Consider the following 144179-nt stretch of genomic DNA (forward strand, 5'->3'; position numbering starts at 1 on the left):
AATGCAGGGCGGCTGGATTCGAACCCCGGACCTTTACCTTACAGTGTTGAATGCTGTGTCAACGCCTAATCCTTTGAAGCCACCGACTCCCCTAGGTATGACATTAAATATACAGAGGTCCTCCCTAACCAGAGAAGTTTTTTTTATCGGAGGTATCAATCTTTCTTTTTTTGGTTCATGTTTTTTTTAATATCTATATTAAGGATTGTCCTTTTTTAGGAAAGATTATCTGATGTGTACGGGATGTAAGAAGTAAGATCCTAGAAAGGAATTTAGAATGGAGGGAGAAGCGATTAATTATATCGCTAAATTTTCATGAAAAATTTCTTTGCTTAAAATGAAATCTTTCAACACCGTTTGTCGGCGTTCTTGTTTTTAAGAAAATAGTTCCAAAAGCCGGGTGTAAGAGTTTCTGTGTTCCCGGCAGCGGCCTGACGGACTGGATAAAAGAAATTTTCGAGAGCCTTCTGTTTACGTCTGAAATTGTACGTAAGGCCGAAGATCACTTTCCTTTTATGTCCAATTGATGAAACGAAATGGTGTGTGAGAGGACAATGGGCTTCATTGTGAATCGGCGATACGTGCTAATAGGCCGGTAAAAAGCCTGGGTGGGCAGCAAGTCATGCAAACAGGGATCACAATGCCTCTGACGGTGTGGTCAGTTAAACACCGCTCTGTCTTATTTGCCTCCGTCGAATCCCTGTATTGAGGTTCCGTTTTCTGGAGAGAAGTACGACTTCACAGAGGCTTAGGGCAGAATGTAGGAACCGATACGGCTTGAAGGTGCTTAGAGAAGATTTGCATTGTCCATTTCTATTGCACGGTTAAATGTTTTTCAATTGAACTACTTTCTCCAAATACAGTCTCGACTCTTGATAATTCGAAACCCAAGGGATCACAAAAATAATTCGAATTACATTCAAAATTATATTCGTACAATTCCTTTTGTCCAAACAAAACGTGACATTTTAGGTTGTTTTCTCTCTTGTGACATTGGATTTATTGTCCTGCCTATTTGCAGAATTTAAAAAAGTCTATTTGAACTGATATTATTTTATAATAAAAATTAAATTAACTGTAACAGAGATATTGCACGAGTTGTCCAGCATATTCAGATGCTATGGTTTTTTTTTTTTTGCGATGGGTTTTTGCTTACGTTTCCCCAATTCACCCATATATTATTGTCTTTAATTTCTGTTGGGTTCAGATTAATTGAAAATAGACAGATAGATAAAAATACTTATTTGTTTATATGCATTTATTCATAAATAATTTACAAAAAATAAATAAATCACAGAAATCGCACATGCCCCTCATTGAAGATGGTGAACTGTTGAAACGCTCTGACCAAATAGAAGGAAAAGAAGGTTTCCTAAACTTTATTTTTCTAATCTGAACGAATTATAAAATATTGTACTTTTTAGAGTGCCCTAAGGAACTGTTTTTACTATTTGAAAAATGTTTTAGGGTAGATGAAGTTAATTATAAACTAAATGGAAAGAATTGGAACGATCTGAGGATTATCTGCATACAGTGCAATATTAGAAAATGTTCATCGATCAAATACGACTTAACAACTAATAATTTTTACAATAAATCATTGTTATTGTTTCTGGGTACCCCGTATGATTATGATGCTCATGCTTTGTTGGATTATTTGAACGAACCGAATGCGATCTGGTGTGTAGGTTTTAGGAAAACATTTTATTTACCGTGCCAACGTTTCGATCTGTATTGAGCCCTGAAGATGATCTCAATAAAAATCGAAACGTTGGCACGATAAAAAACATGTTTTTCTGAAACCTACATCACACCAGACCGCATCTCACGATTTCCGAATAATCATCGACTTACGGTCACTAATCACCACACATAATGTATTTACTTTGAATTGATAATAACAGTATATGTAAAACTATTAATAAAATATATTTGTACTTTAATAAATTAGAGATAAAAAACGATAATACCATGTAATAATAAAAATGATAAAGTTGTTAGTTTAGTTATATTTTTATAAACTCTAAAACACCACAACTGCAGCCGTGAAAACGTCAAAATGTTGCAAAGATAATTTTTTAATAATTATGACCGGGAAATATTAAGATAGTAAGATTTTATGAGGACCAGTTTTCACAATTTCATCCTTATCGTTAATTTTTTAAGTGTCGCTTTTACTGAGCAAGCGCATACTAACTATTACAGTACGTATATATTCTGCTCAGTGTTTTATTGTTTTTCCTTTTCTTTATACCTTCAAATTCGGTGAATAGAGTTATAATTAATCTCGTTTAGCAAATATTGCCGATTAATGACCCGTTTGAAATCACATGTAATATCCTTTGTCCATAAATGTCACTCGCATAAAACTCTGATAAGAGATGATGCCATTCGATTTCTTAGTCACACCGTCAATAATCAATTGTCCTCGGTTTAAAATAGGTGAAGCCTACCTAATGAGCCATTGGTGGCTTTCATACGATAAATTGATTTAATTAAAATAAAAAAAGATTCCGTGAAAAAAAGAATCAATATAAAAAAACTGTACTCTAAATTTTCAAATATACATAGGAAAGACAAATAATTTTTATCAAGATATTTATTTTTGAAATGATTATTAAAAAAGGTAGTTTTTTATTAATAAAGTCGTCGTATTTATCCTACATTTATACCATCAAAGGACTTTGGATGAAAAATTCCCTCCAGCAGTGCATTTTCCATGTTTGTTTTTTAAAATTAATTTTTCATAGATTTTTAAAACAAATTTTCGTAATTTTAAATTAAACATTAGGGGTAATACAGATTTGAAAGAAATCACTGGTTCTCTGGCAAGTTTTGGAATTTATCACCTTGGAAACTATTGAAACTAAAAATATTATTAATAATTGACAATATTTACTAATAGTAATATCTATTTGATCAAACATTGGTAATTTATTGGTTTCAGTTTCATTTTGTGGTTACAAATTGAACATAAGATTTGAGATAAAAATAAGCCAACCTCACGGATAGGATTCGAACCCACGGTCTTCGGAACTGTACCCCAACGCTCTATCTCATGAGCTCAAATCTTGTTTTGAAAAATTAATATGTTTACAGTAGAATTTTCGGTATAACAAATATCCAAACTAGTGATTTATGTAAATACGTAATTATAATATAAAATTAGTTGAGAACTGTTATGGATTTAAATTTTTAAATATAATTGCTGACATTATTCTGGTTAATTTAGGATGAGTGTATTGGCTGTACTGTATGGGATAACAAGATGAAGATTATATTTCTGATAAACAAGTGATGTTCTCGTCCGCTGTAAATTCAACTCTTAATTTCATTTTTCTTGAAACCTTGAGTTTCAATATTGTAAATATACCTTCATGTTTATTAATAGTGTAAGTAATAGTTTTGAAGTCTTAATTTCTTTCTACTTGGACATATCCTTGATATTTTTTTCATATCATATATAAAATTATATTAAAGGCTGATATTAATTATATTAAAGAAATTGTTCGTTTTAGGGCTCAGGAACCTTGCTTTCTAGAAAGAGAGTTTCTAAACGTTTAGAACTACCTCTGCTCATTACGAGCACCTTTATCATAAATTATATGTTATATGTGATTAACTGGCAATTTATTTATGGGGAATCTTTCTGAAAACTGACCCAAATTACTAAGGAAAAATTTGTTTATTATAAGTTGAGAAAAAAGCAACAACTTAATTGGGGTCAACTATGTAGAAATTGTCACTATAATTTAATTCTTTACTTAAAACACAATTTGTTGAAAAAGTTGATTGAGCATTTTACTCAGGCTTCAAGGAGAAGGATTTTTTTCTTTAGACTAAATCGCTACCTTCGGCTCAATACGCCGCTGCTCTACCACTTGAGCTATCGAAGGTCGTGGGTTCGAATCCCGCCCGTGGCACTAGCTTTTTCATTTCAACCAAATACTTACATAAAACGATTAATTAATTGAAAGAAATAATTTGGTCATTAGACCACGAAATATAATGGAATTAAACATGTGTTATTGGAGAATTTTTTTTTGAACAGCCTTACCTTGCGGGGACTAGCTGAGCTTCACAGTGAATTGGAATCCGAAATCTCGCTAAACACATAACAACCTGGCAAACCTTTCTTGTTTTCGGTTATCTGTAGTATTTTGTAGAGAATATGTTTTGCTTCAACTCTAGAATCTGAGGCTTTGGTGTTACGGTAAATCTTGTGAACCATGATACTGTGAGATACTTCATCAATTGGAGTTACTCTCTAAATATCCCTACCTAGAAATCGGGAATTGGCTTTTGGTGAATCTTCACGGATTTTTTTTAAAGCCGGTCTGCTCAGGCAGGCCTGTCATGGCATTTTTTTTAATTAAGGAAAGAGTTTCCTTGTGTGGGTTAAAAGTAGACATGTAAATAAGGCTGTATTGCTTTTTTGTGTGTGTGTTGTTGTTTTGTCACAAGATAATAAAATGAATTGTGTGACACTATTTATTTAAATGCTAGACAAAATACTTGGACACATAAGGCAGGTTGTCTTCAGAAGCAGTGGGTGACAAATTAATTTAGTCATTTAAGCTTTTTCAGCCAGGAGTCATAAATTAAGACATTTCAATAGGGCCTGTGTAAAATTTGAATTTTCCGGGACTGCTGGGAAGTGAGACTAATGTGTAAAGGGAGGTGTATGAACTTACTGTTAGGCTTTCCTGGTACTTAGATCGAGTAGTTTTGGAACGGTAGCCCGTTTTCCCCGGGGCACAATCCGTAGCCGTATTTTACCGACTCTACAATGAAGGACCGTGCTTTGACCTGTGCCGGAGACTTGTTGTAAAACATTTACAACAACTGTCCACTCGAATCGTAAATCAAAGGTAAATCGTCGTCTGTTTTTTTCTCCTCTCCCATACTGCATGCATTAACGCAGTTTGAGCAACTCGGAGCTGAGAATAAAAACACCGGGTTTTCAACCTAACGTTCCCGTTTTGTTGGTGAAGAATGTTTCAATTTTTCGACTTTACTGAATAGGGAAGAGCAAGGAATTTGACGACAATAGATCACCGTCTCTTGCCCGCTCTAATCCAGCCTGTAAAGGTGGCGGCGAATAATAGGAGAAATGAGCGCGTAGATAATCGAAAATTGCCCGGATCGATTTGTTAATTCCTCGCCTCCGTGTGAATATGCAGCTGCCGCCGGCCACACGCGACTTTTCTCCCAAATAAAGCTCAGAGTTATCATGATGTTCAAAAGTGAACATAGCTGGTATTTTTCTTTACGAAAGCCACATGAATAATTTACTTTTATGTCCGATATAATTAATCAGACTTCAATATTATAATTTTAATTAAAAAACGATCAGAGATTCAGTCATTTCGAAAGAAAACGCAAAGTTCGCTCATCGAATTTTCCATGATTTTTTTTTTTTGGGGGGGGGTTTACGATTCCATATCACATCCGTATTTAATTAATAATTTAAAGGTATTAAAGATATGTTTAGTCTAAATAAAAGTAAGATTGAGACGTATTGAACGGGGATAATAATATATCCATAATAAAATAAATAAAAACACAATCAAGTGTAATTAATACAAACAAACGATTATATTTACTGAATACAACCCCACAAACATATTGGCAAAACTTTGCTCCACCAAAAAAAGACAATATTTATAAGAGAATAATCTCGCCAACCTTACTCTATGGAACTCCAGCTTACTCTGAACAAATCTGCCGAATGCCCAGCTGGTTCAAAGCCATATTAATGTCCAGAGCATACTTAATTATTCTTAATTAATATTAACAAATCGTAAAAGTAGTTACTAATTGAAAATGAGATTTGAGAAAAAAGTCAACGTCATTGATAGGATTCGAACCCACGGTCTTCGGAACTGTACCCCAACGATCTAACCTCATAAGCTTAAATCTTGTGTTGAAAAAATTAATATGTTTACAATAGTTTTCGGTATATATCCAAACTTGTGATTTATGTAAATACCTAATTTAATAAGATAAAATAGTTGAAAACTGTTGGGAATATAAATTTTTAAATACAATTGCTGACGTTATTCTGGTAAATTCAGGGGGTAGGTGTATGTGTAAATGCCCAGCTGGTTCAAAGCCATCTTAATGTCCAGAGCACACTTATATTAATATTAACAAATCGTAACAGTAGTTACTAATTGAAGACGAGATTTGAAACAAAAAAGTCAAAGTCACGGATGGGATTCGAACCCACGATCTTCGGAACTGTACCCCAACGCTCTAACCTCATAAGCACAAATCTTGTGTTGAAAAATTTATTTGTTGACAATAGTTCTCGGTATATATCTAAAATTGTGATTTATGTGAATACCTAATTATAAGATAAAATAGTTAAAAACTGTTGGGGATTTAAATTTTTAAATATAATTGCGGTTTGTTAGTTTTTCTGGTAAATTCAGGAGGTAGATGTAGTGCCCATCTGGTCCAAAGCCATCTTAATGTCCAGAGCCAACTTAATTATTTTTAATTATCGTAACGTTTCTCCCTACCTGGAGAGAAAGAAAAATATGGGAAAGATGTTTACTTTCTTTTTCTTCGAACATAATTTTACTTACATTTATATACTATAGCTGTAACTTATTTGACTTAGGACCTATAGAACTTATATATACAGAAAGTAACGAAAAAAAATTTCAAACTAAGCACATAATTGATTATAAAACAAACTAAAATTCTGTGGTTAAACTTATGGGATGACGTTTTATTAATAAATACCTGTGCATAATAGATAGTGTAGATAATAGTAGGAAACTCGGAAGAATTTACATAAATTTCAAAGTGTTTTATTGACCTAATTATTCTTCATTCTCCTTTATATTTCAATTCATAATTCTTCTTCATTCTTCCATGCATAATTCTTTTTCATTCTCTTTCATTCTTCAATTCATAATTTCTTCCTAAGTTGATTATTATTCTCCGTCAGGCGATCAAAAAGGATTTTAATAGCTTTCAAACGTTCACCTCATTCATGATGGTATAAGAAAATGTCGTCGACTTAACTGCCACAGCTTTCCATCTTTTCGATGACAAAGTTCATCAAACGATTCGTTTTTTGAACGCAGTCACTATAAAATATAACCATATTTATAAATACATATGATATTGTTTTATCAAATTTTATAACTACGGGACGAAGGGAATTGTGTAGAATAAGCTAGTGAAGACAATAAAAGGCTGACAGTTTACTATTCTTGTTCCGTGGACCTAAGGGTAACGAGAAAAAAAAGACTAATTCGGCTTGTAACATCCCGTTGTCATTAAGAGACCGCGGATTCTTTTGAACGAAACAATGAAACTGCATTTTCCCCTAGGTGCTTCATTCATCAAAAAAGCTCTTGAAAGGAATGGTTTTTATGACCACCGTGTAGGACGGGTTTCATTAAAATGATCAATGTGAATGGTGTGAGGATGAACCTGCTGGAAAAAAACTACAAAACTAGGAAAAAAGAAAGGGAAGAAAAGAACCTTTAGGCAGTTCTTGAAGATTGTCTAAGGTTGGTCCAAATTCTTCAAAGGGTAATTGTAAATTACAATATACCATAACTAAAATGTTATATTGGAAAAATGTTATTATATTTTAAAGCACTTACGAACAATGATCAAAGTTCCGTTAGGTAGAGGTAAAATGAAGACAAATTCATTTATAATAGGTGATAAACCTATTGTTTGATAGTTACCTATCATCTTGGACTGCTCATTCTCGTTGATTTTTGTTAGTTCAAACTCGTTTCGGCATGTCGCCATCTTCAGTGTTCGGGTATTTTCCGGGGAGAAATCTCAATCCGACAATTGCAACAATATAAATTCAACTGTTATCTAAAGATATAGAAACTTTCTTTTGATTTAAATTATGATTACATGCGTGTGTGTGTGTATGTATGTGTGAGTGTACCAAGGAATGTTTCGACGAGAGCAGATAGAGTGACTGGGAGTGTGAGAGAATTTAAGAGAGATAGATAGGGATAGGTAGATGAATAGATAGTAGGTAGATGAATAGATAAAGACAAAGATAGAGTACAAAGAAAAATAGATATAGATAGGCTCTTTCTATCTAGAGATAGATAGATATCGATAGACAGATAATGTTTAGAGATAGAAAGATAGGGATAGATATAGATAGGAGGGAGAGAGAGAGAATAATAGAGGGAGGGAGAACGATAGATAGCTAGATGGATAGATAAAGATTGACATAAATAGAGAAAGAGAGAGAGAGAGAGAGAGAGAGAGAGAGAGAGAGAGAGAGAGAGAGAGAACGATAGATAGCTAGATGGTTAGATAGAGTTTGAGATAAATAGGTAGATAGAGATAGACAGATAGATTGATAGAGAGAGGGGGGAGAGAGAGAACGATAGATAGCTAGATGAATAGATAAAGATGGAGATAAATAGATAAATAGAGAGATAGAGATGGAGAGAAAGAGAGAGAGAAAGAGAGGGAGAGAAAACGATAGATAGCTAGATGGATAGATAAAGATGGAGATAAATAGATAGATAGATAATTAGAGAAAGTTAGAGTGTGAGGGTATGAGAGATAGGTCGGTTAACTATACATTTCTTAACCATTTCTTCAGTAAAGTAGAAAATTAAAGAGTCAAGTTCCCCCGGAAATAATCAAACACATAAAGTGTAGATTAAATAGATGGTACCAGTTGTGAAAACACCGTTAACCGGGAACGAGAGAAGCGTCTTTCCCTGATGATAAATCGCCCCCTCACCCAATAAAAACAAAAGGTCCGCCCTAGGTTCGGACAGATGTGCGGTAACGGCATCATTTAGGCCACCACTTCCTATCGTTCGTGAGTGGGAAAGTTCCGGCCGGTTATTAACTAATACGGCACTACATCAATCGGTGAAACGTTCTGATTCCGGCCACCCCCTCAGTTGAACGATTTACCTCTGGGCGGGGGTGCAAACCACTCGGGGCTCCCCCTTTTCATACTCTCTTGGCAGCAAGTCATAATAATTCATTACTGCATTTTGAACAACAGCTGGTTTACTCTTTTCTCCTGTTCTCTTCACTGTACATATGCCTAATAAATTGTTGGAATAAGGTAATTAATATATTGCCTCTAGTAGATCATTGAATGTTTGATATCCATCGGTGACTACCGCCTTTACAATTTTTCAGATTTTTCAAAATATTAGATCAATATTTAATTAGATAGAATAATAAATCTTAGTTTTGGTTTAAATCATGGTTTTATTAATACATTATTTAAAAAATTCAATAAATCAAATATTAGAAACATTTTACATAGAAAAATAAGAGCATGGTTTTTTTCACTTAGAGAAAGGCCCTTCGGTTCCAGTTCGATTTATACTCCGGGCTATTTTCCATGACTAACTAATTGCTAGTATTATCTTCATCCATCCGTGAAAAACGGTAGTCTAAATACCTTCGGACCGGGAAAAGTCTGACCCTTGACGACACGGAGGATGTTTCTCACAACTAGTTCCCCAACATTTCACATGATAATTGGCCATAGCATTGTTTCAGCGGAATTAGATTCCCAGGTGGATGGGTAAAAAATGGAAAAATTTCCCTTAACCGTAGATTTTCTTTATTCTATTTTGGCTAACGTGTATGTTTAACAAGATGGAAAAATTCTGGCCCAGTTTTCGAGCTGTTGCACTTTTCCCATGTACACCCCGGTCTCGCGGTTCGGTTCCAGTGAAAGTCGAAGGAGAGAGCATTTGGTCTCAATTTCTTTATTGCCATTTTCGTCAGGGATTTCAAATCTGATCAGAATAATGAAGGGAAAATGTTGGATGTTCTAGGTTGATAAATAAAACCTTGTGCCTGTAAATAATAAAAATAAATTAAATTTTTAAGGGTTATTGAATAAGTAATGGTATTTTTTAAAATCTCTCCCTTTCTGCATTACTTTGCCTGGTAAGTTCTTCTGTTTTGAAATAAATTTTATAACAGATTAAAAAAATACCTTTGAAATCGTAGAGTCTAATTTTTTGCGTGTCAAGGATCTCCATTGGTAAAAGATCAACCGGATTTTTTTGACTGTTTTGCCAAATTTCTTACGATTTTATTTTACAGGGTGGAAATTTCATTTAGCGACATATTCCCTGAACAGAACTCGTCGGGGGAATTTCTTTTCGCCCCATTTTCCCAGTGATCAATAGTTGTATAAAAAAGGTCCCCGGATAGTAATAATTGGTAGTATATTTCAAAACGACAGAGGAGCGGTATAATAGCCCCCCGTAAATCTCGGCGTGGTACCATCGGGTTCATTGACATTTTTTTTCTTTTTTGAAGGCCAATCAACAGCCGGGAGTGAACCTGTAACGAATCGTAACGCACTTACTGTGCTTATGATGCATTACAGTCATTCCTCATCGTTAAAACTGAATTTTTAAAAACATGAATACAAAAAGTTGGTAAATTAATAATAACTCAATTTTAAATAAATTTGGATCATTAAATTACAATATATTGTGTGTTACCATTTACAATATGCATTATTTTAACCTAATTTATTTTTAACATTTTAATTATATTAAACAAACCAAACCCTTACAAAGTACTGGTTTGTATAAAGAATATTACTTCTTTATGTAATCCTTTTGAATATAATAGTAATTAAATCATTTCCATTATAAAGTACGAGACATCCAAAATAAAAATAGTCATTTGTGCTCTTCTGAGCAAAAAAAAAAAAAGTACAAACTCGCAGATAATCTTCGGGAACGCACCGATAAATTTGGTGTCCAGAATATCTACAGATTTATAGTTTGTTAATGGTCTAAGCCAAACTGTGGTCCTTCGGGCTTCAGCTAGGGGGTCCTCGGCGAACTTCGAGAATTAATGAACGTAGAATGAATAAAAAAAATAAAAAATAATAATCACAATGTGTAATGAAAACTTTTTTTTAACTTTGTAGCAGCAGTCAATGTGTTTTCCACAGACATGCTTTATCTATGAAAGAAAAGCGATCCTCTTTTAAGTAAGTTTTGGTTGAGTCAGTTCAAATTATTAATTATCAAGTCGTGGCGATTGAAGTCTAGAATTTTCACAACACTATGAGGATGTGGGAAGCCATTTTTCCCAGTTTCTCCATACAGAAGTGAGGTGGCTGTCCCACTATCACAGGAATTACGTTTTGAAGTCTTATCTTGTCGATGGACCGCACTGTCAAAATGTCAATGGTTTCAATGATGAGAAACGGCAATATCAGATATTTTCAGGAAAATGAATGGGATGAATCTTTCATGCAAGGGAAGAGTATCACAACTTTCGAAAGAAAAATTCAGTTTTGGGTTCTGTTGAGAAGGAAGAGGTGGCGTGTTTTCCTGTGTTAAATGATTTTTTAAAAGGAAACAAACTGGATCTTGCGAAATGCACTTTGATTGATGAAGTATGTAAGCACCTTCGAAGTTTGCAGATGTCTTTCGGGCACTATTTCCCAACAGCTTACACAATGCGGCAAGACTTGAGTGGTCAAACCGTTTTCAGTTTCGACTAAGCCAATCCATTTATCTTCAAGTGAATAGGAATATACATTACTTCAGACTCCCCCTTGAAATCTACTTTCGAGTCCGAAACTTACCTCCATTTTTTACTCCGACTGGAAAATAAAAATTTTCAACCGTTCGTGAAAAAGCAACACTTGTTCTTCTCCATTTGCACGCATATCTATGCGAATCCGGATTTTCTATCTATAGCCGAACTTGTCTAAATGCTAAACCGGATAGCCGTCTCCAGTTATCAAAAATTAAAACCAACATGTGCAAATTGTGCAAGCTAAAACAACCTCAAGCTTCCCATTAATTGATTAATGATTAATGTTCAAATTATTACTTTTAAAATAGGCTCGAGTTTCATATACCTATTGATTCGTTCTGTCCAATTCGATTTTTGTATTCCGGAATTTGTATTTTAAAAAAAATACTAATCTAATGTTTTGTTTTCATATCCCTCTGCATCACCCAATTTGGAATGAACTGGCTAATTTATAAAAATTTTATTTACTACATACTGTAAGTACGTAAGTCTCATTTTACGAGGGGGTCCGACCTGGAGTTTGTTCTGTGCAAGGAGTCCACAGGCTAAAAAGTTTGGGAAGCCAATAGTCCTATCCATCTCACTGTCTATTTGACTATTTTTTTATCTTTCAAAAAATCCAACTGAACAATTTTTTTTGCATTTATATAGTTTACAGCACGGAATTCGCAATTGAAAAAGTACTTTAATACAAACGATATTCTTATTTCTTAATTTACTGTTCGCAAAAGTTTACCGTAACCGGTTATGAAGTTTTCTCTTGGCGTTAAATGGGTACTGCCAATCTGTGAGTTTTTAAATCTTTTTATAGATAACTGTGGGTGTTGCAACTAGAACTTCCAAACAATATATATATATATATATATATATATGTCATTGTAACATAAGTAACAAAATGAAACAATCAATATTAAAACAATGTCTAATTATATACAAATAATCAAGATCGGCAACGTCAAATGTAAATGTAATTTGAATCTGATAGTTGTAAAAAACTGAATGCACAATGTAATATTTAAATACAAATAGGAAAATAATATAAAAATAAAAAATGGCACGGGCCCGCTCAAAACCCGATCGGTCATCATCAAGAAATCTTTTTCCAGNTATATATATGTAAAAGATGTTCGTCGAACCTCTTTTAAATTTATATTTATATTTTACCGCGCATCTATAGAGCATGCCCGTGCTAGACCGGAATATCAGACATAGCCATTATTGCGACTACTTTGGACATACGTAGTGAAACTGTGGTGTTCAGCTAAGATATCCAATATCCACCGCATCCTACCTTCCAATTAATAGTATTCAAACAAATTGTCAAAACTCTTTGCAACGTCACTAACTTCACTATCCATACCGACCACAACATTCCTTTTTTCAATGAGCTGATATGATTCCGCTTCCAAAAGTTCCACACCAGACTTTTGATCCTTCCTAATCCTACTATCCTACTACTCAAGCTGTCTGTACATCTTCCCATCCCGTGAACCCGACACATTCTCGACTTCCCGACGATTGTGATTCCCTCATATTGTGCACTAGGTTTGGCTGATTTCTGAGAATGTGTTCTCAGGGTGGAGTGCTAGTTGCAGTGCTGTGTATGGATTTGTACACTATCAATAAATAATAAACACTAATTTTGTTAATTATTGACTATAAAGTCACTATTATAAGTGTATGTTTATGGCACTTTTATATTTTATTTTAGTAATCTAACGTCTAATTAGATCCGGATTTGGGTTCAAGTCAAAATGAAGCTCAAGCTTTTCGCTTGTGTATAGACAATATATAAGGCAAAAGGTACTTTTTATTATTCTATTTACAAAATTTGTGTTCTTACGAAGTTACAGTACATGTTGAATTTTTGTCATGATTTTTCTCTTCCTTGAAAAAAAAATTAATTTGATATATATTTTTAGCATTTTAATGTTTATGTATTTTGGGCGATACAATGTGTCGTCAACGGTCCTTTTGTCGTGCGGTTTTTTTCCAGCTGTCAGTTATTATTTAATCTAAACATGTTATGTAAAGAAAACCATTTTTGTGCCAGTCATGCTCATGAAAGAGGCTTTTGGCCGATCGAAATAACGAATGTTGACATTAAATAATCCGACAGACAAGCTGATATTGACGAGAACCCTGATAAATTCGTTGTTTCCACGCCACTGAGCAATACATTATCGTGCGTTACCGGGTGATTTTTGTTCATAATGTATTTAATTTATCTATTTCCGCTATTCATCTTCGAACTAGGCATATATCGGGTTGTCCGGAAAATAATGCAGGATTTTAAGTTTTCATTAAAAAAAATCTATATAAAATATTCTGTTTACGTTTACAGGATTACTCATTTGTATGAATGTCANATGGGAAATTATTTTGATTAAAGAACATTGCTTTAAAGTAACTAGTTTCTTTTTTTTTGTTTAATACCAAAATCCTGCATTATTTTCCGGACAACCCAATAGATCTAACGCATTCAGTGACATTATAGTTGAAAATATTTGGTTTACAAGGAGAGAAGGGAAATGAAAGGAGTAATGAAACTATCGGAGAGGACAACGAGTGAGGCGTATGTGAGGTGACATGAACGGAGTGGATGTCATTGTATTCGTGGGACTGGCCTCTCAGTACTGGTAATTACCTGGCTACCGTGATAGCCAAGGCACAATACATTCTAACGGTGTAGTCCCTTCACTACGACTCTAATTACAATCTTCCCTCTTACATCTTTTATAGAGTGTTTTGTTATACTCCCTTCACCTTTATGCGTATTGCCTTTATGAGTGAAGACGTTTTGCCAATTCGTGGCATTGGCAAGCATAAACATTTTTATCTTTTCAAGAGCAATCATATGGGTTACAAATTGTCGATAATTGTTTCGGAGACTCCGACACGGTCGTATCCGTCCGAAGAAAATTTTCGAAGCACACCGATGGGCGGAAGGAGAAAGAACAACATCGGACTTCTTTATGAAGGAGGAAGAATTTATTTTTTGTCAATAGACATTTTAAACAGATGACATTTGGAAAACATTTCAGTCAAGTTTCAAGGATTCAACATTAAAAACACAAAAAAACTTCCAGGCATAGTTAAAATTCTAACAAAAATGACTCGTTCGTGAGAATAAAAGGTGACATCATAGGAACCGAAAATGAAAGGCTACAGTGGAAAAGCGCGAGGAATAAATCCTGTCGTGTGCAACGAAACCGACAGGTCTGCTACGTCTCATAACATTAACACAACGCAGAAAGGAAAACACGATGCTAAATCTTCCAGTCGTCCGACGTTTAACGTCAAAGCCATGGCGAACAAAAAAAAGTTAGCACTTTCCAAAGGGTCGAAAAGAAAAAATAATAGGTTAAATGACTATCCCAGCTCTTCGTCGCTCGGCTATAACGCTCCTTCGACATCGCAACAAGTAGTCGTAGCGCCAAAATACGAAAACATGCAAGACGAGTGCCGCAATCAATACATGACTGGTCCGATGAAAGCTGTTGCGTCAGGGCAGACGAAAATTTACAGCACACCACCAAATGCATCGATGGCGAAAAAAAAGCAAAAGAAGAAAACCATTGCGACATCGATGGCTGGCAAAAAGCAAACCGGCTTATCATCGATGTCCGGAAAAAAGATATCCGGCTTATCACCGATGGCCGGCAAAAAGCCAGCCTGCCCACCTATCGATGACTCTCAACAGATCCTTAAAATATCGGACTTCGAACCGAGTTCTCAGCAAATGGTGACAAAATCATCGAGAAATATAACCAGTCTGTCTAACGTAGAAATGCATGGTAAAGGAACATATGATGAAAGATGCGATAAGCCTACCGTTACGGGTAGGCCTAAGTTTGACCCTAAAGCCCAAAGAGCAAAATCACCTAGAAATGGTTTTAAAGCTTCAACTGGTTCACAATTTAGCAAGAGCTCAACACGAAAAAATCTGAGTGAACAAAGGATTACTACTCAGGCGAATAACGATTACCAGAAAATAACAATCCCAAAGGATAAGGCTCGTTCTCAAACATGCTCGATCCCGAATTCAACCATCCGGGCGAACATGATGAACGATTGTGACGGTCCCCAATTGATCACTAACGATTCTAAACAGGCAGAAAAAAAATATTTGTTAGGCGGAAAAAGCGATCACTCGCAATTGATTGCAACTTCAGGAAAAATGTTTAACCCGGCCGACAGACAAAGTATTAAAGTGATCTGTCAGAACAAGAGTGACCGTGTCTCCGTTTCTTCTATGACCGGAGCGACCAGTTCCCAAGCTATAAACAAGGAAAAAGTTTTTTATCAAGAGCCGAGGGAAATACAAGGATTGGAAACAATAGACTCAGATAACATTTACGAAGTAACAGAAATCCAAGATTTTAATAAGGCTCGCTGCATTCCCGAAGAGCCGGCATTGGAATATTTGGAAGCTTGTATGATGAAAATGGCCGCTGATAAGGCTGCGAATGAAACCGTAGAAGCAGAAGCAATCAATTGTCCCCAAGGAAGGAAGTTTTATACGGACCAGAGTGAGCTTAGAGAAGAGGTGGCGAAACCTCAATCAGACTGTAAGCCGCCATTTTCCAAAGACAAGAATGCACTGCAATCCGAGTCAAGTTTAAAGTCCACAGAATTAACTAAAAATCAGGCTGATCGAGTACGTAGTAGGTCAGCTAGTAGGGAAATGAGTATGCCAAGAGAGCTAATTCCTCAATCGAAATTAGCAGAGCAAACCGGCGCTCAACCACACCACAAAGACAAGTCAGTTTGTAAGGACAAGAGTGAACGACCTAAGGGAGAAATAAATTCTCAGTTAATAGGACAAACGCCTTCACAAGCAGATGAAATACATAATTACAAGGAAAATAATGAACCCCCGAGGCATAAAGGAGAAATCGAGCGAACGTCACAATTCATTGGTGATGCTACATCTCAACTAGATCAAAAGCGAAAAAAGATTATTTGTAAAGACAAGAGTCAAGCACAGAAACCAAAAGAAGAAATTGATTCACGTGCGCAAATCGAAGAGCAGAGTAATAAGTCGATTGGCAGAGACAAGAATGAACCTCCGAAGTCTCGAGGGGGAACTGACGCCCGGGGTAAACCTGTTTGTAAGGACAAAGGTCTAGGGCCGAAACCTAATGGGGATCGTTCGCCAAAAACCTATGCCAGCAGAGAAAACGCAGGCCAACAAGATAAAAAAAGTAAGATAGTTTGCAAGGATGGGAAACCAGTTAGTTCGACTTCGTTAAGAAAAGCTGATATGGAAGCTAAATCCAGTACCAGTGCGAAATCAGAACCCTCTAAGTCTTCCTTCTTTGACGTTTTGGGACGATCTAATAATAATGCGTATGATAAAAGCAAAGAATTGGGAAAAAGTCAAGATCGTAACAAGCCTTCTACTTCATCAAAAAAGAAGAACGGTCGTGCTACTGGTATGACAAGAGAACAAAAGATTTTATATGGTACGGCGGCTATAGCTATCTTATTGGTGTTGGGTGGATTAGGACTTTATTATATGAACATGCTTGAATATGATTAGGTTCGGATGAGCCGTTCAATTGCAAAATAATATTTTTGTCATCTTGTTAGAATTTAATAAATAAATTTATGCCCGGAGCATTGTTAGCGTTTTGTTGTTTCAGTATATATACGTTTTTTAATTTGTTATTTTTGTACAATTCAGTGGCCATGTGTATTTCGGATGCCATGCCTTTAAGAAGGGGACGTTTTTCCATAAAGCGCGATTTCATGGCACACCTGGGCATACTGCCGGCATACTGGCAAGCCCGTTTATTCAACGCTCAAACGATTTCCTCCGAGGTCGAATTGTTCGAATAAAAACGGTTTTACCAAGTAACAAATATATGGTTGATTAGAGTTTTATTAGTTAAACAATGATAAAACATGTAAAACGTATGGTGTAGAATAAGGGATTAAAAAACTATTTTTTAATACTTTTTGCCACTGTATGGCTCGATTCGGTCATTTTGTTGGGAGGACTATTTCGTTTCCGATATTCAATAATTTTTTCTAATTGTTTGTGTGTCCATTTCCTGTTACCGATGGAAGCGTTGTAAATCACTTTGTCTATTTTTAGTCGGGCTAAGGCAACAGTCTTAGGATTCTTCAACTTCCTGAGTTGCATGGCTATATGCTCACCGTAAATGTCATTTTCGTCCCTGCTTAGCTTTCTGTTCGATTTTGTACTTTTCTCTAAATATTTCCCAGTCGGCTCTCTTATTTGTGTTTTTTCGTTGGACGTCTTAGGTTTACTTTCAGTCTTGTGCGCCTTTTCCTTGTGTGTTCCCAACGTGTCGAGCATGGATTTCTTTTTGTTCTTGAAGTAATCCCACTCGATGACAGCGTTTTCGACTATCCGATCGATGTCGTTTTTGCCAAACTTGTGATCCATGTCAGGAGACGAGAGACGGAGGTGCCTCCTGTGGCCCCCGTTGTGGACACCCCTGCACGCGCAGTTGTCTTTTTTTTCTTGCTTTTCCTTGCTTTTCGAATCCCAATATTTATTATGTTTCTTAGACGTTTTATAACCCTCGCATTCAGAGCAATCGTCTTTCTGCTTACCTTTGCACCACTCAAAGTACCTTTCCTTTTCCTTATCCATGTGGACGGCCAACGTCCTTCTGACCTGCCGGAGTGGCACCTTTTCGGCATCCGTCTCCTCCAGTTCGCTTTTTTTCGGTGACATTCTTCTTTAGTTTATATCAATAATGCCATTCCTGCCTTTGATGTATCCTGAAAATATGGGGTTTCTTGTACTCTTAGGTTATATAAAGGTAAAACTAACCTAGATCTTAAAGTATCAGCTTAATCTCTAAGTAGCCGAATGAAAAGCCTGGTTCATTAAGTTTGAAGAATGTAAATTTAGAGATTTTGTTTAGTATTACACATTTAGTGTCGGACTTTTTAACTTTTAAGCGTTGTTGTAAATAAAATGTAGCAATAGCTTATACAATAAATTCTTCTTCAGAGCATTCTTTAAAACATAATAGATAGAAACAAGGTTGGTTCAAATAATTATATTTATAGTTAATGGCGAAAACAACGGTATGACAGGGCGATAGTTCATTCTCGAACGGACGAGACTGAGGAACAGTTTATTTTCCCCCTATGTTTTTCCAGTTGTATTCTCCCATCACAGCGGCGAACAGGACATCGTCAATTTTACGTCTGGCCAAGGCGACGGCTTTTTTATCTGAAATGCTCCTTAGCTGGGCGGCAACGTGCTCTCCGTAAATATCGAACTCGTCCTTTTCCACTGTGAGAATTTCTTGGAGCTCTTTCATAATGGTCAGGATCTCTTCCAGTTTCTGCAGTTTCCGGCTGCCAGGCCGTTCCAACTGCCGATCGTCCATTTTCTAATCCTGATATTTGCGCGTTCATTACCCTGAAAATATTTTCCTCATGTAGGCAATTTCGTATTTTTTATCTTATGAAATTAAAGATGACGATCATTTAATAAATATTATTTCTTGCTCTGGTTTAAGCTGTTTTATCTTTACAGCCGGTAAAGGAAAACGATAATATAAAATCGATAGATTTTTAATCTTTATTATTTTTGATCCGCCTAGTATTCTTAGTTTTTTCTTGTAAGATGCTTTATCACTGTCGGACATACACTACCTAACAAGGGGGGATCAAAAAACCCGACCTACTGTAAGAAAAAATCGACATTTTTCATATTTTCGATTGGAATATTATCACGTTAATAATCGATATTTGAATGTTTTTGACTGGTCAGATTGAAAACTGCACTCCTCTGAAACAACTTCATACTTAGAAAAGCGACAGAAAACAATCACATCCGCCAATTTATACATATTAAATAAATGTCGTTGCAATTGAACTTTTAAAAATATAACATAAGAAATTTTTTAAATACTGCGTTGTATAAATTCATGGACATAATGAAGTCTAAAGTTTATTATCTCTGTTTAATTTAGTTTTGAGATGTTTTATTTTAATAAAAACAGCATTGTCATAATGTTTGTTTTGGGCTGGTTTTCAACACGTCTTGCAACATCACTTATGCTCCGCAGGCTCCACCTTTTTCCTTCTTTCTCGTGCTTCGTTGTTTTTACTCTCCTCCCCTTTGTTAATGTACTCGTCCATCATGGCATGGAAAAGGATCTGGTCGATTTTGAACCTGGCGATTGCGGTAGCCCGCCTGTCCGCCAGCTTCCTCATTTGAATCGCGATGTGCTCTCCGTATATGTCGTATTCGTCTTTCGTTTTTTCCATCTCAATTGAATATTTTGTTTTTCTTTAAATCCAGCTGCCTGTACGGTCTTGATTTCCCTGAAAATGTTTTCCTCTTGAAAACGTACGTTTTAAGGATAAAGATTCTATTTACACAAATTTCTTTTTAGTATTAATTTAAATTTATAAATTGTTCGACTATGACGATCGTGATTTTATTCTTTTAAAAGAAAACTTGCACTTTATCAAACTTCCTATTGAAAGTAGTGTAACAACTTTATTTTAATTATGATTATTTAATAATCGTCTTAAAAGACATTGAATAGAAAACTGGTTTGTCTAAAAAAATAGTTTTTATTAAATCCACTGTTTTTAAGGGTTGTTATCCGTTATTTATGTGTTTTTCAACAGCTCAAGAGTTTTCAACATGATTTAAATCTTCTAACCCAACTCGTATATTGGCGAAATTAATCGCTTTGTTTTTCAAATTTGTTGCAAGGGTTTTTACTTCGGAACCCCGTCAGTCTTGTTTTTCTCCCTGAAATAATCTTCTTGATGTACGGGTACAAATTTTGAATTGGAATTTATAAACGCTGGTATTGCTTTGAGAAAATCGATATCGATTGGGAAATTATATAAACAAAAAAAAATGTTAATTACATAATTTGCTCCAACTTGAAAGAAAAATGACAGGTTCAGTCATAACTAGTTTTCTTTTTAAACAGAAAAAATATATTTTGTTTGTTATTGGCGTATACCATAACTATGTGGTTTATATTCGTGTCAAAGTTAAAATTTTTACGATTTTTTTAAAAGTACTAATGTAAAAAATTAATTTTCAAATTGAAACGAAACTGTTCATCCACCGTCTTTTTTTTAAATTTTGTTTTTAATATTTTACTATTTTTGAATACATTCTACAACAAAGAACTAATACAGTGACTTGTTATTTTCGGTGAATTTGTATCAAATTTCTATTTTTTCCACTTTTTTGGCGCAATCCTTCATAACGGTTTCGTAGAGTATTTTGTCTATCTCGAACATTGCAACGCAAAGGGACCTCTTGTCTTTTTTGAGCTTTCTCAACTGGTTGGCAACGTGCTCACCGTATGTAGCGAACTCGTCTTCGTTCGAGATGACCTTGCGATTGTTCATGATCTTGGCATGTGTGGACTGCATCTTTGAGATATTTTCAACCCCTCGTTACTAATTCGGAAGTTCTTCGTTTTCCTGCAAAATGGGCTTTTCTTGTATTCAACTCATATTTGTACTACATAAAAATCCTATATATTTTAAAACGCAGTGATTCAGATAATTCGAGAGATTTATGTTAATTTTTAAAGCAGTATTACTGACTTCAGTGACTTCCAGTTCCAAAACACATGTAGCTTTCTATTTATTCTATTTTAAAAACCATAAAAAAGCAAGTAATTTATTTAATGACACAAATCAGTACAAACAAGAACTCCTCTCTAAAAACTCCATAAACTCGACATAATTGTGTTTGAATCCACTGAGAATCGGGCGTTTTGATAAACGTCATTCGAACTGCAGTTTATGTAAGTAAAATCATAAACTTGCGAGCCTAGACGGACCCAAAAGCAATCAACAAACTGAACCTTACTAATACAACGATTAATTGTACAATAAAAGAAAGCCTTTATAAAATTTTCCTTTATATGAATAAGTCTTTTAAATTGTGTAATGTAATGATTATTTAGAGATCGTGAGGTGCGGTCTGGTGTGTCGTAAGTATAGAAGAACATTTTCTTTATCGTGCCAACGTTTCGATCTTTATTGAGATCATCTTCAGGGCTAAAAGTGTGTATTTTCTGTATAGACGTGTCACTGTTGAGTGGCGTGTTGAGAACGTTCAATACTCAATGTGCCATTTCTTAAGAGAAATATGAATGAGACCGTGTTTTTATTTACATTTTATTCATTTCTTTTTTTACGATTCTGTCACGATTTAGAAAAAAAATTGTATTGTAAATTTAATTAATACGTTAATTTCGTTTTATTTTATTCATTAATAATCGAAACATAATAATTTATGCATTCGTAATTGTTTATTAGTAAATTTTAGGACACTAAATGTAATCAAAACATAAATAGTAATTATAAGTAAATTGTACAGAACTTTTGAAATTTTCTCTTGAAATTTGAAGAATTTCGTGGTTCTTCTTGGTCAAAAGAACACCACAGAATCTCGTGTAAGACATGTTCCAACTTAAATTTTAAATGATAAATGTGTTTTGTTTATAATATATTCTTTGAATTTTAAGGATTGTAAATTTAGCTTTAATTGAATTATAAATTGAATACTTACTGGGTACACTATGAACTGTTGTATTATCAAATCGTAGTTTGTCTCTTGTCCTTTCATTTCTTAACTAAAGTATCTTTTGACTTTTTTAAAACATACACCACTAAACGTCTGCTCTCGAATGATTACATATGTACATAATGAGAAATGTTTGTTTACTAAGGAAACCGGACTATACGCGATCGAAAACGTACAAATGTCAAAAAAGGTCAAAGACACTCGACACTCGCGATATCAGGCGTGATTCCAGTGGAGTGAGAACGTCATGTGTATATATATTTATATATAAAAAAGTAGCACTGTTAACAAAAATACAACTTACTTTATAATCTCCAAATTTCTTCAGTCGCTGGTAGAAAACAAACGAGTTATTACAATCAGTTGACATTATAATTAGTGTTGTTAAAATCTTTTAGGCTAACTCCGGAAGAAAATGCATCCATCGAAGAGGAAAAATATCGGTGAGCCAATTTATTTTACTGCATCTGTATTATTTTAGTAGTTAAAAGGCGTCCAAGTTTCAAGCGCTGGAACAAGAAATAACGGTGATCTTACAAGTCTTGCACGCCTATAAAACCAAGTTACTTACCCATTTATCATTTCTTTTCACTTTTCAAAAGTTGTTTTTATCCGCTTGAAACATAGCCCTTTCTATGGTGATACTATATCTTCGTATTTTAGGCCCGAGTATTCAGTGAAAAAAAAATTCTTTTGTAAATTTCAGTTTTGTGTATACTGGTTGAAAGTAATTTTTAGTAATTAAACAAGTCTAAACCGTTTTACGTTGTTTTTTTACTGGAAATTTTCAAGATAGATCTGTAGTTTATTTTTGTAAAAAGACACAGCTGTGAGATAAACGTGCATTTTCACATACATACATACGAAAAATTATCTCGTCCGGTGTGAGGCAAAATCAAAACCTGCCTTTTTTGATTTCCAAAGCACTCGACGATTATATTCGTGGTGGTTTTTTAATCGAAGGTGTCTCTTCTTCCATCTCTTCAATAGACGCAAACAAAATAGATTCGCCGTTCAATTACTAACGTTTAAGAACATAATCTGCCTTTTGTTCGAGATCTTCCAAAGACTACACAATGCCACTACGCGCCATCTCTGAGTCCCTGGATAAAGCGAGAACCGACGGACCCTCGACAAAAATTGTAAAATGCCGACCACATTTCCAAAGATTCTTCAAAACACTTAATTCGACAATTGATTCTAAACAAGCTTCAATTACAGATTTGTTTTTGTTAAAACGTATTGTTTTCTTTAAAAATTACCGACTAAGTCATGTGTACTCAATATTTAATAAATTGAGGTATTTTTCTTTGAAAAATTAAAACATCACAAAGGACTTCTATAAGATATCTAATACCATTTATTTTATAGGAAAATTATGAAATTCCGAATAAAATAAATATAGGCTTGGTTATAAATATTTACAAAAATAGACTAAGCTGTTTCTGGGAATGTTCTGTTAAGTATATAACAGACATAATCCAATTCTTTCCAGAGGGAGAAAGATGGACCTTGACTTCCTGCAATCAGGACACGGCCAAGGGGGAGAATCAAAAAGCCGAAGGGATCCGGCGTTTGTGGAAAGAGGAAAAGTCGATTTGGCACACGCTGAAGAGGATGGCGTACAAGACAAATTCCGCAGCCTCCGCCGAAGAACAGTTCAAGAACTATTTGCAGAAAAAAAAGTAATTAGGACCTATATAAAGTTATAAATTTTCTAATGTAATGATTATAATAATGTTCTTCTTTCATCCCAGGCCTGGTCCGCTCATAGAAACTCTTTCAGAATTTGAATTGAGAATTGCAATGGAAAAAGCGGAGATGGAACCGATCAATGAGTATTTAAAAACAACGGACGAAACACAAGTACAGAAGGAACCATCAGTTCCAGCGGTAAGATGCACTAGCATTATGTAATTAGGAAAAAAATACAATAATTTTTTAGATATAGCATATGACAAATACCATTAGCTTCATAGGCAATTCATAAAAGCAGTGTTATTTTCATATCTTTACCTATTAATACATTAACATTTTGTCGGTGTTGCTATTACTGTGAGATACTAAATCTCCCTGATCTTCGTTTCTCTTGAACGTTTGCTATATAATTTAACCTGTCGACTGATACGTTTAACAATCCATTTTGCATAAATACATACATGAACTGGGGGTAAACACTTTAGTTTACAAAAACTAAATGCACTCCAAATCTCCGTAATACATCATCTTTCGTCGAAGATTCGGTTATCGTGAAAGGCTATAATTTCAGCAAAAGATTCAGCGATCTTAGATAAATAGTATAATTAATTAAAATAATACGGTCAATTATGACCACTAAATACATATATGGATTGTGATAATGTTATTCAAAATCCAGTGGAATTATAAATTTTTAAGCGAACAAAAAGTGTTACTAATTATTCAGAAATCGTGAGATGCGGTCTGGTGTGATGTAGGTTTCAGAAAAACATTTTCTTTATAATGCCAACGTTTCGATCTTTATTGAGATCATCTTTAGGGCTCTAAGTGTTTGTTTTCTGCATAAGTGTTGCAGTCGTGTTGAGAGTGACCCCCTCAAAAAAAAAAAAATCTTACGATGAAACCAGCCATCCCTCATTCATAGCCTTCCCTTGTGAGTTGGGAGCATCTAAACCTCTCATAATAAAAATCTCACTATCTATGATTTCCTTCTATTCTCTAAGTTCTAGTCGATTGACTGAAAAAGACTTTTTTATTAATAAATATTGTCAAAAACAAACTTTTGATATTTTTTAATACATCTTGTACGGTCCTAGATTAGCAAAGGCTTTTGATAGGGCCTGGCACCAAGATAAAACGCTTCCTACCCACTCCTTATTATCTTATCCTGAAATCCTACCTAACCGACAGCTGCTTCAGGGTGAGCTGTGGCAACTAGTTCTCGGAAATCAGACCGATACAAGCCGGCGACCCACAAGGCAACATTCTTGGTCCCATCTTTATATCATCCATTTTAGGGTGCTGATCCACCTGCAGACCCTAAAATCATCATTACCACCTAGGCGAGGGTACCGCAATTTTGTCCTCTAACTCTAATCCTAACCAAGCTACCTCCAAGATCCAGAAACATCTTGAGCTCACAAAGACCGGTGCAAAAAGTGAAAGGCAAGACTAAATGAAGACTCAGTACGTAACTATACGTCAACAAGAGCATACTATACTTAGACAGCATACTAAGGTGGAATCTTATTCTTAGACTTAAGAAACAACTTAACAGAAGACTTGGATGACCACGAAGACTTCAAGGACTGAAATCCGTGTTGACCGTCAGCACTAAACCAACCTTTTACTGTTTATTGCGACCAATTTGGACATAAGAGTAGATCTACAAATTGTCATAATTACTTATTACCTCACTAACCTCACAATCCACAACAACCTCAACGTTCCTTTTGTCAACGAACAGATTCATTCCCGATTCCAAAGTTTCTTCCTAACCTTAATGCCTATCCTGAGACCGCCTTATTCGAGATGACCTCGAAATCTCCTTGCCTCTAAATCCCTCACACTGAGTGTCAGCATTAGCTGGTTTCTCCTGGCAACTGTCCTGCGAATGCAGCGATGGCATTAGTGTTTTTTTAAAGAGGGTTCGCAACAGCAGATGTTATATCCCCATCGGCATGCCGGTGTTTTTGAAAAAAAAAGCCCATTTGTAAGTATGTCGGGATCCAATGAAGGGCCGCTAGATTCGAACCCGGGACCTTTACCTTAGTGATGAGCGCCGTGTGAACGCCTAAACCGTTGCGGCCACCGACGTCCCCAGGCATTAGTGTTAGTGCTATGACAGTGAAAAAAATTACAAGCTATAATGCAATAGTCTTTAATTCTTGAACATTCTTTCTGCAACTTAATATAAAATCAAATAAATGATTATAATCCGTAAACATTAATGAGTTCATATGAGTTCCTGCCTCATTTGTCCTATGTAAATTGATATTTTTATTTGGATTTAATATACACATACTTAAGATCAATTTTAAAATTTATTTTAAATCATTATTTTTATAAATAGGATACATATTTTTTCAAACGATCCTACGAATCACTCTTGTTTACTAAGGGGGGAGTTAAATAGTTAATTAGTTTAATTACCTCTTAAAGGTTAATGTAATTTCACACAGGAGCAAAGAAAAATGCATTAAATTGATATTTTTTTAATAAATTATGTTTATTTTTGGAAGGCAAAACAAGAAGTCCAGTTCCCACCGGATGACGCGTTCGTCTTAACCAAACGCTCGAAGCTTAACTACAGACACCAATTGGCTAGAGAACGTAGGTTAAAGGCACAGACAATACAAGAGAGCACTAAGAAGAAAATGGAGGAACTGAAGAAAATCAAGGTATTTTTATATTTATAGGACTAGAACCTAATTCGTCGCCCCTTTCGGAGGAGGCAGGTAAGCATGCGGCTTACTGTACAAATCTGCCTGCCTGTCCAAATAAAGCATGGTCCTATAAATATCGTTTAGCGCCTTTTCTGTATCGTCCTGAAAAATAAAAACAAATTGAAGTTTAGATTGGTCAAATTTTATAAGTACAAAAATGAAGATTATTTAAATTATAACATAAAAATAACGATGTCTATAGTACAATGATGACTAGGGCGATTCATAAAGACTGTAACTGTGCATTACAGTTGACTATTGTTTTATAAATTAAAATCGCACAAAGTCCAAGACTCCCTTAAATTTGGGTCTAATACAACTACAAGGTTTTAATTAATGGCCAATATTTCTTACTCTTCTTGCCCCTGACTCCTTGCTCAGCTTTTCCACTTTGACTTTGAGGAGCTTGAGCTTGGATTCTAAATCCGCTTCAGCTTGTTTCCCCCTGCTCACCATGTCTTTGATTTCGTGGACGTCATTTTTTAGCTTCATCGCCGTGATACCGTCGATGGCGAACATTCTCGAGATTTCGTTTGTCACTTCCAAAAGGACCTTTTTCGTTTTGGGAGTGACATTTGAGCCCTGGAGGGTTTTCTGTATGAGCTGGATTTCCTTCTTTATATTTTTGGCCTCGTTTATGTGCGCTGCGAGATTGACTTGGCGCTCCGTCACTGACATCCTGATACCTTCGTCGATGCAGGTGAAAAACATTTTCTGCCTTTCCTCCTGAGTCTCATTCTCCCTTTTGATAAGGACCATTTTCCTCGCGTTTACATTGTCCAGCCTCTGCTTGGTCTGATCGGCTTTCTTCCGTAGCTGGGCCTCTCCCCTTTCTTCCAAGTGCTTCAGAGCCAGTCTCAGCTCTGTCAATTCTTTTCTAAAATAAGGCGCTAGTTCGAGGTGCGTCATGATGAGATTTTGGAGATCTTTGATAAGGCGATATATGTAATCCCTCAGCCTTGGATTCATATCAACATTTTTTATTACGTTCTCGATCCGGGCGGCGATTTTCAAAGAGTCTGGGGCTATAATGGGCTTTTCACCGTGGTGTAGGAGGGATTTCTTCGAACTGTTTATCCTTAACATTCCGGATTTTACCATTTTCAGGACTGTGAATTTTTGATTGTGATCAGGTATGTATTTAAAAGACAAATTTGTCGTGAAAAAATCGAAAAAATAGGCCTTTTAAACATCTGATATGTTGGCTATTTTGTCATATGTAATTTTAAAGTAATAAAAAATAGTCTGTCTATTTAGGCAAACGTGAAGCATACTCTTTTTGGTATTTATGCACTTCTTTCTTTTGATCATTGATTTCCTTGAATTAAAAAGTTTTTACAGTCACAGGCACAAGCTTTTATTTATTTCCAAGGACTAACATTTAAGCTCTTTAAAGGAAAGGAGTTTAAAACTAGTTATTAAAATTATGCTAATGTTTATTATTTTATTTTTTAGTATATATAAAACATTACTATTCAAACTTTATCCTATTAAAAATAATTTCGGATTTGTTTAAAAACCTAGTCGAAATAAAAGTTGGTATTAAGTAAAAGTTAGTAGGTTTAGTTTGAGGGATGGGCCATACTTACTCTTTTAATGGCGGCTACTGAGTACAGGAACGGTATGCTCTCCAAGATTCCATTCATTAGGGCAGTTATGTGTTGGCGTTCCGATTTGTTTTTAATCATTGCTGCCAAATTCAGTAGGTCTTCGTTCAACTTTAGCGCAGACAGACCGTCTAGAGAAAGAATGGTCACGATGCCATCGACGATGGAAGTGACTTGAGGTTTGTAAACCTGATCCGCCGTCTTAAGTAGGTTCACCATCTTGTTTTTTAAATTCCTGGCTTCGGACATCTTGTAGACAATGTTAATGGGCTTTTCGGTCACGACAATTCTAATACCATCGTCGATGCAGCATAAAAGGAGTTTTCTTTGGCTTCCGAGAACTTCCTGCCCTTTGCGTAAAATGGCCATTTTCCATGAGATGACTCTGTCCAGTCTGTTCTTCAGATTTTCAGCCTCGACTCTGATGCCCATTTCGCCGTTTTGGTCGAAATTTTTTATTGCTAGTCTTAAAAGGCATAATTCTTTTCTGAAATAAGCCGCGATTTCACTATATGTTTTGATCAGGTTGGTCAACTCGAAAAGCATTCTTAGAATGACATAGTCTTTTAGCTTATGTGATATATCCAGAGGTTTTAGTAATACCTTGATGTCTTCTATAAGTTTTAAGGCGTCAGGCAATTTTTTATTCTTCAATCTCATTTTAGTTATGATGTGTGTAAAAGTTTGAGTAACAAGGGATTTTGACAGTTAATAATAATGAATTTTTCATCTGTAAGAAAAACAGTTGGTTCTTACTTCAGATGTTAAGGGCAATGCTAGCTAAAATGTTCGATAAAGTTCAAATATTTTTTGACTTGAAAATAATAAATATTTCGTTACATCTTAAAACCAACTGTAGCAATTAGCATGCATAAACCTAAAATTTGGACGACCTGTATCGTTCAGTCACAGGAGAGAAAAAAAAATAGACGCTAAAACGGAAATAGTTGAAGGAAGTTGCCGAATCGTAGAAAGAAATTAAAGCTATCGTTAAACAAACGCCAAACTTTATTCGTATAAGCTATAATGAAGAAAAAATTTGAAAGTCAAAATCAAGAACAAAATAATAAATACGAACAAAAGGGTTAAATTAGTTTATTATTAGCAGAGATCGTGGAACGTCTCAGCTTTACCCAACATTGATAGATAAGTTTTAGCAATCAGGTACAAAATTTGATACGTTAACCGGTACTGGGTCACTGTCGGGTCGGTCTACGTGAGCGTTTTTTGTTTTTTTTTAATCACACAAACGCGTGTTGAACTATTCCCCACTAAAGATAGTGCAAAGCAGAAACACGTTGAGTAACATAAAAACTCGCGAGTGCAGACGAACCCAGTATGTGACCTAGGGCAGGTTCAATCTGAAGCAAGTTGATCATGGATGGAACAGCACTAAACGAAATCATGTTCCTCCCGTGGCCACATACTCTTGACAGGCTAAATACGAAAGGCAAAAATATTCTAGCTCAGTCCCAAAGTTTAAGGTCGACCAAAGCGTACCGTATCAATATCAAACGACGGACCCAAATTTAAACAAAAGATCTACCAATCAGATAAATACAAATCGTACCTTGTATTGATAACGACCCTAAGGAGACAAAAAAAGAGATCATAAATACAGGGCTGTGATGAAACTCGATGGACCAGTGGCACAAATGGCATACCCAACAATATAACTGTGTATGTCATCCACGGTTGGCTTTTCCGGTTCCTGAATGGCAATGGAAACAACTAATCTAGCACAGATTTCGCCTGTCCAACCCATGCAGTATGCCGAAGATGTGACGAGAATTGGGATAAGACATCTTTTCCACCACACCCAGTACAAGACGCTCAGCGAACTGCTAAAGAAAATTTACCCAAGCTGGCCACCAGAAAAACAAAGGCTAGTATTGGACAAGAAAACATATGAAACACGAGGATGTAACTGACATAGAAGCAACAATATTGCGCTAAGTTCATGAAAGTTATGATTGGGCTCAGATAGAGAATTCGGTTTTTCTCCATTAGGCTAGCTATTGTTTAATATTGTATATATATAATATATATAATATGTATAATTTATTTACATAGTTAGTAGTTTAAGAGATGGAGAAAGCACAAAAATATTAATTAAAAACTCTTCTCTCCTCAAGAAAAAATATGCTGTAAATCGAGACCACATCAAACTGCTGTATGGCTGCGGATTTCATTACATTTTACATCTAGACTGTAAAAGAAAAATTTTAAAACATGCCCTATGCAGATTACCGCGATTTCTGGCCGAGGGGGACAGGCAGGAGATTTCGTGGTACAAGTTATTAGATTAATAATAGGAATTAATAAAGAGACGGTGAAGTCCACCAATGAGCTTGATAATCAAGTCAGAAGGGAAAATGAAAGCTCCTAATAATGTGTACCAAAATCTGTTTGCACGTATGAATTTGGATGTGGAAATAAGTGATGGATGGAAATAAGTGTCTATGGAATCTCACTGTTGTTGAGTGAAGAGAGTATTGCGTTTGTGCAACATAAATGTTCCTGAAGACACCTTGCACTTAGGGGTAGGCCATAGCATGCCTTGGGAAGAGGCTGAATCCTAGAAATAGGGCAGCGGTTGCCTATCAACATTTATGTCGAATTTACTGTCGTATAGTAGTAATTGAAAGTTGTCCGACCTTTTCATTATGGAGACTGACGAATCAAAGACCAGTATCGATGTGGAATGCCTAACAATCTTAAAAGCGTCAACTTTTTAATGGTTAAATTCACTAGTTTTGTGGTCCGCTTGACCAATTAATATCTTACAATTAATTAAGGTTTTCAGTTGAGATAAAAAAGTCAATGGCACGAGCGGGATTCGAATTGAAAAATGGCAAAAAGGAGGGAAAATTCAAAAGGTGTGGTTGAGATGGGAGGTTGGTGTCCGAGTGGATCGAGGTCACAATAGCTCAAGTGGTAGAGCAGCGGCGTATCAAGCCGAAGATCGTGGGTTCGAATCCCGTTCATGCCATTGACTTTTTTATCTCAACTGAAAACCTTAATTAATTGTAACTTATTAGTGGTATTGAAGGTGAGATTTCAGGTGTATCGCACAACAGTAGAAAGAAGAATCTGATCTCTGGGTTGCATTGAGCAGTTCGATTCATGGGTGCTCCATGAATTGTCTCTCAGGAACAAGGAAGACCACATAGCTGTTGCATTACACATCTGAATATAATAAACCCAAAGGATTTATTTCCTATTTGACCACTGGGGAATCTTTTACTAAAATATTAAACATGGAAGGATCGTTTGAAATAAAGATGAAACACCATCGTCGATGTCAAGACCAGTATTGTCCACTCGTAAAGTCTTGGCTTGATTGGTTTGTAATTTATTTATTGGGAACTGTTACTACACAATCAAACCCGTAGGGCAGAGGTACACTGTGCGCAGCTGGAACGTCTTGGGTCAGCGTTGAAGGAAAAACATCCCCAGTTAATAGATGCAACGTCGCGTTTCACCCAAGACAATGCCAGGTGCCACACAGCTGCACTCTCACAGTAAAATCGCCGGGTTAAGGCTGGCAACAAGTGCAACATACTCCAGACCTTACCCCTTTCCAATTTTTACTTTTTTGCTCTAGACAACCCTTTACAAATTGGGTAATTTTTGAAGGAGAACCCTCCAGAAATGCTAACAGAAAGTTATATAAATGTGTTTTATAGAAAACAAAGGAAATTATTTTTCGATTAAAAATAAAATACATTTATATTTTGAAAGTTTGACTTTTTCCCTGAAACCAAAAAAAAAAACTTATACTCATACACACTCACCCACCCAATATTTATTATACCCCGATTACACTTAATGATACCATATACTTAGATACAAACTAAACTAGTACAATTTGTACAATACAAAAAAAAAAATTGACATCAACAGGTGGATATCTATATGCTTATATAACTTGTAAATATGTATGAGTACCATAAATATAACATTTTATTTATCTAGATTAAAAAGAAATATATAAAAGATTCACATGTAAGGGAGAAAACTGTGGAGTACATAAAATTTTCTTATGGAGTCCCATATTTCAGCAATCAACTGGGAAATAGGAGGGAAATTTAGTAAAAAAAACTGATGGCCGTTTCGCTGGTATAAACCTATAAAATTTGAAACATTGGAAAATCTTCAAATAATTTTAAAAATTCACAACTCTGTTACGTTCTACTTTCTAGAGATTGGCTAATTAAAAATTTTTGAAACGTATGCATGGTAGGATTGGTACATTTGATTTTTGAAAGTGTGATGAATCAAACCACCCAAAAACGTAAAATGAAAAACAAGCGTTTTAACCGAAGGGGAAGAAGTAGTTCATACTGATGACAGAAATGTTTATTAAATGAAAAACTGAGTACTACCAATCAAAGTAAATATAGAGATATCTGCTACAAGGAGTAAGCAATAAAAAACATTTTCTGGCATTTTATTCAATTTAGTCTACTATCACCCATTTGTTTAAATCTCCTAATGTATTTTCTTCAAGGCCAAAATTTTGTTAATGTATTATTTAATGTTAGGTGATGAATTTGATATAGTTGAATTATGAAAAAATCTCACAGAATTGTATATTTAATTATTCAAGGGCAATGGTGAAATTCGAACCAAGAACTGTAAACGTGGCTAATATGAAAATCTGATGTGTTTCATTAGAAAAGTAATGATGCATTAATTTAAAAAAATTCTCTTTGCTTTAAAAAATATTATTATACAAAATATTTACTATCTATTTCTGAACAATATAAAAAATTCATGTTTAATTAGAGCTTGATTATAGCATACATTTCACCAGGAAAACATGTTTTTAAAAAATTAAAACCAATCCCTGTTTTGCACATATAGTCACCAAGACCAATGATGTCCCTGCTTGTAAAATGTGTAAGGCTAGTGAAAAAACTGTGTTTTATACAAATTTTGTTTTTATTTTTGGGTGAGTGTTTTGATTATTTATTATTATGGTTCATTTATATTGATCATAAATGACTTACTTATTATTAAATATTTCTGTATTTATTGATTGTGTCAATTTCGCTGGGTATTTTCTATTGTTTTGCTATGATGTTTGAGTTTGCAAGTTGTGGCTGTATACTTTTCATAAAAGATTATTTTTTATCTAAATTCACTTTCCTTTTCTTCTATTTTATTATTTATTTGTCCTCTATTATTCTCATTCTCTATCCATCCAGCTGTCAACATCTATTTATTTATATATGCTTGTCTTGTAAGGTAACCTAACTTTCTCTCTCTCTCTCTCTCTCTCACTCTCTCTCTCTCACTCTCTCTCTCTCTCTCTCTCTCTCTCTCTCTCTCTCTNTATCTATCTATCTATCTATCTATCTATCTATCTATCTATCTATCTATCTATCTATCTATCTATCTATCTATCTATCTATCTATCTATCTATCTATCTTTTTACCTCTTTCTCTTTCCCTTACTCACTCACTTTCTCTATCATCATTGTGTGGTGAGAACAACAAGTGTGCTTTATGTTTTAGAGAGTAATGGAACAAACTGGAAACGAATTTAAATGTCATAAGCATGAAAAGGAGAAAACAGAACAAATAAGAAAGAAAAAGTTTATTGAGGGTATGGCGCTTAAATTGAATTGCCCTCCTGAAGAACTTAGGGGAATGGCAGATGACTTATACCAGATGCATTTGTAAATACGTTAAATAATTATTCATTGTTAATATTTTAAATAATATATAGGTAATACATATATATTATAAAGTGTTAGTCAAGGATTTATCTACATTAAATGTAAATAATTAAAAGTGTTACATATTTTGCAGAAACCAACAAGCAGAGTTTAAAAGATTGAAAAAAATTCAAATCGAGCAGGATATTGAATGGATGGAAAGATTTCTTGCATCACTACCCCCTTCTAAGCCAAAGCCAAAGCCAAAACCAAGGACAAAACCTGTTGTGGAACCAGAGCCACCTGTACAAGAATTGCCTATTGTAGAAGAGGCATCTTGTCATGAATTGCCAGAAGAGGAGGAAAAACCTGACACAGCACCCCATTCGGAAGCAGAAGTTGGTAAAAAAAAGAAACGTGGTGTAAGGCGAGTTACATCGTTTAGGCCAAGTGATATTGACAGAGAGACAGACGAAAAAAATGAAGAGGAAGAAGTTGACAATGAGGAATTTATGGTTGGTATGAAAAGAAGGTCTAGCAGGAAATCGATGAAAAGAAAGAGTATGAAAAGACAAAGTACAAAAAGACAAAGCACAAAGAGGCAAAGTACAAAAAGGCAAAGTACAAAGAGGCAAAGTAGTAAGAGACAAAGTACAAAGAGACAAAGCATGAAAAGACATAGTATAAAGAGAAATAGTAAACTGAAAAATGCTCATGCAATGCCAAAAAAAACACAAAGTGAAATTTCATTGTTTTCATTGGTAAATGAAATGTAGACTCACTACATACTATGTTCAGAAACATATTCATAACATTTATTTTTCAGATGGGTTCAGCTTCTTATGTTGAACCACCACCCATTTCTGTATTAGATCCAGAACTATTAGAATGTTTCAAGAAATGGAAAGAATTGAGAATGGAAAGAAAATTTTTTCGAACAGCCAATCAATTTTTAAAGCAAGAGCCACCGCAGGACCCAACAATGAATATCACCCCTGCTATAGTGTATTTCAATGTAATCTGTCACATGATTAAAAAAAGTACACCATGCGGCATAATACTAATAACAGTATTTCTTCTAGGAATTTGTCCCTGGCCAAATATACCAAAAAACTGTGAAAATAATAAATAATGGTGGATGTAAAAGATACTGCAAGCCATTAAACATTAAATTCAAAACACAACAATTTGACCCAATGCTCATTGAGGTAGTTATTATAAAAACTCATAGGCCTTCCTTGATTAAGTCAAAAATTGTGTTTTAGGTAGATCCATGGACAATATTTTATGCACAACCTACAGTTCCAATAGTGTTAAAAGTCACATTCAGGCCCCAAAAATCTACAAGACATTTAGAAAGTGATGTCATATATTACACAAGATATGGAGAGCAAAATTGGAAAATGTTTTCATTTCAAATAAAATGTATTCCTGTTGAACCGATTATTTCTATCAATACAAATTCAATAAGGTGAATATTTCTTATATAGATTCCTTTTCAATAAACTTGTTTTTCTAACACATTAATTTTTAATGAAGCTTCAAATGTACAAAATATTGGACTGATGAGATTCCTATTAGAAATCTTATTATTACAAATAAAGGAAAAGTACATTGTGATATGACAATAACATCTGTTCTTACTCCGCCAAAGCCTATTGGTAAAGATAGTTACACAGTTGACATAATAATTAAATATGCTACATTTTGGTTGGCTTATATTTGAAAATTTAACAATTTTATATTTCACTTGTTTATTTTATATTTTTTCTAAACAACTAAATAAAGAGTAGATAATGAGAAACTCAGAATTTAACTTATATTTTATTGCTAAAATGTGATTTCATTATTTTAGTAATTGCACAGAGTGAAGATGAATTTGTAGAGGAAGAAGAAGTCAAAGAAAATTTCAAATATCCATTCGTCATATGTCCTAAAATTGTTAAAAGGAATCTTGTCAATAATGAAATAATTTGTGATAACCAAATGGATTTAGAGAAAGAGGAAATGACTGAAGAATGCTTGGGTGAAGAAGAGCAGGACAACTACTATCAAACTCTCAAAGAAGAAAGTGAAATTGCAGTGCAAAATTTTGATAAAATATACAAAGAAAAAGTGATCACTATAAATGAACAGTGCCGCATGAGCATACCTATCGGTTTTATAAAAATGAACATCAAAAATTTTAGAGAAATGAAAGATGAATGGACGTTAACATTTTTCACAGAAAACTTCCAGAAAGAAGAAGTATTGCAAAAAATTATAATAATTAATAATAATGGGATGGTAACAATTTTTTATTTCTGTTATGTTTCAGATATTGAAGTTAGAAGCTTTTATACAATTTACACCTCTTCTTGTTGAACCGACTGTATTAGATTTTCAAGTTGTTCTTTTGAGTGATGGTGTTCAGCAGAACAAGTTTGTCATTACAAATATTGGAAAAAAAGCAATGACACTAAATATAAAGATTCCAAAGGAATTAATGAAACATGTCCATATCCCGTTTGGCTCTCCGGTGATACCTAAAGGGAAGTCAATGCCGATTCTTGTTCGTCTTGCTTTAAAGTGACTGATTTTTAAATACTTTTTTAACTGTTACTTTCTTAACTTAAATTATTTTAATTTATTTTCATTTCATTTGATAGATCTACATTTGTACATGATGCTAAAAAATTTCTCGACTGTAATACAAATGTATTGGATTTTCCACTCTTCATTACATCTACTGAGCCTGAATTGACAGGACCACCGATTGAAATTCATGTTATGGCAATAGTGACAAGAAGCATGGGCCTTTCGATTAAACCTCAAATGATTTCATTTGACAAAGTCTTTACACATGAAACAGTAGTTGCTCCATTTTACTTAGTAAACAATACCTTGGCTACACTTTATTATGGATTCATTAATCTACCTAAGGTGTCATTTATTTATCTTATAAATTGTACATTTTTGTATCAGTATGATTTGAAATTTTGTGGATTGTTTTAGTGGGTCATGATCCAGCCAAATTATGGTTTCGGTGTAATAGCACCTGGTGAAATTTTGGACTTGGAGCTGTTGTTTTCACCAGGGGTTGAACAAATGGAAGAACCTGGAAGTACAGTTTTTCGATCTTTTATTTTAAAATGTACAACTGCCGAACGATTTGCAATTGCTCCAAACATAGACACCTACAGAGAGGAGAACCAAAACAATTCAGACTTCAAATTATATTGGTCCAAAAATGAAGAATTGATGGTAATATTGTTATTATTAAAAAATTGTAATTCCATTCCTTTTTAACACACCACCAAATGCCCTACTCACATCTACAAATATAATTTAAAAAATTCAAATTTGAAATTTTATATTTAAAATAGCTTCAAATCTGATTTGCTGATTTTTGCAATGTGCTAAACAACTTTATAGTCAAACAACAAAAAACTTGCATACTCTAATAATATTTTAAAAATCAATTAAGATAATAATATTTGATGTAAACTAACAAAAACTCACAGTAATGTCTTTAATTTAAAAAAAAAAAATTGTTACATAATATGCAATTTTTAAAAGGATACAACTGAGGTGATTTCATTTAACCAAGGCACACAGACGATAGCACAACAAACTGATACCGAAAGCTTAGAAGAATCTGTAACCATGGCAGCAGATGCTGTGCAAACTGAAGAAAAGGTAGCAAACATACCGCCGCTTTGTACTACAACAGACACATTTTTTACAATTTTGGGCGTAAAATCAGTTGTTTTTGACACACTTTATGAACTCTCTGCTCAGAAGGTTGTCTTAAAACCAACACCTTATTACTCTTTTTCCATTGCAAAAATACATCTCAGGTATTCTGAATTAAAATATATTTTATACGTTGAATATTTATGAGCTGCTTGATAGAACAGAAGTCCGAATCGATCTTCAGGGACGATTTGTTACTGCAGAAGTTCAAGTCATCATCCATTGTGCAACTTGAAATCACGTTTTGAGTTCTTTTCAAATCATCCATTTTTGAGTGTCGAACCATGTAAAGGAACAATTGGAGTAAACGAAGTAAGATTAATATAACTTTATAAAAGTAATTTTGAAAATAATTTTTGTTTTTGTACATCAGGAAATCAAAATTTCCTTAATAATGAGGCCTGAACCTCCATTTAATGAAATTGAGAGCTTTGCTAGAAAAACAAAGGCGAGAGCACTAGAAAAGGAACTATTCGAAGAGTGGTTAAAATCTAAATCAAGTACAGTAAGTTATTTTAATTAGGATTCTTCAGTAACTAACACCATTATCTCATAAATTAGGCAAGATGGAAAGCCTAAAAAGATATAATCCATTATAATTAAGTGTTACTATTCAGAAACTTTAGAAAAAAAAAGTTTTCAATTATTGACATTTATTCTGTCTTATAGAAGTTTAAAAGGCTCGGGTCATCAAGAAGAAAATCTTCAAGGAGAAAATCTTCTAGAAGGAAAAGCAGGAAAAGTTCTCTAAAAAATAAAAAACCCGGTGACCGCAAGAGTCTTAGAAGGGCTTCATCAAAACAAAAAAGAGTGAGCATGAAGGCAACTACAAATAAACCAAAACATAAAGAAGAGCATAAAGAAAGTTTACAAACGGAAAGAAATGATTCGGCCACAAGCAAAACTTCAAAAAAGTCTAATAGGGGCTCTATTAAAAGAAAATCCATGAGACGGTCTAGTGTGAAACAAAAGAGTTCTGACAAAAGAGTATCTATAAAAGGGCAAACTAAAGGAAGAGAAGAAAGAAAAGGCTCTAGAAGGATGACGCTAAATGAAACGCCATCATTTAAAGTTGATCCTGAAAGTGTTATACTTGAAAAAGAAGATATAAGTTATGCACTTTTGGATTTTGTGAAGATGAATGAACCAAAGAACTTCAAATGCAATGTTAAATGTCTCATTGAATCCCAAGTAGACACTGATCCTCCATCACGGTAAGTTGTATTTATTTTTAAATTTTGAAATTTAAGTATGCATCCCTTATTATTTCAATTGTTTTACAATTTAATCTACACATATTCATGACAATAATTACAGTAAATTTGTTATGGTTAATAATATTTTCTTAAATGATAAACATATACTATTCTGTATAGCAAAAATGTGATCTTGTAATCATTTCCACACAATCATTTTATCCTCTCTGGTTTGGTTGTAAAATATTGTATACATTTCACATCTTCAGTATCTGATATGCATTAGTACAAGACCCAATGCTGAAGGTGAAATTCCAAAACATTTTATAGACCAAACTAGAGAAGATATGCAGACCAAAACGATCAAAACATACGAAACTAAAGGTACCTCCACAGACCACATGGAGTCAGTATGATTATGATTTTTGCCTATTATTGTTGAGTTTCAATCATTCATACATTTTTGTCTTTAGATGATTAGTAATGACCGTTAAAATTGAATAAAAAATGATTTAAGTTCTTCTAAATACTTGACTAAGAAATTGAAATAAATTCCCTAATTTCATGGTACGCTTGACTAATTAATATATTATAATTAATTAAGGTTTTTAGTTGAGATAAAAAAGGTTGAAAAATGGCAAAAAGGAGGGAAAATTCAAAGGTGCGGTTGAGATGGGAAGTTGGTGTCCGAGTGGATCGATGTAACGATAGCTTAAGTGGTAGAGCAGCAGCGTATCAAGCCGAAGATCGTGGGTTCGAATCCCGCTCGTGCCATTGACTTTTTTATCTCAACTAAAAACCTTAATTAATTATAATATATTAATTGGTCAAGCAGACCACGAAATTAGTGAATTTAATAATTTGGAATGAAGTATACTTCATTAAAGCTCTCTGTGGCCATTTCATTTGTCGTCGAGAATCCAATCCGATTACATGACATTTGAAAAATGGCAAAAAGGAGGGAAAATTCAAATGTATGGTTGAGATGGGAAGTTGGTGTCCGAGTGGATCGAGGTCACGATAGCTCAAGTGGTAGAGCAGCGGCGTATCAAGCCAAAGATCGTGGGTTCGAATCCCGCTCGTGCCATTGACTTTTTTATCTCAACTAAAAACCTTAATTAATTATAATAAACTGAAATAAGCTAAACGAAACATTTCTCTTATAACAGACGATATGAAGAACTAAATCTTTTGGTGCTTGGAAAAATCACTAATCCAGATTTTATAATTATGTCTAATATGGCTCCTCCTCAAAATTTTATGTTTCCACCGACGGCTATTGGCGACAAACATCGGATAACTATAGACATTTTTAACACCTCAGGAAAGGATATCGTGCTTCAACATAGCCTTTTCAACCCTAGTGATGTTTTTTGGGTACCCACTGGTCAACCTATGATACGGGTAATTTACTGTTTTATTTCGCATGTCTTCCAATATTTTAATAATTAACAACATTTGTTAATAAAGGCAAATCAAAAACTTGTGAAAGTTAGGAAAGGAATATTCATGGAGCCAGAACAAATAATCAAATTCCCTATTTTGTTTGAACCAGTAAAAGATGGCGAGGTAAGTTAATTATTCTGGTACTGTGTGAGTATATTAAACATAAATATTTAAAGTAATATATTGCATTTTAAAATAATTTATGATTAATAAGGCTTAATATATGTTGGATTTATAATAACTAGTCTGAAATGATATTAAGCCATATAGATTTGATTCATTTCATTGCTTTTATGATATGGATAGGTAAATGTTTTGACGGTAAATATAAAGTAGTGATGACACATGAATAACTTCTAAGAATATTTACTTTTATTCATTTTATTCATCTGTATCAGAATTATGGGATGTGTCTCCAGGTGGACCTAATTCAATGGAACTACACTTTGGAAATATCGGTCTCCAGTCATCTTCAAAGAAAGCTCTTACTTTCTCTGTGTTCTGCTTTACCTTTGTAGTCCTGCACTTCTTTTCTTTTGTTTCCTGATTCCACTTCTGCCGTAACACATCTGGATCGTGTGATTCTTCTTCTTCCTCTAAAAATCAATTTATATAAGATATATCAAAGTTAGATAGTTTGAATTGTTACCATTCAGTTTGTCAGTATAAGCACTTGAATAGTGATTTGGAAAATCAGACAAAAGGTGCTGATATTTGGAGTCTTTTTCATCACAGTAATTATCAGAAATGGTAGTGTTCACAGGAGGATCTGTACTTTTAGTGATATCAGGGTATGAAGGATTTTCTTTTTTGGATATTAAATTCTTGATGGAAGCTGTTTCACGATTAATGTTTATAAAAGAGCGTTCTTGTATTCTGTTAGATAAAAGAGACAATAATTTATAAAAACTGAGAAAAGTACAAATTCAAAAATCTTACAGGGTATTTATATGATCCCTCACTAAATCTTGAGATATTCCTTCCCGCGAAGAGCTCATTTTGGGTTATTTTAATTTTAAACGTGTTTTATTAACAAACAAAACAAATGATCTCCAATAACATTTAAAAATTCCATATGAGGAAATAAATTTCCATAGACAATAGATTGTAGGAATTGTTATAATTCTTTATAAAAATTGAAGATGCAGACAAATTATCATCAACATGTATGGTGTTTAACACAAAATAAATCCATTCTTAATGGCCCAAGGCTGTTTAGACATTTTAGATTTTTAAGGGGGAAAATCCAATTATGTTTGACATTTAAGATTAAAAAATGTCAGTACTGTTCAAAATTAACTTACATTATTTATATCTTTTTTTATAATTTAGGTCGTACAGTTCATTGACTTTTATACCAAAACAACATTTGTGCCAATAAAAATACAAGGCTTAGGGGTGATTCCAGTTTACACAATTACACCAGAGTTTGCCTTAGCTAAAATGAAGCCTACAGGATTTGGACTTACAGCAAAATGTGGACTTCTTGTAAGTTGATAGATATTAAGTACAAACATGGACATGGTTCCTCCTCACTAAAGACAATTTGTTTTCTTTAGATAAAGAATCAATGTGCAGCAGAACTTAGCTTTTATTTAAAACCGTCTCTTGCGAAAGAAGGATTGTGTCTTAATTTACAACAAAAGATGTCCTCACTATCACCGGCACCGCATAGTCAAGTACACACAAGTCTAGCAGTATCTTTCAAACAGAGCCTTAATTCTGCAGTAAGTTCAGCGCTTCAGCCTGCTGTAAGTGCTGTTGATGAATTACTTGCGATTGATGATCCATATCGAAATCAAAGCCGACAAAGTGTAGTAAGTTGCAAAAGTGTTAGGTCGACAAAAGAGAGGAAATCAAAAATAGAAGCAGTAGAAAGTAAAACAGAGAGTAAAGCCAAAATTAAACCTGATGAGAGGAGGAAATCGGTCAAGAAAGACCATTCAGGCCGAGTACCAGATAAAGCAAAATTGATTAGAAATACATCATTTTCAGATCAATTCCCACAAGAAGTAGTAGATGCTTACAATTCCCCAATTTTTACGCCTCTTAAAGAGATACACAGTCATTACTTCAAATTTGCCGATCGTATAATTATACCTCCATTTGAAACTGGTTTTATTGAAGTATATTTTAAACCCTGGCCTCTTGAAGTGCTCATGAGATCTAAATGTAGTCTTTTCTCTACAAAATCTGTCCACAGACAATCTGTAACTGGCCAATCTAGGTCAATAAAGAGGCAATCTGTTAGAAGGCAGTCGGCAAGAAGACAGTCAAGAAGGCAATCAAGACGGCAATCAAGAAGGCAGTCTAGAAGACAGTCCAGTAGAAAGTCAATAAAAGGCCCAATTAGAAAGGGCCAAGGCAAATCACACTGGAAAAGTAGTTCTTTTCATATGGAAGAGGGTTCAGATTCTGAAGAAGATGACCCTAATGTATACATTGTCCATGCAAACCTGTATCTAGGAAACTATACTTCAGTTAGGGAATACTTCTTCTTAGGGCTTCCATTTATGAAAAACAAAAAGCGAATGACACTGCGGCAAAAGTGTTCTTCAGTTGGAATGTTAAGAAGAGCTTCTAAAAGACGAGCTTCTGCCAGGAGAGCATCTCAAAGGAAATCTTCTCAAAGAAAATCCAAAAAATGAATACATCAAGTGGAAAAAATGATGTAGAAAAAGCGTGTAAATCTAAACTGTGTTGAGAATTCTTCACTTTGTATAACTGCGCTTTTTTAACTCAATGATGGAGTGTATTAACAATAGTGTTGGTTTTTTCCGAGTAACACCTAAAAATGATTAATAAATTTTTTCTTTATGCATTACATTTAGTCTACAGTAATAATTTCCAACTGTTTTTTTAAAATAATTTAAAACAGTGTTTTGTTTATCAGTCACACATTTTTTTAAAGAACTCAAAAATATATTTAATCAAACAACTTTCATTAATATTAGATATGGATCAGTATTTACTCATTCACTATTTCTATGTTCTTGAGTCTCTCTTTTAACTCTGTTAATTTTACAGAAGGGCTTTTTATTTTGTTTTGTCATGATGTGGATAATATACATCACTTTACAATAGTTTTATTTTTAATTTTTAAATACAATTTTCAAAGGCAATGCCAGGATACAAACCCAAAACTGCTTACATGAAAAATGGATTTTGTGTTTATTTCAAACTATATGAATTTTTGTTTTTCTATTAAGATAACATACTTATTTTAATGTAATCCAAATTAAATGAGATCTGATATTCATGAGTTGTAAATATATTTAATTATGGTTAGGGGGTTCTATTCCCTCTGTCATCTCTGTAACTTTCTTTTATGCTTTCCTTCCCCAAAAATACAATTTAATCAGCATCGCGTTCTCTGACTAATATTGTTAAAAAAAAAGTCCACAAGAAATGGATTGTGTTTCTTGTAAGAATCAGGTACCAATTATTAAGAAAAGGTTTAAAGAAAATACAAAACTAAATTTTTATGAATGAAAATTCATATAGTGACCACTTCTCGATTAATAAGTAATTTAAAATAACTTTAAACTGACGAAGTTTATTTTTACCTCTTCTTTTTCTCACTAAACTTATACCATTTTTCTTTTGCAAATAATTATTCCTTTTTTTATTATGTTTTAAAAATCTAGCATAATATCAATATACATAATGATAAGTTACCCAGCAATGGCACTTTTTGGCAATCTCTCAAGAGATCTCATGAGAATAATTACTTCAAGCGACAAGTGGGATTTACAGGATTGTTGAGACAAGAAAACTGTTGGACGGGGGATTATGGAGAGGGTCTAAATTTCTGTGGAAGTTTCGTTTCAGGCTTTAATAATGTCAATTTCAAATGGGTTGTGGAAGTCATTGTGGATTGTTTGCTTTGAAATGTAGAAGGGACAGTTTAATAATTTAATTAATATTTTTGATTGGATGGATTGGATTTTATAGGAGTAGGATTTTTCCATTAATCCCCATACTTAAATTCCATATCAGTCTCAGGAGAGTTTTGTAAATGGTGAGTTTGTTAGTAAGGTGTAACTTAAATTTAACGTCAAGTAATCTATGGAATAATTTGTATCATTGGTTATTTTGATGTCTTTTCGGTCATGGATGCCACGTTAGTCTTTTGTCAATGTATAGGCCCTGGCAGAGCACAAAATCTTGGTATGGATTTTTCATTAAAATATACTGCAGGACAAGTTTTTGTACTGTAAAGGTGATGGTAGATTTAGTTTAATTAATTTTTATTCTCCAATTGTAAGACCAAGACTGGATAAGGTTTAAATGAAGTTGGGATTCATGACTAGGTAAGGATCAGGATTAAGTGACAGGATGGCTGTGACATCAGCAGAATGCCATAGTAATGTTAGGGAGAATAGGAATCTCTGCTGAGTGTATGGTAAATAAGAAGGTCCTAGTATGCTGCCCTGGGGAATGCCTGCTTTTCAAGGATTTTGCCTAAGACAAGGAGACTAATGAGAGGTAGGAGCTTGGATGTTGAGGTTTTTACGTAACATTGTTAATTAAATTAATAATTATTTTTTACATAACAAAATTTTGTATGATAAACACAATTATAGCCACCAATTAATTTTTTATAACTGTTTAGAGAGTTCTAATTTATAACTTCCACCAGGGTTTTGTTGTTTTTGGTTTTTAATTGTTTGTTTGACATTTACAATACAAAACCATCTTCAGAGGTTGAACTGTGTTTCATTATACCAATTGTATCCTTTTTTTACATTTCTGATAAAATAACAACGAAAAGGTGAAATGCAGAAACACATCTGACAGGCAAAACAGAATAGACAAAGGTTTGTTGGAAATAATTAAGCTAAGTTCATCACATCACGTGTACCACAACTTTTAGAAATATCTACAAACAAGCATTTTTTTCATTTATTTATATTTATTTAATATAATGCCCTCCAATTGTATGTTTTTATTTAAACATGGTTTACAGCATGTTATAAAATATTTGTTTCGTTTTATAACATGGTTGATTATGTTTATGTTTCATAAGGAACTGATTCACGTTCATTGCCCATAGCTGTTTGCTGAAAAATTCATTTAATAAGTTCCTTTTTTCATTGGTTGAGAAATTTTTAAGTTACTTACATTCAAAACTTTTGCACCAGTTTTCTGCAACGCTAGCTTTCCTAGGAATTGCTCCCTTTTCATTTTTAGTTCAACCTTCTTGGGAATGTCTCGTATTAAGCGTTTTGTTAGATATAAAATCCCAAATACAAAATGCTTTAAAGAGAAATGATCAAAATATATATTATCCAAAGAAGTTTTTAATATAATTAAGAAAAAACCTCAAAAATAATTATGAACAGAAATCTCATTGCCAAAATTCGCCAATAGAATACGGTTTTAAATCCATTTCTGTCACGAAAGTCTTGATATCTGCATTCTTTTGTTAAACTGCCTTTTGGAGAATAAGCCAATGTGAAATTTACGTATCCTTTTAAACACCCACTATTGTCATATTGATATACTAATCGTGGGATAAAGTCTGATGTAAATGCTATTAACACTGCCTGCAAAAGTTTTACAAAATCTTTCATGAAATTTGAACTCTAACACAAATACTTTCTACAGACATTGCTGACAACAGCAACGTAAGAAAGAAATTGTAAGATGTGAACCCATATGCCTAATGATTCCGCCCAATGAGGAATGGGCCTTCTTGAATAGCATAAAAATTTTTGTGCATTAATTCGTATTTGAAACAGATTGTTCAAAAGCGCAAATGCTGGAATTAAGGGAAATGCGGCACTAAATATTGTGATAAATCCATACTGCATTACTAAAATAATAGCACAAAATTAATATTTATTTTAATATTGAACACTAATTGTATTTATTAAAAAAAAGTTTCAGATAACATACCCATCTCAAAATATTCATCATAAAGCTTTGGATGGTTTTCTAACTGAAAATCTTGGTCCCAAGTGTTTCCAGAAAACCTCACCTGAAAGGAAATTAATTTTTAGAAATAGCAATCAAAAGTGAAATAATTTGTGTATTATAATGTAATGTTCAATCTGGCAAGCTACCTGTAATTTGGTCCATGGTTTTGTTATTACTGGAGTTAATATTTCCAGACCATTGGTTATTATTTGTTTTCCTACTACAAATACCACAAATTGTATAGTTAAGTCAACAAAGCACCCACCATTACTGCACTAAAAGTTTAAAAATTACATAAATGAAAGATATATTAATTTATACATATTGTATAAGATTTCCATATATAACAAACTTCCTCAAGCCTCATTCCTGCGACTGTTAAATAATTTCCAGGATAGCCAACAAACTTCCCTTTAAAAAACCCTGTGTATATTAGAGGTGAATAATAATTGATGCACTGGAATAAAAATACTTTGAAAATATAGTGATTGTCAAATTGGGTTTGTGTCCTGTGCATTTCTAGAAGATAATTAATTTTAAACTCTTGCAAGACAATTTACATTTGTTAAAACAAACCCACCCCATTTAGTCAGATGGTATGCCATCCAGGTATATAATTTACCCGCCGCTAATATACAAATAATACCAAGAAAATGCTCCGTGAGAGCTGATGTCATGCGTATTAGAGAATTATTTACTCCAATATGTCTTAATGATTTTGATATTAGATTACAAAAGATCCCAACTCCGATCAATAATATAATCATCATGATTATCTAAAAATTATTGTTAAAAATTAAAACATTATAAAAAAAAATTAAAATTAGGATTCTTTTCTCGATAAATGTTTACCATGACATAAAGTAGTACAAATCCTATTACAACTCTGAAAGTGGATATAGATTTAGGAAAAGCTGGTTGCCAGGCCCCAGTAACAGGGTTTTTTTCAACATCGATTGCCTTAACTATAAAATTTGCCATAGGCATTTCAACATCACTCACATATCCTAAACAATTCCACTCGTGTGCTAAACTAGCAGACTTTCTTTTCCAAAATTCAAGAAAAATGATTGCTGAAATAAATAAATTATCTCTAAAAAAGTAATATAGTAAGAATGAAACATGAATAGAATATTAAATTTAGAGACCAACCCCATATAGAAATAAAAATGCAATAAATCACTGTTACGTGATTATCAAAGAAAACAGACAAATATGTGTAAAAACATGTGGAACTCAGTTCCCAGTAGCTACAGCCAGAATTTTCATCACACCCTGGACACATCAAAAATGAGGTACTGTCACATGCTTCTTGTATTATTTTATTATTTTTGGAAGCGATAAATCCATACATAAATGAACAAATTCCAACTAACGAAGCAGGAACTAGCCATACTGTATAAAATCCTGTAAATCAAATTATATAATTCATATCATTAAAACTATTTTAAGTCTTAAACGATTGAGATTTTTAATTATTATCATTATTTTTCTATTTCTTGTTTGGCAACAAAAAATTCTAATTTTAATTGTATGATTTCATTAAACCACTCCAATCAGACACAAGAAACTGTGTTTATATCTCAAAGAAAACTAATTTTAATATAAATACCTAAATATACAAAATTACTGTATCAGATAGTTTCAAAAGATTATTCAAATGTTCACCTAGCCATTCAAAATAAAGGGTAACTTTTTCTCCAAAATATTCTCTTATGTGTTCAGTGGGTTGAAGTGTGAAAAAGCATTTCCACCTTGCCCAATAGTAGTACAGAATTTGCCTTTTGTTCCATATACTGCGGTCTGATTTAAGATCTGCTAGGTAAGGCCCCTAAAAGCAAGTAAAAACAAAAGAAAAAAATATCTTCCACTAGGAAGTTTAAAAAAAATACATCGTGAGGTGGATATCCAGCAGAAATAGCCTTTTCCTTTATCAACCTGTCAAGACCGATTTCATACTTTTTCTTGTTCCCATAAATTAGAGTTCTTACGATTTCATCAACAACTCTTATCCGCTGTGTTTCTTTGAAAAATGTATTTTGATTATCACTTCCCAAAAAACTGAAAAAATATAATTGATTAAACTTACTCAATTTAAAATAATTTCAATACAACTAGACAACAGAAAAAAAAAACTGTTCTTAGTGATTTTTAAATAACTGCAAATTAAAGCAAAGGAATCCAAGAAAAAAAGGAATTATGTACTATATTAACTAGTTTTACAAAATAAATAGTCTGATCAAAGCAGCCATAGATTAAGAATTAAATTATTTTTAAAAATTGAACAATTAATGTTATTTATTAATCAAATAGTCTTTAGTATTGTGTGATGTTTAGTGGGCACTCTCAACACGACAGAGAAGAATGACACTTCTATATGGAAAACAAACACTGTGAGCCTTGTAGATCGAAAAGTTAGCACGATAAAGAAAATGTTTTTCTAAAGCCTACGTCACACCAGACCACATCTCACTATCTCCAAATAGTCTTTAGTATGTTTACAGATTAGCTCCTACAACGAAACTGTTCAATGACTTTCTGAATAATTTAACTAAATCTCACTATTTATACTCACTATACTCACTGACAGAAAAAATAAAAAAAATAGTATAAATTATACAAGTAAACGTATTAAAAAAACATAAATATATAAAAAGTTGTTATTTTATTGTTGTTGTCAGTTAAACATTGAATGCATGTGGCTCTTTTGCACCGGATGGAAAAGGTTTATTATCAGCGTCGACTTGTGACTGATGTCTCCCATACTTGGATGTTATGGATATTGCAGTAGTGCACTGCTACTAATAGTTCTTTTCATACTACACAATCTTTTTGTCAGCTACAGTCCAATGGCTGCGTCGATTTTGAATAATGCACCTTGGGAAAAGAGAATTTTGAACCAAGAAAATCATATGAAAATAGAGGAAAAGTGAAGTATCTGGTGGTGACAGTGAAGATATCAAGAACTAACCAACCAAAGTTTTGGTTCATCTCGGAAACAAAGAAAAGCCGATCCATTATAGCTAAAGATGTTGGAGGATCTTGAAAGTGATAAACCAACTAGGCATATGCCTTTTTTATTAGAAGTTTTTTTGTTTGTTTTGTATGGGTTGAAGTAAGTGATATTAAACATTACGGACCTAAATCTGCTTCTTTGTCTTCTTTTCAATCTCTTTAGTCTAATGTGTGTTCCGATTACCACCTTCCCAACTCCAATATTTCCAAATGTCACAGGATCATCCACTACCAAAGCTATAGTTGCTCAATATTACTAAAATTTTAGTACTACCCAACACCTAATCGAAGATCTCAAATATGTGGATTCAGTCAAGCTCTGGTGGTTTTTCAGTTATTCCAGTGTCACAGTAAACATTCAAATACATTAAATGCAATTTCTCAGCTTGTAAATACCATTGAATGTTGTCTTTCAGCCGACACTGCAGTTTAAAGTAGGATGAAACAGTCTTATGAAAATAATTATAAAAATTGTTTTCATAACATCCTAATTTTTCAGAGACCTACTAATTTCTTCTTTGGGTTTTTGGATGTACCTAATAAATGCGACTAGATATTATTTTCAATCTTGTAAATGTACAATAATCAAAGAGCAGTACTGAAACAACAACAGAAAAATGTTGTTGAGTAAATGCACTAAGACTAAACTATCATTCTACTAAAAGAATGTAATGTGGGATATAAATAATTTCATAAACATTATAATTCATAAAAGTTTAGCTAATATTTCGTTTTCTTCTGAATGCAATATTTTTCAACATATTTAAAAATCATGTTTTGATAACATAATTATAAAAATGGTTCTATATCATTTTTTATAAAGCTAATAATTACAATAATTACTTACCTGTCTATTTTTTCAGCTCTAAATATAGTAGTGTAAAACTGAACAGGTTTATTTGGTGCATTGTTGCGAAAGCAATGGCAAAAAACTTTTCCTAAGAATGTCTGAGGAGTATCATCCTTTACCTATGTTACAAAAATAAAATATTACATAACATTTTGAATATACAGTTTTAAAATTATTTTGAAATAGTATTACCATAAGTGGAGCTCTCATACTGAGATATTCCGCAACATGGCAGAGAACGCTCCATTCTGCAAAAATTTTGACAAAGCATATAGTTTTCTCCGAGACAGAAACCCTTTCCTTTAATTTAAAACATGTCAATTAAATACACCGCAAGTAAATTACTGTTGATGACAGCTCATACCTTTTCTAGGGAAAGCCCAAGATTTTCTAATTTCGATAGAAAAGCCTCCCTATTGTCCGCCTTAGTTGACTTCTTTGATCCTTGGACCTTTGGAGTTTCCTCATATACTATAATGTAATCAATTTTTTTGTGCCCATCTCTAAACATGACTGTCGCCTCTACTCTCTAGTCAAAGAGACAACATTGAATAAACTTTTTTTGTTTCACAAACAAAAAAAGAACTGCTTTAGTGCTTTAGTATTCTATTTGTATCACCTTTTTATTATAATGATTAAAAAATAACAGCTGATTTATTATAACTTTTTAAATAAAATAGTAGTTATTTTTTTTGGATAAACTGTACTATTTATTCAATAGAACAAAAATGTAACTTTACTTAACAGTTAAGCATTATCATGATATTCTTTTATAAGTTCACAAAATATCAAGCAATTTTAGAGGTCTGTCAGCATTGTCTTTGTTCTGATGGCAAATTTATTGTAGGTTTTTCTTTTTAAATCAAAGAACTTTTGAATAGATTTAATTCAATTGTTGGGACAAATCGCACACCTAGAGAGAAGAATTTGTTAAGTTACTTAGCCGTGAAATATACAGCTGTGAGACAGTACCTAATTATAATTATGCAATTAAACAATGAATTATACTATTGTAAAAAATGTGATGTATGCTAATTTTTATAGATGCCAATATCAAATCCCCCCTGACACAAATTTTTCATTTTAAAAAAAATTGTGTATAATTAATTGAGTAGATGCCAATATGATTAAATATACATACATAAAAAATTTATTCTTTTATCTCTGCATTGAAAACTATGCATCCACTTTTGTAGACCGAGGAGGGCTCACATTCTCTGAACCTCTATCTGAAGGAGCCAAAGGGAAGAAAAGTGATAGCATTATTAAAGGTCAGTCAATGGTCAATTTGGGTGCTCATGGAGACCCTCCTGAAAATGTTTCACTTGCTGCTGTGGTCAAATTTCAGGGTTTAATCGATTATTCTTAAACTCCAAAAATGTGCTGGTTCTACTTCAAGTGTCCTTCAAGCGGCCTCTCGTGTGTTTAGAACAAGCCCTTTAGCAAGCCTGTGCTGCGAGCTGGGAGTGCTGCTGATTGAACTTGGGAGAGAACAACTATCCCTTGACTATGCAGGTGGGATATCTATTTTGCCAGTACTGCCGATTATGTGAATCCCTTCAGACCTGGATGCGACCACTGGGAAAATACTTGGGTGAAGCCTTAGGGAGGGTCAGGAGCATACTGGGAAAGGTACTCCAGCTTGGCAATTGGCCAACTTTGCTCCTTCTAGCTCTCATCTGAGATGATCTTGCTGTGTAGGCCATCTTGTGGTGGCTCTCACTGCACTGTGTTTACACTTTGGAATTGTTTGCAATTTTGAATGTTTTGGGTTAATGTGAGGACCACCAGTAGAGTACCAACACTCTGAGCATGGTTATTGCTGCCAGGGAAAGATCCTCTGAAGAGCTCTCAATTGGAGCATCTTGATAAAACAGGGATGGTTATCTGGTCCAGAAACCTGAATCTGGAGGGATTAAAGTAATGATCTGGCCTTCTGATGCTAAAAATGCACTAAAGCATATGCTCAGAAGAAAATGGTAGTGTCAATGGGTCAGATGGGCAGAAAAGCTCTTATGTATCAAAAACACAGTTGATAGATGGCCCTCAGAGAATCTGAATCGTAGAAGAGGGACCAAATTAAGAATAGGCCATGGTTTCAAACTTTTCAGCCAAAGCCTGTGCATGTGTTTGGTGATAATTGAAAATTTCTTGGTTCCATAAAGAGAGCAAGTAGGAATGCCATCCGCTTGTGCCAGAGCATGGCAGCAAATAATTGGGTCCTCATGTGTTGTCTCATTCTGATGTATAATGTAAAATGAAAAATTACTTTCAGTGATTGAGTATACAGGTAATAAAAATATATGGACAAAAGAAAATATTAAACTTAACAATTAATATTTATTTACAATGTTAAATATTCAGTATTTACATAAACATAACAACCCTAGCCTATTTAACTTTGGAATCATATTTATATCACAGTTTCTCCATGCAAAGCAACAATTTTATTACAATCATTTGAAGTTATATATAGAAAATTAATGGACTTTAAACAAATACATTTTTCTATCATAAAAATAAAGCGTTATAAAGACTTATCAAACAACTCATATAAATGTAGAAAACAAACTTTGGAAGAACGTAAATGAATTGGAGATATGTTTTCATTTATTACTAAAGACAGATAAAAAAGAAGACAACGATAATTTAATGTGGCATATCCTAAATAGAGCCTCTCTTTATTTGAGTATTACCTGCCTACAAAAGACCCATGTATACAAACATTTTAATTAAACTTATAAAAGTAGAGTTTAGATTTTAGAAAAAGGATGCTTAATGTTATGAAGTTATGAAGTTAAAACACACCGATCAAATCATTTTTTGAAAAGTGAAAAAATTCATACACTAGTTTAGTAATTATGTTAGAATTAAGTTAAACATCCCTTAAAGATTTATCTTATAGACCATTTATCTTATACCAATACAAATTGAAACATTTGAACTTTTTCATTTATTTTTTTTTACTTCTACACTTCCATTTACTATTATTTATAAGCTATATCTTTTCTGTAGATTATTATTTAATATGGAGTAATGACTTGTAGTTTTGTCATTTGGGGATGGAAAACAACAGAAATAATTATTAAAACAAGAGAAGGTGGGTTGAAAAAATGAATTATTTTAAACAACCAAAGCAAAACAGCAAAATTATTCTTATAAACAAGTCTGAGTAATGCACTGATGAAATGTGAAATGCATTCAAAACAAATTTTGGAATAAGCAATGTTAAAACATGTCATATATGTTAAACTTCCAAAAGAAAACATTAAAACTGAATTAAGTATTAAGTATTTTTAATCATTGCTAATTTCTTCATGCATAATGATTATTCACTAAATAGCTAATTAGACAACTGATGCTATTATTTTAAGGCTAAGAATAAAGTTTAAAAGGGAACAATTGAAGAATGATGAATTGTAATTAAGTATAAATTATTGTGCAAGTTCTCCTAGTACGTAAATATCACAATGATTTAATTTAACAATAAAAATGATCATTTTCATTTTTTATCATTTTAATTTAGTATACAAAAACAAATTGGCTGACTCTTTTATTAGCACCATTATATTCGTAATTTTAACCTGTTAAACTTCATAACCTCAAAAATCTCATCTTTTAATTTAATATATAAAAAATAAATATTTTAAAACGTTTCAAAATGAAAGTTTGTGTCATGAGCTCAGTCTTTTATACTTGTCTTTTTTATTTGGTATTTCAGACTGGAAGTCTACCATTGTGTATGATTTTCTGGGTGGGTTCAGCTCTGGTGACTGAGAATTCTCATTTATCGTCTGTTCGCTGCGGTTGACGACTGAAATATTGGATGAGCCAGGCTGCGGTTGAGCATCATTGTCACTGCCGAGCTCAGCTGTTAAGTCTAGAACCATTTTCCTAGATCTTTCCCTTTCCTCCATGTCTTCTATCCCAGCTGCTACCTATAACATCATTAATTTATTTTTCATTTTGTTTTTTATTTTAATTTTTTGTAATTTATTACCTTCATGATTGTGTCGGAATCCTGTAGGGCCTGTTTTGCTAAAAACCGTTCACGTTTTATTTTCAGCTCAAGGCTCTCTGGAATATCTGGAACCATTACATCAATAAGCCTGCAGATCCCAAACACAACATGCTAAAACAATAAAAAAATAAATAAAAAATATATATTTTAATTAAATGGAAATATTCTTAATTAGTAAAACGCAATTGAAAAAATAAAATTTATTTAACAATTAATAAGACTGATAGACCAACCAGCAAGGGTAGGCAGACCAAAATGAAAATACAATTACACTTTTTCCATTTTCAAATATAATAATTGTGTTTTTTATTTACAGATGAAAGCTTTAATCAAGTTTCATTCTTCAAAAAATTGAAATATGTTTTGTGAAATTTGTACGTAATAAATTAATTCTTGCATCTAGGAAAATATTTGAACTATTTACTTGCCTCAAAAACAATCACAAATGATAATTGAACAGCTAATAATCGCCAGAAAAAGGGGGTGAGATTTCCTTCATTGTCTCTCAAACCTCGGTATCTACATCTCTGCTTTAATGTCCCATTTGGCGAAAACGCCAATGTAAAGTTTATGTATCCTTCTAAATTCCAGTCGTAGTCATACTGGTACACAATTTTTGGAAGAAATTCTGAAGTGAAGGCTATTAAAAAACCCTGTGCAATACATAATTATAAACAAAACGTATCTCCGAGGTTCAATCATCGCAGAACTAAATAATAATTTAAATACTAACATTGCTAATTACAGCTAAGTGAGCTAGCATATTTAATATCGTAAACCATATTCCAATATTTTCTGCCCTTTCAGCTACTGTTCTTCTTGTTTCACAAACAAACTTTTGAGCATCTAATCTAATTTCAACCCAATTATTTAATAGTGCAAATAAGGGGGCAAGAGGAAATGCAGCTACAAATATAGTGATGAATCCAAATTGCAATACTGTAAAAAGCGAACAGTTCATAAAGTAAATCTATAACTAGGATAGTTCTGAACTATAATTATTTAGAATCAACTATTTCTTCACTTTACCCATTTCCAAGTATTCCTCAAATAGCCCCTCATTGTCAACCAACTGATAATCCTCCTCCCACCTCAATCTTTTCTTTTTCTTTGTTAATTTGACCTAAAAAATTTTATAACATACATTTAAATGTATCATAAATATTTAAAATATTGCAAATAATTTAAAAAGTTCATAAAAAATGAAACCAACCTTTCTGTTGTGCCACCAAGCTTTAAACTTTGGAAGTAATATTTCTTGAGCATTATTTATCATTTGTTTGCCTATCATAATGACTGCAAGCTGCTGGGATAACTCAATTAGACATCCACCTGCACTACACTAAATTTAGAACGTTATTATAAAACTTTTTCATATTCAATTGATTTCTAATCGTATTTTTACTACTTACATCTTCATTTCTCAACCTTAATATCAGCGTGTAGTTTCCAGGATATCCGACAAATCTCCCTTTGAAAAATGCTATGTAAAAGATGGAAGAATAAAAATTAACAAACTGGAAAAGAAATACTTTGAATGTCAAGTTATCGTCGAATTCTGTCTGTGTTCGGTGCATTTCTGAAAACAGAGATCATATTAATTTCTTAAACATAAATGCAAAAACAAAAAAACGAATCATTTTGTTTATACCCCAAGATGTTAGCCGGTATGCCAAGTTTTCATACACTCTGCTCATACCCATAATTATAAACAGGTTAACCACTGCACCAGACATGTTTGCTATTGCTTGTGCTTGAGAGCGAAATGTCGCATTTTGAAAAAGAGGTATTGATACAAGTACCCTGTATATAATTACAGCTACTATAAAAATGATTACCAAAGCAATCTAGAAGGAAGATGTATTATCAGTGAGCTATAAATGCTAAAATTAAGAAAAATATGCTAGCTAACCATGATAAAAATAATTCCTATTCCTGCTGCAACTCTCTTATGCCTCTGGGATTTTGGAAACGAAGGCTCTTGAATGCCTGTCACTGGGTTTCTTTCCTGGAAAGGTGCTTTTGCTGCAAATTCTGGACGTGGCCTTTCAATTTCATCTTGGAAGCCCATGCAATCCCAGTGATGTGCTAGAGATGCTGATTTTCTCTTCCAGTACTCCAGAAATGTTACAGCTAAAATTTTATAAATATTAAATTGGTTTTAACGTTTTTTTTGAGAAAAAAGCCTTACCCCAGAATGAGACAAAAACTGCATAAAATACTGTAAGAGGATGGTCAAAAAGGTAGGCCAGTTTTGCATAGCCGCATATATCGCTTAGATCCCAATACTTGCAACCTATATTTTCATCACATAAAGGGCACATGAGAAAAGAGCCATGGCTTTCACACACCTCTTTGGCAATTTTATTTGAGTGCATTGTTGCGATGCCGTACAAAAATACAAGGACACCAACTATTGCTGCAGGAAGAAGCCATCCGGTGTAAAAACCTGCAATAAAAGTCAATTATTCAATTTTAACATTCCAATCTGGTAGGAGTGTTACTGAAGTAAAACAATATACTTACTTACCAAGCCAGGCAAAATAAATGGCGATTTTTTCACCAAAATATTCTCTGATATGGTCAAGTGGCTGGTACTTGTACCAGCAACCCCATCTTGCCCAATATTGATACAGGACCTGCCGCCGATTCATTAAATCTTTATGGATATTGCCTTTCACTTCATATGAACCCTAAGATATATAACCAAAAACATTTCAGTATTCTAAAAATGTGTTTCTTAGTGACCTGTTTTTCACAATTTGTTGAAGTCGTGAGGAGCGGTCAAGAATGAGGTAGTTTAGAAAAACACCTTTTTCATTTTTTTGCCATTTCGACCTTTATTCGGGTCATCTTCAGGGCCTGGGTAAATTAAACATATTATGATCGAAAAAAAACAATCTAAGTTGTAAATATAAATTTGAACCAAGTATTTCATACAAATTCATGAATTTACAACACTCACACAAAACTAATATGACACCACAAGAATAGCACCACATATTATGTGAGTTTGAAATACTTGGTTCAAAGTTTATATTTATGTCTTAAATTGTATTTTTCTAATCAACATATACTTTATAATTTACCCAGGCCCTGAAGATGACCCAAATAAAGGTCAAAATGTTGGCAAACAAATGAAAAAAGAATGAAAAAAGTGTTTTTCTAAACTATCTCATTCTTGACCGCTCCTCACGTTTTCAACAAATTCTAAAAATGGATATAATATAGTTTTTTTTATGAGAAATTTTTTATCAACAATAAAAAGAGCTTTTATTAGAAATATTTATGGGGCTACAATAAATTGTACTATCATGATTAATAGTTGCAGAATAAATCAAGCCTTAAAATTTTAATTTACATGTGCTTACATCATGTAAGGGAAAAGCCGAGGAAAAGACTCCTTCCTCAATTAGCCTTCCAATTCCAATCTCGCCTTTCTTTTTCTTCCCAAACACCGCAGTTGATAGAATTTCATAGACTATTCTACTTCTCTGGGTATCAGAAAAAAATGATTCATGATTTTCATGCCCTAAAAACCTGTGAAAGTGTAAGTTATTATAACACATCATGGTGTTAAAATCAATAATGTTGCCTTACCTATCAATCTTTGAGTTCCTGAAAGGACAAGTATAGTAATGTTTTGGTTCATTAGGCACATCCTGATCCATTATGTTTGGAAGCCTTATTTTATGCAGAATATCTGCTGACCAGTTCATTGACGGCCTCGGATACAACTGAAATACCAAAGACAAGTTCAACAATTTGGAATAATTTTTTTAATGCTAATTCTATTGCACTTTCTAACACATAAGCTTGCTTTAAATAGCTCCAGCCTGTTGTTGGTACCATTGTTTTTTCAGGCGTAGTTATCACAATGAGACACATTACTAATCTCACAAAACCAGCATAATGCAGATTTGCTTTTGGTATAAAGGCGATTTGTTAACAAATGGAATGCATCAAAATGAAATTTAAAAAAAGCGCAAAATAATTATGGACGTAAAATAAAATAGAAATTATACGTGTACACTTAAACATATAAAGATAACAAATATTTCAGCAAATTTCTGAAATATATCTAGGGGTCTGACTGTAAACCAACAAAACAGATCAAAATAAAACTTATTGAGAAAAGTATTCAATTTTTTCTCATTTCTCTCCAAACAGTAATATAGAGTATAAAATATATGCATATTCTCTTAAGTTACAGGTTGGTGCATTTTTTGATGGATCATAAGAAAAACAATGCTCCACCTGCTAAAATGGTCACTGGTAAAAATTTTTAATTAAAGCAAATCTTTTGTTATATGCTGAAATAATTTAATTATAATTTGACAATGTAAAAGCTAGAATAAATCAATATTTAAATAAAGACACAAAATCCACTATAAGATATGAAAATGTATGTTCTCTCCTAAATTAAAAACAAAATATAAAAGCATTTCTAAAGTTAAAAAAAAAGAAGAGAAGATTAATGTTATTAAGATGAATGTAGTCAAATGAGGTGTTCAAAGAAAGGCAGAAAACATTGGAATATGGTTTATGGCATTAAATTTCCTAGCTCACTTAGCTGTAATTAGCAAGGTTAGTGTTTAAATTATTATTTATGATTGGACATCAAAGATATGTTTTATTTACAATTATTTATTGCACAAGGTTTTTAATACCTTCACGTCACAATTTCTACCAAAAATTGTGCATCAGTATGACTAGGTGTGTAATTTAGAAGGATACATACATTTTACAATTTTTTTAAAATATTTAAATACAGACTGACTTACTTCTTTTATATCGCAAAATTCTATAACTAAATCCTTTCAATATTTACCAAAAAATTCTTTTCAATTATAAAATTGAACTAGAGACCATTTAGGCAGGTGGTTCTCTGTTTTTCATATGGATTGAAAAATGCACCACTCTATATAAGATTTCAAATACTGTATCGCTTTGTACAATTTTTTATTTTTAAATCGCATTACCTTTTCTTAAATTTATTTATAAAAGTTTATTTTTAATGTTTACATTTATGGCTATTTGGGGTATCGTTTCTTATCAATTTATGTATGGATTTGGGTCTGTTTATTTTTTCTCAATAATTCATGAGAATGAAAATAATATGAAAAATGATCAACTAGGTGCTGTTAATGATATCTCAAAAAAAAGTTGTTATATGTTTACGTATATTGCAAAGGTTTTATTATGCTGTGTGTATTGTAAAAAATACCATTGTTGATAACATAAAAGCAAAGAAAGTATGTTTTGACAAAAAAAAAAAAAAATTTGTGCTTGATAATCAGTTTAAATCCCTGGTGTACACAGTAAAAGAATTTGTAATATTACAAATAAAAATGGGTTGTTAACATGAAAAAAGCAATTTTTATGAAGCTATGAATAAAATAAACATGCTTGGCGACATTAAAAATATTGATGACATGATATGTAACAAAAATGAAATTAGTCATACATGTGCACACAAGTCACAGTCATTAGTGATAAAAGAAGATTTCTATATTTTAATTAAAAATGTGATTACACTCAATTCCTTGTAATATAGAAGTTAACAATCAAATTATAAATATTCAGTTATCAAAAAAAAAAAAAAATTTAAATATTTTTATTATAAGTAGAACGATAATGAAGTTATAATAACAGTAGGGTTAGGCAGGTAAAACAAATTCTTTAATGGATTAATGTGTAATTATTGTGTTAATAATATTTAAACCATTTCTTGTATTCTTCAAAAGTCACTCCTATAAGATTTCACTTCCCTTGGCAGTATTATTATTTAAATTGAATATATCAAAAATATTCCTGCCAGTGAAATAATGGTTGTTCTTTGTTAATATTAGATTGGACATGATTTGATGGTGTTTGTTGTTTTAATATATTATTGTTAGGAATAAATGCCAACTAATTTCTTTTTCTTGCATAATCACAATACACCATCTATTTTGAAATATTGTCTTATAACTATAATATTTATTCAATTGTAAGAAATTCTTATTTTTATAAGAAGCAGAAAATAACAAGAGAGAAAAAGATAGGGTGAGTGTGTGAGAGAGGGGAGAATAAATAAAGCTTGGAGTGTTGCATTCATTTATTATGTTTCAAATTCCCCAACAGGAAAATCTTCAATTTTAATTTACAGTTGGACAGTTCTTAATATTTTTACATTAATAACACTCAGGGTTGACGCATATAATCTAACACTTAAGAAACTGTTACTATCTTGTAAGATGGTTTATTCAAATAAAATCTGTATTTGTATTTTTTCGATGGAAGACAAGTGGTTCCTTTAAAGATTTGCGCCATACTTAAGCTTAATGGCTTGTAGGACAGGAGTTTTACAAGTTCAAGCGGATTAACATTAAAAGCGAAACAAAGCGTTTCTCAACTATAGCAGGTTTATGCCATGTGCATTAGGTTTAGGTTGACCATTGTGTGCTTTAAAAAAAACAGGGGGGAAGTTATGACAGCCTGAAGAAATAAAACACCGACAGTTCTGCACTCCTTACCTCGTGTTGTTCTTGGTTAATCTTGGTGTCAAAGGAAAGTGTAAAAAAAAGGAGAATCAGTAAAGATTAAATCAAGAAACAAATTGTGCTACTCTAACAGTAAAACAAAACAAAAATTGTGTTACAGAATGACTGACAATGGAGGATTATAAGTGTATGATTGTTCAATAATTTATAAATTTAAATTACCTGAAGAGGTGCTCTCATATTTAGTTGTTCTGCATAATGACACAGTGTAGGCCATTTGGCATGAATCTTAATAAAATAAACTAATTTTCTATTCGAACTTGATACTATCTCCTGTGTACAAGAAAGCAATATTATGTTTAATAAAAATTTAAAAATCTTTTTAAGTTTCTTACTTACTTCTTCCATCTCCAGGCCGGCATTCCGGAGAGTCGCCATGAATCGTTCTCTGTACTGTTCATGTTTGGAATATTTTTTATCATTGAGTCCAGATTGCGAAGAGTTGTTACTGACTGTTTCATACACGATGACAAAATCAACCTTGCTTTTCCCATCTTTGAAAAGAATCTGTTTTGTTGTGCTAATAGAACTGAATTCTCTTAGGGCAAAACTGTCGGAGTCTTCATCTTCGGTTGTCTGAAAAAATTACAACAATGAAAATTAAAAAATCAAAAATAAACGAGTGCATAGGAGAGTACAAATTGTATTAAAAATATATTAAATATTTATGAGTTCATAGTGGATTAAAAATATTTTCTTTCTTGAATAATCCATATTAACTACTGTTAGTAAATTGATGTAAGAAGTAAGAAAAATCCAAGAGCACAGCTAAAAGTTGAAATCAGAACCAATTTGTTCACTTAAACATCTAATGCAGTTAGACAAGTATCTTTTTTTTTAAAGTGATGCGTCCTCATTGATCATGATTAAATATTTAATTCTCATTAAAATATTTAATCATATTAAAATGCGCTTCACAAGACGTAATTGGGTGTTGATAATGGACCCAACTACTTGGGATTGTAAATGAAAATCAATAATTTAACAAAAATATAAAACAAAGAATCATGCCAAAGGTAAACTTACAAAAAAAATTAAAAGCAAGCAAAATTGAAATTAATTTAGTAATATTAATAGAAAATATTTTAATGAGTTAGGTGAAACTGGGAATGTTTTTCCTTGTGCAAACATAAAGGGATTTCTAACACTAATTATTCCAAATTTGGATTGATAACAATTCAGAAAATGGATTGCTATCCATATTTGAAGTAGATATGTCAACAAAGCATTCTTATCTTTTAAAACAGAAATTTTTTCCAAGAGCATTTAGATCAACTTTTAAAGCAAACTCCAATTGGTTTTTATAATTGATTTCATATTATATAAATGCTATTTGTAATATGAATTTTGTCAAATAATTAATACACCCGTGAAATATAATAGAATTTTGCTTTGATTTATTTTATTTTAATTTTGTTCAATTTAAATTAAACCATAGTGGTGGTTTTATTAACAACAAAGAAAAACTGTGTAGTACAAGGAAGTCTATGGGAAAAGGCTGGAAGAAAATATGTATCAAAATATTTCTTGCAGGAAAGTTTTAGGAGTCCTGGGAAGTTTTGTACACACTTGTGAAGCATGCAATAACTTGGAGAGGCAAATACATTTTAGAACAAATAGTTCTGGTGCATCCTTCTTTAAGTGGACTTGTACAGAATGATGTATACAGTAGCCCCTCTGCGGCAAAACCAATCAAATTTTTTTATAGTCTACATCATGTTTTATAAAGATAAAACAAACAAATTAAAAAAAATAATGTGTAGTGTTTAGTGACTTGATTATTTGGAGGTCATGAGATGTGGCCTGGTGTGACGTAGGTTTTAGAAAAATATTTTCTTTGTCTCGCCAACGTTTCGATCTTTGTTGAGATCATCTTCAGGGCTCAAAGTGTTTGTTTTCTGATTAGTTGTGTCATTCTTGTGTGTCGTGTTGAGAGTACAGCACACTTTGAGCCCTGAAGATGATCTCAATAAAGATCGAAACGTAACACGATAAAGAAAATGTTTTTCTAAAACCTTCATCACACCAGACCGCATCTCACGACCTCCAAATAATAATAAAAAAATAATACAAATACGAAATAGAAAGACGGATGAGGAAAGGTATTTGGAAAAACAAAGTTTTCTCGTTTATAAAATTACACAACGCAATAAAAACGTTTAAAAACAAAATTTACTTTTTCTCGATATTTTACAAATCATGAGTGTGAAAAACGAAAGTATTCACTATTCTGTCAGCCTTATTTTAATAGGAATTTTCTCTTCTTGCAATTTGTGTGCTTAACAGCTGTTTATAGTTCACAAACTACACACTAAAAACGGAAGGAAAAGAAGACGTAAATCGAGCAAAATCGAAATTTTCTTTTTCATATTTCCCTGGTATGGTCTGAACGGCAATCTTCCTCTTTCGTACAGGGTAGTTCAGTAGTTTTATTTATCTATTAAACCTTATGTAAATAAATATTCGTGGTTTGAAGATTTTTAATATAAGCAAAAAGGATTGCTCAACCATCGACAATTGAGGAACAGCCATGGATTCTGCGGCTCCTATTTGCGCATAAATAAAAGAGACAATCCTAACTGGGAGCTATGTGGTGCTCCCGATGAATTGAGCCATAATAATTCACATTTCAAAACACAAAGGGAAATATGATTTCTAAAATATTGAAATTAATTCTATAAGTTTTAATTGAAAACAGTTGCAACAGAGTAGAGATACGGGAATTTACAAGGAAATCTTAAAGTTCAAGCACCTATCAGGAATTTCAATATGAACTTAAATTTTGCTCCATTATATTTAGTGGTTTATTGGCCAAATTACTTCTTTCAATTAATTAATCTTTTTATGTAAGGTTTTGGTCGAAATGAAAAAGTCAGTGTCACGAGCCGAAGGTGGGTTCGTATCCCGCTCGTGACACTGATTTTTTCATTTCGACCAAAACCTTACGTAACAAGATTAATTAAATTTTGATGTTAAACGTTTTCATTGCGCTAATTGCTAAAGCAAAAAAAGGGTCACGAGATAATAATCTACCCTTCTTTTTATCAGTCTTGTACTAATGTAGTGTGCTGGATGACGCAAAATGACAAAAAAACAGTGACTAGACTGGACTATGATGCTTTACACTATGGTCAAATTATTTGCCAATATCTCTTGTCAATTGGTTTCAAATAATAAACATATGCGATTTGTTGTTTGTTTTGTTAAAATGTTTTTGTTGAAAGATTGTAGATATCTTTCTCTATTGTTATGCATTCTACCTGTTTTAGCAGAATACTCTTTGGACATCAAAAATAAAGAAGCAACTAAAGCCCGAAGAGGGGATTATAAGTATATAGCGTCGGTTCAGACCTTACTGAAAGAAATTATTTGCGGAGGAGTTATTATCAGCTCTAATGCGGTGCTCACAACTTGCCGATGTACCAAAGACCCATTTAAAAAGATACGAGATATCAGTAATATGAAAGTTGTATCCGGCAGTGTGCGTCTCTTTCCTTTTGAGCACGGTTACCAAGTGAGAATGATTTCCAATATATTGACCCATTCGAGTTGTAACTTGGATGTAGGCCTTTACTTGCATGACTTCGCCGTCTTGATTACTAAGAGAGATTTCATCTTTAACTCGTGGGTCAACGAGTTTCCCTCCGAATTACGTTGGTTCACTTCGAAAAAGAAACAGGATGAAAATTTTCGCAGGCATCAGCAATTTGCAAACATGGTTAATAATCAGGACTACTGCTCGGTTGTGGGATTTTTCGAAGGCAATTCCTCAGAAAAAAGTGTCTATAAGAGCTTATCGATGGTATCGGTTCAAGTGCGACTAAAGACACACGACATCTGTGAAAAAGAGTTGAAAAGCTGTTGTAGTATCACAAGAGTTTACTCCCCTTTTAATGCCAACGGCAAGATATGCTCAAATTATTATTATCATTCGTATTGTGCAGGGAATGAAGGATCTCCGTTGATTTGCGCTGGTAACGTTTGGGCCATTCTATCCAAGCCGTTGTTCTGCCAAGACACCAAATATCCAGTCATGTACCAAGACTTACTATATGGCTTTAACTTTTGGAAAACGTATCTACCGAAATCCAAAGCCTCCGGATACGAACAAAGCCTATTATGGATTGTTCTGGCCTGGGTCAGTGTCCTACGAGCCGTATAAAATAAAAAAATATTCCTAAATCGTGTCTCATACTTAAGAAAGCAAAATATATCAATTTTTACACACATTTCATTGTTTTTTTTTCGAAACTTAGTTTTAAATAATTAAGGTTTTTTTTGTTTAGTTGAGATAAAAAAGTCAGTGTAACGAGCGGGATTCGAACCCACGACCTTCGGCTTGATATGCCACTACTCTACTTCAGTTCACGATAGCTCAAGCGGTAGAGTAGCGGCGTATCAAGCCGAAAGTCGTGGGTTCGAATCCCGATCGAGACACTGACTTTTTTATCTCAACTAAAAAAAACCTTAATTAATTGAATGATATTAATTGGTCAAGCAGACCACGAAAACTAGCTAACTTAGTTTTAAACATCAAATTTCTACACGCTCTCTGTAAGGAGCCAAGAAACACCATTCACTATAAAGGACACATTGAGTAAAACATGCCAGACACATACGCGTGCTTTGGCCTAAAAGTAAGTGTCTGTGTGTCAACCTCACATGGCCTATTCTAAGTCTTCTAAGTCGGGTATGATACTCTTCTAGTCAGATCATCCGAAGGCTACCTATCAAGTGAGTTCTTGATACGTAAATGCTTCTCTGCCGATCCAGCTCACCGTCGCTTCCATTTCCTTTTAGTCTTTGATTTCTATTTTTATTGTATTTTTAGCGTCACAAGGCTGGATAGCGGTGGTTAGGTCCGGAGGGTGGAATGCATTATCCGTCTCGTCTACTTTTTCGTTACCCTACAGACATCATTTATTAGTTTTGCATTTATATTTTAAATTTTAAGAATAGTTTGGAGGTATTAAGGAACCAAAACAAGTCATCCAAATACCATGATCGATCATTGAAAAGGCATATTTTTGTGTTGATCTTGTAACTAAGTGGCCGAAAAAATAGATGTACAAAATGTGCCTCATCGACATCAGCTCATCGTAATGAATACATCATATCGGTCGGTGATCATATCTCAGTCATTAAATGCTTCTGTATATGACGTGTGTGCCCTATTCTAAGTCTTGTGTAGCTCACCGATGAGCTTCACGTTTTTAACTGTGTCTTTGATTCCTCTCTGTTGTTGTTTGTGAATTCCCATTTATTTTTCCGGTTCATTCATACAGCTGTTACAAAGGTGGAAAAATAATTAAACCGAACATCCCCAAGCCGTTACCCTTAGTTATGTTTGCTGCTTGATCTGCTTATGTAAAAGTGTGGGACGTACTTGAATAGGAAAAATACAATAACATTTGTAGGATGGGTTTTAAAGTTTTACCATTATCAATACTTATACAGGCAACAAAGACCGGATGCGAAATGTCGTTCACGATAATTATTATCCTATTGTCAAAACCTATTATCTTTTTATTATATTTTTTTCTATTCTCTGTGAAATCTCTTAGGCTGTATTCCCTGATTGAAATATAGTTTGTTCCATAATAACAACTAGCGGCGTCGGTGGCCGCACCGTTTTAGGCGATGATGAGGTATTCACCGTAAGGTAAAGGGGCCCGGGTTCGAATCCTGCGGCCCTGAATTCGAAAACCCGACATACTAACAAATGTCTATTTTCAAAAAACACCGGCACTCCGGGGGTTGATATGGCAAAAAAGTAATAAAGAAAAATTGTCTAAAGAATGAATCATCTACTGAACCTTTTCAGTCTTAATGATAGCCGTTTCGCTTGCATAAACCTATAAAATTTACACATTAGAAGATTATCCGAGGGTTCATATAACTACCTAGTTGAAATACCATCGCAAAAAAAAAAAGATTAAAAGGATCGATTATTATTTTCGGGAAAAACAATCAATAAAAAAGAAAACTTGTGAGTATGACTAGACAGATTAGCGTAATGTCGAATTATTTCAAATTTTGTCATCTTGTTTTTTTTTTATTTTTTACGAGGTTTCCAACAGCAGAGGTCATACCAACCCTAGGGGGTGCCGTTTTTGACAAAACAAAAACAACCTATTTGTAAGTATGTCAGGTTCGAATGTAGGGCCGCTGGATTCGAACTCGACATACTTACAAATGAGCTTTTTTTCACCTTACAGTGATGAGCGCCGCGTCAACGCCAAATCGTTCGACCACCGACGCCCCCATTTAGACTATTGTTGTATAGGTCATATAGACAAAGTTTTCTATAATCTATATGTACAATCCTCGTCATATTCAAGACTCCTGTCAGCCTTGAAAGCGTATGCTGAATACCATGTTTCCAAAAAAGGCAGATGTCTTGTTTGCCCTAGAAACGTGATAAAAGAGCCGAATATTTTTGTTTGTTAACTTAACAAAAACAAACTTTAACGTTTCGAAAATCTGAGCTGTTGTATGAGTACAGCAAATAACAAGACCATTAAAAAATAGTGTACATTTTGCAATATTGTAACCACATTGGCCGTTAATTTCTCTAAAAGCATCGATCCTTCTTAAGAAGACAAATCTTACCTGGATTTTAGCGATTTTTGCATAGATCGATTCATTAAGGCATCCTTTCTGCTCTGCGTTTATAATTTTTGCTGTTTTGAATCTCACGAATGATTTATAACGTACCAAAATCCCAGATATGACGATTTTAAAGCTTTCACGCTTGCAGGAAAAAAAACGAATGGAAAAGATCGAGGATTGGCAAAGCCGGTGTGATATAAATGACAATAGTTCTGACCGAGGTGGATAACCAAGCCAAAATTAAAAATATCACGGTTTCACTGATGTACAAATCGAATTAATTTTTAATATGACGTACGACCTACCAGTTTTTCGAATCGTTACTCAAAAGAAGTTTCGGATTGGTGATAATTTTAATGGACTTTAGTTAAAGTTAATCAGTTTAATTTTTGATTAAGTGACTTACAACAACCTCTACGTATTGCACACGAAATTAATAATTGTTACTCACATTTTCAGACATGGGTACGACCGGGTTGGCCGCTGGCGCTCAACTAATTCCCACTCCCGGTTTCAAGATTATGAGGGGCCAGTACAGGGAAACAACGCCAAAACATGATCGCTCGGTTTATATTTTTGGATTATGTATACATACTTAGCACTCCCGGCCGTGAAGTTCTCGTCCAAAAAATACATAGAGAGAAGTGAGGGTGTTGGTCATTTGTCAGTTAAATTCAACTTTCCCTTTTCATTATTTAAAATAGGAAATACACTTGCAACAATGCATTAAAGTAGTAATAAATAGTAAAAAAATGTCGTCATAAATGAAAGCAGCAAGATCTTTGTTAATGTATCACTGTTTCAATTAGAATTACTAAGCCAGAGACACAAGACTTGCAAAGTAATTTATTTTGAAAAATCCACATAGATACGATCAAAATCTTTGCACAAATAAAAAAAGAAGCTTTTTTAACTTCTCAAATCCTTGAAACATATTTCTTGATAAAGATTTCTTATGATAAATCTATTTCTTTGCTTGAATGCATGGAAATAAAATCGGTGACTATAAGTTATTTGTCCCATAAATTTGGGATGGGAAATATCAAAAAGTGTGTGTACCATATTGTCTAATTTTCTTATCTCAGATGAGTACCGCTTGAGTTTCTTGATATTGAAAGTATTTATTAGCGCGTGTGAATAGTTGAGTATTGAGTACTTCAGCGACCCTCACTTAAACGGGGTTTAGTGTCTTGAGAGAATGGCATGTGAATTGTAAAGAATGTATTTGAGGATGAGTGATAGTGTGAGTGTGGCTGAAAAGACCCTCTTTCGAGGATTCTAAGGATGGATAAAATCAATCTCAATCAAGTCAACACTGTTAAGACTGTTAACATCACCTGAGTAAGAATTCTCTTGGATTGACGGTTGGTTTTTTTTTGAGGGATGGTTATGGGCCTTTTCCGTCCGAAGAATAGTGACAAAAGAACAAACATTAAGATATTACGAATAATTAATATTAACAAATAGGTTAGGTCGTCATTGGGCAACTTCCTTTTACACACAATTTTATTTTGTTTGACTTTATTTTCAAAAAATCTGTATGTATATGTGCACATGCATGCTTATACATATGTATGATTTATATACAGGGTGGTCCCAATCGATTCAGCCACACTTCCAGATCTTATAGGAAATTGAACGCTGAGTAAAAAAGATCCTATGAACCTAGCAAACCCTTCAGTTCCGAGCTACAGGCAAAAAACCATGAAAAACCACGTTTTTGACTTTATTCGTGAAATTGTTAGTAAACCGTTAGCCTGACCGTAAAACAGCTTTATCGAAAATTCATAACTTGAACACCGTAACAAAACATTCTCAGTTACAAACCTCATTTGTTGGTGATCAAATTCTACGTCACATTAGACCAACCCCAGTCCGATTCATGAAACATTCGAATTTTGGCTAATTTACTGCTTTTCACCCAAATCGAATGTTACTGTTTTCTGATGGGTACCCTCTACTGAATGAAATAATGTACGAAAAATCTGAACGGCTTATTTAACAGTTTTAGAAAGTGTACGCAAAATCGATAAAAATGTCAGAAATGGTAAATTTTGTGTACCCCTGCACCTCCTAACTTCGAAAAATCGCAAAAAATGAAATTTTCGGCCGATCAGGCTGGTTTTAATCTCATTCGTCGCAGAAATTAATCCTCTACAGATGTTGTTTCGAGCTGTTTTACGATCAGGCTAACGGTTTACTAACAATTTCACGATTAAGGTAAAAAAACTTGGTTTTTCATGGTTTTTTTCCTGTAGCTCGGATCTGAACGGTTTGCGGACACAGGTTCATAGGACCTTTTTTACTCAGAGTTTAATTTCCTATAAGATATGGAAGTGTGGCTGAATCGATTGGGGCCACCTTGTATATACAGGGTGAATTGCTACTCGTGCTACAAACTTCTCCAGTAGATTCTTCACCCTAAAATGAACAAAAAAGTTCATATTGTCCATGGTCCGATTCTCAACCATTTCAGAGTAATTTCGCTTTTTATCGATTTTGAAAGATATCACGTCCTGGCGTCGGAAAATCGTGATATCTTTTAATCTAAACATTTCTCTGAAAATCTAATAGCACCGTTGAAATTCCCGTTAATTTTTCAATAAGAAGATGACGGTGGCAAAATGTTTGGGCTAATTTTTTGTGTTTTATTTCAGCCAGAACTACAAAAAGAGTGGAAAATTGTGTAAATCGGAAAGTGTATAAAGTAATCCAGAGTTTCTAATTTTAGTCTCAGAAGGCAGCAAATTTGAGGAAAACTACCTGATTTAATAACGCTTCCAACGCACTCGTCATTTTCTTATTTAGTGGTTGTGAGACCAAGATGTTGATGACAAAAAGAGAAAAAATGGTGGTTCAAGGATTGCTAATGTTTGAGAGTGACTTGCTACTCGTGCTACAAACTTCACCAGTAGATTCTTGACCCTAAAATGAACAAAAAAGTTCATATTGACCATGGTCCGATTCTCAACCATTTCAGAGTAATTTCGCTTTTTATCGATTTTGAAAGATATCACGTCCTGGCGTCGGAAAATCGTGATATCTTTTAATCTAAACATTTCTCTTAAAATCTATAAGCACCGTTGAAATCCCCGTTAATTTTTCAATAAGAAGATGAAGGTGGCAAAACGTTTGGGTCTTTCTTCCTTGACCTTCTAGCTGTTTGTAAACTTCTTAAGCATTACATACTAAATGGGCATTAAATTAAATTAAAAAATTTCAATGGAATTATGATTTTGATTCTCTCTAAAAATTAACGGGGATTTCAACGGTGCTTATAGATTTTAAGAGAAATGTTTAGATTAAAAGATATCACGATTTTCCGACGCCAGGACGTGATATCTTTCAAAATCGATAAAAAGCGAAATTACTCTGAAATGGTTGAGAATCGGACCATGGACAATATGAACTTTTTTGTTCATTTTAGGGTGAAGAATCTACTGGAGAAGTTTGTAGCACGAGTAGCAATTCACCCTGTATATTATGTTGATTAACGTTAATAAAAAAATCATATATATGTTTGATATTTGTTGCATTTCATTTTGTACAGATAAAATTTTTTTTAAATTTGATACTAGACCATCTGTTAACGACGAAACCGTTATTTTCCATGTTAATCCTCTCCATGTTGCTTATTGTCCGTTCTCTTTGGCCCATTATTTTCCAGCTTCCATTTTCGTCTACGATTCTTCTAAATGCAAACTGCTTCGTCTACGATTTATAACGTACTTGCTATTGACCAAATTCAAGAAAATTAAAAGATTGGTGGACCTTTTCCCGGCAGAAAAATAGTGGAAAATGAAAGTTATTACAGTTTAATAAAGTTATTAAGTTCAATTATTAAAAGGAGTTTAATTTGAAATTAAGACATAAAAAAGGAACTGGGGTTGTGCCATGCTTCAGCACATTTGAAAGAAAAAACAGTAATAAATTTAATCAATAATATAACAAAAAGAAAGCTCACTGGTGTTAAAAATGATTAATGATGCGAAAGTAGACAAATGGAGCCTTGACAAAGACAAAGTGGTGTATCCAAATTGATAGTCCAGTCCTCTAATTTCTTGGGACCAAAACGTGTCCTTCCGATCTCAGGAATACCTAAAGAGAGACTGCCCGCGGTTCCATCAATCTCCGAGGTGTACGACGACTCAATTGATCAGCGAGATCACCATTATTAGTGCTCTGGTGTTATAGTTTTTACTGTTTGTTTGGCCTCCGACTAGTCCTGATTTTCTAAAAGTGTTGTCTTCGCTTTTCTGTTTAACTGTTTCCGAAATGGATCCCTTTCTGTAATGTCTGTTTTTTTGCTGCTTCCAATTTGGCTCCTATCAAAATACAGTCCGCTTTCCAAAGAATTGCCTCCTTTTATAGTTTCCTATCTCTTTTCTCCCTTTCCCTTGAAAACGCAATTATCGTCTAAGAGTCGTGAATCTGGAAAGCTAAGGTACGCCGGTTCGGTCGGAGGTAAGCCAAGCACGATTAAATTTTAATTTTCTCCCTTAGTCTAGGAATACTCGTGAAACTGTCTCTTTCCTCGACAATCTATCTGTACTTATCTGCCAGGTCCCTTGTTTTTTGTGATTCTTACGTCTATTACTTTGGCTCATATTCTTTTGTACTCCACCTGTATCTAGAAAATATGTCTGTTTTCTACAGTTTCAAAATAAAAAGAGAAACTTAGAAAAGCCGACAAAATGGACAATAGCCTAGTAGCAGTGCCCGTTCCGGCGGACCGGCCGAATAACGAGAAAATTTGAATTTCATCGCGGGCATACCAAAAGTGAGCCTTCATTTTATGCCATTTTATTTTAGCATATTTTCTCTCTCCGTAATTACCGTGATTATTCGGGTTCCGCAGTTTCCGACACCATATGGTTCTTGCTTTTTCATACTTTCTGTGTTAGACTCTTGACTGTTCTCGGCTCACATAGTCACGCGGTCGTGGGTTCGATTCCCACCGTTGCCACTGGAATTTCTTACCATTTCCCCATCCTACAAAAATTCTGCTTATTAATTTATTATAATTAATTGGCATGGCTAATGGTAAGGAAATGTTTGGGATTGATCTCCCTTGGCGTGATGGCCCCATCCTTTGCCGTTTTTTAATTTATGTATATTTGTTGTATGATGGGTACTACTGAAAAAAAAGGAAATCAAATTTTGCTTAGTATAATGGTACTAGAAGGCGGAAGCTTAGATAAACCAAGACTTTAGATAAAAAGTATAAGTAATTGAAATAATTAAATAGGTCAATTATGACCGCTAAACATGTAAGGATTATTAAAATATATATATAATATTACTTATACTTATTTATTTATTTTCTGGAGTTCTAAATTTTAAACTTGAAAATGCCCAGGGACTCGGAAAACATTTCGAAGACAGAAGGAAATGTGGTTGACATAAAAAAACGGACGAGCCATGAAGGGTCCGTTGGTGGTCAACGTGAATGGAAGAGATGATAAAAATGTCGGTAACTTTTTAATTGTGTTTTTTTTTTAAATTAGATTGGTGTTAAATAGCGGGTTAATGCTATATAAAAGGTACCCTCCTCGCGGAAAAGCTGTCATAATTTTAATCCGAACAAAAAAACATACAAGTAGTTAATTTTCGGATTAAAATAAATACTTACAGGAATTGTTTATAAATTTCAAATTATGTTTATTTTGTGGAAAAAAGTTCCTCTTTACAACGATGACATTATTTGTTAAAGTATAAACTGAGAATAGAGCGAGGGAAGTGAAAAATTCTATTGAAACATTGAGTTTACCCTCCCCATATCCTTTTCTCCTTCTACAACGTTAAAATCTCTCTCACCCTTCGGCCAAAACTTTTTTAATATTATAGAGAGATTATAATATTAAGGCTGAAGGCATATGAAAGAAATAAAAAATAGACACTTTCGGGCTGAATATTTAGGGGGAGTTTCTTTCCGATATCCGGTGCTCCCCATGAAAAACGTTACCTTATCTTCAAAGTCTACGCTATTATAACCGTTGAAAAACTTAACGTTTTTTCTTTCAGCCTATATCAGTAACCATTAGATTTGTGCCAATACGGATAGTTTTTAAGGGTCTAAACTTAAAGTTTTCCGTATTTCAGCGGAATTGTTTCAAAATTATCAATAATGAGTGGGGTTTAGTGATCGTTAGTTAATGATTATTTGGAGATAGTGAGATGCGGTCTGTTGTGATGTAGGTTTCAGAAAAACATTTTCTTTATCATGCCAACGTTTCGATCTTTGTTGAGATCATCTTCAGGGCTCAAAGTGAAGATGAACACGGAAAACAAACACTTTGAGCCCTGAAGATGATCTCAATAAAGATCGAAACGTTGATACGATAAAGAAAATGTTTTTCTAAACTTACGATACACCAGACCGCATCTCACGATTTCGAATAATCATCGACTTATTATATATTATTATCAATATTTTTGTGGTTTTGAATAAAAATCGAAAGCATTGAATGGCAAAAAAATTTAGAATTGTTTCTTATTGTGTAATAATGACTTAATAATAATAACCTACACACTAGTAAGGCTGAAATAAAAAAAGAGATGCGTTTTGGTATTATTTAGATTATAAGAAGTTTCTTTGATATAATTAGTTATCAACCTGTAACATAAAAACAGGAAATTTCCCAGTTTAAAAATCAAGGAAAATATAAATTCGTACAAATTCAAACTGATTAGTGAAAACTGTTCAATTTATAAATTATAAAAACTGAATTATAAATTAATTATAACGTAGGAAGATTTTGGTGCATCGAACAACCCCTAAAGGGTTTAAAGAGGTCTTAAGGGTATGTCTGTATGGCCGTGATCGTCTAGTGGTTAGGACATTGCGTTGTGGCCGCAATAACCCAGGTTCGAATCCTGGTCACGGCACTTAAATTTTTTTAACCGAAAAATTGATATTTTTGAGAAATACGTTCAAAAACAAAAACCGGACACTTTTATTTATTCGTTGATTTTCTATAATAACTAGATATAAGAATTAATAGTTGATTTAATATGTAAATACATTTACATTTATTAAGTTTCGTGGTCCGCTTGACCAAATAAATTCTATTCAATTAATTAAGGTTTTGGCTGAGATAAAACATGGCAAAAAGGAGGGAAAATTCAAAGGGTGGGGTTGAGATGGGAAGTTAGTGTCCAAGTGGATCGAAGTGACGATAGCTCAATTGGTAGAGCAGCGCCGTATTTAGTCGAAGGTCGTGGGTTCGAATCCCGTTTGTGACACTGACTTTTTTATCTCAGCCAAAACCTTAATTAATTGAACGTAAACATAATTTTAATAACTTGTTTATTTTTATAATTTTACTAATACTGGTATACTCTTTATGGTAATACTGGAGAGACATCGAGTAGAAAGCATTCAAAATTCAGCATCTCGCTTGGACACTTGAACAATGCAGATCTGTTATCTTCATAAATGAGTGCCGGTTTGGTTGGCAACAATCAGATGACCGGTACAGTGTGTGGAGAAGACGTGGAGATAGCTTTGCTTCATGGCCCTGTGTGAGACAGAACGTCAAAGAGAGTCAGTTGGGGTGGAATCAAAGTCTTTACCGGCACAGAATGATTATCATACAGAATAGATGTCTAAGGTACATTGAGTAAATTCCTTTGGAAGCTGTGGTCCTATTTACTGCATTGGCCAGCACGTTCTTTTGACATGGATCCCACAGAACACTTACGGACCCTGATAAAGAGACGAATATAGATATATAGATCCTCTAGTGAATAGTACGCGACATCTTGAACTTTACATGGACAAAAGATATACATGAAATCCTCACACCCTACTAAAACGAATTGATTGTAACCTTAGGTTTAAAATACTGAAGAGACTACTAGATAAAAGATCTAAACTGACTTTACTTAACAAAAAACTATTATACACTATCCAAATCGCCCCATTTTGGACCTACCAAATTTAATAATACGGGATGGCGAAACGTTCAATCTGTGGTCCTATTCGTTCCATTTATTGGGGACAACTTCGTGTTAATGCATGATAATGTTCGATCGCATGTAGCTCGAGTGTCATCCATTACTTGCCACAATGAATTGGCCAGCACGTTCTTCTGACGTGGATCCCACAGAACACTTACGGACCCTGATAAAGAGTTAAAATCGTTCGCCGCCTCCAACAAGCGTTGAACAGCTTCAAACTGCTCATGTTGAAGAATTGAATTCTTTTTCACAAGATAAAATCCGGTTGCTTATTCACTCGATGCCAAGGAGACTTAAGGCCCTCCTCGAGGTCAGAGAAGGTAATAAACTTTATTAAGATCAAAACTAGATAAATTTATTAAGAAATAGAATCAAGGTAAACAATCAAAAATCTAGTTACATGTTTTCACTCTTAATCGTAAAACTCTCCCACCTGTCTATACGGCACCCCAATTCCTCTAGTGAATAGTACACGACATCTTGGACTTTACATGGACAAAAGATATACGTGGAATCCTCACACCCAACTAAAACGAATTGATTGTAACTTTAGATTTAAAATACTGAAGAGACTACTAGATAAAAGATCTAAACTGACATTTCTTAACAAAAAACTATTATACGCTATCCTAATCGCCCCAATTTGGACCTACCGACGTGAACTATACGGGTCGGCAAAACGTTCAATTTTAACCAAATTCAATTCCTACAATCCAAAATCTTTCGCATAAAAGTTGATGGTCCATTTTACGTCACCGATCATACTGTCAATTCCTATCTCAAAATGCCCTATGTCCCGCTACAATAAGTTTCACTCCAAATCTCTCTCATGAAAACCCGTTAATTTGCAACCTGTCCAGCTCAACCCTTCCTTCCAACCCTGTTAGAAGACAGTGGAGCGCAGGTGGCTTCGCGAACTTGATTTTGTAACGTCAGCAACTCTAGGGACAGCTGCTGACCTATTACGGCCATTTTCGCTGGTAGTGGCCGTTCAAATCAATAACGCCAGATATATAAATGTGCAAACGTATATAAAAGAAAATACCATAATTTTTGCTTGTTGCATTTTGCATACAGTTGTAAAATAAATTAAAAAAATAGAAGTTGTTAGTTAAATATTTTAATCTGTCAACGATTTTCCAGTGTTTTGGTGCATTTTCTTTCATTCACCATAATTAAATAATTTTTATTAAAACTCATGTATTTGTGATCTCGTTTAATTTGGTTTACATTAAAATAATTATGCTGGAATAAATAAAACGATAAAAATACAAGTTCCCGGGTTTTTGTCGTAGAGTGCATTTATTAGTGGTGCATTTCCAGGTTTTGATTTAAGGGGAAATTATTAATGAATCTGGCCAAAAACAAGAAGAACTTTTATGGGATAATTTCGCAAAAATGCGAGATTACATTATGGAAATAAGTTACTTCTCCCTTTTCTCAGAAAAAGAATATGCTAAACTTTATAAGGACTTAAATCTTGTCAAAATAGACTTAAAGATATCGACGCCATTATGAAAATCCCTGCTTACTGGGGTAACAGATAAATTTATTAGGCATTTTGGTGTCCTGAATAAAGCAGTAATCCTTACCAAAAATCAGGTTAGACACAGAAAGAATTCAATAATTTTTGATGATGAAACATTAGTCGTTTTACATAACTGTCTAAAAGATATGGAACAAGTAAAAGAAAAAACTGCACCTGAATCATCAACAAAAAAAATATCTAAAATTTGCTAATAAGAGAGTGTAAAATAAACTGTGTAAACATTAAAACATTTACATGAAAACTGAAAGAAATATGTATTAGTGGTGAATTAGCCTTTTTTATTTTTATGAGTCGTAACACAATCCAATAATTTTGACTAGCGGGAGATTCTAGTTTTAGTATTATAATTTTCAGTAAGTTTCCTTTCAACTGTTTACGGCAAAGATAGAAAGTAGAAAAGAGCTATAGCACCTGCTATAAAATCCAATTACTTCGGCCCTATGACCAGTATAAAATTCGCCTTCTGCCCAAGTTGTAAAGTGTTCTCTTTTCCAAAGGGCGAATAGTTTTCCTCGATTTTTTGCCTACAACACGGGAGAGAAAATTAAAGAGTATTTGGCCAGATGAAAAATTATTACTTAAAATTTTATTGCTTATGCTAATTTTATACTGTAAAACTTATTCGTTATTGCTTTGTTAAGGAAAAAACAAAGCATGAAAGACTGTTTTTTTCGAGGATTCTTTGTACGATGGATTTTATGAAGCAATATATATTTAAATTGATTAGGAAAGTTGGGAGATAGCATGCCTTTGAATTAGCCGCCAATCGATTCACACGGCTTGCACAACATGAAGTTAAAAAATTGTTCGGATTTATGAAGTTTAACCGTTGAACTTGCTTTGTAATTTTATAATTTTATATTATGAATTAAAATTTCAATTTTACAATGGTTACTTCATATCTGCCTTTTGGTTGAAAAGTTTTGATTAGAGAATTTGTATCGAGAGTTTTTTTTGCATTTTCGTGGGTTTTTTACATCTTGCTTTATTTATTCATGTTTTTCTTTCCAATATTAGTAAACACTGTTAGTTACACAGTAGTTCCATTTAGAATAAAATAATAATTAAATTTACTGTACAAAATAGTTGAGAATTAATAAAAAAATGGTCATTTGTAATGTGTAATTAAGTTAATAAGTTTAAAACAAATATCTCCGACTTCATTATCCTAATCACGAATCTGACCCAATAATGAAGTTTTCAAGGTCAAATAAAAATTGGCATATGTTGAAGAGCAATTGTATATGTATGTATATACGAAATATTTTTTTGGAGGAGATTCCTGGTTGGACGAATCGTGAGTCGAAAGGAGACCGAGTGAAGTACCCTGCTGTACCTTAATGTTGACCCTGTTGGCCCAAAACACAAAACCTCCGTGATGTGATGGACGAGTCTAACTCTTTGCCAAGCAATGCGCTGAACCTTTTACCCCCCCCCCCCCAATAAGTGTGTATAACGCTTTTTCATCATTGATGACCGATCACCAGTGCAATTCAGCTGCTATGTCCTAACGAATTACATAGAAGATGACCGCTTTTTTCATGACGATTTTGGGCTTTGATCCCACCGAAAACCGACTACGAACTGCGAATATTGCGGAATCATTTCATGCAGGCTACAACTGTCAATTCCTCTCAACCCATCCGACTGTTATCAAACAAATCAAATTTGAAATCCGTAAGCCTTAAAAAAGATTGAAAACCCGATGAAAAGACGGACCCGTGAATTGATTGATTTTTTGAACACAAACTTGAGTAACGTGAGAGAGTACCTCTGTAAACTTTCAGAAAGTCAGCTGAACACTGACGAAGACGAGGAGTGAATTATTATTATTATTTTAAAATTTATTAAAACTGGTCTTATTAGACCAACCATTAATTTTACAATAATATTATAGAATAAATAAATGTTTACATTCTTATAAACGCATTGGTAAATAAAATTTACTTTCACTAATTTTCATGGGCCGTTTGACCAATTAATATCTTTCAATTAATTAAGGTTTTTAGTTGAGATAAAAAAGTCTATGGAACGAGCGGGATTCGAACCCACGACCTTCGACTAAATACGCCGCTGCTCTACCACTTGAGCTATCGTGACCGGACACTAACTTCCCATCTCAACCCCACCTTTTGAATTTTCCCTCCTTTTTGCCATTTTTCATATGTCGTGTAATCTATTTGATTCTCGGCAACAAGTAAAATGGCCACGGAGAGCATTAGTGAAGAAATACTTCATGTAACTTATTAAATTCACTAGTTTTCGTGGTCCGCATGACCAATTAATATCTTTCAATTAATAGTGTCCGAGAGGATCGAAGTCACGATAGCTCAAGTGGTAGAGCAGCGGCGTATCTATCCGAAGGTCGTGGGTTCGAATCCCGCTCGTGACACTGACTTTTTTATCTCAACTAAAAACCTTAATTAACTGAAAAATAAGATTTACATTTCACTATTCACTATCCATTTTTAACTACACAAGTACATTTGGCTTTGCTATTTTTAATCTTCTGACCGTGTTTCGGTTATGTAAGAGTTTAGTTGCTTCCATATTTTCGTGCTGGCTGATGAAAGCCTGGTGTTTGGCGGCAATTCTTTGTATTTCCGCCGTGACTTCTTAAGGTCTTAAGATTCCTATGTAAGTCCTTATTCCTTACATAAGATTTTATTTTGGAGTGTTTGTATGATTTTGATATTGCTGTTCTTAGTACAACCCATAGTTGAATACCATATGTTCACATAGACTTTATGATTTGTTTATATAATAATATTTTATTTTGTATAGCAAGGTTGGAGCCACGTCCTATCAACCAGTATAGCTGTCTATACCTTAAACCTATTTCTATCCTTTTTTTCTTCACATGTTCTTTCCATCTCAGCTTGGCATCTAAGGTCCATTCCCTGATATTCAGCTGCATCGCTGTATGGTATAGTAGTTCCACCGATTGTGAGCAACGGAACATGGTCCACTTTTTTGTTTCTAAAGATCAGATGAACTGATTTATGCTGATTTAGCTTGATTTTCCATTATTTTGTCATTCGTTTATCTTATTACAAGCATTTTGGAGGATTTTGGGTGAATGGGTGATAGTCGGTTCTACTGATATCACAGGTGTATTATCTGCAAAGGTTGCAATTTTTACTCCATCTATTTTCGGAAAATCACTGGTGTATAATAAGTAAAGAAGTGGACCTAATATACTACCTTGTGGCACTCTTGCATTTATTGTTTTTTATTTTGAACATTGATCTTCTTGTTTGGCTCTAAACAGTCTGTCAGTTAGGAAATGATAATATCAACATACTGCTTTGGTAGCATCCCTTTTAGTTTATTGATGATTCCTTCGTGCCAGACCTTGTTAAAAGCTTGTGAGACAGAGAATTATTGTTATGAAGAATAATTCATTATGTCATAACGCAGGATGTATGACTGAAGAAAATGTAGTTTTAGTAATTACATGTTTATTGATTCATTAAATTTATTGAATTTTTTGTTGTCAGTAGTCGAAAAACGTGAGTTGTCATTCGATTTATTATCTGAGTTTGCTATCTGCTGTTGGGTCTAAACGGGTTCAGTAATCAATTCATTCGTTGGTCCAACCGGGCTAAATATTGGTCGAACGGAGTCGTTTTCACAGTCCATTGGTCCAACCGGCATATCCGTCTTTTTTTTTTGCTCTGAAAGTTATATAAACAATAAACGGACAGTATTTGCCGAATGAAGTGTTTTCTTTATTGAACTGGAAGTAATAAAAAAGAATAGGTTTGCCTTTTATGCCTTTTTGTTTTTATCTCGCTAGTAAGTGCAATTTATTATTCGATGAATCAAACAGTAATGGCTGATAGTTTGTAAACGAAAAGTCTATTTTCACTTTAATTGTCAATTTATTTACAATGAAGTGCTAGAGAAAGACAAAATAATGTCATGAAGATGCTCATATTGTGCAGGTGTGGTAAATAATTTATATTAGGCTGAAGATCAAACTTTACGTTTTCTCGATTTGCTTTCGATGTGTCCCAAGTCCGTTAGAAGACTAGAGGGTTGAAAATTGTTTTGAAGGCAAATAAACGTCCATTGACCGTCAATAAAAAGGAAAAGAAAGAATAAACAAAAGTAGATATAAACGAAATGACTATTAATCTTACTATACAAACAGCCGTAAAAATATTAACAAAAAAATTTTTGACCAAGGCAATGTTAGTTTTACTTCATTTTGACCTTATCGATTTAGGAGAGCTATATTTAAAACGCTTTATTGCTATAGTTCTTTCTGATTGTTTATGCATTTTTTAAATTATTATTAAACAGATTTACTTAATATTTGTGGCATTGTTCAACTTTTAGATTTTTAGTCTATATGTTTTTAACAGATTCCTATTTTTGGAAGAGCTGCTCAATCTTCCAAATAAATTAAATTTGGCTTGTGTTTTTTTTCGTTAGGATTAAATAATGTGAAGTACAAAAAAATAGTATTTCATCTGTTTTGCACTACCTGGAGAATTATTTGTCTGTCTTGATCCCCGAAGCTCCCGTAGTTTTTTGAGTCAGCACCAGTAAGCTCAAACCTTTCTCCGTAGCGCCGACATTTCTTCAATGACATCCTGAAAAATAAAATTGTTTTCCTTAGTCCAAGGATATTATCGTTTAACGATAAGCCATTTTCAACAAGTTTCAAAAAGAATAAAGGGGAAAGGATAAATGGGATTAATCCGACATCGAGAAAATCTATTTACAGGACGAACTCCCTTATATTTTTTTATTTTCGTCAAAGCCTCCTTGACACAAAGCTCCCTTTGAATTTTCCATTCTACGCCATCCTCAAGTGTGATTTGAATATCTATTTTCTTTTGAAATTTAGATAACGGCCTTGAAAAATACTAAATTTTGACCGAAAAAAAAGAAAAAAAGAGGAAGTTAACGCAATTCACTGCACATTATTGCTAATGGGGGGTTTGCTAATCATAAAGACCTGGCTTTTTCAAACTCACGATTTCCCTTCGTGTAAAAGCTCAATTTAACAAGCCTGCTGTTTTCGTTTAATTACCCACCCCCCTTGAGAGCAAAACAACCTAGTCAAACGAACACTTTTCCAAATTATTAGAATCTATTGTTGAAAACAAAAAATGATATCACAATTTTAGTCTACATCTAATCTAACCAAACTTTAAAACATTTGAAAATGCCAATTGCTGATTTTTTTTGTCGTGCGAGATAAGTATTTAAATTAGAAGGTTTAAGCTTAAATTAGAAGGATTTAAACTCGTTCATTTAATGAACCGCTTTTTTATGGTTCACAATTTAAAAGAACCGTGAAGGAATTTTTTTGCCATTTGGAATGAATGATGAATATTTATTTATTATTTACTTCGTTTGCCCACTTAGTCTGTCTTAGCTCATGGACAAATTGCTTACCGTCATTTTGACAAGTTAATAGTTGAAATCATCTTTAAAAAAATGTTGGTAGCTGTATAGAAAGAAAACGAAGATTAACGGTCACAGTTGTGGCTGGTGGCTGTTCACTAATTGTTTTATGAAGATTTGTCGGTCTCCGAGTTATACTGGGCAGTTTGTTTCTCCTTAATCATTTTGGTCCGTCAAGCATTCTGGTGTTGGAAATGTGGATAACAGCGAGAAAGAACGGACCATTATGAGCCAGGAAGAAGCAAACTTAAGAAAAAAAGTTTTGAACTGATTTCTTCGTTATTTGTTTTTAAATTATCGCTATATTAATTTTTTCATTAATTTTTCATTTATATCTGGAAATAGTTTTTTTTAAATTTTATTGGATCTAAATAATTAGCGATAAGCTTTGAGCTTCCATTATTATCCTGGTTCGTTGAGAAGTTATTAACGAACGAGTATAACTTACTGGTATTTCCACCACTAATTGGCCAAGTTTTGTCGATTGGCCTGTAAGTTGTTCATTGCTGTCCGTAAATTTTCGCTTGTTTTGATCAGATACGTTTGAAAGACGGCGATTTGAAATAATAAATTGAAAACAAGAAGTGTCACAACAATTTTCTAAGGGGGTAGGTATAATGCCGTTTTTTAATTTTGTATTAAATCCTGTTCAATACAGGACACAGACAAAGTACGAAGGCAATTTTTTATATTTATTTTTTTAACAACGGTTGCACTGGTTTTTGTAACGTTATTATTCGGTATGAATTCTTGGGAAAAGTTAAGTGTCGTTTAACTTAGGAAAGAGTAAAAGCCCTGAGAAGGGCAACACAATGAATCGGCCATAAGGATGAGTTACAGCAGTTGGAGAGGACAAACCACCAAGAAAATTAATGTACCGGTGAGATTTTATGTTATACCCGGCAACGGCAACGTAAAAACCAGCTGCAGATGTTGGAATTACGTATTGAACCGATTATTTGTGAACAAGTTCACTTTGGCTTTTTATTTTTATTCTGGTTTGTTTTAAATTCTAAAACTTTTTTTAAATACAAAACTTGCAAACATTTAAAAAAAATCAGGAAACAAATTGATTGTTTCCTTTTCGACTTTTCTTCCTCTTATCTAAAGTAACTGGTTTTTCTCTTTTTTCCTATCTCTAACAGACAAAATGCTTCATGACCCTTCCAGAGATAAATCCGTGCCCCATATAACTTTGGAAAAGGATAAAGCTTTTCTGGCGTTAACCCTCTCTTTTAGGTCAGGTGTCTTGTTAAGATTTATTAGTCAGGGGGTTAGCAACCACTTAAAATTCATACGACGCGTCCGCCCTTTATTTCACAAATGAATAAGAAATTATGTAAATTCCTGGATCATTAATATAAGTCGGTAACCTAGTAAAGTAGCAGAACTTCGGAATAAAAAAAATATATTTGTAATCAACTATTCATACTAAAAGCAAACCTACCTTAAATAAACATCTATCGTTTAAAGCGAGTATATTCATTAATTCACTGCGTAAAATTATGTAAAATTATACAAATATTTCATCTATCCGATTCGAAGTAAATGAGAAGGAATCCGCTTAATTGGCCAGACGGTTCAAACGTTGGAAATCTCTCTCTGAAATTCGGCCAATCGTCTACCATTTTGATGCAGTATTTCCCTCTCTAATTCCAACCCAACAGAGAAAGTGCTTTTTTATTTATTTTAATAACAAGATTCAACAACAGAGATCATATCAACCTAGGGGTGCCGGTGTTTTTGAAAAAAAAGCCCATTTATAAGAATGTCGTTCGAATGCACGAACCCCGAACCTTTACCATGCAGTGATGAGAGCGGGGTCAACGCTTAAATTGTTGAGGTCACCGACCGCCCCTAGGGAAAGTTTATTGTGAAATTATGCTGGGTCTTCTGGGAGGTGATGGACATTTTCTCACTGAAGTTGAACAAGAGCTCCGAATTGTTCACTCCAACTATCCTAAAACGTAGCAGCTGAAAAATAAGGCTAGCATATTTAAATATTATAATTTTTTTTAATCTCAAACACTTTGAGTGAGTAGAAATACTTTGATTGAATATATAAAAAAAATATATTTTGCATTGTATAAATTCACTTTTCCACATCCAAAATGTAATTGTTATATGTAAACAATGTAAATCCCAGGCCCTGAAGATGATCTCAATAAAGATCGAAACGTTGGCACGATAAAGAAAATGTTTTTCTGAAACCTACATCACACCAGAACGCATCTCACGATTTCTAAATAAATATTATAATTTTATTATAAAAGACAGGGATAAGGCTAGATGTTTCTGAAACAGAATGGATGGGTTATATATCTTTTAGATAGTTCTAGGGCCAACAAATTACATAATTCATCGCCAATTCGCACACTCTTTGCTTATCTTTTCCTACCCTCACGTTTTATTTCTACTAATTCATTTTTTTGACATTGCAGCCGAGATAGTGTAGCGGTACACGGGAAGTCGATCATTACCGATATCGTTATCGAAGTTCCCGCTCCACCGTCGGGAGAAAAGAATTGCCGTTGGGAAACAAAAAGAGAGAAAAGCCGATTGAATTCCGTTAAAGCGAGTTATTTCATTGGAAATCTCCTTTGAATTTAGTGGTTAATTGAGTATCATTTAGTTTTTATTTTATTTTTTACGTTCATATATTGAAATATTTTGTTCATATCAAGGCTCCTTTTATTGTTATTTATAATGTGATTATATCTTTAAAATATTAAACATTTCTTTTTTCGGTCAAGCAATTACTTTTTTTCACGTTTTATATCTAGGTTTTATGTTATTTTTATTCTCACCATTTCTATTTTATTATTCCTTTAAGTAACTGGGGAAAATTGCGCAATTTGGCTAATTTGTTCTAATTTCGAGCAGGATATTTTTGGTTGAGCTTTTCAAAAGTCATACTGTCTCCGAGAGTTCGATTCCTGAGGATATTTGGGAAACGAGTCTCTCCAGTCACGCTAATAAATTACATTCACTCACCAGTCTTCATTCATGTCACTCCAGTCTATTCGACAGTCTTCGACTCTTCCCCTTTCCATTCTAACCAATAAATATATCTCACATTCTTGTATTCGATTCGGAGGTTGAGGGGTCTTTTTATTCTCGCTAATACGTACATTCAAGTACAGTCGTTCCAATAAATAAGACATAGACTAACATAATCACACAAAAATGTTTATTCAGATAAAAATATTTATATAGGAGGTATTAGAATCAGCGATCTATGCAAGCTGCCATGCACCAAGATTGCGGATACGTTATGTGGAACATTGAATTTCTTTCGTTCCACACTTAATTCTTTACAATTCGTCATTATGTCCTCTATAATGACAATTTCCCTAGCATAACGAAGACCGACTGGGTTTTATCGAGATGGTCAAGTTTGATCCTGGTATGACCTATGCACAACGGGGTAGTATGACCTTTTTCCTTGTAAACCCAGCCTTCGCGGTGTTGGGAATAATTTCTTTTTTAACTTTGTAAATTTTGATTTTTTCCCCAAATAAATAGAGTTTTTTATTGCAGTGAAAACTGTCTGGATGTACAGTGTGAGTTGGGTGGTGGTTGACTTTTCTAACTTATTTCTTCGTACTAAGTTATACCTATGTGCCCGAGAACACATGCGAGGATGACCTTTCTCTCGCTAACATCGATTCCTCTCATTCATATAATCTGAGAGTCAGCGCAAGCTCTTGTCCTGAGTTCATGGACCGCTTTTACGGAGATGCGCATAAAGTAAATATATTTTCTTTTTTCATTCAGCGGTCCATACAGCGAGGGATAAGGCATTCAATTTTACAATATATACGCTTCCTGAACGAGTGAGTGACAATGTTTCTCTCTCCCTCCCCATGCATACTGCGGCACCCCTATTCCGCTGAATTCTTCCATTAGGGAGTGAAATGGCTTTTGTATATTTGAGGGGCGTTTCTTTCTTTTTTATAGTTTACCGCATCCCACCGAAAGGCGATTGAGAGGAATGTTTTATGGAGGTGGTTTTTACTCCCCTTGCCAGAATTTTGGCAAAATCTCTTTCGGGTCTTCAAAAGTTCGTAGTTATATGCTTATACGTAGTTATTTATACTTATACTACTTTATTACCATAGTTTTGGCCACATAGGGTTTTGTGTATGAAGTGGTTAATTATAAAATCAACTCTTAATGTCATTTTGCTTGAAACTTTAAGTTTTAATATAGTAAACAATTGTGAATTTTTATATTAATAATTCAAGTTGTTTATGATACAAGAATATGTAAGGTAATTAATAATAGTTTCGCAGTTCTGATGATTGAATATATTTCTCAACAGCTTGATGAAGAAATTTTATGTTTTCTTTCAAATTGCCCGTGCATTTGAAAAAAAATATAAAATGTAAAATAATATGTACATTTTCATCTAATTCTCCGACTGTGCTTACAAAGATCGCGGTGCCGGTTGGTTTGAATGTCTTACTTCTATTTTCCACGCTAGCGGTTCCAGGCTTTTAATAAAGTCAAATATAATACAAGTATTGTAAAGTGGATTGAATCTTCGACACCAAATCTATTAAAATTGCATATTTTTTGCATTCCTTTGAACCATTTGAGTATTGTTTGCCCAGCTATGACCATTTTATGAGCACATCATTTTTATCATCTCCCATTTGTTGTTATAAATTTTTTACAGCTTCTGTTTTCCTTGGGCTATAAACTTTATTATTATCGTGCTTTATATGAGCTACATATTGGTATTATTTTCACTTTCTATACTTTTGAAGTGGTAAATCTTTCAGTGATACTGAATTAAACAGATTTCTTGCTTGGTGGTTCGCTATGAGAAGCAACAAAAATTGAGTGACAGTAGACGATACATGGAATATATACATAGCCAAGAAGATACGATTTAAAAAATTCGAAAAAACCGGACTTTCTCACATAAAAACAAATTTTTATCGTTGCCTATCCATTTGTCATAAAAATTGAGGACATTTTTAAAATTTACGTTAAATTGTCTAGTGAATGAATCGTGAACCTTTTCAGTCCAAGTGATTTCGCTTGCACAAGCCTACAAAATTTAAACAGTACAAAATGTTCAAAGAATTTCTAAAATTCACTACACCGTGTGAAAACCTTTTAGAGGTTGACGAATTTCCCAAAAACTGCTTCATTTAATAAATAATAATAATCTTTCGAATGATACGTTTGGTAAGATCGGGACACTGTTTTTCCGGAGTAGGGTAGAAGATTATGATAGTTTGATAATAGATCAAACTGGAAAATCAAGGTTTTAAGCGAAGTGGAAGGTTTAATTTTATCGATGGCAAGAATTTTTATTATATGAAAACTGATTATAACCAATTAAAAAAAGAAAAATCTTCTCGACGGAATTAGTTAAAAACCCGTCATTACGAGATTGTATTTCATTTACAGACTACCATCACCCACTACTATTTTGCATCTTTATGGCGAACCACCCTGTATAAACAATAAAAAGTAAAATTTAATTAATTAATCTTTTTTTGTAATCAAGAGCGGGATTCGAACCCACAACCTTCGGCTAAATACGCCGCTGCTCTAACCACTTTGAAACTACCGTATTTAGCGAAAGGTCGTGGGTTCGAATCCCGCCGTGGCACTAGCTTTTTCATTTCAACCAAAGCTTTACAAAAAAAGATTAATTAATTGAACGAAGTAATTTGGTCATTAGACCACTAAATATAATGGATTTAATGAGTAAAATTTAATTATTAAATAGTTTCGCATAATTTAACGTGCCTTAATTATTACGATTGTCTTTTAGTAAGAAGCCGTAAATGAGGTTAATGTTATACAACATACTGAAAAACGTGGGTTAAGGTCAAAAACTACAAAAAAATACCTTTCTCAGCCTAGTTTTTAAGAGTTATCCTATTGTTAGTTTTATATTTAAAAAAGGAGAAGGCTTTTTTGGTCCTTCAAAGGTAATCTAGGAAATTGATTTCCGGCGGAAAAGTCAAGAGATTTCATGTTTAATATTTATGCATGGATTGCAAATTAGTCTATCAGATAGTCAAGAGGGAAGGTTCTATGAATGGTTTATATTTCTGAAGCTTCTAACATGACATTAAAACGTACTATATCTAAATGTAAATTTATGTGGTTTAATTTATTTACAAATCTAAGTTTAAACATGGTTAAAATTTCACGCAGGCTGTTTCAACCCGCAGTTCAACCTGGGATTTTCAATTTATTAACGGCCAACGAATTCCCTTTTCGCTTTTACAAACGACACGAACACAGAGAAAGTTGTACCTTCAGGATTAATTTTGTTTGACGGTTAAACGACAATTTTACTTGAATATTTTCCTGTATTAACTTAACAAATATAACAATTTAATATAACATTTCTGACGCTTTTTATTAAAAACACGATGGCAAAAAGAAAGTGAGCCATAGGTTAAATATAAATTTAACTAAGTTATATACATTTAATTAAAGCTATTATTGATTAGAATTAGTGTAATTTTCTATATTTTGCTGGTTGAACGTGCTAATTTAGTATTGACAAATTCTTACAAACACACAACATTTATTTTATTTAAAAAAAAAAAATAATAATAGTGAGAATTACGTTACATAATATTTTCATAACAAAGGTTTTTTTGCAGGATGGCTTAGTTGGCTTGAAATATGACAGATACTATAAATGAATTATAAAAAAAAACAAAAAAAAAAAAACATGGTGAATTATAAAAGCTAGAAAAGCCATAGGTTAAATATAGATTTAACTAAGTTATATAAATTTAATTAAAGCCATTATTGATTAGAATTAGTGTAATTTTCTATATTTTGCTGTTTGAATGTGCTAACTTAGTACTGACAAATTCTTACAAACATACAACATTTATTTTATTTTATTTAAAAAAAATAATAATAGTGAGTATTACGTTACAGGATATTTTCATAACAAAGGTTTTTTTGCAGGATGGCTTAGTTGGCTTGAAATATGACAGATACTATAAATGAATTATAAAATAAAATAATCAAAAAACATGGTGAATTATAAAAGTTACAAAATTATCTGTTATTTTAAACCGATGGATTCAATTGAAAAATTTGTTTTGTTTTATACCAAAATCCCATGATTTACTTGCGATAATTGTAATTGCAAGCCTCGGAATGGCAGAAAGGAAAACCAGGTTGTTTGCTTGTTTTGATATTTCACTATTGATTTTTGTTCACAATAAGAAACTTGAAATCTATGAATTGAATATTTTTTTAATAATAGTCTTCTTGCAGGGCCTAATAGCCTAAAATACGACAGATTTTATGATATACCACGATTTCACACAGCACAAATATTACACCTCAAGAATAGCACCACATTTTAGGCCCTGAAGATGACCCGAATAAAGGTCGAAACGTCGGCAAAAACTAAACTACCTCATTTTTGACCGCTCCTCATAAATCCAACAAATTATTAAACCAAACGGTTACTAAAAAAACACGTTATAGGATATTTTTGAGACAAAGTATTTTTGCCTATAGCTCAATACTCCTGATATTTAGTAAATAGATTATAAAAGTAAATAGTAAATTGATTGACAAAGTTATTTCATTTTCTACCAAAATCTCATGGTTTTATCTTTGAGAATTGTAACTGAAAACCTTGGAGTTGTAGAAAACCAGCTTATTTGCCAGGGAAATAATTGCCAGACCAATATGCTAATGCGGCTAACAAAGGATCGTGATCATTAAAAGCGGTATGCAAACGGAAATTAGTTTAGATTTAACTGCCAGCCGTACAATATAAGAACCCTGGATACATTCTGTTTCGTTTCAGACAAGATCAGGCACTGTTACTAATTTACTTTCTATGTTTTTTATTGATCGTTTTCTTTAAAATAAAACAGTTTCATTTGCCTAAAGAAAAAGCGTTTCTTTCGTTAGAAAACAATAGAAAAGCCCTGGCTCCGGTGAAACAATTCTCACTGGCCCCATTTCTTCAGGTCTCGAATTAAAGGAAATATAATTCAATACGTAACTTCAAATTAAGTGAAAACGGTAAAGTGCTAACAAATATCTTGCATATATCTTGATATTTAATACTAAAAAATCGTACTTTTTTGCATGATTATGACATCGTTATAATAGGAAAATTACCTTCGGTTCAGTGAATATATAAATACAAAATTGACCTAATTAGTTTTAATAAGTGCTTCCGCAATTATAACTTGCAGTGTTTTAAGACTTCGAAATCAATACTTCTAGTTGTTCCCCGCCTGCATGCAGGGTTCATGAAATTGAACTATTTTAATTTTATAATTAGTTTGCGCTTATCAACTAATCTGTACAGATTTAGTAAGATATAGGGGGAAATTAATGAGGCATGCAAAATTGTCTGTTTTTTAATAATTTCGCTAAGCACGGTAATTAGAAGTTTCTTGTTCATGGTGAGCAGCCTAAATAAATATGTTTCTGATTATCAAATTTTTTAATTACCCAAAGTAGACCAAAATGAATTACGCCAAATCCTGTTACCGTTCGGTTATTTTTCTGTTATATGAAGGATGAGTTAAAAACCCAAGTTTTCAACAATCCAATAATTCAATTTATATGTGGTGTTTATTGACCGTTAGTTAATGATTATTTCGAGATTGTGAGATGCGGTCTGATGTGACGTAGGGTTTAGAAAAACATTTCCTTTAACGTGTCAATGTTTCGAGCTTTATCGAGATCATCTTCAGGGCCTGGGATTTCTATTTTACAAATACACGTAGGATGTGGAAAAAATATGAATTTATACAAGGCTAGAAATTTTAGATTCAATGAAAGTATTTGTACTCACTCAAAGAGTTTGTTTTCTGTGTAGATGTGTCAAACTTGTGTGTCGTATTGAGAGTGCCAGTGAGATATTGATGTTTTATGGTTGTATATGTTGGATTTTGAAGAGGTGGAGAAGGAAGTCGGGATAGAAAGATATTTTTATATGAGGAGTCGGCTTCTTTGAGGTGAAAGGAGCCGACAATGAGAAAAAAATGGGTAATGGTTCGGCCTGATTATCCTTCCAGTATTTCTAAATCCTACGTTACACCATACCGCATCTCACGATCTCCAAATAATAATTAGATTTATTCTTATCCAATATATCTTATCTAATAATATGATCTTATATAATTATTGAAAATTAAAGACAAATTTAGAGTGTAATATAAATAACATTATAATTACTTTGCTTATATTATAATCATAAAAGTTCCAGTGTGACAAGATTAAATATTGTTTACAATATTATCCAACAACTTACACATATCTTTAATTTTTTAATATTCCTAATCGTTGTCTAATTAAATTAATTAACGCGTTATTTCAAACATTGTAGTTGATAGGTAGCCTTTGGAGGATCATAATTAAAGGCCATGCGAGGTTGACGAAAGGACATTTATTTTTGGACCGAACCCCGCATATGCGTCCGGCATGTAGAGCAAGGTTGTTCGATGTGCCCTGCTTAATTGGAAGGTGCCATTCCTAGGCTTCATGGAGAGTTTGACCGGTCGAATAAAATATGTTTCTCATTACACGACGTTTTAGTTGACGAAAATTCACCGGGCTGTAAAATTGAAGAAAAAAAATGGATGTTGCCATTCATAAATCTAAATAATAATCTTAGACAACAAGGCAATTCAGATTTTGACGGTTAAGAAAATAAAGGCTTCAAATATTTAAGAGTTTTACCGTAAAGTAGTGACATAGTCCCTGCATAAAGCAGACACATAGCAAACAAAGATCCAACATATAAATTCAGAAAAAAAGACACCAATTGAAAATTGATCATAAACCTAAAAGAGACATATGCACTAAGCTGAGCCCCAATCAGTCAAAACTAAACCAATCCCATATATTCATAAATAAAGCATACCCGAAGACAAGTCGTCAAAATTGTCCAATACGTAACAAAACCTCACGCAAATAGCGGTACAAGTAAAAAGTACCATAAACATTTTACCCTCCGTACGAGAGAATGGTACCTGACAACAACCGCTACTGTTATCACACCAAATTCAAACTACATTGCTAAAATTAGCAATTTCATGCAAAACTTTCTTGAATAAAGAACGTAAAAGACTCTGCAACGAAATTGAAAAAAACGCACGATTCATGAAAGCACATATACCAATATTCACCGCACCCCCAAAAAGTGTGACCTTTAACCTCTAAAGAAGTAAAATTCCTAGACGTCATCTTTTACCAAAGACTTTCTTTGAATCATCAATTCAACAAAGATCACTGTTGGTAGAATCGCTTTTGCTGGATGATGAACCTTTATATTGGTCATATTCAATCATTTTGGTTTGTCTTATCTGAATAGATATTTTAGTCTGTCATATCCAGCACTGAAGATAGCGATAGGCCAAACCGCCCCTGACAGACCAAAATGATCGGAAACGACTAAACTACGGAATCAACAGTGGAAGTGGAAAAATTACTTGGAAAGTGCACAAACCATACTACTTTCAAACATTTTCGGAAAAACGATTGCCTATGTAGTCAATGTTGGAAATCATTTGAAGTGCTTAGATGAAATCTGACTAGTTAGAGGGAAGTCATCGTTTTATAGACGTTTCAACGTTAAACAGAAATGAATGTTCATCTTAGTCGTCGATTATGCTGAACAATTTAGTGTGTAAACTAGGATTGGTGCACAACACATCGATTATCGGTCACAATTTCAAGCGTCAACCGTGGTACCGCGGCGAAATGGTTCAACTATAGGTATGTCACGATTCAATGTACTTTGACCATGTTGGGACAATTGACGTTATTGACTATGGACCGTACAATGTTCTTTATAAGCAAACTCTTGCCTCTTCGAGCAACCGGATAAAGTGAATGTATGAAAAAGTATTTTATTAGATAAACAAAAGAGAGTAAAAGAAAAAAATGTACATAACCAAAAATCACATAACGGCAATGGTTATCAACCGTCTGCCGGAGTCGGACTATAAATGTTTAGTAAACAAGGAACACATTTCTTCTTAAGGAATAAACAAAAGAAAGAGAAAAATCTATATAAGGAAACTAAAATAACAACATTTCTATTTATGCACATGTAAATAACTAGGATATCTCTGATATACACAGTAAACATATAATAATTGAAATAAAAAACTAAGGTCCTTATACAGCAAAAACCTAGAGGAATTTTGAGCATGAAGGAGACATTTCACTCTGTGAGAAGTGCGCATATTGTAAATTAATTTTGAGTGTAAAAGTGGCCACTCTTTGAAATTGTCCAGGGAAAAATTGTCATTCAGCTGAAATTGTTGAGCCATGTTATTCCAGGAAGGGAACCATGATATTTCGGACCTTATGATTTCCAGCGCTGTATTCTTAGGAGGCGGTAGTTAGGAAGGTTTAGAACCCTGCAGACATAGGAAGTATGTAAATTGAAACAAAAGTTCAGCTGAGGTCTCGAGGTAGATCATGTAGTTAGGCGTGAAAGAAGGGAGGTGATAAATTTTACGGATAAAATAGCGTTGTAGGGATTCAATTGTTTCATAGCGTTGGAAACCCCAAGCCCAAGGCTACTTCCCTATCAGCCCCTCCACATTCACACCAATAAATACATTCACCCATACAATACAGAAACACAAAACACATATTTTGAAGGCTATATACAATAAAAAATACCCAATTCCCTTAAAAAGCCGAACAGGGGACCTTGAAACTCCCCATGTTCGAGAACTCTTCTTAAATCCGGCGGCATGCCGACACGCTCTCTGTATGGAGACAAGGCATGACACGCCTCTATTATGTGGGACCCATCGAGCAACCTTTGCGGGCTTTGGCCCAAAAGCAGGTGCCGGCGTGACAACCGCGATAAATTCATTATAAATTGTTAATATTGTAAGTAGACGTTTGTTTACTTACAAATCATTGGAAATATTTCTAAAGTCTTGATGACAATTTGACGAAGGAAATGATTGATTTTCTTTCTTTTTCAAATTCGACCTATTCATGATTTTTTTATATAAATAAATTTACTAAAAATAATCTAATATGAATTATAAAAGAAGTATAAAACATTACTAAGTAGACAGATTATACAATTCTGTTGTAAATTATTCTTTATTTTTACATACACTACACCCACATTCACCCACTCACCCAAACCCACACCTCCCACACGCCCTCCCTCACCCATTTAATTTTCACGTTCTTCGCTTTTGACAGATGTTCTGCCTTTCTGGATCGGCTTTTCGTTGATGACAATCGGATAAGGGCCGTCAGGAATACGTTGTCGGCGAATGGCCCCGCTTGTGCTGACTGAGTTCCGTTCACCGTTTTCGCCTTGCGGCTAATTTAAATAACACGCGATATTTTCTTTCCTTTCTTTTTTTCCCCTTCACCGGATCGATACGGCCTGTTTTTAATGAAACTCTACTGGAAATGCTTTGTTTACAGCGACATGATTCGGGTTGAGCTATTTGAAATTTTATTGTTCGAGCTTTTAATGAAGAGTTACCAACATGAAAGCAGTGGTGATGATCTTAATAATTATTTTGGGAGATAAGGGTAGACTATGACCTAACTCTTAATTGTTTCTCGTTTGTTAAACGAGAATTTTACAATTTTATTAATATCAAACCGTTATATTTAAGCAATTTTTAAGATTAAAATATTATCTCACTGGCACTCTCGACACGACACGCAAGAATGGCACAATTTCACAGAAGAAAAACACTTGAGTGAGAAGAAATACTTTGATTGAATATATAAAAAATATATTTTACATTGTATAAATTCACTTTTCCACATCCAAAATATGATTGTTATATGTAAACAATGTTTGTAAATCCCAAGTCCTGAAGATGATCTCAATGAAGATCGAAACGTTGGCACGATAAAGAAAAAGTTTTTCTGAAACCTACATCACACCAGACCGCATCTCACGATTTCTATTGGGTTGTCCGGAAAATAATGCAGGATTTTGGTATTAAACAAAAAAAAAGAAACTAGTTACTTTAAAGCAATGTTCTTTAATCAAAATAATTTCCCATACTCTCAATACATTTCTCCCAACGTGTTGGTAACTTATTAATTCCGTCTGAGTAGAATTCAGAATTTTTAGAATTGATAAAGTCAATAAATGCATTTTCCAGTTCCGTTTGATTTTTGAATATTATGTGTTGTAAGTAGTGGTCCAGGTGTCTAAAAAAATGGTAGTCAGTAGGCGAGAGGTCCGGAGAGTAGGGTGGGTGAGGCAAAGTTTCATAGCCAAGCTCCAATAATTTTTGTGACGTTACACGTGACACATGTGGTCGAGCGTTGTCATGCAACAAAATGGGCCCTTTCCGATTGACCAAAGAGGGCTTCATTACTGCCAATTTCTGATGCATGGTATTAATTTGGTTACAGTATGATTCAGCATTGATGGTTTCGCCAGGATTTAAGAAGCTGTAGTGTATTAAACCAAATGAAGCCCACCATACCGTAACCATTACCTTTTTTTGATGAGTTGGGGGCTTTGGAGCTTCTCCTTTGTCGAGCCACTGTCCAGAACGTCTAGTGTTATCGTAGAGAATCCACTTTTCGTCACATGTAACAATTCTGGCCAGAAATGGGTCATTTTTGTTTCGACAAAGAAGTGATGCACAAACATCAAAGCGCTGATTTTTTGGCGATCGTTTAATGAGTGTGGAACCCAATTTTCGAGTTTTTTCACTTTTCCAATCGCCTTGAGGTGGTCAGCGACGGTCGTTTTACTGACTTTGAGTTGCTCTGCAAGTTCTCGAACAGTTGTTTTGGGGTTTTCTTCCACCACTGATCGCAGAACATCATCATTAAGAGAGGAAGGCCTTCCACGACCTTCTTCATCTTCAAGGCTGAAATCTCCCTCCCGAAATTTTTTAAACCACCTTTGCACAGTGCACTCATTAACACAACCCTCGCCCCAGACTTGGTTAATGTTTCTAGCCGTTTGGGCTCCGCTTCGGCCGAGTTTAAACTCGTAAAAGAAAATCGTACGAAATTCTCGCTTTGACATTATAAGGATGACTGAATTATTTCCAAGTTACGGAATGCTACAGAGGTAAACAAACAATATCATTTGGAAGAGGATTAATAAGTGTTGACATTCATACAAATGAGTAATCCTGTAAACGTAAACAGAATATTTTATATAGATTTTTTTTAATGAAAACTTAAAATCCTGCATTATTTTCCGGACAACCCAATAAATAAAAATTAAAATATTATTTTATTGGCGACAAAAGCTTCTTTTTTTAAATACTTTATTTAAATTTTATACAATATACAGATAAATAGAAAGAATGTACAATACGAGATAATAATCCGTCTGTCGGAAGGGATAAAAGCTTTTGTAAAGAAAAATTTCAATTTTTTAAAAAATAATTGTTAATTTACAATACAGTATTTTTAGTGCCCTAATTTTAGGGCTAGCAAACTCATCTCCTCTCTTTATTTTTCATTTTTTTCCTTCGCGCGTTTTAATGCTACTAATTTTCCCTGTTTTTAGAGCCAAGTTACGTTCAGATCAGTTAAGATGGGAACCGATTCCTTTTCCTTAACCTATTGCTAACCTGAGAAACTGATCAATTTGGATAAAATAATAAAAACAGAGACAAGATAAAACTTGATAAATCGATTAGGATTCACATTACTTCGAATACTCGATATTACTTTGGGTGGTAATTGGGAATTAGCCCGCATCATTCGCTCTAAAAAATTAGCATTCACACACCAGGCTTAGTTCACACAACTTCAGAGTACTCGATATCCCTCAGGGTTTTTTGTCGAAGTAATAGTGTAAGAATTACATTATTATCGACAAAAAACGGTTAACTACAAAATTTGGTTAACTGAATAGATCTGTAATTCAATTGAGGGGTTACTGTTAATTAGTCCGACAAAAATTGAATGTTTGAGTATGTCTTTTTATAATTGAAGATTTTTTCTAGAGAAAGTCTCTCTGTTATAGGTGAAGGATCTTGGTGATCTTCATAATCTTCGATTGTAATTAGGTATTAAAGACGAATCTGATAACATACCTAAATTCTCTTTTCAAAAACATCGAAACTTAGATGGTTGATCAGAAAAAATAACACCAATCACGGATTAGGCCAAATTATCAGGATATTATTCTAGATCATTCTTAAATATAAAATTTAGTGGATATTTTTGAGCCTATTAACAAACGCTTTAACATAAGTGTTGTAGTTTCCACCAAGAAATCAAGTTGTCCTTGTTATACAGAGACGGGAGGTCAGAAGGTACTTTTTCTAAATTAATCTCAAATAAAATTTGAAGAGCTATGCCGGCGTTCGAACTATGAACCGCTTTGGTCGCAAATAGAAGTCAGATGTCCTAACTATTAGGCCACCAATGTCGATTGGTTTAAACTTTACATACTTTATCGTCTGTATGGATTTATAATTTTTCAAATTTTAAAAGAACAGTCTGCACAAGGCCTAATAAGTCAGATAGATTACCGAGAGATAGTACATAACTTCAAATCAAGTGGAAAAGCAATTCAATGATAGCATTAAAAAAATATATGGAATGATTATGATCTCTGATACTTGGAAGAGTATGAGAGCCACTGTCACTTTAAACGTCGAGGAAGATAATTGGAGATCGGGAGCAAAGTTGTCGAAACCTAAAGATTAGATTGGGTTTAAGATAAGTGAGAAACGTTAACTTGATCTTGTAACTTATTTTATGAAGCGAACATTTATGTCACCATGGATGGCGAGTGTTAAACACATTGGTGCTAAGGCTTCATTATTGTTGGGTTCTGCGGATGTTGGAAATTTTGGTTGACCCCACATAGTTCCCCATATTCGTTTCAGTGTTGAGTTGCGTATGAGTATTTTGTTGTCGAGGGAGATTTTAGATCTTTTTTCTAATCATTTTAACTAATCAATTTTTAATGTAACAGGTATCGTCGATTTTGTTTTGTCCTTCTGATGAGGATTCCAGGTCAGTCGCTTGTCTAGATGCCTGTGGTATCTAATAACGTTTTTGGTATAGAGGATGATGATATAATAGATAGAGATAGACTGTTACAACAATACAAGAAAATTATGTTTGGGTATTCTTTTGGTATTTAGTTGGATTCGCCATTTTTTTAAACAATTGTTCAAGAAAATGTAAGTAGTCCGGAGCGTTCGGCAAGTTAAATGGAGGATAGAATGGCAGTGTCGTCAGCTTATGTTAGGATAATGGTGCCAATATGGGAAGCAGTATCAGCGGTGAATTGAATACAATAAGCGACCGAGGACGCTTCCTTGAGGGACGCCGAGTGAGTAGATCCGATCCTTTTTCTAAAGTACCTTGGGTAGGACTTAAGGGGAGGAGGCCCTTGAATATCCAACCATACCCTGTTCCAGACTACATCGAACGTTTGTTCGACATCAAGGAAAACCCCCGAACAGAATCCTTCTTCTTAAGTGAGGACGGAAGGTTGGGTATTGTATTACCTTACCAAGGGGTTTTCAAAGAGTTTACCAACAATTGACTGTACCAATCGATAATAGTTGATGAGTCCGTAGTAATTGGGAAGGTGGTGTGGTTTGTTTGCTAAAAGGTTTGGGTGAACCAAGGGAAACTCGAACTGGAAAATGGTGTTGCGATACGGAGAGCATTGTAGATCATGTATGAAAAATTAAAAATTTCCATATAAAATTAAAAAATTATAAACTGTAAATTGGAAATTTTTGTTGTTCATAGTGTTTCAATTTGCAGTTTTATGTTATTTAATCAGATTGCCTCTATTTTAGACATAAAGGTAGTGTCTCAGAATCGTTAATGCACTGAAAGCAAAATTGTTCCTTTAACTATCAAATTCAGACTGTTCTCTTTACGTCTAGTTACAAATTTCATATATTTTTATTTAAAAAAACTACCTTACATAGATCTCCTCAACAATTTACAAAAAAAAAAAAAAAACAATTTAACGGAAAAAGTTACTAACAGACAATCCAGCTCGAGGAGTTTCGTCCTGTTAAAAAGGGCGGTTTTAATAATAGCTCGCAAAACGTGTGAATTTTTCAGTACTATCCTGACTGTAGCTTTCTTTAGAAAACACAAAATGCAAGAATATTACAAGTTTTCCCAATCGTATTTTTTTAATTCCCACTTTCTATTCTGGTCGTTTGTATAAAAATGACGCTTATAGAATCTGAATTAGAATTTTTACTTACCATCTAGCTTTGATGAAAAAACTTACACTTCTGTTAAAATCTCAAATACAAATCTAACTCCAGAAATAAAGAGAATACATCGATTTTACAAAATTTGTCTTGTCAATGAAACGTGAATTTAACAAATTTACATTTCCATAGCTGATATAATATAAAACGGCTTTCTCACAAAGAACGATGCAAATCACAAATCTTGAAAAGTCACAGGGAAAGTTTTACTTTATATCCAACATGATTTCGCATGAAAGTTTCCCTATCAATAAATCCAACTTGATAGAAGGTTAGCATTTTGAAAATTGGGAAAAAGAGACCTATATATTTTATCGGATGTAAATCTTCACAATTTGTATAAAAAAATTCTCTGCAGATTCTATAGCACCGTTAATTAATCAAATTATTTTTTAAAATGTATTTTATTTGTTCATTTAAAATAAATACATTGACCATATAGATAATTGTATAGAAATCTGATAGATCTGTAAGACCAGGATGCAGTGGAGGAAGAAACCAGCCATTATTGAAAGCTCTTATACAGGGTGTTCGGCTACTCGTGTTATGAACTTTGCCCGTAAATACTATATTCAAAATGGAACCGACAATTTCTAATTAACTATGGTCCGAATCTCAGCAGTTTCGGAGTTATTGCACTTTTTCTGATTTTTTAAGATTTTACGGCCTTGCTTCAAATAAACAGTGATAACTACAAAACTAAAAGGTTTCGGTCAAATCCGTCGATACCATTGAAAACTACGTTATATTTTCAATAAGATGTCATCAATACTAAACTTTCGTGAAATAAATGTTTTAGTAGCGAGAACTTTTTTCAAAGTTGAAAAACATACTATGGTTATTCTAAACTACTACTCCCAAACCTAGAGACCAGCAAATTTCAGAAAGCGTACTCCATTTAATATCCTTTTTAAAGGTGTGAATTCTTTTTTAATTATTTTTTTAAAGATGTAAAAATTGATGGAGGAAAGGAAAAACCGTGGCTGATGGATTGGTAAAGTGGAAAATTTCAAAAAAAAATTTCATAGTTTTGCGGGTTTAATGCGATGGCAGCGCGTCGAAAATACATTGCAGAGGGTGGAGAGCATTTCGAATCAAAATTTTAAAAGTTTAATAAATTCATTCAAATTTTCCTTATTTTTTAAATTCTTATTAAACTTTTCACCTTACCATTCCAACCACGGTTTTTCTTTCCCTTCCTCAATTTCTTCACCTTTGAAAAAGTAATTAATGGCACGACTAAAAAGGAGATTAAATGGAGTACGTTTCCTGAAATTTGCGTTTCCAGGTTTGGAAATTGTAGTTTAGAATAACCATAGTAAGTTTTCCAACTTTGAAAAAAGTTATTTTTCAAAGTTTTCGCTACTAAAACGCTTATTTCACGAAGATTTACAAGTTTAGTATTTGTCACGTCTTATTGGAAATTATCGTAGTTTTCCATGGTATTAACGGATTTGTCCAAAGCCTTGCAGTTATCATTGTTTATTTGAAGCAAGGTCGTGAAATCTTAAAAAATCAGAACAAGTGGAATAACTCCAAAACTGCTGAGATTCGGACCATAGTTAATTAGGACTTTTTGGTTCCATTCTGAATGCAGAATTCACGGGCAAAATTTGTAACACGAGTAGCCTAACACCCTGTATTTAGTTGAGAGGGTTAAGGCAGGAGTCCACGGCGTGGAGGAAAGAGTTTGGGCTACTGGGTTATGGGAGGGGGATATTTTAGACTGGAAATTGAAATCCTACACGGATCTGATTTTAAGATGTTTATGAAACGTTTCATTAGGGAGTTTTCAGGATACGGTGGAGAACTTTGGATTGAAATGGATTGACTTCGTTCGTTAAAGGAGGACCACAGTTCGCCTCCGTAAGCCCAAATCGGTTTGATGAGTGTTTTGCCAGCGGTTAGTGTGTTATGTAAACTTAGTGTTGATTTTGGTCTTGGTCTGAGTAGCCCATATATTTTATTAAGTTCTTGTCTTTTTAATCTTGTATGTGGGTCACAAGTGTCCCTTTCGTGCAAATAAAAAATATTTATTATATTTATTACTGTATCTCCCAATACAAAATAATTTCGTGAACTCCGTGGAACGTTTCAATTAAACAAAGCATAAAATGAAAATATACTCTTTCTTATAAAATACAAATTCAGATTAAATTATCGATTAATAATTAATTTAAAGAACAAAATAAAGACTTAAAAAACGGTGGACTCACACTACGGGACCTGGAATGATTTTTTTTTAAATGACTAATTTTATTAAATTTAAAACTGAAGTTTAGCCCTTTCTCAACTCGTGGTTTCAGCCTGTGTTGATATCTACTCTCGTTCTCGTGAAAATTTGGATTGGTCTTTGGCCCCTTCCTCAGGGCACCTGTTATTATACTTTTTAGTTATATTTTCTAATTTGTAATAGCCGATTAATTGGGAGCTAAAAAATTTTTACGACTCCCGGCGGCACGGGTCGGGAATATGTGAGCGTTGAATGTGTTGATAGGGCTAGCTATCATTTCCGTTGCTACATATTTGCATTAAAACATTAAACCTTAAAACATTCCAAACGCTCTATGGCAAAACCCTGTGTTATTTCCCGGCGGGAATATATTTTTCCTCGGCTAATTTTGCCTTTGTTTTGTAGTCTTCAAAATAGGAATCACTGAAATTCGGTTCGAACTGAATTCCTTTACGACCTTCTTTTGAAAAACATTTTGTGCTTACCCGTCGAATCTTGAACGGTTTTCCCCTTGGTGTCGCATCAGTTATGCCAGTCTTTCGAATTAACAGCCGGGGAAAATTTTAAGTTTTTGGGGATTTGAACATTTTGCGGGGATTTTCTTGATCCTATTCCTGATTCATTCCTTCCATAGTTTTATCAATTAAGTCTTAAAGTGTGTTCCTAGTAGTTTCTTTCTTTCTTATTGTTTGTATTATAATTTTTTTAAAAATTCGCGGTGGTAAATTAGTACTTTGTGAAAGAAATCCCCACATTTCATGCTTAAGTTTTTGCGTGTATTGAATGAACTAATCAGACTTTAGAGTTGAGTTTCGGGGCAGGAAGCTATAGATGGAAAAAGCAGATGGACCACAGAAGGGGCAGACCTCTCACATATGAAACCGGAAACCCAGGCGGCCTGGAGGGTGGGCTAAATTTGGTGCTTAAAAAATGTTTTAAGAAGAAACTTAAACAACACATCAAGTATGACGCAAGTCAAGAGATTCATAAATATCCAGGAAAGAAGGAAGGTGTTTCTTTCTCCCAGCAGGCAAGGTTTGAAGAAAATTATAGGCCTCTATACCGTCCACTACCCTCTTAACAACCACCTAAATAACACGGGCAATGAAAATGCTTAGTTTTATAGGATAAAACGCACTTTCCACCTTATGGTCTTTATCATAGAGGTTCCACAATAAACCTACAGAGGAGAATGTGCAAATATTGTTAGTTTATTAATCAATACATTTAACTGGAAAAATCGTAATGATTTTGGACGTGAATATTACATAGACGCTAACTGTCTGCATTAAGCGTCCGTTGTGGTATAAAATAGTGCTAGATGAGTTTCAGATTATCCAAATAATTGGTTCGAGGTTTCATTTTCTCAGCTATCCTTCTAATAAACTATGCTTGATATATTTTCACGTTTCCTATACATTAACATTACTTATTGTTTGTTGAAAAACATTTGAATTTTTGTCCTTTTAACAATCAGGGGACGGAAAAGATAAAACAATCCTACAAATGTGTTTTGTTTAAACTAGCTTGTGATTCTTTAGATCCGGCATACTTTTCTCTAACAGCATCACTGGACTTTATTAGTGTTGAGACCCCTAAGGCATTGGCTACTAGGAAAACTCACTTGCCTTAACTGGCTTTATTAAGTTTCCACCTACTTCGGGACAAAAGTAATCTTGGCGAAAAATTTAATTATTTCCTACGGCGCACCGAGTTTGATTAAAAAGCACTCTGGACTCAATAAAGTTAACAAAGAATATGTGTAAAAATAATTTAAATTTTACTTGGTTTAATTGCTTAGATTCAAAATAAATTGTTACTCTATTGACAGACCTTTTATTTTTATGGAATAAATTTTTACTACATATATTACGAAATGATAAAAAATTAATGTATGTATATAAGTAAAAAATTATGATTATTTCATAATGAGTAATAATTTAAACCATTGATAACAGACATATATATGTTTTGATATATGCTGTTACGTTTAACACAAAAAAGCATACAATAAAAAAATAGACAATAGTTTATATATAATGCAAAAAAAATTAGATAGAGAAAAAGTAGAAAAAACAGAAAAATATATAATTAGAAAGATTGATAAGTAGAAATAGTTAAATGTATACATAGAGAAAAAATGTGATAAGTAAATGAAAGAAACGCCAGTATCTTATGGTTCTTTTAAAGTAAAACGAAAAGGAGAGGGAGGGAAGGAGAGAGAGAGAGAGAGAGAGAGAGAGACCAAGAAAACTAGGCAGGAAAGATAAAAAAAGATAGATTGTGCAGCAAAGTTGATTGACAGATCATTAATAAAAAATAGTTAAATTAATAGAAATCCGAATTTATGATCAAATGTAACAACAGAATCATGGTTGAATTCGTAGATATCCTCTTTCTGTCATCTGTAGAAGCTATGAGTTTTGAAAATTCTCTTATTAGGATGTTCTTGATAATCACTCTCTCTACAGATCTTCTTCGTTAATGTTAAACATAGTTTTCATCTGTTACTATTATGAAATGAAGAAGCGAGATTGGTCCTAATATTTTATATTACCTGTTGTACATGTTAGCTTCTAATCGTTTCAGTGATATAAATATATGCTAGGTAATAAATTTTGTATATTCTTTTGTATTTCTTGTGTTTTTTTAATTTTTCTTTGCATTTAACACTTCTAGTTAGTGGAAACTATAAATAAAGGAGAAGGACTTTGTCGTGATTCTCTACAGTCCTACAATCTGTAACGGTACAGAAAGCCCCTGAGTAGGGGGATAGAACATTTTGGTTTTCTCATTCGTCTTAGCGTTAAAACTACTTCTAGGTATGTTGCAATAATGATTTAGTTGAATTTAGAGTATTTTCGTGAATTGTCAACTTTCTCGCAGAACCGTTCTTATTTTTTCCCGTTATTGTTTTGATTACATGATTCAAATTTTAGTGCAAATTGTTTAATGCTCACATATCTCTGATCCACCAAAGATTGAATGTAAAATAAAGAAAAGAAATTCTTCATTTTATACCACACGAAAAGTCTGGGAGTCCTGGCATAAGAACATTAGAGGATAACTTAAAGTAAAACTGACTGCTAACTGTTAAGAGAAATCTTTACAAGACATCTCCCGATAGGACAAAAGTAATGACCGTCCCTTAGCAAGAGATTTCACATATGGTCCACAAGCCAACCATTTTGTTCTTTAAAAGGAATTCGTTTTATCTAGTGTAATTCCAAAATATTTTGTTTCACTTTTTTGACTTTGATGTAATAGTTTTATTGAATCAATCTAAACATTTCATAACTTAAGACCTATGTATTATTGTCAGTGCAAATGTCATAACATATTTTTTCAAAAACAAATTAAAGTTAGTGTAGTTGTTTTGTGGAAAAGGGATTTAAGACCAATTTCGACTGTTATGGCCTAGAGGTCAGACCACTATAATTGGTTTAATTCATCGTAGAAATCCCCCAGGATAATCCTAAAATCGAACTCAATCCGGCGACACACAAGTCTGAAATACATCATAGGTTTGTTGAAGTAGTGAGGAGCGATCAGGAATGAAATATTTGAGAAAAACACGTTTTTCATTTTTTTTGCCTATGTTTCAACTTTTATTCGGGTCATCTTCACAGTCTGGGTGAATTATAAAACATTAAATCCATTATATTTAGTGATCTATTGACCAAATAACTTATTTCATATAATTAATCTTTTTATATAAGGTTTTGGTTGAAATTAAAAAGCTAGTGCTACGAGCGGGATTCGAACCCACGATCTTCGGCTTGATACGCCGCTGCTCTACCACTTGAGCTATCATGACTTCGATCCACTCGGACACCAACTCCTCATCTCAACCTACAACTTTTAGAATTTTTGACGTCATTTGAAAAATGGCAAAAAGGGGGAAAATCCCGCTCGTGGCACTAGCTTTTTCATTTCAACAAAAAACATAAAAAGATTAATATAAAACATATGTTGATTTGAAAAAATAATGTTACAATACAGATGTAAATAATATACAATTTGCACCAACTATTTCATCCTCACATAAAGTCGTGCTATTCTTGTGGTGTCATGTTTGTTTCACGTTTTCCAACAATTTTGACAAAACAAACTTTTATATAGTATTTTATGTAGTTGGTTCAAAATTTATATTATTTACATCTGTATTGAATAACTCATTTCTCCAATCAACGTATGTTTTAAAGTTTACCTAGGCCCTAAAGATGACTCGAATAAACGTCGAAACGCTGCAAAAAATGAAAAAGGGGTCCCTAAATAACACAAATATTGGATTATTCTTGTTATTCTAGTATAGATCATTTTTGTTTAATTGGGTAAAATACATACAATGAATTCTTATGATTTTGTTTTATGTTAAATATTCGCAGGCAATGTTTTGTACAACCTGCACAAACGAAGGGGACGGCGTGGGTTTAGTTCGTGCGGAAAAAATTCTTTTCGTGTATGATCCACGCTTGATTGAGTCAGTCCATGTTCTTTGATATTCTGATTCATTTTATGTTATCGACCTCTGTCCGTCACAGGTGTAGTATTATCACAGTGTACGTGTTTATCTTCGATATAAAAATTTACAAATATAAAAAAATGAAGGAAAAAAGAAAAATAGAAGAAATAAAAACACACTGAATAATTTAAAGCACTTAGTAATATTTCAGTGTGTAAGTTTAATAAAACGTAAAAAAGTGAATATGTCAATAAATGAGAAACAAACACGGGGCTCTTAAAAATATATCACTATTTTTAAGGAAAAAATAGAGCTTTTCATGGAATAAGGAAAGATTATTTGGATGTGATTGATATCAGCGGTAATATTATAATCATATATAAAAGATTTTTTTTTAATTTAATTTATTTATTTGTTACCTATACAGAATTATATACTATACAAATATGTACACATGCATGAAATATCACACAGCACAACACTAGCACTAATGCCAACACTGCACCGGTAGGACACATGCTTTGAGGAGCCAGCCATTGCTGGCACTCAGTTTATATGATTAGGGATCAAGGAGGTCCCGAGGCCATCGTCGGTTGAGGCGTCGTGGTGGGTTGTCAGGATGAGAATGAGTGGATAGGGCTCGAGCCGTATGGTTAGGATGGTTTGAAAGGTTGGTATGGAAGGTTTGGAATCTGGACTGGATTAGTTCGTTGGCAAAAGGAATGTTGAGGTCTTTGTGGATAGTGAGGTTAGTGACATAATAGGGTGCTTTAACAATTTGTCTAAGGACTTTTGATTGGAAGGACTGGATGCACTGGATCGATATATAAAAGATAACAGTGTTTAAAAAAAATTCAGTCCTGTCGTTATGCTTTTCACGAATTAGATCTCTTTTACGATCTACCAAGAAATACACTTGTTTGAACCCGAAGTGTCAATACTGTAAGTAGACATACATATTTGTTTACCTTGTAAAATACTAATAGTTTCAAAGTGTTCCTTACTTTCGAATTGGCTTTATTTCTAATTTTTTATATATTAGCGATGACACCAATCAGATCAAAACAATAAAAGCTTTTGAGCTGAATAGCAAGGAGCAGTTTCTTTTCTCCGAAATCCTCTTTCTACTTAAAAAGTTTTAACATTTCGTGGTTTTATCAAAAGCCTACCGTATTACAACTTTTGGAAAGACGAACGTTTTTTCTTCTATATCAATAACATTCAGATTTTATGTCAATATAAGTATAAAGTCAACATAATCTTCTCAAAATTGTATATTAAATATGAGATGATATATCGACCTGCTTGTTGAACAACTTGAACAAAAGAATCTTTAGTGAAGCCACAATAGAAACGACAATTATTTAAGTTTTTGCCGAGCTGGGGAAAACATAATTTAAAAAATTTGTAATTTTGTTTTTTAAAATGCTATAACATGTTCTAACTGCGACATTTTCCTTAAATAAATAGCCCTGATGATGACGATATAATCGTCGAAAGCTCGGCAAAAACTTAAAGAATTGTCGTTTCTGTTGTGACCTCACTGAAGATCCTTTTATTCAAAATTGTATATCGTATCTCCGGTTCTAATTTATTCGAGGAAGCAAGGTTTGTGTCATTACGAGTAGTTTATAAGGTTCTAAACTAAATATGTAAAAGTTATAAAAATGAAATGACGTTATCAGTAAAACAGGCCAATGAAATTTTTCCAATTTCCATTATCAATGCGGAATTTCCCTATGTTTTAACAAATAAGTTTCAAAAACGGTGAGTAGTTATTCATATTTATTAACCTTAAGAAATATGAACAATAGTTTCAAAGAACTGATGATGAAGATAAATTGAGTATTTTTATTTCAAATTGACCTTATCCTGTTTTTTATTATAAAATAATAAAGACCTATCTCGTTACTAGGTCTATTACGTCCAAAAAAATGTTCGCTGTTTAATTATAATATAATCTTTTGTGTCATTTGAAGGATAAAACTACTGCATTGCAGTTATTGTTATTCTAATATTTAAAAAACGCTTTTGGGTCAGATGGTTTAATTAAAATGACTGCAAAATGTCAAAAGGTTATGGATAAAAAATGACAGAATCATTCATAATAAACATCAATGCTTAACATTTTTTTCTGCTTTGCAATATCAATACTTGATTATTTTAAACTTACTTTTATATCTCTTTTACTACTACTTCATATCAAATATATGTGTGTTATTAACAAAAACGCTTTATGTATTTAGTTATAACTATTTGCAAGAAACAGCATGTAACTGTTACAAAGATTGAAAATTAGTATGTCAAATGGGCTTGGCAGAGGTTATATCAACCCTTGGGGTGCCGGTGTTTTTGAAAAAAAGCCTATTAGTGTGTCGGGTTCGAATGCAGGGCCGCTGGATTCGAACCCGGGATTTTTACCTTAAAGGATGAGTGCCGTATCAACACCTAAACCGTTGCGGCCACCCCTGGGGTTTGCCCATTAACACACATAAATCTAAAAAGTTTAAAAAATGCGGCTAACAACTGATTTAAAGTACATGTGGCACGTATTTTTTACTCTTATTTTGGTGTTGTGGGTCCCCTCATTGGAGCGTTCAAAATTCTAAAAAATCAAAAACAAATGGAAACTAAAAATTCCGAGACACTGATCCCATTTTCAGATGCATACAAGGTTCTCTTAGACGTAAGACGTAACTTAAAATCATTCAAAACATTGCCGTCACTCCTGAGGACTCAGATAATAATCGGTTTGGAAAAGATAGAATCGCTGTTTTTAGAAAAGAACATATTTCTTTCGTATTTTGTCAAAAAGCTGATTAAATTACGCCAGGCGTTGAAATATTATGAGTACACTCATAAAGATAATAACTTGAGAAAGGCGAGCGTCTTATTACGAGAAAGACTTAACTTGGTGCTAAAATACAAAGCTCAGTTAATTAAAAAACACGACGAAGTGGTTCAAAGAGAGGAAAAGGTTGAACTCGAAACTAACGGAGCTAAAGTGTCAGGGAAATTGTTCACTTGCGAAAAAAATGTAAACACGGATTCGAATCGATACCAGGATATCCTCTCGATCCGGAAGAATATAGTAAAGATTCAGAAGTGTCTGCCATGTACGAAGCTGTTGTATGACGACAACGTGGACATACTGAGCGTGACAGAGCGTCTTCAAACTTTGCTGACCTGGGATAGAAAAACCCTTTCAGCCATAGAACCGGAAATTGCCGTTCTGAAAATACTACTTCTGGAAGGAAAGCGATCGGTTGAACCAATCCGAGCCATTGTCAAAACTTTGAAGGAAATCATTGCAACGATTAGAAAGGATCCGGGTGTAAAACCTGTAAGTAGTTTACAAATTTTTAACACTCTACACCATCTTCTTTTGAAGAAGTACATCTACAGTTCGTCATATAATTTCATGGCGCACAAAACGATTTTGAAAAACGTCATTTTAACTATTTTCTTAGTCTAAATAGTAAACATGCTTCACTGTTGATCAATTTATTTTGACTAGGGTGAAGTTGATGTATCTAACTCTTATTAAGATTTTAGACGCACATCACCATCCGCAGTCGCTTCAAATTAGGTGTGTAATTAGTGAACAGCGTGAAACTTGCCGACATAATGGCGGTGTTTGAACTTTCATACTCTCCCATGAAATTGGAATTAAAAGCAAAGATATTTAATTTATTTTTACAATACAATATTTAAAAACGGTGTGACTTTAATGTCTGGTAAATATTACGTTTACAGGTCGGCGCGTTTCTCGAGCATCATTTGCTTAAATGGACTCTGGTGCCATTTTCTTAATATTGTTCAGATTTCTTGGTAACCGCTGTCAAACATTCAAAATATATTCCAGTCAGGAGGAAGTGCGCGCGTAGAGCAATATTAATGTGTAATTTGGTCGTTTTTGATCGTTTTAGTCTGCCTTTACTGGCTAGGTTATTCTGGTGTTCCCACGTCCGTAATTTCTTCTTGCGAGTTAAACACTTGGAATTTGACGCTTAAGACGATCGAAGGGTGTATACCCTATTTGAGATTTTAGCTTTTCTTTATTATGTTTCTTCAAGAGTAACATAGAAATGATAGTGATCATGAAACATTTATATTGATAACAGTGACACTATTGTTTTGAGATGTCCCACGCTCATCTGCACGAGGTCGATCTCCAATTCATTTTCCATTTAAAATAGGATACATTCAAATCAATACAGATTTTATTTGGTTTCTACATTGCTGTAATATAAATATAATCAACGTGAACTCAGATTTTTGACAGTTTTGAATTAAAAAAATAAAAATAAATAACAAATTGAGTTGCTACAATTAGGAATCTGAGCTTCAGGATCAATGGGATCAGCAATTATTCTGCATACCACATAGAAAAACTCCCTTGGCAAATTCGAAAAATGATCTATTAAAAAACCCTTTATATTATAAAAATTCCAATCCAGAGCATCAAAAAATTTGTTTAAACGAAACGGTTGTTTTACGGGGACAAACATGTAATCTTAGAGGGATAAAAAACATTCCAGGTTTTTGCCATCCTTTTAACTACTACACAATATAGTAAATATGGTCGAAACTTGTATGTGTAACAATACAGAATAAACGTTATTAGTTAATATATAATTAAAATAATTTTGAAATGTATAAATTTAATTTTTGTCATGATTAGTTCTTTTGAAAAATTAATAAGACAATGTTTCGTTTTAAAATGTAAAATACTAGCTTAATAATAATAACAATAAAGCAGTTGATATTGTTGTAGTTACTATTGTGTAGTGTAGCATAGACAATAAAGTGGTTTATTGCTACGAAGGCAGAATTAAAATGTCTCTCAATTTCACGGCTGACCCATTATGCTAAGCCACCAAGACTGTTAATTCTTGCAGTACTAATGAACTGTATGCCGTGAAATTGATGACAGGAACACACACACAAGCGCGCGCGCACTCGGATAGTGAGATATATANACCTTTGATCTAAAAAAAAGATGTGTTCTAATCACAGGTTCAGTTGCCTCTTCGTTTATAAATAAAATTCAATTAATCAAACGTAAATAGTGTTGTAAATAATGAATACAAACAGACCTGGTTTATAAAAAAATAATCATTTATTTATTTTATTATTATATGGCACTCTGACGGTAAAAATGCGGATGATCTGAATCGTAGAAGAAGGGGCATTCTTAAGCGATTAAGTATAGGCCATGCGAGACTGACATACGGACACTTACTTTTGGGTCAAAGCCTGCGTCTGTGGCCGGCATGTAGAGAATGAGAATCGACCATCTGGCAATGTGTATCTGGGTCTCTGTTCCAATTTCTAGAGGAAACAGGGTTGTTTTTATTGTACATAAAACTGATAAACTGATCCTAGAGTGTGTTAAAATTTTCTGAATTTATTGTCGCGAATGCCGTTGTAACTTATTCTTATTCTATTAATTTTAATTAAATTAACCAATAATATAGTTGTCAGTTCGATAAAACAAAATAGAAAATACAAACCAAAAATAAACAAATGTTAGTCTTCAATTTTAATAACGGATTTACTTTAGAATAATAAACGTGATGATTACGCATTTTGTAAACAAATACATTTTCCCGTCTTTTCTTGATTTAATCCAGTTGTATTCTCTTTAACCATGGAAAGACATCATCTTGAACCGGAAGTTAACAATATTATTGTGAGAATGAATCATCATGGTCCCTGCTAGTGGATATCGCAGAGCTTGTTGGCATTTTTCAGAGCGTGATCTCCGGGCTTCAGCCCGATTCCGTAAGGCAGAACGTGCCAATATTAGGCCTTGTAGTGGGGTCTTAGCGCATTAAGACGCTAAGAGAGGACAGAAATAATGTTAGTGCTGCAAGACGGAAACCTTTTTAGTGCCCGCCGGATCCTAAATGCAAATTGTACGCATGATGCAATGGCAAGGCCTTTATCAACACAAAAGATACGTAATCGTTTGTAGAACGTTGGGCTCACATCGTATGCCCTTTTGAGACGACATGCAGTCTCAGCCCGGAAGCAGAAACAGCCCGCCATCAGCGACTCAGGAGAATATGGATCAGCGAGCGCAATAGAAGAGAACAATTGGAATGCTGTTATGTTTACTGATGAGTTGCGTTTCTATCTGCGTAGTAGTAGCAGGCGTCGAAGTGTCTACCGAGAACAGGGGATGGTACAATGCTCGAGTTCGTGCTCTCTTCAGTTCAGTGCGTAATGAGGCGGTATAATGGTCTAGGCTGGGATTTACACTGGAAGACCTCACCGCAGTCCGCTATAACCAACAAATGATCGAGGAATGCATCCCACAAACCGGGAATTTCATTGGCAGGGAATATCGATTTCTGGAAGACAATGGCAGACATCATAGAGGCAGAGTTGTTCATCAATTAGAAGGCCTGGGAATTTCCTATCAGCCCCTTCCCTCATTGTCACCAGAACTCATCCCATTGAGCATATGTGGGATGCGTTGCAGAGAAGGTTTTTCGGTCACCATCCGCAGCCAATTGACCTGCAACAACTGAGTGCAACGTTGCAACATCTATGAAGTGAAATTCCTTATGAAATGACAAGCTCATTAACAATACGCCTAACAGGTGCACTGAGATTTTAACTCACAGAGGACGTTATACATGGTATTGTTTCAAAAATAATTGTGTCCAATAAAAAAATGGAATTAAAACCTTTTATTTTGTTAGTTGTTAAATTCCCTTAATTAAAAAGCAATTAATGATAAAACTTTTATAAAAAAGTTCAGCTATATAATAACCCGTCAATAATGTCTGCATGTAATATTGTTAATGGAGCATGCAGAGTAAAGTGTTCCACACATGTACAAAGTGACAAAAAAATCATTAATTGTTTATGAAGTCTATCGTTTAGCGAATGAAACCAATTTTCCAAACACGTGTACGTTTTAAAAATATGACAAGTTTTGTACAGTCTAGATGAGTAGGCCTTGCCTTGCCATTAAAAATAAACGTAATGAAAAATAAATAAAACGTCACCGGCACCATTCAGCCATTTTTTAATCAAAATATTAATCATACTTCGCCTCACATGCGAACTGCTGCACCCTTTTTTCATATTGACCAATGTCAGCAAAATAACGAAAAAGACCTTTTCTACTTTAAAAAAATTAGTTATGCCTCATTTTTTAGTAATCTAAACTTATTTAAATTTTATTATGGTACTTGTACTCCAAACATATTTCTTTCGTAATTAATTTTTAACAACTAAAACAAATAATTTTTGTGCTATATTCTTTCATTTCAAGCATGATAAATATATTCTCACATTATCTTTTCAAACATATCGTATATACAATTTTAATAAAGGAAAATGTTCGTAAAAGATATTGCATAGATATATACAGATTTTTTCTAAAGAATTTTTTTTCATTCTCAGCCTGAATCTATTGATTTTTTTTTAATTTGAAGCCACAACGATTAATGGATGAACATTTAGGTCGACGAAATGGGCCCCGGGCCAGACTTAGTTTATCCAACGAATAAGTGAAACGTCAACGCGCCAAAACTTTGTTTGCTTACTTGCAAGGACTTTGAAGCTAAAACAATCGTCAGATGTTAACATAAGTTGCACATACGTTTTGGACATACTTTGTCCTATTTTTATCCCTATTTGCGAGAGTTTTAGCACAAGTTGGTTTAAATTCAATAAAATAAGAAAAGAAATACGATTTTTTTTTACTTTTAATCAATAAAAATCGTTGTCCCAAATCTCACAATGTTAAATACATATTTAATACGATTTTGTGTTAATTTATAGAAAAAGTGATTTTTGGTTCAAAGGTTCATTTATAAGCTACGCTATTAAAGAAAAACCAACCAATACACACACCCACACACGCGTGCACATTTTCATTTAAATTTTTCTACTCTATTTGCAAACAATAATTATTGAATCTTGTAGTAATAATTTTTTTCAGGTAATCAGAAATAGCTTGTTGAAGAACATTATGTTTCGGGACGCAACGCTGCGCACTCAGATCTTGCAGATAGATATGGACATTCCTGAAGATAGTGGAGACGAGAGCCCCAAATACAAAATGGTATTTTCAAAACAGGAATTGCTCGTCGACAACTAATTGGGCCAATAGGGAAACTATTGATTTGAATCCAAATAGGAATGTATGTCTAGCATCTCCATTCTTCTAAGACTGAATAGTCAAACAGTTTAACATCTATAAATGATTGAAAATATTTGAGTTTCCTTTCTTTTTTAATCAATACTTATATATAATGTTGTAGTAGAAGATAAGAGTACGAGTAGTATGCAAGGAAGGCCCGTTTTTTACATCAAGCATAAACCATATGCTGGTCTGTGGGAAACAAATAAACTGATCGTTAGTAAGCATCTTTCTAGCTATCTATCGATTTATCTATCAATTTACCTATCTCCCATTATCCTCTATCTACCATTACAACTCGGACCAAACAGAGTCCAAAAATTTATATTATAATGTGTAATATTTCATTAAAGTTGCAATTTTAAATAGAATATTATTTATTTTCAATTATATTTTTTATTGGTTGTAAATTTTTGGTTGTAAATAAATTTTCATTTGTTGTATAAAGGCTTGATGTATAAAGACAATATTTTGGCATATCAGCGGACCTGTGAGTAGTCTTGGGGCACGGCAGTGGGCACAGATCGCTATTCCGGTACCTCAGGGCTATAGGGATTTTTAAATGAATATAGTTTTTTCTAAGTGTGTTTGTGTTGTATCTGTGTTGACTTTATGTTAATTTATTGAAATGAATGTAATTTATTAGCGTGAAAGGAAGGGGTTGCTTATAACCCTGCCCCGTGGAATATCGAGTACTCTGGGATGAGTGTATGACGTCTGGGGAGTAAAAGTAAGTTATTAACGAGAATGGAACGGGTTCAACCCCGCCGCGAGGAATATCGAGTACTCTGGGGGAGTGAATGTGACCAGACATCTATGTTTGTGGTGATGTATGTTCTGTTTCGATTCTGTATTTGACAACCTGAGGAACAAACGAGAGGCTAGCAATCAAGGATATCAACGTAGTAAATATTTGAAATCAGAGAGTCAGTAATCAGATCGAGATGCTCAAATGGCTGCAATTTAAAACAAACTACGCGCGAAAGAAGAGAAAAAGAAGAAAAACACGCAGAGGGTCAGCGATGACCTCAACTGTTTGTCGGCCCACTTTATTTATTGGTTGTAAATAAGCAAATATATAGAACAATTAGCAGGCTTTATATTTTTAATAAATCGATGGGAAAATGTTCATTTTCAAAACGAAAGACTTTACTGTTACGTACAATTTTGAGGTGGTGATCCAAAAAAAAAAGAAGTGAAATAAATGAATTGATTTAGTCGCTTGCAAGTCAACTATTCTCCTATACCAGGGAAATAATTGAAAAATTTGAAGTTTGTTAAAATTACTAAATTGGTAATTGCGTGTTTAGTAGAGAAAGGAAATTTACGAAGACCGTACGTACGTTAAAAGTCCTTTGTGATTATCGACTCACATGACCTCGATTTTAAACTTTATTCTCGTAAGCTAATTTTCCTTTGTAGTAAATGTTATGTATAATGTACTTATCAAGAATATACATACATGAATGGATCAGGACTCGTAAAATGAATATCAATGTAATATCAAACTTGAAAACATGCACTACTTGAGCACATTCAAGCTTTGAAAAATAATATTAAAGCATATTCTTTTCATAGCGATTAAAGATTTCAGAAAAATGAAATATTATTTTGAAATTGTCGGAGTTTCAGTTTATTTACATAAAATTATTCTAAGCAAGGGGTTTTTTCAACGCATTGGCGACCTTTTTAAAATGTAAAACTTTTTTGGACTTGCATTTATATTTCGTATTTCCTACAATGTTTTCTCTTGAATAATTTATGCTGGAGACTTTCAGTTCAATGTGCCGATTACTTGAATCGAATACTGATGAAACGGGGAGAAAATGTAGGTTTGGTATTCAAACGTCCAAAGGTTTTTCAAATAGTTTAGAGGTTTTCTTGCTACAACAGACAAATAACTTTCATCATAAATTCTGTTGTAATTACGCCATTATTAGTCCTCGCTGTGTTAATCTGTAAGACGCGTTTCGGCAATTCCCAATCGGAAATGTTGGGTCTGTGTGATTGTTGCGAAGACTAGAACTTATTTTAAGTCGTGACGGATGGGGTGTATGCGTTGTTTTGGTGTACGGTGCCGTTGTTGAATTAAGTCTAAATTTGTTTATTGTTCTGGTCGGTTTTTGTCCATTTTAAAAAAAATTGGTTTAGTGTTTCAAATTATCTAAATGATTTGTGCGGTTAATTTTTGCACTTTTTCTGCAGTAGTTTTATATTCTGTCCCTTGGATGCTTAAGGCTGTTTTATTGTTTTTGTGATCGTTAGTTGTTTTTAAATTGGTATAGGCGAGGTTTGTAAATATATTATTTTTTCGTATTTTCTGTTGTTTATATTGTTTGTATTGTTGAATGTATTTTTCTGTGATGTTCTGTTTTTGTTCATACACAATCATATGTGTTCTTTGTAACTTTCTTTTATTATCCTGATTATTCAATGTATTTGACTTTGCATTTGCATTTTTAGGGGTACATGCCATTTTTGTCAAGTGAGTTGGTTTTTGGTACACTTTCTGGCTTAGTAGTTTTATGATAGTGTTCGTTGTCTTAAGTGCTGTTTTCGTTCATTTCTTTATGCACATGAATTTTGTCCATTTAGTGTATGTTTTTGGTGTCGTGTTATTCTAACGTGTTTATTATTATATTGATCGTTTTGTGATGTAGGCTTTACTGTACACATTAAATTTATTGGTTTTATAGTCCGTATTCAAATTTCTCTTTTGTCAGTAGTACTTTCTTTAGTCTGTCATTTACTTTAAAGATGCTTTAGGGGGCGTCGGTGGCCGCAATGGTTTAGAAGGTAATGCAGGGCCGCTGGATTCGAACCCGGGATCTTTACCTTCCAGTGGTGAATGCCTAAACCTGACTTACAAATGGGCTTTATGGTTTGTTTTGTTTCAAAAACACCGGCACCCTAAGAGTTGATATAAAAAACAAAACAAACATACATACATGACATACTAGTACTTTCGTCAGTTTTTGTGATTGTGAGCAAAAGAGAAATCTAACAATAAACTATGCTACTAAATGTCTTTTCCGTTTGATGTACCTTCAAATTTCTTTATATTTTTTCCGGTCGATCATTCTACAGTTTTTTAAGATAAAATTTAATTTTTCTTAATTTTTATAGTAGACTTTTATTATATTTTATTTACCCACGTTGTTGTCAGATTTTTTTTAGTCTTATTTATAACCGTTTGCCCTTAAAAATAAATAATGGATATATCATTGGTCTTTATGAATCATGTCGTACTTTACTGCCTTGTAGAATCCGATTCATATCTTTCGACATTTATCATCTTGGAAGTAGAGAGTGATCTTTCCACTTTGTTAGCAAATCACAAACTGAAGTGCGATTTTCAAATTTCCTGATCTTTTACAAGTTTGTCGACATATCGAGACAAACACAAGTCTGCCATTGAAAAAATATTGTGATTAACTTAATTAACGTAATTTTGTTTATCCTATATACAATGACATAACAGGTCAGTACAGAAGTTTTCGTAACGTTCCATTTATTGTTGGAGAAGATTTAAAAATGTGTTATAATTTTAAATAAAATTCTGTTCTAATTAAATCTTGTATAGATAAGAAATATTAAAACAATTTATTTTAATTATAAATTAAATTCTGTTGTAATTAAATCATGTATAGATAAGAAATATTTTAAAAATTCTTTTAAAGTTTTTTTTATAGTTTTAAACTGAAATGCCAATTTTTCCATGACTGTTTAATGTAAAACTGTACAAAACATTGTTAATGGATTTTGTATTTTACTTTTAAAAGAAAATCTAAAAATGGTCTTTTAGCTATATGCAGTTAATTAACCGAGTTTATGAAACAATGTTGACTAGGAATGATCGAAGAAATCAGGAACGATCAGACGATCTTAATAAAACCACACCAGTTGAAAGGAGTTTTTAATTAAAAAGGTAAAAATGACTTTACCTTTCTGGCATTTTACCATTCAGTAATCAGAGGTTTTTTTTACAGGACTGACAACTACTCGAGTCGACTTTATTTAGATTTAAAATAATTTATAATTTTTATTTAAAGTGTGGGTGAGATGTCACGAACGGGACTCGATCCCATCAAGGCTGGAGGTCGTCCCTCTCGGGGCACTAATTTTACATCTCACACATGTTAGATAAAAATAATTAATTAATTTAAACCATTAACTTGGTTAAATAAGACCTGCAAAAAAACGTATGGATTTATTTAGATTGTTCCCTTCAAGGAGAAAGTAAGCAAACAGTAAACTTTAAATAGAAATGTGTGGTGATTCGTGACCGTTAATCTATGATTATTCAGAGATCGTAAGATGCGGGCTGGAGTGATGTAGGGTTTTAAATAGAAAATGTTTGGGCAAGGGAAATTTTTTTATCAGAGGGACTCATCCCTAACAATGGACAAATGTGTCTTTTCGAACAACAATTAAAAATAAGCAAAAGTTTGCAGTTAGAAACTGGCAAGAAAATGCACGTAATACTTTTGATATAACTTCTTGCATTGTGTAACAAACACAATGCTTCAATTTTAAAAAAAAAATTTTTTAAATAAGGGATAACTCCCAACACGACACACAACCGTAACACAAGTACACAGAAAACACAAACTTTGAATGAGTAAAAATACTTTGATTAAATCTAAAATGTCTACTTGTGTACACCATTGTATAAATTCATTTTCACATCTTAAAAGTATTTGCGTAGTGTAAACAATTTCAATTAATGAAGGCTTTGGTTGAGATAAAAAGTCAGTGCCACGAGCGGGATTGGAACCCACGGGACCACGAAACCTAATATTTATTCATATTACTAAAATGTAAACCATGTTGATAAATCCCAGGCCTGAAGATGATCTAAATAAAGGTTGAAACATAGGTACAATAAAGAAAGTGTTTTTCTAAATCTACATCATACAATACCGCATCTCACTCTCTCCAAATAATCATTAATTAACGGGCACCGTACGTTGGAATTAACTCTGAATCAAAACGAAATGCATTTTTCCGAAACTTTTTGCCATAATTATGTCATTTTTTGACCAATTTAACATCCGATTGCACCATAGTTTTCAGAGAAAAAAACCATTTAAAATGATTTGCCAGTATAAGGTCGTATTAGAAATTTTGAAACTGAACTGGGCCTGAGGTACCCTGTACAATTTTTTTCCAAAAAGGTAAAAATTTGAAATTAATCTAAAAAATATTAAACACGTATTTTTTATAGTGTCATTGGATCAAGAGAAATTCACCTGGCCCTTCAAAAATGGACACTGCAGAATGGAAACATTTGATCTCGTTCCACAATCAACTCGGAAATTCACTGGTTGGAACCATAGTTCTGTAAGTAGATATTCATGTTTGTTAACTATGAGAAAATAATAGTTTTAAATTCCTGATAAAATATACATCAAAAAGTTGTTAGAGAAACTGAATGTTGTATTTTCTTTGATATTGCCGTTATCCCTAATTTTCAATGTAAAATAATACATAATACGTCAAAAAATGTTTCAAACATTTCACTGACTATTTAATTAAAACACGAAATTTCTTCTCATTTGAAGGATTATCTCTTCAGTCTACCAGGAGGATTTTAGATAAGAGATCTTCCATGAGTGGATGTTGACAGGGAGTGATTTGTGGAACCTGCGATATCGGGATAAGATTAGTGTTGTGTACGAGGGGATATTAAGGCCATTGATGATTTATTGGGATTATTGGGATCTTAGAAAGGATTTTATTTTTCTGAGGATTTTGGATTGGGCTATTTGAATTCATTGTTTGTTTAAACGCTAGGCGAGTACATAGATTCCAGGCAAAGAGTCAAAATTGGAATTGGGATATAAATTAATGGTTTCGTAGTGATGCATTTGATCTTTTGTAAAGGAAGATCAAAAAGAATCAAATCAAAAGGAAGATATTGTTCAAGAAGATTGGAAGCCAAGTTCATCGACAGTGGGTGACAGTAATATTTATTAATTTGTTGTTATTTAGTTTCATAGTATCGTAATAAATTGCGTAGTGATATCGGCAGTTGTCTGATAAAGGACAGAGACAAGGCACTTCATTGCAGGACTATAGTTTCGTTATAAGGAAAAAGTATATCCGGGGGCGGCGGTGGCCGCAACGGTTTAGGCGTTGACACGACACTCATCACTGTAAGGTAAAGGTCCCGGGTTCGAATCCAGCGGCCCTGCATTCATACCCGACATACATACAAACGGGCTTTTCAAACATCGGCACCCCGAGGTTCATATAACCTCGTAGTTGACATACCCTCGTTAAAAAATGTAAGGATTAGATGAACGGAAGGATGCCGTTGAATTGGAACAGCAAGCCAGGATGGATCCATCCAAATCTAACTCTGACAGTTTCTATCTTTACCTTTGCTGATGACTCAACAATCTCTCATCTTGGGATCACAACGATCCCATCAATTCTTTCTGTAAGCTGTAGCTACATGATGATTTTATGAAACTAAATAACAACAAATCGATAAATATTACTCTCACCCTCTCTCGACGAACTTACCTTCCCATCTGCTTCAACAATATCTTCCTTTTGCAAACTCATGCTAGAACTGGTGAGATGTTACAATTCTCGCGACTACTTGATAAAAGATCAAATGCATCACTACCAAACGATTAATTTATATTCTAAATAAATAATATTATGTTGACTCATAGCCTGGAATCTTAGGGGTTGTGGCAAGCGTACAAACTTACAATGATTTTAAACAGCTCAATCCAAAATCATCAGAAAAAACAAAAATAATCGCTAAAATCCCCGATAAAATCATCAATGCCCTTGATGTTAAAACTATAATGTGATTTATTATCGAAGATGGATTTGAAGGTATAGCGAGATTGAATAAAAAGATTTCTCGTTTTGAATATTTAATGGACCAAAGAGCCTTTCCCTCCGACATCAACCTGCATTAAACTTTTATTACTATATTAAAAAAAATGTTTTTATATTCTGTTTAGGAAAAAATCCCGGCTTTTGATGCGATTAAATAAAAAGACTGGCACCAATCTACTACAAAGATACGCAAGAGAAATTTAATTTTTTCAACCCAGCCTGAATTAATCTATCCGTGAGAAATTGTTTTTTAAAAACTCGCAATTTGAGAGGAGCATTTGATTTTTGTTAGATTGGATAAATTGAACGGTTAAGAAGAGACAGTTTTGAAATAACTTACCCTCCTTCCTGCATAACAATGTAAACTGCTGGACTGCAGGGAGGAACTGAGTGTAAAATAGGCATTAGCATGTTTAAAAGCGGACTGCGGAAGTGACGATGCGATAGCAAGTGTTATCACACATCATTTCCCTTGTTCGTGTTTAAATGAACCCTGAAAATCAACAGTCCGTTAAATTCAAATGATTAGTTATTTATTTTATAAACTATATTTTTATTTACCACAAAAAATTATTGCAACATTCTTGAATTTTAAATATCCCAAATTCAGCACACAAGCATCAATCATTCTCGTCTTTGAAAAATATATAGAAATTTTTGCGTTTAAATATTTCATACTTCAAAAACAATCAGCTTCATTATTTTAATACGACAGAATTGTACAAAAGTGTTTATAAAACGATAAAATATCAACATATAGTGAAAGAACGTCAAAACTACAAAGAAAAATTTAAAAATTAAAAGATTCGCAGGTAACTAAGCTACTATAAACGCATAAAAGTTCAATCTTCAAAGTGGAATAAATAGAAACGAATTATTGAAAAGTAAAGATTTAAAATGATTTGATGTTATCCTCTTCAGCTCAGAAAATACAAAACAAATTTTATTTAATCTGCAACAAGCAAAGGTTAAAGATGTAACTGTTTAGAGTTTTGCGTATATTGATCTCAAGAAGTAAGGATTGACATTATTTCTTCCTTTCTAGCAAAATTATTTTTATGTATACTTCATAATATTCAACAATTAAACTTTTTTATTATGTAAATTAAAAAGTTCTATTTGTACTTTACAAATTTGTAATAGTTTGTAAACATATGAAACCTATATTAGCTGAATATTAGTGAGCTTAGTTGACTTACTAAAGTGTACTCCATCAATTACACACAAACATATTAATTAATATGCACAAACACTGGCTGCAGATGACAATTCTATTTGAACTGCAATGATCAAACAAAGATGAAATTTTTAAACAAAATTGTAAAAATAAAAACAACAAACATCAGTAGGAATCTATTTGGTATGATTTTATTTAAAAAAATAATATAAAAAATATTTATAATGACCGCATTTGAACAAAGTTAGTTCATTTTAACAAAATTTTTTTATGAAGTTGTTGTCATGAAAGTTGTTTATGTTTTAAAATAGATTATAAAAGAGATTATAATTATTGATTATTCGGAGATTGTGAGATGCGGTCTGGTGTGACGTAGGTTTTAGAACAATATTTTCTTTACCTTGCCAACGTTTCGATCTTTATTGAGATCATCTTCAGCGCTCAATAAAGATCGAAACGTTGGCACGATAAACAAAACGTTTTTCTCAAACCTACATTACCGCATCTCACGATCTCCGAATAATCATTAACTAACGGCCACTAATCACACCACACATTATAATTATTATTGAAATTCAATGTTTGTCTTAAAATTAGAAATATGGTATTTGTTAGTTAAAAACGAAAATTTAGTTTATTGGTATAATTTTTTTTTAAATTCTCTATCCTTTTATTACTACCCAACTAGGAGTGAACCCGGGGCTCGTCGCTGGTCTGACGGGCAATCTCTAACCCCGAAGGAACTCAGGCGAGAGAAGAATGTGAAGCCATCCATAGACGCCCATGTACATTACAGGACCAAAAATGTCGTTCCAAAAAAGCGACGATAGAGCGACAGATGATACGGGTGGCTGTGCTACCAAAGGAATACCCACTGGCAACACGGCAACAGAAGAGTTAACCCATCAGGAGGAAACCCTCGGCAAAGAAATTGTAAAAAGATGGGAAGCCAAACTGTAGTTTGAAACAGTAAACTTTAGGCCAAGAATGATTTTCCCGAATGACAAACAATTCAAGACCCTTCTAGTAAATTTTGAAAGGAAAGAGGTAACAAAATGCAGTAAAGGAAGAAGGAAAAACTGCGAATTCTAACAGTATTCTTAATAAGGCACTGCAAAATTAAACTTGAAGAAGATCTGAACAAGTGCAGATTCTGCAAAGAAGCAGAGGAAACACCGACACACCTACTAACAAACTGTGGTGTTACGCTTGCCTGCATAGGGGAGTTTTTTGGGACATACAACGAAATCGTAGAAGAGATCCTGTCACTGAAATCAGGCCTACTAAACATGTTCATTGATGAACTAGGACCCACAGACTAATTCATCGACATCTACATCTAGCATTTTTTCTTGTACCATCCTCAAAATCCGGGACCGCGGTAGCCGAGTGGTTAGCATGAGAGACTCTCACGCCGCGGTCGTGGGTTCGATTCCCACCGTCGCCTCTGGCCCTTTTTTCCCGATAACCCCCAATTTGAACACACAAGAATTCGTACTATGGCTAATAAGCAAGATCATAAGGCCAATAACCAAAAAAATCCTCAAAATTTGATTGATATTTTATCACAACGTTTGTTTTATCTTTTTTATTGATCCAAGTTTAGAATAAAATAGTTATAAGAGAAACAAATATGAAAGGTAAGTGGATGGTTAATAGGTTTACAGAATAATTTACTCTTTTTTTATTATCCGTCAAAAATTGTTCGAAACGTAATCTGCTGACAGCTTTCCCCTGATTATTTAGACGAGTTTGGATTAATAGGGATGATTGGATTGACCGTTTCCTTTTCAGGAAGTGGTTTACCGATTGGATTCCCTTCAATCCCGCTAAACGCATAGCGTGTTGTTTGCTGGGTGGAATCCGACCTTAGAAATGTTTATTTGTAATAGAATCACCACACGATTATTTTCTAACAATTTTTGTTGTTTTGAAAATAAATCTTGATACACTTTAACGGATATTGCATGAAAATAACAAGTCTTGAGGTATATTGAAGCCGACCAACCCTTGTAAGAGAAATATACGACTTTTTTCGACCCGCCCTATATAAATATGTATCATATAATATTTACCTTTTTATATCTTGTAGACATATTACACCGCCGGATTATTGGTACATCGAATCGTCACTAAACGATTGCACCATAAAGTTTAAAAATATTAATTTTTTAATTAAATTTTCGTTATGAATGTTACAGAAGAGAATTATGTGATAAGTAGTAAGACACAAGTTAAGTATTGTAGTAGTTCATTTCAGTTGTAAGAATAAGGGGATTTTAGCTGGGTGTGGGCTTGGCGATGTCAAGGTTGGCATTTTGTTATCCAATCCCTTGCTTAATAAAGCTTTATTGGATATCGAGTTCCTACATCAAACGTCTCGGAAACATGTGAGCGTTTTGCACTTTAAGGAATTGTTTTTTCGTTTCATTTCAATTTATAAATATAAACGATAGTAATTATCATTTACATTTCTTCATTTTATCTTGTTTAAAAAATATATTATGATTTACTACCATTAATTAATGAAGCTACATTTGGGTTTTATTCCATGTTTCATGAATGTTACCTAGGTCCTTAATATTTAAAACAATAATGTTTTTTGTCTCATGTTTGTTATAGTTACAAAATAACAGTATAGGCGAGACTATACAGGGTGAATTGCTACTCGTGCTACAAACTTCTCCAGTAGATTCTTCACCCTAAAATGAACAAAAAAGTTCATATTGTCCATGGTCCGATTCTCAACCATTTCAGAGTAATTTCGCTTTTTATCGATTTTGAAAGATATCACGTCCTGGCGTCGGAAAATCGTGATATCTTTTAATCTAAACATTTCTCTGAAAATCTAATAGCACCGTTGAAATTCCCGTTAATTTTTCAATAAGAAGATGACGGTGGCAAAATGTTTGGGCTAATTTTTTGTGTTTTATTTCAGCCAGAACTACAAAAAGAGTGGAAAATTGTGTAAATCGGAAAGTGTATAAAGTAATCCAGAGTTTCTAATTTTAGTCTCAGAAGGCAGCAAATTTGAGGAAAACTACCTGATTTAATAACGCTTCCAACGCACTCGTCATTTTCTTATTTAGTGGTTGTGAGACCAAGATGTTGATGACAAAAAGAGAAAAAATGGTGGTTCAAGGATTGCTAATGTTTGAGAGTGACTTGCTACTCGTGCTACAAACTTCACCAGTAGATTCTTGACCCTAAAATGAACAAAAAAGTTCATATTGACCATGGTCCGATTCTCAACCATTTCAGAGTAATTTCGCTTTTTATCGATTTTGAAAGATATCACGTCCTGGCGTCGGAAAATCGTGATATCTTTTAATCTAAACATTTCTCTTAAAATCTATAAGCACCGTTGAAATCCCCGTTAATTTTTCAATAAGAAGATGAAGGTGGCAAAACGTTTGGGTCTTTCTTCCTTGACCTTCTAGCTGTTTGTAAACTTCTTAAGCATTACATACTAAATGGGCATTAAATTAAATTAAAAAATTTCAATGGAATTATGATTTTGATTCTCTCTAAAAATTAACGGGGATTTCAACGGTGCTTATAGATTTTAAGAGAAATGTTTAGATTAAAAGATATCACGATTTTCCGACGCCAGGACGTGATATCTTTCAAAATCGATAAAAAGCGAAATTACTCTGAAATGGTTGAGAATCGGACCATGGTCAATATGAACTTTTTTGTTCATTTTAGGGTCAAGAATCTACTGGTGAAGTTTGTAGCACGAGTAGCAAGTCACCCTGTATAGATATTACTGATGAGGAACAACACGGTTTTGTCAAGAATAAATCAACTCTAACAAACCTCTTATCGTTTCAACAGGATATACTCGATGCCTTTCAAAATAAAAACCAGGTAGATGGAATCTACACTGATTTCGCGAAGACCATGGTCTACTTTTTCATAAACTAGAAGTGCTGGGTATAGGTGGCAATTTCTCTCATTGATTGATTGACTATTTATCTGGCAGAATGCAGGTGGTATCATTGAATGGTATTCAATGAAGGGTCATTAGTGCAAGCTCTGGGGTTCCTCAGGGTGGCTTTCTTTCACCTCTTCTCTTCAACATTTTCATCAACGACATTGTCAAGTGTTTTTCAATGTGTAAATTTAAGCCGTTCGCAGGTGATTTAAAGAACTATAGATTAATGAAGTCATTAGAAGACCTTGATAGTGTTTAAATTGAACTGAACAACCTAATTAAGATTAAAATAACTTGTACCTGAACATTAACATATGCCAAATTATACTTACTTTTATAATTACTTTTCAATTATTCGCTCTATTCTTGAGTTCAACTCCCAAGTTTGGTCTCCAAGTTATTTCAAATACATCAATAAACTTGAAAAAGTTCAAAATAAGTTTTTTGGATTCTTAGCCTATAAATTAAACTAACACTTAGACTATATAAATTATGATGAACTAAGAGTCTCCTTAAAATAAGAAGAGATATTTATGATGTTATATTTTTATATAATTTTTTTTTAACGAGGGGTCGAAGTGGTCATATCAACCCTCAGGGTGCCGGTGTTTTTGAAAAAAGCTCATTTGTAAGTATGTCGGGTTCGAAGGCAAGGCCGATGGATTCGAACCCGGGACCTTTACCTTTCAGTGATGAGCGCCATGTCAACGCCTAAAGTTCCGGCCACCGACGCCCCCTATATAAATTGTTAAATTTTATTATAGAAAGCTTTGCAACGAGTTTATTTAAATGTTCCTTTGAAATTAACATAAATAAACAGAAAAATCTATTTTCTATCCCCCTCTGAAATACTAACTATTTATTCTCAGCACCTATTATCAGAGCATGTAGGCTCATGAAGTCAGTAGAGGTAGATCTATTCTGTAATAGCTAACAAAACTTTAAACATAAAATTACATCCGATTTTAATGTTGCTTCAACTTAAATGATGCATTACATGTTATGTATTTGTATGCGATGTAATATGGCTAAAACCGTGAATAAAGATTATTATTATTACTAAATAAATTCATTTTCTTGCTTCTATAACGTATCAGATGTCAAAAGTTTGAGGTTAAAATATAATGTGGGCTTTCCCTTAGCACATGTCCGTGTATGCATTACATTTTCGTTTCACTTTGCGCTTTCGTGGAGCACGAACTACAAGAACGCCAACCTTCTTGAATCGACTCTGATTAGGAAGAAGAAAAGTAGTATTATTGACGTTTCTACCAATGCCGACAAGGGATAGGATGCCAGGTTCTTAATTGATGGACGAGTGAAGAAATTCTAGAAAGTGGTACGATCTGAGTATCACAAAATATATTATCCCGATCTTTATCTGTTCCACCCACGGAGGCTAGAGGTTTACGTTGTTTTAAACGTGACTCGCGTCCCTATGAATCTAATTCAGGTCACGCATCGGTTCCACATTTTACAGATCCCCGGACTCCTGTTTATTGCCATACATCAGTAATGAGCTGCATTGATTCCGACGAAATGTTTGTGAAAAATGGCCAACAGAAATCTCGGAGAATGAATTAGTGTGCATTTAAGGGTCTTTACAAACTATTGTTTATCTCAATAGAAAACTCAACTTGTTCAGGCTAAAACAAGGTTTTTATACTGTACCTTGGATATTTTTTTGAGCAAAATCTTTCACTCTCAAACAATTTATTGATCCGTAAATTAATTAAATTAATTAATTATATAATTAAATATCAATTTTGTCCTTAATTTAGTTTTAATCAGTTTTATGTAAAATCGAACATAAAAATAAAATATATTTATTCATTTTAATTTCTTTCAATCTTCTTTCTAAATATAAATACGAATGTCAATAAAACTTTAATAATAATGTTTTAATTGCTTAAATTACCAAAACCAGCATTGGTTCTTTTATAATAATTATAATTTACTTTATTTGTGGTTTTAATACGGATTTGATCCTTTGGTCGAAGATGGTTTTTATCACTGATTGTTGTACAGAGTTTTAAATTTACATTTCTGTCTATATGACAAATGTACACACAATTATCTATAAAAGTCACACGTTGATCTTGACGGCGTTGAAATTTATATACGAAAGGTTGGCACAAATTATTTTGTTACTTCTTGATGACTTCATCCTGATTCTCATAATCAATATTAATATATTCTTACATGATAAATCCTTGACAATCACAAGGGACTTTATCTACAAATACAAAAAACATAAAAGATAAGATATTCAATTCATATGGACTAACAGACTTGAGTTTCGAGGGACGACAAAATACAAGTTTTATTTATCAAATTCTTTCAATCCAATATACAACTCTATACAATTGATCCATTCTATGTAAGGAGTAGCACAATACACACAACTCTGAACATCCTTTATGCCCTTGGTTTTTGGAAAAATCTGTTGAATTCTTGTTCTTAAAATAACTCTTACGACAAACGATTAACAAAGAATCTACCTCAATGAAACAACCTACAAATCTATCCTCAGAGTTTAGAATGGACTAATTGTAAGACAAAGAAAACTACGAATATATTTATCTAATCTAGGATTCTCCAAAATGTATGCGTGATTTAAATTACATTTCATTTCATATACTCAATTAATTATACAGGACTTCTTGGAATTGAAAAAAGCATGTATAATTAATTAAGTATAAGCATAATCAAGAATAATAAAGTATAATTAAGAAAAAGATGATACAAATAATAAAACTGGGTAAGAATTCATTATAATAAAACAATTAAAATACTAATAAATATGTTTTTGTTTAATATTTTGATTTAAATTAAAAAACCGATTCAACAGTAATATGGTTATAATAGTATCGTAAAACAAGAAGTTTTATTTACCACAATTCAAATAGAATGACAACTTTACAGTATAAGCATCTTACGTCATTGGAAATTCCGTCGGAAATTAAATAAATAAAAGAAATCACAGTAAAAACTCAATTTAAATTAAATTAAATTAAATATAAAAGTAAAGCCAAAAATCGATATAAAACTGTACATCCTATCAATTTCTAAGTTTATAAAAAACGCATACCTTTCTTGTCATGCATAATTACAATGTGTTATAAGTAGTATCGGTTTACAGCTTAATTGGATGATTAATTCACGTCAAAACAGGTAACTGTGGCGAATAGAGCGGACGATTAATAATTAGTGACGTGTGATACCCAAAAATAATCGATACCAACGATACTGGTATCAACAGAAATTATTCGATACTAACAAGTACTTACTCACCTGAGTACTTTTTCATTCTCGCAGATAAAATATCTTCGTTCTGCCGATTGTTAATCATTTATAGTACAGATTTTTGAAAATCAGATATTTTTCTACTAAACTTGACTGGAAGGTAAATTAGGACGATTGGAATTTTGTTTTTTGCCGGAAACTTGGCAAAATCTTCATTCAAAAGTTGTGGCCATTTTATTTATTTGTTTTTTCATACAATAATTTTAACCCGTTAAGCTTTAAGTTGTAGTAAAACAAGGGAGGATATGATTGGAGTTTCATTATTTACAACCCCAGTAAGCATAATGTGTAAAAACATTTCTGTTTTCAGTATTAGAAGAATCGACCACTTTTTCAATCATGAACACTCTGGCTCAAGGTATGGTCCTGAAGAAAGTTCATTCAGTTGTTACTGCCAAACTTTCGACCTATTTTAGGTCATCATCAGATCCTACATTAATTTCGCATTATAAAAAACATATTTGTAAAATTTTATTTTATTGTTTTTCTTATTGTTTTTAACAGGCGATCTCAAATTTTCTTAAAAATCCTTTTGAGATCGCCTGTAAAAAAAAAAAAAAAACACTTAATTTTTTTTAACAGAACACTTAAATATGTCAATATGTAGATATATTTAATATTGTCTTGTAAGTTATAGTTACATTTATTGTGAAATCAATTGTACAAACATGTTTTTCATAATGTGAAATTAAAATAAGCCCTGATGACGACCTTAAAATAGGTCGAAAGGTTGGCAGTAACAGCTGAATATAATTTTTTTTCAGGATCATACCTTAATCTACGGTGTTCGTGAAAAACATATTTTACACTAGAAAAAAAAACATTAGACGCTTACAAAAAATTATAAATGGTTGACATTTAAATTTTCGTAAACTTTGCTTCTTTAGAGAATTAGTGTTATCAAATATGAATAAACCATTGGAAGTTATACAAAACATAACTGTATAAGTTAATAAATAATTTTACACATTTTGGTTTAGCTTTGATTCTTTATGTGGGTTTTCCCTAAGCGAAAGTTTCACGATTAAGAAAAACAGAGTTTTATTTAAATGATAGTTTTAATAAGGAAAATAACAGCGTTTATGTTGTCGAATACGTTTGTCGTTGTTTTCTATGTTCGTCTCTTTAACCGTTTTTTCCTGTTCGTCCTTTCCTTTTATCCCATACTCGTTACTCGTCGACACATCGGGCATCCTTTTTCTATATGCGAGGCACACACGCTTTGGCCCAAAAACTAGTGTCTGTGGCGCCTAGTGTCGCCTATTGAGTGGGATCCCTTTTTTCGATTCAGATACTCAACGGGGAATTTCGACACGTGCTCTTGACAAGTGAAATCCTTTTATTCATGTTTTTATTGCATTTTAGAGGGGCGGATGGTTGTGGTTAGGTCCGTAGGTTGGGACGTCCCGTCCTTAGTCGTCTCTGGAATGTCCGAAGGATTCCTATGTACCACCGCAATAAATCACTGGAATATGCGTTAAATGTGTTTTTACACTACTCAAAACTCGCATGTATTTGCGTAATGGATAGTTAACGAATATCATGTATGTATTCGCATTTTTTAAATGGGTTCTTTAAAAAAAATGTTTTTATCTCTTTGGGATTTTCTGATGTAATATTTTACTTTCTATGCGTGCGGCATTATACCAGCTACCCTAATTACACACGACAAAGCTGCACGTAAGCTAATTGCTATTTTTTTTGTTTTATTATACAAGTACGGCCAGCTAAATTAACACCTCGCTCCTATTCCATATTTTTATAATATTTACTGTTACATTATTTTCAATAGTAGAATGGTTTTGATTGTTATTTCAGTCTACTGTCTTATTTAGACATCCACCTAGAAAAGGGAAAAATCGCATGTTCCTATACCGTTGACGGACATCACGTGAATGCAAAAACCGTGTAAGCTTTTAATGACTGTTTACGGAACTTGCCGTCAATTTTATTTCGACATCAGCGGAAGCTATTTCTTATAGTGCAAACCGAGTTATTGTGACTAAGAGGACTTTATAGAGTTTGAATAAGCTATATCCTGAATTCAACACACGCTCCTTACTTTCTTATTTATGCCTTTTATTTCATAACTATACACCGTCTGACAAAATATTGGAATTTATTGTCACTTTTGTTTTCTTTGGCATTTAGGTAAAAATTGAGCCCATCTAGTAAACAGAGCTTTTCCGTTTAATATGTAATTTATTCTCAAATCAAGTAAAGTTGTCCTGCAAGTGTCACAAACGACATGTAATCAACACGAAAAAAACATTTGAAATTCGAAATTAATGAAATTAGAAAGGAAATATTAAATGAAAAATTAATTATATTAAAAATTAAATTAAATGGATATTTTACTATTGAATTATTACCAAGTTGTTAAAATCAACACTTTTAATTTTTGAGTTATTTCAAACGAGCATAATAGTGAAATTTACAATAATCAACATCTACATTTTCAAATACATAATCAGACCAGAAAAAAGGATGTTTTTTAAAATATTCTGCCATTTATTGTTAATGTATATTTTTTAAAAATTCATTTTTACTATGAAAAATATGTCAGGAAAACTCACCCCATGGTGAACTTCCTGTAGATTAAATAATATTGGGTTGTCCGGAAAATAATGCAGGATTTTAAGTTTTCATTAAAAAAAATCTATATAAAATATTCTGTTTACGTTTACAGGATTACNAATTATTTTGATTAAAGAACATTGCTTTAAAGTAACTAGTTTCTTTTTTTTTGTTTAATACCAAAATCCTGCATTATTTTCCGGACAACCCAATAACTATTAGAACGGCACGATTTAGGAATTCCGGTCATCGGCGTTCAGTCGAGGGGAGGATCACCTGGGATGGCAGTGAAACCGAGCTGAAGAACCAAAGCTTGGTGGTGTGTGGAAAGGGATTGAGGGAATTTATTTAAATAGATTTTGCCTCTTCTGAAACAAAGGAAATTGATACTTTACTATTGGATTATTGCCAAGTTGTTAAAATCAATACTTTTAATTTCTGCGTTATTTCAAACGAGCATGATAATTTTTACATATTATATTTTTACAATAATCTGTAGTTATTGTAAAACGCTATATAAACATAATATTAAATGAGTTTGATACATCGAAAGGAGGGTTAAAAATTTAAAACATATTATCTTACTAGTGGGATTTTGATATTACATGTGTGAAAGTATGTATATAAAAATTTCGATGTAATAAATGTGATGATGATTTGCAATAATTTAGAATTACAGAGGTTTCAATGATGAAAGTTTGATGGTAATTAAATATCCGTACAATAACACATTCTGTAATCACAAACCTTATAAAAAATAAAGTGTAAACATTATAAGAATAAGAATAATATGGGAAGGTTAGTGGCCGACAATAGCTTAGCAATTAAATTAAATTAAAAAATAAATAAATTTATAAAACGTGAGGTGGAAGAAATGTGAGGTGCCGGCAATAGCCCAGGCAGCTAGCCGGCCGAAAAAAAAAAAAAAAATAGCTTAGCTCATCATCAGCTTGCATGTTTCCCCTTATTTTTCAGTTATATATTTCGCGCTTATTTTTCAACCTGCAGCTATTCAATCTCGATCTCTTACTGACTCTCTGATTTTATATGAAAACTAATTCTTGAATGCTGGCTTCTCGTTTGTGCCTCAGGTTGTCATCTAAGGAATAGATTTAAAACATTACGTATGTATACATCACCACAAACATAGAAGTCTGGTCACATTTACTCCTACAGAGTACTCGAGCGGGGTTAAGTTGTCCTTTCACGCTAATAAATTACATTCGTTCTTATGAAATAACATAAGCACAATACCCGATACAAAAGTAGAAGTCTGGTCACATTCACTCCCATGGATACTCGTTATTCCTCTGGACGGGTTTGAACCCTCTTCATTCTTACTAATAACTTTTATTTTCGAGACACACTCACCCCCGAATACTCGAATTCAAACAACCCCTTCGTTTCACGCTAGTAAAGTACATTATTTCTAATAAATTAACATAAACACAACGCAGTTACAACACAAACACTAAATACATATAAAAATCCCTATAGGCGTGAGGTACCGCAATAGCTATCTATGCTCGGTGCCGTGCCCCAAGACCACGCACAGGTCCGACGATACATCAAAATATCACATATAAACGTCAAGCCTTCTAAAATTGAAAATGCGCTCGACCGTTGTTTTTTTCTTGCATAACGGGCACCTACGCGGTCACTTTCCGCTCAGAGGTAAACTGTACACATTATAATAAATCTAACCTTTAAAAAAAAGTTGAACAGCCGGAACGTGGAGCATGACATGTGGAAATTATTTTGTCTCAAAAGTACAATCAGCGCTATACAACATTATGGCGTCACCCACATCGTGCTTTCCCCAAACTTTCAGAAGCAAATAACTCAATCTAGGTTCTGAAACTGCTGCCGCTTTAAATCAAGTTGTAAACCGAGGCGTTTGATGCAAAGTTACCGCATTACTTTACGATTAATGTGGTTTTCTCACATTACAGTATGGAACGGGTTTAGTTAACAACTTAGCAGATGTCTTCTCAAAATAATGCGAACAAAAGTAATATAAAATTATATTGAATTCCATATAGGTAATATATAAATTATAAATTACATATGATTATCTATTATATTATGTAAGATAATCCACCGTTGTAGGTGAATTATTGGATTATTAAATAAAATTATTTTATGAGAAAGTTTAACATTTAGGCTTTAAAAGAATAAGAATTTAAGAAAGGTTTGTCTGCACATTGTATCTATTTAAATATGTTTCTCACACTCAACAACACAAGAGCCATTTATCAGAAAAATAGAAGAGTCTTTCACAAAGAAGGTTAGTGTGTTTTTAAATCCTCTCATGGAGATTCTAGTTACAAAAAAATCATATTTTACCTTCAAATATCATTATCACATGATTACATACAATTAGATCTATTTTTTATAGTTTATTTTATTGTCAAACAAGGTGTTAATGTTTAATAGAAATCATCCAAGTTAAAAGAATTGCGAATCTGAATAACCGTAACATCTGACCTCTATTTATTGCGTTTTCCAAATGGGATTGGAATACTGCCAGACTAAAGTTATACACTTTTATTGGTCGATGTGTGATGTAAAAAACCTGGATGGTTCTTCGGAAAATTTTCTTATCGTAGCATGTAGGTAGTAGTAACATCTGGCTACGTGCTTATTTGTTAAAATGCGTTTTCTTTGTGTGGAATTTTCTGAGATGTTTAGCCTTCTGTTCAACGCGCATCATTTTCAAATGATTAAACACTAATATGTACCAATTGCAATACAATTACTGGTCTGGATGAAAAAATGATTTCAATTATCTATCAAGCTTTCGACCATTTTTAAGGACATCAGAGTAAACCAATCTTAAATATGTCTATAAATTGACATAATTAAAATTACTTTGCTCTTATGATGAACTTAAAATTATTCGAAAGCTTGACAGATAACAATTGAATTGTTTTTATCCAGATCACACCGAGATCCAGATACTCTGTCAGTAAAAAAGTGCTCGATACACCTAACACTTAAAACAATTAATGTACCCATTTTCTATTTCAAATAATTCCAAATTAATTAATTTAATTCCCTAAATGATTTGTGTGTATATAAGTGCATGTGCAACCCAAACAATAAAGCAATGTAAGTAATTATAAAAATTACTTTTAATTAATTTGGCTTCTGGCTTTTCTGCCGGAGTCTCTAGTCAAATGTTATCTGCTTTCGCTATTTGCCAACTGTATTAGAACAGTTTCTCTAATCTATAAAAAAACACATCCAAGAAATTAATATTTTACATTGATTTCTGTTAAACTTAAATCTTTATTTCGCTTTGTTTAACTTATGAATGCTTATTGACAAAGACTAAGTAATATCCTTTTTCTTGTACTTATTATTCTAACCTTTTAAATATACCGACTATTTATTTGATTAATATTCATTTTATGTATTTTCTACTTTCAAAAATGAGTTTGAAATTATTTTCTCTTAGGAAAAGAAGATCATAGAAAAGTTTTAATTAAAATTTCACATAATCAATAAGTTTCTTGCAATTTCTCTCTTTAAGAACTTGCACAACGTTTTGTTTTTTGTTTAATAGTTAATTTATTATTGACCTTACTTTGACAGTTAACCACATCACATGAATGAACGACTATTGACATTGATTGCAAATTTAAGTTTTAATTGTTTATTCGAAAAGTACGTGCTTAGTGCAAAATCAGCTTAGCTAAACTTTAATTACACTAAGTCCCCCTCCAACTGATGAACTGTTGTCAGCAGTTGGACCGTTACTGATGACTCTGGCCTCCCAAAGCTGACCTTATTCAAGCACGTGTAAGCCAACGAAGAAGGGGAACTGACCCAATACTAATTACAATCCAAAATGCGAGGCAGAATGGATCAGTATGCCAATAAATACAAACAAACCAAATTAGGAAATTATGTAGAATATCAAACGTTAAAAACATAATAGTGGATTATTTTTTATTGCGTTGCAAGTGATTTCGGAACAAAATTAAAATATATTTAAATAGAAACCCAAGCAATTTATTATTTACTATTTATGCATTTTTATTTTCTGATGCAACAGTCTACCGTTTAGTGCACTTGATTTTTAAACATTATCACATTTATCAGAAATATTGATGCTAATATCTCATTTTTATCTATTTTTATTTAATTGGGAGACAAACAATGGTTGGCGACTCCCCTCAAGACTATATAGTTTATAATGTAAATATGTGAATAACCTCAAATGAAAAGATGTATTAATACAAGTAATAATAATTTAAAAAATTATTTAAGATCCAAAAACTAGGTTATAGAGTGTTTTATTACATTTTATTATATTTGTGTTGTAATGTGTTGTATTATATTCATGTGTATCAAATTATTGAACAGAGTTGATAGTTAGATATGAGATTTGAACCAATAACAAAAGAATTGTAAATAAAAGTTTCAGGAGAATAAAAATATCTGGAGCTGCTTTTCACGTCCAAACACTCGGACATCTTAATTTAAAACATTTATTGACGTCAAAATTCGAAATTAATTCTGTCTAGTCCAACATTCTATTAAACTTTTCTATTCCATCTAATATTAAATTCCAGGTTTTTAAGGCATTGTGTAGCTTGATCTACTCAAATCCTTCATCGAGTTTATTAGATAAAAATTCATCTTCCTAATAACTCTCCCGACCGCAATGCTCTATTTATAGATCGTTAAACATCAACTGTTATTTTATTTCTACAACTTCTACAAATTAAAAATTCATTTTTCTTATTTAATAAGGCACTCTCATAGCCTGAGTACAGATTTCACAAAAATGAATGCGGTTGAAATAATATTAGCTAATTTGCCCTTGTTAAAAAAGCCCAATTCACTAGCCAGTGATTTTAACACGGCATTGTGTTTTATTTTAACAGCTACGAAGAATTATTTTTCAAATACTTGGCTTTTGAATCGTCCATCCGTTCCAGGCATTTTGAATGTTGTACCGAATTGTCGCTCAGATTCAATAGATTTGTGACCTACACGGAACTTTATCATTCGAACGTATTTTTTGACCTAACCATTAACACTATAAAGTTGTTTACCAGTAGTTAAGTTTTTTATTCAAATTTAAAAGCTAAAAGTGCACTGGAAGAACCTTGGAGTCCTTGTGGAACAGTTTAATTTTTCATTTTTATTTATATGCATTAAGATCTTTTAATTCAATTTTTTTGTTCACTGCATATTTTTTAGCCTTCTGTTGGACAAAATTTCTCTCAGGTCACCACCCCCACAGATGGTTTTATAACCGAGTTTGCATATTGTTATTATTTTTCTTTTTCTAGCTTAGAAAAATGTATATTCTATTTGTAAATAAAATTTTTATTCATTCATTCAAAAGGTTCAAACTAATGTCTTGGTTATTAAAGTTAAAAATACTCATTTCAATTTTAGTGGTGATAAACGTAAAAGCAATATATTACTACACGGAGTTAAGTCCAACAGTTTTGCAAGACCTAGCAGTCTTGCTGGTTTAGCATAACTTGCGAGCCGTGATTTGAGTAATAAATGCATTCTTTTTATTATTAAATAGTTAGTTTTTATTTTTATTTCAAATGAATATACGCTGACGGGTAATATGAAGGCCGCGTTGTGGTGTGAGCAGAATTCGACCAGAACGGTCAAGCTGGTAACCGGCCGCCTTCGCTATGGTCATTCCTAGACGATCTCGCCTGTTAGCCAAATCATCTACTCCGCCATAACTTTACCGAGCTAACTTCTTGGAACTTCGATCGAAGTAGGCCTGTTTTCGTCTCATCTTCACGTGCCTCGTGTATTTCGAGGGTGCGTCGCTTGTGACACTTTTCTTGTTAGGGAGATTACACGAGTTGAAGCGTTGCGGCAAAACGGTGATTGTTGTCTGAGTACTCATGGGTCTAAAAAGTATGAAAAGGCGAACGAGGCAGGTAAGGCCGAACGATAAAAATGTCATAAAAGCATTAAAGAAAAGAAAACGATAGCGTCGGTGGACCGGATCTGCAGAAATGCTCTCGCGTATCAAGATCATTGTCAATAGGTGGCTCTCGAAAAACGTATTTCGTAGCAGAATAATCATCCTCACCCGATTAAGAGATCATGCGTTGTTGACACACGGACTCTCAATTTTGAAGCAAAGACCACGTAATGTGTCAGGTATGCAAAGAAAGCTTGCTCCATGGGTCACCAAATTGAAGAGTACAATTTCTTGACTCCTTGGTTTTATACTACAGATAAAAGTGAAGTAGGAATACCGCGTAATCCACTACTCTACCTGAGTGAATTGTATGGTAATGACCTAACTGTTGGCATCCCATGGAGCCCAACCTCACCTGGACGAATAAGTTAAGACGCCTAAGCTAATAAGCCGGACTTCCAACACCATAAGTCTGTCAGTAATTCTGGAATTGCCAGTGGTCTGTGACAAGTGATAGACTCAACATTTCATGTGTGTACATATAGGCAGATTTAAGCTTATATATATTTTTTAAATGGCCATATGATCAATGCATATTTAGCCAAGGTGACGATTATTATATGTATATTCATATTTTGGGTGGTGAAAAAAAGCCAGAGGCCTTATATAAATTAATAATCAGTAAATCAAAATAATTTATTATCGTTTTGTCAATATTATTATATGAATAAACAGCAAATAAATACTCAATTTAGTGAATGTTGAATTTTAATTTGCGCAAATCTTTTTTGTAAGATTTTTTTTGTGTTGTCTAATCAATGTGCATATTAATAATCTAAAATTGCATGCGCTCGCTCGCACTCATGCACAAGTATTATGCAAGATTTTGTTTATTATGATCGCGATTATAATTAATCCATATATGTTTAGCGGTCATAATTGATCTATTTAATTATTTCAATTAATTATAATTTTTATCTAAAATCTTGGTTGAGAAGAAAAAGTTAGTGACGTTAGTATTCGAACCCTCGAACTTCGGCTCAACACGCCGCTGCTCTAACCACTTGATAAATGGTGACAAGTGATCAAGACTTTAGATAAAAAGTACATTTAATCGAAATTATTATTACTGTTTTTGTTGCATATCTAGATAGCCTGGAGGTAGATAAACTTGTTAAAGCTGTGCCCGAACTTCATCTGTTAGAGTAGTTGAGTAGCCAAGCAAGTTCAGTGAGTTCATGTAGTGAGTTCTGGAACAGCAGTGTTTTGTTGAAATCTTAGCAAATATATCAGAAATTTTATCATCATTTATTACACCATTTTTCTAAACAAAGCAGGGATAATTCTGCTACTAAGCAACATTAAAGAAATTTATATAAACAAACTGTCACTTTTAAAGTTACGAAAAGTAATGTGGGGAGTCGTAATGTTTTTTGCCCCGCGGCGACATGTCCTTTGTTGTGTAGAGAGAGCCCATCGATCTCAGTAACATTCCAAACTTAACGAGGCTAGAGCCTGTTAAAATACTATCAATGTTATAAGTCTGGAAACAAAATTTACGGCATAAACACAATACCAGTGGATTTCTTTTATAAACAAAAGTAAAAATATTATAAGGAATGTTTTGGGTAACTATATAGAATCCGAATATGCCTGAAAAATCACTGTGGGGGTGACCAGTAGTATCATGTGTTGTACTTTACATCAATTAGCGACTAAAAAATCGGGGTAATAAAATTCATCATAAATTGCAAAAAGAATGATTTTTTTTATTTAGAGGGGTGAGACAAATATTAAAATTTTGTAATAGATTTAATTTTATTATTCAAAAATTGATCCAAATCGTGTGTCTCTTTACGAGTTCATGAAATAAAAATGTTATTCTTTGGTTTTGATTTTTCCTTCAATTAACGATGTCCAGAATGTACGAAAGACAAAACAAACAAACATTTGATAATGTATGTATACAATATGTCTCTAGTTGTTTATTATAATATTTCATAAACAGTAAATTAAAAAGCGATTATTCAAAAGGGTTAAAAAAGCAAAAAACAAATCGTATATTTGCAGATCCCTCTCGGGAAAGTCTTGTTTGTGGCCTTTTAATTAAAAAAAATGATCTAAGAAATAAAGCAGCTCTTTGTTCAGCAAATTTCGGTATAATTTAAATTATATATTACTTCAAGGTAGTAATATCTTTAACGAAATATGTTCAACTTGTTAGTAGTTCTCTGACGACTTTGATTTTCATAAAATACGTAAAACATGACGGTATTTTTGCTTCTTGTTTATTTTTTAAATATCAGACTTGCTTTTCTAGACGTCCATACTTTCTTTATTTTATCCATATTTTTTAAATTTTAATTGTTTAGGGAATTAAAGAGAATTGAAGCCTTAATTTGATTGTTCAGAAAGTTTACTAAAGAAAAAAACACCTGCGTTAATATCGCGTGAAAAGATTCAACAAGTTTTTTAACAAAAAACAAGCTGGTCATTTGTATCTTTTCTTTGAATTTTGTTTTGCAATAAACATGATCGTAAAGATATAAATAGAATAAACAATTTTAGTTTAACAAGTTGAATTTTTTTTTCAAATCCTGTTACCCAGTACTAAGTGTTAAAATATTTACTATGCCTAAGTGTTAAGGTTGACTATTTGAAAAGGACAAAATTACACCTTTTAATAAATAATTTGTTTAATATTTAAGACAAAATAGCATCAAGCTGAAATGTTTACCAAGTTATTTTTAATATAGTGAATCTGTTGTTAAAGGAATATAATATTGACGTTATAATAAAATATTTATGGAGAAAACGTTGATTTCACCAGGTTTGACAACGAATTACAGCATAAATTAGTGCTTATACTATCATGTAATAATTATATTTTTATTGCTTCGTAAAATATTTATAAATGTCTATCAGGGAAAAAGTTATATATGATAACAAAGTAATCGTTTCACATTGTGCTTCTTGAATGCAGTTAATGAGATATAAAGAGCATAAGTTGCCGCCACTTTTAAAACAATTGTAGTTCGATGTAAATATTTCTAATGATTGATGACCTTTCATGGTGCATTCAACGTAGATTAGTTATAATGTTGGTCGTTTCAGTTTGAAATCGATAGCGATAATTTCGAATTTTCCGTGCTAAATCCTTATTAATTAGAACTGTTTTATGTTGTACTAAACATTTTAAAAGGTCGGCGAGGTCTATTATGTTAACAGCAAAGGTATCTTGGGATTAAAAGGTATAAACAAATTACCTAGAGCTATTAGCAGCCTCTGTTGTTGATTTAAGAGAACTGTTTAAACGCACTAGAGTGTCTTGCCAACGTTAAGATTTAAAGGAAAATTTAAAAAAAATCGAAATGATAAAGCGGAAAAAATTTCTTGAAACAAAAACAAGAAAAAAATATTACCAAATTATTACATCAAAAATAAAAAATGTAATAGACAAAAGTGTGAAATATCTGAAGTACTGGATGCTTTGATTTGGATTCTTCTACAAACAAACTTGTTTCAATTACCTGTGTTCTATGTTATCTACACTATCCAAAATTCGAGTTGCTGGTAGACGAAAACGGGGCACATTGCAATCGCGATGCAAATCCGCCCGGTGTTGATACACGACTGAGCTGGTGGAGCTCTCCCTCCCGACCTTCCCCCTTTCATCGATTCAGCCCGACGGATAACAGCCACCTGGTGCCTGCAGATAGAACTTTTTCTACAGCACGGTTTACCGTAGATAGTTTCTATAGATTCCTTTCTGCTCAATTTTTTCAGAAAGCAAAATCAATGACTAGACGTGTTCGGAGTGTGTTAGCATTGATGAAAAATTTCTAACTTCGTCATATATATTATTAGCACACTAACGCCTATTCCGTAAAATATCAGGACTCTCATATTTTGTTTTCTAGTTTTGACAACGAATTTTAAATTAAGCAATTTCTCATTCACTATAGTTTCTCTTGCATTTGATAATTTTGTATTCCATCTTGAAAAATGAAAACATAGAAATAATTGTTTTTTATTTCTGTGTGATTAATTTATTCGCAAGTTTGATTTTTCTATGTTATATTAATTAATGTTTTATCTTATAAAATAACTCTGTGAGAAAAGTTTAGAATTTTTTATTGCTAAGCTTTCTTCATTTAAATTGAACATAAAATTTAAAAAAAAATAAAACAAAACATGCAATTCAGTATTTACAAAATGATGTAAAAAAACATAAAATTTAATATGTAGATCAAGTACAAACTATTTGTTTGGTGAACGTCCCTTCCAAAACGACGGAAATGTCTGAAATAAACTACTATTGTTTACTATGTATTATTATAGTTATTAATTATGTATTATTCAATTATTTTCGAAGTTTGTCTAAGAGAAAGTGTGAGGGAGTGCGTGTGTGAAAGAGAGAGAGAGAGTGTGTGAGAGGGAGTGCGATGATAAGCGAAATGCACTTATTTCACGGCGTACAGTTCATCATTTTTTTCAAGAGCTACCAGTCGTGTCGGTTTAGCATAACCGTCGTGTCGTGATTTTATAGGAGTTTTAACTGTAATTATTGTAATTTATTTCCATTTTTATTACGACTACCAGTTTACATGGAAAAACTGATATATCGAATTTTAAAAATCGATACACAACTTATAATAATTTCACGTTATGTTGTGATAAATAGGAAAGATAATGAAGGAACTGTGTACAGTATAATAATTATTCTTGAATAATGGATCTTAGCCAAATTAATTCTTAGAAATGTCAGGATTGTCTCAAATCAATCCGATTTTTCTATTATAGCGTTGTATTTTTACCAAAAGGTATCGAACTATTATGAATTTAACATTAACATGCAGCCTCATCCAGCGTCTTTTCATATTTTTTTAAACTTAAAATAACTTCATTCCAACTTTTTCTTTTTCCAGAAGCACATGTTCAACGTATAGCTGAACTTATAATACTTTAGGGATGTCACTTTCAAGTCGTACAAATCTTCCTAACAAACAAATTCTAGTTACTGTATTCACCAATGTTGTCTAAGCATTATATCGAAAATATAATTTGTTTGCATTCGACCATGCATTAAAAATATATACAATTTATAACAACCAGTGTAAGGAACAATTTTAATATAAAGGAATTTAAAAATTCAAGTGCTCCTTCAGCAAAGTCACAAATATTGTTGATTCGATGAACAATTTCTTGTTGACACGTTATTTTTTACTATAGGAACTAATTTTAATTGAGCGTTTTCCTTTTCAAATTAATTTGCTTTGCCCTCAATACCATTGAACTGTTACTGTTACAGGTTTTTGTTTTTGCCAATCGACAAATACCGTTCCTCGTTTTGTGGACCGATGTGGGACGAAGCTGCCCCGAGGGGGTCGTGGCGTTAAAAAATTCTTTTTCAACTTTCCATCAGTGTGAAACACCCTTCCAACACGACGATCTGTATAGATGTTTATAAAAATTGGAAAACAAACGAAGTTAACACGCAAAATTTTATATTCAGGTGTATTTTATTAATATAAATAATTTACTTTTTTCCGGGGTGACTAATTTACTTAGATGTTTGATTCTTGTATGTTCCTAATTGTTTCATCTTATTAACTAGCTTTGTATGTAAAAAAGAGAACTAGGGAAATGGAGATACTTTTGATCCAACAGATTTTTTTTTAACTTTCTATTACTATACTACAATCACTTGTAATGAATGTCTCTTCTAAATCGGAAATGTTTGAAGTAAACTACTATATTTTTAATCCTTTATTTAATTATTTTGGATGTGTGTCAAAGAAAAAGTGAGAGAGAGTGAGAGATAGAGAGAGAAAGGGAAACAGTGTAAGGTGGAGTGCAATGATAAGCGGAATGCACTTATTTCACGGCGTTCAGTTTGTCAGTTTTGCAAGAGCTACCAGTCAAGATGGTTTAGCATAACCGTCGAGCCGTGATTTTAGAGGAGTTTTAACAATTATTGTAAATTATTTCCATTTTTATTACGACGACCAGTTTACATGGAAAAACTGATATATCGAATTTTAAAAATCGATATACCAGTTTACATGGAAAAACTGATATAACGAATTTTAAAAATCGATACACAACTTATAATATATTTCACGTTATACTATGATAAATAGGAAAAATAATTAAGGAACTGTGTACAGTATAATTATTATTCTTGAATAATGGATCTTAACCAAAAATAATTCATAGAAATGGCACGTTTAAATATTGATTGTCT

General features: G+C 33.2%; 6 protein-coding genes and 1 non-coding gene across 15 annotated transcripts; 3 read left to right on the forward strand and 4 right to left on the reverse strand.

The window, feature by feature from the left end:
* Window positions 1–17422: 17422 nt before the first annotated feature.
* On the reverse strand, window positions 17423–23382 carry LOC106670112. 6 transcript variants are annotated; one of them, XM_014400162.2, is made up of 4 exons: window positions 22692–23382; window positions 22425–22629; window positions 20883–21006; window positions 17423–18312 (listed from the first exon to the last, which is right to left on the reverse strand). In XM_014400162.2, exon 4 carries the CDS (start codon window positions 18263–18265, stop codon window positions 17501–17503), a length of 765 nt encoding a protein of 254 aa, XP_014255648.1. In that variant the 5' UTR covers window positions 18266–18312; window positions 20883–21006; window positions 22425–22629; window positions 22692–23382; the 3' UTR covers window positions 17423–17500. The 6 variants fall into 6 exon arrangements, 4 of the variants coding, with proteins under 4 accessions (XP_014255648.1, XP_014255649.1, XP_014255651.1 ...); XR_001341031.2 differs by lacking the exon at window positions 17423–18312 and adding an exon at window positions 18588–18964 and having other exon boundaries at window positions 22692–23367; XR_001341030.2 differs by lacking the exon at window positions 17423–18312 and adding an exon at window positions 19483–19875 and having other exon boundaries at window positions 22692–23367.
* Window positions 23383–23527: 145 nt separating this feature from the next.
* On the forward strand, window positions 23528–43015 carry LOC106670130. Its single transcript, XM_014400200.2, has 21 exons — window positions 23528–23805; window positions 23878–24013; window positions 26341–26499; window positions 33675–33838; window positions 33972–34578; window positions 34644–34832; window positions 34900–35025; window positions 35083–35288; window positions 35357–35478; window positions 35673–36064; window positions 36135–36385; window positions 36466–36739; window positions 36812–37060; window positions 37376–37656; window positions 37717–37864; window positions 37926–38057; window positions 38222–38766; window positions 39918–40152; window positions 40219–40317; window positions 41527–41682; window positions 41754–43015. The coding sequence occupies exons 1-21, from the start codon at window positions 23738–23740 to the stop codon at window positions 42840–42842; spliced, it is 5628 nt and encodes a 1875-aa protein (XP_014255686.2). The 5' UTR covers window positions 23528–23737; the 3' UTR covers window positions 42843–43015.
* LOC106670110 lies at window positions 26486–28901 on the reverse strand. 2 transcript variants are annotated; one of them, XM_014400161.2, is made up of 2 exons: window positions 28134–28901; window positions 26486–26646 (listed from the first exon to the last, which is right to left on the reverse strand). In XM_014400161.2, the coding sequence occupies exons 1-2, from the start codon at window positions 28809–28811 to the stop codon at window positions 26527–26529; spliced, it is 798 nt and encodes a 265-aa protein (XP_014255647.1). In that variant the 5' UTR covers window positions 28812–28901; the 3' UTR covers window positions 26486–26526. The 2 variants fall into 2 exon arrangements, with proteins under 2 accessions (XP_014255647.1, XP_014255646.1); XM_014400160.2 differs by lacking the exon at window positions 28134–28901 and adding an exon at window positions 26899–27752.
* LOC106670131 lies at window positions 40545–41709 on the reverse strand. The gene is made up of 3 exons (XM_014400201.1): window positions 41134–41709; window positions 40844–41070; window positions 40545–40790 (listed from the first exon to the last, which is right to left on the reverse strand). The coding sequence occupies exons 1-3, from the start codon at window positions 41190–41192 to the stop codon at window positions 40576–40578; spliced, it is 501 nt and encodes a 166-aa protein (XP_014255687.1). The 5' UTR covers window positions 41193–41709; the 3' UTR covers window positions 40545–40575.
* Window positions 43016–45127: 2112 nt separating the features above from the next.
* Window positions 45128–121389, reverse strand: LOC106670115. Of its 3 annotated transcripts, XM_024230687.1 has the most exons (33): window positions 121362–121389; window positions 81163–81271; window positions 60887–61123; window positions 60710–60820; window positions 60521–60541; window positions 57603–57739; window positions 57374–57542; window positions 56533–56695; window positions 56194–56451; window positions 55915–56135; window positions 55654–55849; window positions 55415–55581; window positions 55216–55344; window positions 55032–55125; window positions 54736–54941; window positions 54431–54655; window positions 53982–54113; window positions 53716–53919; window positions 50346–50510; window positions 50174–50281; window positions 49979–50100; window positions 48009–48177; window positions 47785–47947; window positions 47269–47523; window positions 46969–47189; window positions 46697–46892; window positions 46469–46635; window positions 46263–46391; window positions 46096–46177; window positions 45807–46012; window positions 45519–45743; window positions 45319–45453; window positions 45128–45257 (listed from the first exon to the last, which is right to left on the reverse strand). In XM_024230687.1, the coding sequence occupies exons 1-33, from the start codon at window positions 121373–121375 to the stop codon at window positions 45210–45212; spliced, it is 5184 nt and encodes a 1727-aa protein (XP_024086455.1). In that variant the 5' UTR covers window positions 121376–121389; the 3' UTR covers window positions 45128–45209. The 3 variants fall into 3 exon arrangements, with proteins under 3 accessions (XP_024086455.1, XP_024086456.1, XP_014255658.2); XM_024230688.1 differs by lacking the exon at window positions 60521–60541; XM_014400172.2 differs by lacking the exons at window positions 81163–81271; window positions 121362–121389 and adding an exon at window positions 67611–67641.
* Window positions 73976–74047, forward strand: Trnah-gug. The gene has a single exon. It is a non-coding gene; the product is annotated as a tRNA-His (tRNA).
* LOC106670116 lies at window positions 108531–114233 on the forward strand. Its single transcript, XM_014400173.2, has 2 exons — window positions 108531–109339; window positions 113960–114233. The coding sequence occupies exons 1-2, from the start codon at window positions 108620–108622 to the stop codon at window positions 114116–114118; spliced, it is 879 nt and encodes a 292-aa protein (XP_014255659.1). The 5' UTR covers window positions 108531–108619; the 3' UTR covers window positions 114119–114233.
* Window positions 121390–144179: the final 22790 nt, after the last annotated feature.

The sequence above is a fragment of the Cimex lectularius genome, unplaced genomic scaffold (genome assembly GCF_000648675.2).
Source record: "Cimex lectularius strain Harlan isolate CLEC.00 unplaced genomic scaffold, Clec_2.1 scaffold40, whole genome shotgun sequence".
Taxonomy (NCBI): domain Eukaryota; kingdom Metazoa; phylum Arthropoda; class Insecta; order Hemiptera; family Cimicidae; genus Cimex; species Cimex lectularius.

Excerpts from the sequence above, each read along its gene's own strand:
- LOC106670112 (XM_014400162.2), bottom strand. The coding sequence starts at position 18,265 with ATGTCACCGAAAAAAAGCGAACTGGAGGAGACGGATGCCGAAAAGGTG.
- LOC106670130 (XM_014400200.2), top strand. The coding sequence starts at position 23,738 with ATGGCGTACAAGACAAATTCCGCAGCCTCCGCCGAAGAACAGTTCAAG. Across the intron at positions 36,386-36,465 it reads CTTGTTCGTCTTGCTTTAAA|ATCTACATTTGTACATGATG; the intron begins GTGACTGATTTT and ends TTCATTTGATAG. Across the intron at positions 37,061-37,375 it reads CCAAAAATGAAGAATTGATG|GATACAACTGAGGTGATTTC; the intron begins GTAATATTGTTA and ends AATTTTTAAAAG.
- LOC106670110 (XM_014400160.2), bottom strand. The coding sequence starts at position 27,645 with ATGGTAAAATCCGGAATGTTAAGGATAAACAGTTCGAAGAAATCCCTC. Across the intron at positions 26,647-26,898 it reads AGGAGTCAGGGGCAAGAAGA|GACGATACAGAAAAGGCGCT; the intron begins GTAAGAAATATT and ends TTTATTTTTCAG.
- LOC106670131 (XM_014400201.1), bottom strand. The coding sequence starts at position 41,192 with ATGAGCTCTTCGCGGGAAGGAATATCTCAAGATTTAGTGAGGGATCAT. Across the intron at positions 41,071-41,133 it reads AGGGATCATATAAATACCCT|AATACAAGAACGCTCTTTTA; the intron begins GTAAGATTTTTG and ends TTTATCTAACAG. Across the intron at positions 40,791-40,843 it reads TTATACTGACAAACTGAATG|AGGAAGAAGAAGAATCACAC; the intron begins GTAACAATTCAA and ends ATTGATTTTTAG.
- LOC106670116 (XM_014400173.2), top strand. The coding sequence starts at position 108,620 with ATGGAAACTAAAAATTCCGAGACACTGATCCCATTTTCAGATGCATAC. Across the intron at positions 109,340-113,959 it reads AGGATCCGGGTGTAAAACCT|GTAATCAGAAATAGCTTGTT; the intron begins GTAAGTAGTTTA and ends AATTTTTTTCAG.
- LOC106670115 (XM_024230687.1), bottom strand. Across the intron at positions 50,101-50,173 it reads GTATGAGAGCTCCACTTATG|GTAAAGGATGATACTCCTCA; the intron begins GTAATACTATTT and ends TTTGTAACATAG. Across the intron at positions 45,258-45,318 it reads CTGGTGCAAAAGTTTTGAAT|CAAACAGCTATGGGCAATGA; the intron begins GTAAGTAACTTA and ends TGAATTTTTCAG.